The sequence below is a fragment of the Ascaphus truei genome, chromosome 10, assembly GCF_040206685.1.
Source record: "Ascaphus truei isolate aAscTru1 chromosome 10, aAscTru1.hap1, whole genome shotgun sequence".
In the NCBI taxonomy this organism is placed as follows: Eukaryota; Metazoa; Chordata; class Amphibia; order Anura; family Ascaphidae; genus Ascaphus; species Ascaphus truei.
In genome coordinates, this window is record NC_134492.1 from 20,977,502 (window position 1) to 21,116,481 (window position 138,980).

At 44.7% G+C, this 138,980-nt stretch overlaps 4 protein-coding genes across 10 annotated transcripts; 2 read left to right on the forward strand and 2 right to left on the reverse strand.

Moving 5' to 3' along the window:
* The first annotated feature begins 31,527 nt into the window (after positions 1–31,527).
* On the forward strand, positions 31,528–102,106 carry TESK2 (testis associated actin remodelling kinase 2). The gene is given in 12 exon segments (XM_075616145.1): positions 31,528–31,699; positions 33,407–33,721; positions 44,144–44,265; positions 52,985–53,033; positions 62,506–62,652; positions 82,839–82,921; positions 87,292–87,376; positions 90,222–90,305; positions 90,910–90,996; positions 94,865–95,012; positions 96,452–97,377; positions 97,380–102,106. Coding segments are annotated over 11 exon segments (1,986 nt in total). The 5' UTR covers positions 31,528–31,699; positions 33,407–33,499; the 3' UTR covers positions 97,413–102,106.
* A 2,481-nt stretch (positions 102,107–104,587) lies between these two features.
* TOE1 (target of EGR1, exonuclease) lies at positions 104,588–118,769 on the reverse strand. 3 transcript variants are annotated; one of them, XM_075616146.1, is made up of 8 exons: positions 118,666–118,769; positions 116,874–117,006; positions 111,258–111,298; positions 108,947–109,043; positions 108,106–108,264; positions 107,116–107,375; positions 105,961–106,132; positions 104,588–105,446 (listed from the first exon to the last, which is right to left on the reverse strand). In XM_075616146.1, exons 2-8 carry the CDS (start codon positions 116,982–116,984, stop codon positions 104,661–104,663), a joined length of 1,626 nt encoding a protein of 541 aa, XP_075472261.1. In that variant the 5' UTR covers positions 116,985–117,006; positions 118,666–118,769; the 3' UTR covers positions 104,588–104,660. The 3 variants fall into 3 exon arrangements, with proteins under 3 accessions (XP_075472261.1, XP_075472262.1, XP_075472263.1); XM_075616147.1 differs by having other exon boundaries at positions 116,874–117,002; positions 118,619–118,738; XM_075616148.1 differs by having other exon boundaries at positions 118,619–118,706.
* Positions 118,770–118,897: 128 nt separating this feature from the next.
* Positions 118,898–130,574, forward strand: MUTYH (mutY DNA glycosylase). Of its 3 annotated transcripts, XM_075616151.1 has the most exons (17): positions 118,898–118,954; positions 119,274–119,412; positions 119,727–119,832; positions 120,186–120,304; positions 120,764–120,803; positions 121,251–121,324; positions 121,690–121,731; positions 123,095–123,166; positions 123,623–123,736; positions 123,857–123,954; positions 124,286–124,430; positions 124,562–124,652; positions 125,351–125,542; positions 127,505–127,650; positions 128,337–128,501; positions 129,118–129,162; positions 129,313–130,574. In XM_075616151.1, the coding sequence occupies exons 3-17, from the start codon at positions 119,760–119,762 to the stop codon at positions 129,427–129,429; spliced, it is 1,533 nt and encodes a 510-aa protein (XP_075472266.1). In that variant the 5' UTR covers positions 118,898–118,954; positions 119,274–119,412; positions 119,727–119,759; the 3' UTR covers positions 129,430–130,574. The 3 variants fall into 3 exon arrangements, with proteins under 3 accessions (XP_075472266.1, XP_075472264.1, XP_075472267.1); XM_075616149.1 differs by lacking the exon at positions 118,898–118,954 and having other exon boundaries at positions 118,961–119,412; XM_075616152.1 differs by lacking the exon at positions 118,898–118,954 and having other exon boundaries at positions 118,961–119,412; positions 119,759–119,832.
* A 1,966-nt stretch (positions 130,575–132,540) lies between these two features.
* On the reverse strand, positions 132,541–138,746 carry HPDL (4-hydroxyphenylpyruvate dioxygenase like). 3 transcript variants are annotated; one of them, XM_075616154.1, is made up of 2 exons: positions 138,551–138,746; positions 132,541–134,592 (listed from the first exon to the last, which is right to left on the reverse strand). In XM_075616154.1, the coding sequence occupies exon 2, from the start codon at positions 134,567–134,569 to the stop codon at positions 133,385–133,387; it is 1,185 nt and encodes a 394-aa protein (XP_075472269.1). In that variant the 5' UTR covers positions 134,570–134,592; positions 138,551–138,746; the 3' UTR covers positions 132,541–133,384. The 3 variants fall into 3 exon arrangements, with proteins under 3 accessions (XP_075472269.1, XP_075472270.1, XP_075472268.1); XM_075616155.1 differs by lacking the exon at positions 138,551–138,746 and adding an exon at positions 137,046–137,572; XM_075616153.1 differs by lacking the exon at positions 138,551–138,746 and adding an exon at positions 137,030–137,567.
* Positions 138,747–138,980: the final 234 nt, after the last annotated feature.

Below are 138,980 nucleotides of genomic sequence, written 5' to 3' on the forward strand. Positions count from 1 at the left end.
ACGGGGATATTGATTTATAAAGTGGTGCCCCCTGCTGTCCTAATACTGGAAATGCTGCTTCACTGTAGCACTCTATATCTCCCAGTTGGATTGAATGCAGGTCTCAAGGGAACTTTCCTTCTATGTTGCTGCAGCTATAATTCATTTGTATTCTCTCCCTTGCACCTATCCCAGCATTCAAAGGACAGAACAGGATCATCTCTTTGTGTTTTATGCTCACAGTAGCCAGGTTTAAATGTGACATGTCTTATTCATTCATGTCTCCTATTTCTTAACATTTTAAGAATAAATAAAGACAAAAGGCAATGGGTCACAATCTCTTTTTCACACCCTCCAACATGTGGCGCATAAAAATAGGTACACTTTATTTGCTATTTCAACGTGGCATCAAGGAGCTTCCAGGTGATCCCTCCTAAGGTGGTACAATAGCATACAATTTATCATTAAAATAAGTGTATTTATTTGTATGTACTTACTGTATATACACACACATACACACACAATCACAATAGAAGTGTTAAATCTCCCTGGCTGTGACTGTAGGGGGTAACCTGGCTCACAAATAAAGGTTAAGCCCGGTTTTGGTTACCCCGGATCCGTGTATAAGGGTCCAAGAGTGTTAGCCCTTGAGCCCAGTAACATTGTACCATTCCAAGGTATTGGATGTATTACAAGTATGTTTTGTGTTTTCCCCTTTCCGGGCATGCAATCAAACAGGGATTTCTGGTGCCTGAGTTTTAAGGGGGATTTTGCTGAGAAAGTGGGGTCAGAATGGGCATATCAGGTCAGGGACCAGAGTTACAGGTTCCCTGATAAATGTATCTGACAATCATGCCTGATTTTCGGATACATATATACTCATTGCCCCGGCAATATCTTCCCTTAAAAATGTAACCACGACTCACCACTAGGGTGCCCTGCTTCAGCATAGCTCAGAAAGGTGAATGAGACACAGGGATGAACAGATATCCCTGTAGCTGAGGGAATCCCTAGGTTAAGGGGGGTCCCCCAGTTAGTGCCAAGGTATCCCAGAGCCTGTATTGGGTTTGTGGGTACCACAACCAAATATGAGGTACCCCAAAATGTATGCTGTAATAAAGTGACTTATGGTGTTGTGACATTTACTATAAGGCTCTATGCAGTCAGCCTGGGCATATGTTTAAGTTGCCAGCTTCAAAGAGAAGACAGGATGTTGAGAGGTGTCGGGGTGCTAAGTGGGTGGGGCAGGGCGGAGTACTGAGTCCAGAGAACCCCTGTGGGGGGACCTTCTGGTCTGCTGGACGCAGTGGCGCCTGCCCAGCGGGAAGCAATGGGCAGGCTAAGGAAAAGATGGCGACCGTAGGTGCTTTTCCTATTGGCCAGAACATATGTCCCGCCCACGGGGCGTCCCGAGCTGGCTCAACACGCCCCCTGCCTCTGACATCATCAGCCAGATGAGCCCTGCTCTGATTGGCTGGTGGGACATGTTCCCACGGTGTGAGTGGCTGAAAGGCTCTGTCCATGTTAAGTTTCAGACTTATATATAGCCTTGGGACTAGTCCAGAGACGTGCCGGTAAGGTTCCCAGGGGCATTGCGATGCCAAGGAATTTCTAGCCAAGCTGAGGACTGGTTCTGAGGAGTGAAGTTACCTGTTCCATGCTTATTCCAGCTCCGTGGAGTGGACAAGGTAAGCCTTTGCTGAAGCAGGCGCCTTGCACCTAGGAAAGCCTAGTTTTGAACCCCAGACCCAAAGTATGTGTGTATATTCTCTGTATTTTGTATTTCTGTGTGTTTCCGAGGTCTTATCCAAATAAACCTCATTTTATTTCATTGCCTTGTTTTGCCTTATAACTGGTCCCTTAAATATAAATGGTGTTAAAAAACCTGGTCTACCGTGACACTGGCAGACATGCAGTAGGTGCAGCTGAATGTAATAGATACAAGGTTAATAAACACACAAAACCCCAGCAAGCTCAACAAACCCACCACATAATTTATATATATATATATATATATATATATTAGTGTCAAAAGGAGTGTTACTGAGTGTGGGCAAATGTATACAACAAAAGACTGGAAAGCCCAGTGCTACATCCAATGTGACACAAATACACAGTGATATACTTTTATATTCTCTTGAAAAGGGGTTATTTAGTTAAACCCTGGCTTGCAAGCTTATAACGCTTTGGCCACAAGGTTTAACTAAATGACAATTTTTCAAGAGAATATATAAGTATCTCACAGTGTATTTTTGTCACATTGGATGTAGCACTGGGCTTTCCTGTCTTTTGTTGTATACATTTGGCCACGCTCAGTAGACCGCCGGACCCAGGCTCTCCTCAGCTGCAGCCTCTTCCCACACCGGGCCGCTCTCTCCCCCCGTTGTGTGCCGGAAGAGGAGCCTGACTTCCGGGTGCACCCAGCTTCACAACGGCGGGAGAGAGGACAGCGTGGGAAGAGGCAGCGGCTGGGGAGAGCAGGGGCCTGACGGCTGCACCTGGGGGCCGGGCCTAGGCTCTCCTCAGCGGCTGCCTCCTCTTCCCACGCTGTCCTCTCCCACCGGTGCACCCAGAAGTCAGGCTCAGCTTCCGGCACACACCGGTTGAGAGAGAGAGGCCCGACGTGGGATGAGGCAGCGTAACGATGCTCGTCTCAAACAGGAAGCGGACCCGCATGGCTGAGGTAGGAAGGTGAAAGAACCAACCTGAGTCGAGGGACCAAGTCCTGATAGAGTAGTGCGTAGTAGGCCGAAGGTCAGGTCTGGCAGCAGAGTTTCAAAGTCGGTGTGGATGCAGAGGTCGAGGCAGGCTGAAATCAAGGGTAGTCGAGATACTTGCCGTGGTCGGGGCGGGCTGAAGACAAGGGTAGTCGAGGTACGTGAGCCGGATCTGCTAACGTGAAAGACAATAAGCATAAACGCGTCGCATGAACACAGCAGGAAACTGGAACATTGCTCGGCAACTTCCTGCTCCCACGGCTGTCCTTTTAAAGCTGCAGTTCAGTCAATATCCTGCATGTGTGTTTTTTTTTAATAAATCAGTTCTGTAGTAAGAAAAAATACTTTTAGCATTTTCTGTTTTTAAAAAAACAACTTTGAAAGACCAATTTTCTTGTATTCTATTTTAACAACCATTTGCTAAGGCACTGCCCCTTCATGTCCTGTCACAAGCCCTGGCATACCCCTTTGTCAGCCCTGCCCTCCCTCTAGCACATGTCAGTGCAGGAGTGCTCATGATTATTCATTAGCTTCCACTGACTGACAGAAGCAAATAAAAACATATGCCAGCTCTAATTATGTCACCAAATTTCGCCTATCAATACATGGAGAACGAATTGACTGGCAGCTATACAGCTCTTTAGGTAATTAGAGATTGCAAACAGGAAACTATTGAAGTAAAAAAATAAATTAAAAAAAAAAAAAAAATAAAGACTGAGCTGCAGCTTTAAAGGAAGTTGCCAGGAGCAAAAATGGACGATCCAGCCACAGAGGGCGAGCAAAAGCAAAATCCCGGGCCGTAACAAGAAAACCCAGAGATGATTTTGCCAAACCTCATAGGATGCCGCTGAGGAGAGTCGTGGCATGGCGGTGGCAACCGGAGGTAAGTGGGGGGGAATTGTATTTGTGTGTGGGGGGGGGGATTGTATTTGTGGAGTTGGGGGGAATTGTATTTGTGGATGAGATTAATTGTATTTGTGTGGAGGGGATTATATTTGTGTGTGTGGGGAATTATATTTGTGTGGGGGATAACTGTATTTGGGGGGTAATTGTATTTGGGCGGTTGGTGGTGGTAATTTGCATCTGATGGGGTGTAGTGTGTCTGTATGTGGGGTGTCTGTATTGGGAGGGGATATTGTGTGTGTATTGGGGGGGAATTGATGGGCAGTGTGTGAGGGGAAATTGGATGTGTATTTGGGGAATTGTGTGTGTGGCCAGGGGAAGAAGGGGAAATGAGTGTGAGGAAAGGGGGGTATGAGTGAGAGGGGGTAATTGAGTGATAGCAGGAGGGGGGAGAGGGAGGGGGAGAGTGAGTGAGCAAAAGAGGGGGGGGAAGAAATACAGGTGTGAAAGGGGAGGGGTGGGGGGCACGGCACCAACATGGGGAGGAGGGAGGGCCGACATGGGCGGGGAGGGGGCGGGAGGGGGCATGCGAACACCACCCACCTGCGCCCCAGAAACCTGTATGAGTTTAGCTCATAGAAGAATGATAAATTGCTGCACACTATTATAATCAGAAAAAAGGGGATACAACTACCGGTGCTCTTGGTTCAGGAGTCTCTGTATCAATCCAGGGTATAACTGCTTTTGAGAAAGGCCTGTGTGGCCGAAACGTTAAGTCTATTGGCAATAAATTAGTTTATTGAGCAAATCCGTGGAGCCCTGATTTTCTTCCCTTGGTTTGAGTTTAGCTCATCTAATGTTAGTGTCTCACCCCCTGAGCTTGTCCTGCTCTTTTTTGAAATAATAATTTTTAGTGTTAAAAAAAATATGATTTACTTAATCTCTAGCTTGACACTTCCACGTGCTCTCTATATATTTCAAATGCTTATATATCTACTGGACGAAGCATCAGATTAAAAAAAATGAAAACGGGGTTTGAAAATGGCGGTCAGCGCGGACAGGCGATGCACGCAGGTCGCTGCTGCAAAGAGAATGTAGGAAATTCACTTCTACATTACGAAGCCAACATGAAGAAAATAAAACTCTATATTTTACAAAGGAGTCGTGGAAATTAATAATCGTATAGAGATACCTGTCGTCATTCCCCCACCACATACACGAATAGCAGGGTTGTTTTTTTTTTACTCGTTATTTATTGTATGTTCAGCAATTATTTAGGGAAATAAGGAGGGTGGGGGGGTTACATGTGTTATATCCCTATGAACACCCATAACTATATTCATGCACGTGTCCAATGAGTGTGAACAAGGAAAGGACTGAGACCACAGGATTCCAAGAAGGATGACATCACAGAAGGCAGGGTTAGGAGAGATATGGGTAGAGAGGAGCATGTGAGCCGGAGAGAGAATAAGAGCAGTGGCAGATCCTTCCCATTATGGCAGAACAGCACGTACCGGAGGTAGCGGGTACGATCCAAGAGGGCAGATCATCTCAGTAAAGGGGACCCGAGTTCCCAAGCAGTGAGTAAGTGGAAAACACATCCAGGGGATCGCCCCGACGACACTTTAGTAATTTTTTCAACGTACACAGCTACCGCCAATCTTTGTGAAGTAACAGGCCTGCACTTATTAACACACCTTTACACGCACACAAGCTCCAACACTGTGCCGGCACCAACAGGGGCCCTTTATATAGCATCTGGGCCACTGGCACTGAGTAAGAGACTGTGGGACAATGGCGCAGCGGGTTTACACTATTTTTGTCTCCTTACGATTGCCAAAAGTATTGTTCGTGGACGTTCGATTCTGAGGGCCCCGGTATGTGGTTTCTGTGTTCCTCATGTATAAAGTACTAGCTGAGAGCCCCGGCGTTGCCCGGGATGTTTGTGGTGTGGGGGTGGCATTTGGGTGGGGAGTGGTCCACGCGGCCCATGGCGGTCTGCGGTGGTACTGCTGCTGTGGCTGTACTGATGGTGATTGTATCGGTGTGCTGATTTGGGAGGGTTTGGTGCTGATGTGGGGGTGCGGATGTGGGTGTGCCGATGGGGGAGGTGCAAAGGTGGCGATGTGTGGGTGCTGATGGTGTTGATGGGGGCTGGGAATGGCGGGGAGCCGAGAATGCCAGTGTGCTGGGGGGGGCATGGGATACCGGTGTGCTGATGTGGTGGTGCTGGGGATAGTGTGTGTGTGTATACATGTTTGTGTGTATACATTGTGTGTGTGTGTGTGTGTGTGTGTGTGTGTGTGTGTATGTGTACGTGTGTGTGTATACATGTGTGTGTATGTATACATGTGTGTATGTATATATTGTGTGCATACAACATGTTTGTGTGTGCATATAACATGTTTGTGTGTGTATACACACGTGTGTGTGTGTATACACACGTGTGTGTGTATACACACGTGTGTGTGTGTATACACACGTGTGTGTGTGTATACACACGTGTGTGTGTGTGTATACACACGTGTGTGTATACACACGTGTGTGTGTGTGTGTATACACACGTGTGTGTGTGTGTGTATACACACGTGTGTGTGTGTGTGTATACACACGTGTGTGTGTGTGTGTGTGTGTGTGTATACACACGTGTGTGTGTGTGTATACACACGTGTGTGTGTGTGTGTGTGTGTGTATACACACGTGTGTGTGTGTGTGTATACACACGTGTGTGTGTGTGTGTGTGTGTATACACACATGTGTGTGTGTGTGTGTATACACACGTGTGTGTGTGTATACACACGTGTGTGTGTGTGTGTATACACACGTGTGTGTGTGTGTGTATACACACGTGTGTGTGTATACATTATGTGTATGTATACCTGTGTGTGTATACCTGTGTGTGTACGTGTGTGAGTGTATGTCTCCATGTGTGTGTGTACGTGTACATGTGTGAGTATATGTGTACATGTGTGTGTGTGTACGTGTCTACGTGTACATGTGTGTGTGTCTACGTGTACATGTGTGTGTCTACGTGTACATGTGTGTGTCTACGTGCGTGTGTGTGTACGTGTGTGTGTGTCTACGTGTGTGTGTGTGTGTGTCTACGTGTGTGTCTACGTGTGTGTGTGTATGTGTGTGTCTACGTGTGTGTGTGTGTGTGTCTACGTGTGTGTGTGTGTCTACGTGTGTGTGTGTGTGAGTGTGTCTACGTGTGTGTGTGTGTGTTTGTGTATACGTGTGTGTGTGTGTGTATACGTGTGTGTGTATACGTGTGTGTGTGTGTGTCTACGTGTGTGTGTGTGTGTCTACGTGTGTGTGTCCCTGTGTGTGTGTGTCCTTTGGCCCGTCACTCCGCCTCAGGCCAATGAGAGGTGTGCGGGGGCGGGCCAAGGGACCAATGAGGTGGGAAGGGGGGGGGGGAGGAGGTGGGAAGGGGGGGGGAGGAGGTGTGAGGAGGGGGGAAGGGGGGGGAGGAGGTGAGGAGGGGGGGAGGTGGTGAGGAGGGGGTGAGGAGGGGGGGAGGTGGGGAGGGGGGGAGGGGAAGGGGAGGGGGGGAGGGGAAGGGGAGGGGGGGGAGGGGAAGGGGGAGGAGAGGGGAAGGGGGGGGAGGAGAGGGGAAGGGGGGGGGGAGGAGAGGGGAAGGGGGGAGGAGAGGGGAAGGGGGGGGGGAGAGGGGAAGGGGGGGGAGGTGGAGGGGAAGGAGGGGAAGGGGGGGAGGGTGGTGGGGAGGAGGGGGGAGGTGGGGGGGAGGTGGTGGGGAGGGGGGGAGGTGGTGGGCAGGTGGTGGGGAGGGGGGGGAGGTGGTGGGAAGGGGGGAGAGGTGGTGGGAAGGGGGGAGGAGGTGGTGGGGAGGAGGGGGGAAGGGGGGGGGAGGTGGTGGGGAGGAGGGGGGGGAGGTGGTGGGAAGGGGGGGGAGGTGGTGGGAAGGGGGGGGGGGAAGGTGGTGGGAAGGGGGGGAGGTGGTGGGAAGGGGGGGGAGGTGGTGGGAAGGGGGGGCAGGTGGTGCAAAGGGGGGGGGAGGTGGAGGGGAGGTGAAGGGGGTGGGGGGTGGAGGGGAGGTGAAGGGGGAGGGTGGAGGGGACGTGAAGGGGGGGTGGAGGGGAGGTGAAGGGGAGGTGGAGGGGAGGTGAAGGGGGGGTGGAGGGGAGGGCTGGAGGAGAGCTGAAGGGGGCTGAAGGGGGTGTGGAGGGGGGGTGAAGGGAGGTGAAGGCAGCTCCCTCACCCGTCCGGCCGCTCACTCACCCGTCCGGCCGCTCCCTCAGCCGTCCGGCCGCTCCCTCAGCCGTCCGGCAGCTCCCACGTGGATCTGAGGCGGGAGGCAGCTTGTTGTGGCCGCTCCCCCGCTGTGTCCCGGGCGGTCGCTCCCCCGCTGACTGTAGCGGCGCCGGGGGGGGAGGGGAGTGTGAAGGGGGGTGAGGGGTGGGTGAGGGGGAGGTGAAGGGGGGTGAGGGTTGGGTGAAGGGGGGTGAGGGGAGGTGAAGGCCGCTCACTCACCCGTCCGGCAGCTCCCACGTGGATGTGAGGCGGGAGGCAGCTTGTTGTGGCCGCTCCCCCGCTGTGTCCCGGGCACTCGCTCCCCCGCTGACTGTAGCGGCGCCGGGGGGGTGCTGAAAGCGCGGTAAACAGGGAGACACGGGGAGAGGAGGAGGAGGTGGCGCGCGGGTGTGGAGGCTGATGTTCGGGGAGGAAGAGGCGGAGGCTCCGGGACCGGCGGGTATGTGAGCCCCACCCCCCGGGTTATACATGCTGCTAATGTACACCCCCCCCCTACTGTGTGTGTGTGTGTGTGTCCCCTGTGTGTGTGTGTCCCCCTGTGTGTGTGTGTGTCCCCGTGTGTGTGTGTGTGTGTGTCCCCCTGTGTGTGTGTGTGTGTGTGTGTGTCTGTGTGTGTGTGTGTGTGTCCCTGTGTGTGTGTGTGTGTGTGTCCCTGTGTGTGTGTGTCCCTGTGTGTGTGGTGTGTGTGTCCCTGTGTGTGTCCCTGTGTGTGTGTGTGTGTCCCTGTGTGTGTGTGTCCCTGTGTGTGTGTCCCTGTGTGTGTGTCCCTTGGCCCATCACTCCGCCTCAGGCCAATGAGAGGTGTGCGGGGGCGGGCCAAGGGACCAATCAGATTTCCCCTAGGGACACCGGACATCCAGGTAGGCAGGCAGGCAGGCATGCATGCAGGCAGGCAGGCAGGCATACAGTGCTTTCACTAATATAGTATAAGATTGTTATTCAAAAGATATGTGTCCCACTGCGTTGTCTGACCCCAGCCTGCTTTATTGCCGGCTGAATATTCTCTCTTATGTACAGGGGAGGTGGACTCAGGCCCCCGCTCTATCATCTACATATTAACACATCTAGGGAAATAAAGAGCGGTTACACATACATGTAATGTAAGTTTAAAAGACCTTTGATACAATCATGTACATAGTGGGAGAAGACACAACTGCAACAATTAAAGATATAGATGTACTTAAATAATACATTGTCACGATGACATCAACTTTTATCAACACATTTATATTTCTGGGTACTTGATTGAACAGAACAAGTTGCAAAATAAATTGTGATTTATTTCCTTAATAGACAAACACACGACATCTGCAGAATACACTTAAAACCACACTCACTGGGATCAGGAAACGAAATAAATTGTCCTTGGAACGAAAGAAATAGTCCCTTTGCTTGCCAGTGCAAGAAATGCAGCCTTGGTTTTAAAAGTCCTGTGGTTATGTGGTTGTTAACCCCTTCACTCCTGGACTGGTTGCTGCTGTACTGGAACAAAGTCTTGCATCTTTACATCATGGATTAAAATTCAGGAATCACACTGGGAAATACCTGAGAAGCCACAGTTATAGACTGGCCAAAGCTATCTTTAACATGTGGATCCAATCCCCTCGTGGGAACAAAAAAACCCACGAATAGCCAAGTGACCCACAGTTCATAAGACCGGTCAAAAGGGCTGTCCGGTGGGCAGGGCGCATGGGTCAGGTTGACGCCCATGCCACTTAGCATACCTGGGCTACACCCATTTCTTGGGGCCACTTTGTCTGGTCTCTGACTTAGAGGTGTCACTAGCCTGACATCTGCTGTGCATCAATATGCCAGTATTGTATACATTATGGGCCTATGGGTCTTGTCATAATTGACACTCTTTTAGACAGGGGGACTCTAAATCTGTGGGAGCCTTTTGATGCTCCACCATAAAAATAATTACAACCCTTTCAGGCTTGGTCATAAAAATACCGAAGCTCATTCACCCATATCACAGCTGGTTGTCCAAGTAATTCCTGCTTGGACTTACAAAAAAAATACCTCCTGCCTTACATTTAAGATCTTCTATCATGTGTTGGTTAGAGGGTATGGCAAGCAATGCATCTTGTCTTTTACCCTCGCAGACAGGGAATCGCCTGCACATGGGGAATAAAAATGGCGTGGACAGGGCAACAACAGTAATGCATGGCAAATCAGGTATTAGCCCTTTCCTCCCCGTCACACCTCCCCCACTCAAGATGCAGGGACTGCCCTGACCACCCCGTCTGGTGGCTGGGCTGACCTGCCCGCTCTTGAAGTTAGTAAGTCCTGAGGGCTGTCGTGGCGGGAAAGGCCATCAGCATTACCATGCTCACTTCCCTTCTTGTGCTGGATGGTGAAGTTCCACTCCTGTAAGGCAAGACTCCAGCGCAAAAGTTTAGCATTTTCCCCCGACACCCTCTGTAACCAACTCAAAGGATTGTGGCCAGTTATTACTGTGAAATGTCTGCCATACAAATAAGGCTGTAACTTCTTGAGAGCCCACACTATGGCCAGACACTCCTTCTCAATGGTGGCATATGCCACCTCTCTGGGCAGCAGTTTGCGGCTTAGATATACTATCGGGTGCTCATCGCCCTCCTCCCCCACTTGGCTGAGTACAGCACCAATGCCAAAGTCTGAGGCATCAGTCTGCACCAGGAACTTTTTTGCATAGTCTGGAGCAGCAAGTATAGGAGCGCTGGCTAGTGCAGTCTTTAATGCCTGAAACGATACCTCACAGGCAGGAGACCAGACTACCAGCACAGACTGTCGCTTCTGGGTAAAGTCAGTCAGGGGTTTAGCAATGGCGCAATACTGGGGGACAAACTTCCTGTAGTAGCCTGCGGTGCCTAGGAAAGCCATGACTTGCTTCTTGGTTTTGGGAATGGGCCACTGCACTATAGCTTCCACCTTAGCTGGTTCTGGCTTAAGATGCCCGCCACCCACTCTGTGCCCTAGGTACAATACCTCTGCCATCCCTACTGAGCACTTGGTGGGTTTCAACGTGAGTCCCGCTTCCCTAATCCTGGCTAGCACCGCAGCTACATGCACTAAGTGTGAGTCCCACGAATTACTAAAGACAGCAATGTCGTCCAGGTATGCCCTTACAAACCCTTGCATACCCTCCAGCAAGCGATTGACCAGGCGTTGAAAGGTAGCATTTTTCATCCCGAATGGCATCACTAGAAATTCATAGAGGCCACTTGGGGTAATAAATGCAGACTTCTCTCTAGCCTCCTGGGTCAAAGGGATCTGCCAGTACCCTTTACTGAGATCCATAGTCATCAGACACCTTGCCCCCGCGAGTTCATCTAACAACTCATCCATGCGGGGCATGGGGTAGGCATCTGACACCGTGCTCGCATTGAGCTGCCGGTAGTCCACACAGAACTGGGTGGTTCCGTCCTTCTTAGGCACCAGGACTACCGGACAAGCCCAAGGGTTCTGGGACGGTACAATTACCCCTAGGGCCAGCATCTCTTCTACCTACCTCTCTATACTGCCCTTCACCTCTGCTGACACTCTATAAGCGTGCTTATGCAGAGGTCTCAGATCCCCTGTCAGCACTGGGTGTTCTGCAATGTGTGTCTTCCCTGGCTTGTCTGAAAACAGAGCCCTATACTTCTCTAGCATAGCCCTGGCTTCTGCTCTCTGCCTGAGACTCAGCTGAGCCCCTATCTCCACCTGCTCTATGGTACCTCCCTGCCTAGCCTCCCCCAGGAGATCAGGCAAAGCATTGTTCACCGGATCCCCCATCAGTGGGCTGCAAATGGCCAGCACCGATGCCACACCTCGGTGCTATGTACTTCTTCAGCATGTTGATGTGATAAGTCTTATTTCTCCCTGTCTCAGCATCTACCTGTACAACATAGTTGCACTCGTTCATCTTTCGCAGTACCGGATACGGTCCCGACCAGGCAGCCATTAATTTGTTCTCCCGAATGGGCTTGAGAACAAGTACCTGCTGTCCTGGGATGAACTCTCTGCTACGGGCATTCTGATCATACCAAGTCTTCTGCTTGGTCTGAGCACCCCTAAGGTTGTCCTGTGCCAACCCCATGAGCATCTCTAACCGGTCTCTGAGATCTATCACATACTGAAGCACAGAAGCATCAGTAGTGGTAGTCTCCCCTTCCCATCCCTCACGGAATAGGTCCAGAGGTCCCCGTACCCTGCGACCATATAGCAGCTCAAAGGGAGAGGAGCCTGTGGATTCTTGCTGCACCTCTCGGTACGCAAACAGCAAATGCTGCAGGTGAATCTCCCAGTCTTTTCCCTCTGCCTCTATAAATGTTCGCAGCATCTGCTTCAGGGTACCATTGAACCTCTCACATAGTCCATTGGTTTGGGGGTGGTAAGGGGTCGTGCGCTGGTGCTTCACCCCGCACGCCTCCCAGAGACACTGGAGCAATTCACTCATGAACTGCGACCCCAGATCGGTTAGGATCTCACTAGGGAAACCTACCCTAGAAAAAATGGCTAACAGAGCTTTAGCTACTGCCCTAGCATCAATACTGGCAAGCGCTACCGCCTCAGGGTACCGGGTGGCAAAATCCACCACCGTGAGAATGTAGCGCTTTCCTGACCAACTGGGAACCATGAGGGGTCCCACGAGGTCCATAGCTACCCGCTGAAAGGGTTCCCCTTTTACCGGTAACGGGTTCAGGGGTGCCTTCACATGGTCATCCGCCTTACCTACTCGCTGGCAGACATCACAGGATCGGCAGAACTCTGCCACCTCACTGGATGCCCACGGCCAGTAGTAACGCTGCAATAGCCGGGCTCGCATCCTAGCGACCCCCTGATGCCCCGCTAGTGGAATGGAGTGGGCTACCCACAACAACAGCTGCCTATATTCCCGGGGTACCACCAGCTGTCTCTTCCCCGTCCATACCTCATCGAACCCGGTGGTCCCTTGCTCTTTGTATAGGAGCCCGCGGTGCCACAAGAAGTAATCAGACCCCTTGGTTGGCGTAGACTCGGACGCAGTCTCATGCCCTCCAAGCTGGGATCAAATCGCACCGCATCCCTAAACTGGGCACCTAACTCTGGCCACCCCCCCGTCACATCTGTGTCAGGGGGACATGGAACAGGTACAGGGAACAGTAAGTCAGTTTCAGAAAGTGACTGAGTCTGGCTTACCTGTCTGGTCTCTGCAGAGACTACTGGAACTGTAGGTCCCAAATGCAGGGGGACAGGGGCTGGTTCTGCTGCGATCCTTGCTGACTGGCTCCTGGTGATCGCTGCAACAGGTGCAAGCTCAGTGGTAAAAACACAGGTAACGTGTCCTAGGTCGTTACCCAGCAAGACCTCAGCATCTAACCAAGGCAAAAACCCCACCTCCCTCATGCCACGTCAGGCACCCCAGTCCAAAAAGACCCGGGCAATCTGGAGTGACCGCGGTCCTCCATCTGGCATGGTCACTTGCATCCCGGTGCCCGGGAGCAAATCCTCTGGCCGCAACATATCAAGGCGAACCAGAGTCACGGTGGCACCGGAGTCTAGCAAGCCGTCCGCCTGCCGGTCTCCGATGGTCACCTTCCGCAGATGCTTCTGCCGGACATCGTTGGGCTGCATCCCGACTGGAGCAACCTGATGTCCCCCGCTCTCAGCTGCTGGTCCTGAGGTGGCAAGTGCAGTCTCTCCACTGGGCATCCCTCTGTGGGCTGGTTCCACGGCTGTACTTGGCTCCTCTGTGTGTGCCAGTCGCACACGGGCGACCGGCCTCGCTGTTGGTGAGCGTTGCCCCTGATGGGGTCCCTTGGACCGGTCCCAGTCCGGACAGTCTGGCCTGAGATGCCCGACCTTGTTGCAAGTGTAACACCGCCTCTCATGCTTGAACTCTGCAGCCTTGGGTGCGCTGTTTGCTGCCGCAGGCTGGTGTGTTCACGGAGGGGTAGTCTTAGTGCCCTGGGCCGCACGGCCCGCTCCTTTGGGTGCTACAGGGTCCTTCATTGCAACTCGGCTGGCCACATACTCATCTGCCATTCTCGCTGCATCCTCATAGGTCTGAGGTTTATGGTCATAGACCCATCCCCTCACATCTGTGGGAAGCTGCTGCAGCAGCTGCTCTTGAAAGAATAAGTCCAGCAGGGAATGGAATGTTGTAACCCCATTCCCCTCCTCCACTGAGTCCCGTGCAAAGCCATCCTACTGGCATAGGTGCTGTATGACTCTCCCCTGTAAGATTCTGGGGTCAGGGCATACTGGGTTAGCAGCTTGCTTTTCACATGACCGTAGTCATCGGCATCCACGCGTGGAATACCCATCACAGTCCATTTTGCTTTGCCAGATAACAGGGGTCGCAGTCTGACCACCCAGTCCCTTCTTGGAATTCGGAACCGGGAACACTGCGTCTCGAAGTCATTCAGGAACGCATCGAGGTCATCTGTGCCATCCACGAACTTGCTGAAGCTGTGATGATCCGCCCGGGAAAGACCTTGTTCCCCGTTTGCAAGGTAGGAGTTGTAGGTTCTTCCGAGCACTGCTGTCAGGAGCTGTACCCGCTGCGCAGTGCTAACACCCGTTCCCCATGTAGCCAGAAGTGCAGTGAGCCCAGGGACGGCACGCTCGGCAGCTGCAGCTGCTACCTCGTCTGAAAATGTTGAACTGTATCTTTCTGTAGCCCTATCAGTTTTTCCATCAGGCATACCCTCCATAACCAGGCCTTTACCCGATCTGGGGATGGCTCTTGGTCTTGTTTCAATGGCTTTGCTATTTCCCATCTGGTGACAGAGTATATATGAGCAACTAGCAGGGGCGGATTGTACTTACCTGCCGGCCCATTCCTTTAAGAGCGGCCCTCCTCCTGCAGCGTTGCGTTGTAATGACGTTGCGGTGTCATGTGCTGGTGCATTGTCATGGCAAAACGTCGCCACGTGACGTTGCAGCGTCTTTTAACGTTGGGTCACCACGACAACACGATGCTGCAGAAGGAGGGCCTCTTCGGAGAAGGTAAGAACCCCCTCTCACTCACTGGAACACCAACACACACCAACACACAGACCAACACACACCAACACACATACCAACACACACCTTGGGGCGAGGAGTTGTCCTGAGCCAGTTAGGGGACTCTGCACCTCCCTCCTCTGGTTGGTCAGAAGTTGGATCCCGGCACCGACAGGAGGAAGTAGAGTATGGCAGGTGGTCAGGAACCTGGGGATCCGCAGCACCGGCCCACCGGGTCCACCCCAATCCCCCGATAGGGCAATCCACCTGCCCAACTAGTTTATTTTCATGGCTCACCACAGTCGTATGACCCTCGGGCATTGCCACTATATGTGTAGGAAGGAACCCTGAATTGATCACTCTTGTGCACAACGGTGAGGTTGTCTTATAAAAGGTTGATAGCTTTAAGGGGGTAAACGACCATTGATGGAGCATTTTAAAAACATTCTCCTTAATCAGTACACATAGAACTCTTTGTGACTCTGTCAAATATATCCTACCATCCTTCCTGATCTAGCTCTTCTCCTATATCCTATTCCCATCTCCGCATACATTTGGGTTTCGTTGGCGACTCTATATCTGACATAAGTCTGTACATTGTTGAAATCCAGCTTTTTGGGGTCTCTTTGTTGAAACACATGTCTTCAAATGTTGAAATGTGCATAGGGGACCTTGGTTCTTATCTGGAGGTATCTAGAGAAAGCAGGCGGATGTAGCTCTATTTCTCTTACCACTGTATCAAAGCCTTTCATTCCTTCATCACCCCATGGATTCTTTTTTTTAAACTCTAGTTATCCCCCTTTTACTCCAATCTGTGAAGAATGTAGGCTCCATACCTGGAACGAAATCCGAAGTCTCAAATAAAGGTAGCATCTGGGAATTCAGGCCAGTCAGTTTATATTTCAATGATTCCCACATTGGCAGAGAGTGGGAGATGGCTTCCAGGGGTACCAAAGCCTGGGTCTATCCTACATATAGTAGAATACAACTTTTAGCTATATAGACAACTATGGGACACATGTGGGATATGTAGAATAACAGGTGTACATACAACCTTTCATAACATATCTGGTAATAACATTCTTAAACTTTTGGATATAACAAGAGAGACGGACAGTGTAGATTGCTTATCTGTTAGTCCTGCTCTGTCCAGTTGGTAGTTCCTTTTTGGTCACTCTAGGACCGAGGGCCCTTCCTGAAGGCCTATTCAATTAGTTTGCCTTGGGAAAGTCTCAGGTTGCCTGATTCTCGCACATCCTCTGCCTGGAGGCAATCTCCCTCCTACTCCACGCCACAGTGGCTTCATGGGCTGGAGTCTTCTTCTCCTGGGGTTTGTGGGCTCTGGAGGCTTCAGTCCCAGTCATACCAGAAAATCTGCTCCTTCTGGATCTCTCATGTGGCTTGCGTCGCCCCAAAAGCGGACACCTGATGGGGCTCCCCAAGAGCTGCTCCCCTCTGCACAGGACCAGCGTGCTATGGGTTAACATTTGCTTGTACTTTGTGCCCACCCCTTCTGGTGTCTCAGAGAGGAAGTGCTAAATTATAGAGAGTTCTCTTCTATCCCTCCTAGGGAGAGGAGATGAGTGCTGTTTCCTCCAAGCTGGGGATGAGACATGCCAGTCCCTCCTTGGCTGACTGAAAGAGACAGATCAGAACTGAGAGCATGGCCTCAATATTATCAGAGGGCCAAGCATCATCCAGAGGCCTGGGATCCATCTCCATCTATCCTGCATCCGCTGTATGGCAATCACAGTGGATGTCCAAATAAAGCATCCCTTTTATATACCCCTGCCTGAGTCTACAGTCTATTGAGTAGGGGTATACTCTGAAGTCTGCCAATGTGGGGACTGTCTCCGGGAACCCTGGAGCCCGCTAGGGCCGGAGGCGCTGGCACCCTGAGTGAGCTCTAAAGATCACCAAAACTCTGTCCTGTTACCCCACAACACCACGGACACTCATCTCTCCTGGACCCTCACAAGTATGACCGTGCCACAGACATCAGTAGCCAGCAGTAAATCTTAAAGAGAGGGGTAGGGTGGGGAAGCAGGGCTACATATTGTTATAACTCTGTGCCTAGGACATACTTGAAAACGAGAGGTAACTTTCAATGTATTACTTCCTGGTAAAACATTTTTATAAATAAATAAAATAATTTGTTTTTTTAACTGCAATGAGGTGGTATGGGCAGCCCCACCCGTATTGCACCCTGTTCTCTCGTAGAGTTTGCATGGGCCACCCTTCGCACCAGGGTGGATGGTGCCAAGTCCTTGTACACTGCAATCTGGTCTCCCCCTCACACCTAATTAAAGCCCGTTGTTCTTTCTTGCTATGGCTTGGACGGCTTCTCTGGTATTAAAGTGGTGGAACCAAACTACCACGTCCCTTGATGTCTGCATCCAGTCTATCAGGGCAATGTCTAGGTCTGCAACCGTCTCTGGTACATTTTTAAATCTCAGGTTGTTCCTTCTCGCCCAATTCTCCTGATGTTCTGGCTTGTCCTCTAAGTCAACCATCTTACTGTTTAGGGACAGGATCTCCTTATCATCTGCCTTTTGTTCCAGTGATTCTGTGCGTTCAACAATAGAATTTACATCAGCCCGGATGTCTTTTAATGCACGTTGCAACCCCATGCTTTTAAGTTGTTGAACAAATCTTCGATGTCCTTCTTTGTAGACACTTGACTGCGTGCTTCATGGTCTGACTGCCTCTGAGTGGGCGCGTGGGGATGTCACTCTTCTGTGGGGCTGATTTGTCCTCCAGAAAAAGTCCTGAGCTCCGTGCTGGGTATGCCGCCACTGCAGTTTTGGACCCATCCTTCAAGGCTTAGGTAAGTGTACTGCTGTCATGGGGTCAGATAGAACCGATGTTCTGCCGATCATTAGCTAAATTGTTCCCACTGCTCCGGGAGCTCTCATTTCAGGCGTCCATCTTAGGCCACATTTATAGTGGCGGCGTGCACACACTCGACATCGCACGCCGAGAGTACAAATGTGTGCTCCTCAATGATGCCACCCATAGTGCGCGTGAGCGAGCGTAGCAGAGTGACCGTGCGAGCGATTTTTGAAAATAAAATATAATTCTTTTTTGCGCGACTGCCGCGTCATGTGAGCAGTTCAGCCAATGGGGGCGAACCAGCCTTGTGACATGTCCGCCACACCTGCCCATTGCCTCCCGATCGCCTCGAGCATGTTTCTCACGAGCGACAGGCCCGCGTGACATCACACGCTTGGTTGCGCGTGCGTACGCCGCAACTATAATTACGGCCTTAGACCACGCCGCACATGCGCGCTCCAGAACTGCTGTTTTAATCTATTTTGGGTAATCTTTTACTGCCGCCCCGCTCCCGCTGTGCCGCCACCGCCGCCAAGCCTGGTAAGTGTGAAGGGGGCGCAAATTTTAAGTTTCGCCTAGGGCGCATGAAACCCTTGTGCCAGCCCTGTATGTGTGTTTGTGTGTGTTTTCTGGTTGCCCTTTCTCTTTGTTTGGGAGATTATCAATCAGATACTGGTCTGTGATCCACACCTACTAATGACTACAACAACAAGTGTCCAAATATTATTATTCATCTAACAAGAGTTTCGGTTCCTGTTTGTACAGTTTGGAAGTTTGCTACTTTTTGTTTCTTTGTGTTTTGTGCATCAAGCGCCAGTGTTAACAAGTATAGCAGATCTGCTTTTTTCAAGGGTGCTCAACTCCAGTCCTCAAGCCCCCCCCCCCCCCCCCCAACAGGTCAGGTTTTCAGAATATCCCTACTTCAGCATAGGTGGCTCAATCAGTCCCTGCTTCAGTACAGATGGCTCAATCAGTCCCTGCTTCAGCACATGTGGGTCAATCAGTCTCTGCTTCAGTACAGGTGGCTCAGTCAGATTGAGCCACCTGTGCTGACGCTGAGATATCCTGAAAACCTGACCTGTTGTGGGGGGGGGGGGGGGAGGTGGCTTGAGGACTGAAGTTGAGCACGCCTGTGTTATTTCATGCTAACCCCAGGTGTGTTGCTCTAGTGAGCTATAGAGGGTCTTCCACTTTGATGCTGACAGGAACTTGTGCAACAGTGTGTCCTTCCTATCATTATATCTAATTCTTCCAAATATGTGAACTCCTCCTAATTGCAATGGATTGACTGTTGCACAGACTTGTATTTTCCATTTTAGTGACCAGCCGCTTTATTTATGTCATTTATAAGCTCATGAAATTCCCCTGCCAGAATTGGCTTGTCACCTGTCTCGCTATTCTTTGCGTTAAACACCAGGGGTCGCTATTATTTCATGTACGTTCTGCAGGAGGGTAAATTCTGCTTTGCTGGATTTGCATTGCAGAGCCATCTGACAGGTGCGAATTGCAAACTTATGCAAGCTCTTTGCGGCCAGATTTCCAGAGTAAGGCTTTGGTCCCGCTGCGTCCGGCGGCGCGCGCGGCCGCGTGCGCGTTACTCATCATCACCTGGTATCCTCCCGAGCAGGTCCCAGTCCCTCCTCCCTGCACGGCTCACTACACGCTGTGACGCGTCAGCCGCCAGGGAATGCAAGAGAATTGAGATCCCGAGCGGTGACGCGTCACGTGGTGTGGCTGTGAGCCAATCAGTGCCGGGTCTGGAGCTGTCAGAGCTTCGTGGGGGGGGCGGGGAAGTGTGTGTATGGATGTGTATATTGTGTATGTATATATTGTGTGTTGTGTGTTTTTTAGGCTAAGGTTATTTTCCCTTTTTGCTGCCCAGGTCCCCCCCCTGCCCCCGATCCCCGCGGCTGCTGCCCGCTCGGGCAGGGAAGTGGGAGCGGGGTCAGTCGGTTGTTTGGGCTCCCCCCCCCTCTGCCTCTGATCCTTGTGGCTGCTGCCCAGGCGGGAGGTAAGTGAGGGGGGGGGGGTTGAGCGGGGTTGGCCCCATACTTGCCCACTCTTGGCGAATTGAGCGTGATGGGGGAGGGGAAAGCTGGGAAGAGACTGGCGCTGCATTGGTGGTGCGGGGAGGTGTCCCCCAGCCCCCGATCGCCCTCGGGAAAGTGTGAAGGGGCCAGCTTGTGGGCGCGCGGGGCTCCCGCATGGCGCCGCCTCCCCCTCCTGCCCCCGGTTCCTAGTCTGTTGAAGGAGAGGGGTGGGAGGGTATACGAACATGCGTTTCCCCCCCCAACCCCACGTCATGGCCGTGCCCCCCCTGACCCGCTTTGGCCATGCCCCCCGCGCCAAAAAAAGTCAGCTGCAGATCGCGGTGCAGTGTCTATCACGAGCCGCCTGTTTGCAGTGCGGGCGCGCTGTCTTTGGCAGCGGGGCCCTAGCCTAACACATTCTAATGCCGCCTCCCCCCCCCCACCCCGCCATGGATGTGAAATAGTTAATCAGTGGCCCCAACCATAACAGATTTTCAACAACTACGACGTTAGATGTAACTTCTACTTCCACTTTTTCTTGCTGATTGTGACATTATACAGTAATTGTCTATTTCTAGGAAATATTGCTGTAAAATATTTGTGGGTTATTTAGGGGAATTTTCTGCGTTACAACACAGCCCAGATCACTGCAAACATGTACTCTGCGCCATGAATGATTCCCCGACATATGTAATCTGTATCGCATTATGGAAAGATTTGGGGGGGGAAACCCTGGGGAGATCGATTGTGCCTGGGATGAAATCCTTCACTTCAAACCTATCCCAATACATAGATTTTTATTTACAACATGTTGTTACATTGAGTATTGGAGGTTTTAGAATGCAATTCAGAAGACTTTTGCTACTTGCGTTGTAGCATCATTTTACACATGCTTAGATCATGGCAGTCTGATATTTCCTTGAAAAGGATTTTTACATCAAAATGAACCATTCAATTACATGGCATAGCCATGGGTCCAGGTTTGCGCCAATTTATTCCAATCTATTTATGGGACAATGTTCTCATAACTCTGTGCCCAGAACATACTTGAAAACAAGAGGTAATGCTTAATGTATTATTTCCTGGTAACATAAATAAATAAAATAAATAAAAATATACTGTATGTATGTAATTTTATTAGAACATGGCTTAGAACACAAGCCTCCCCCTATCTCTATTTATAACTAAATAGAAAGCTATTTTCTAATAAAAGTATATACATACAGTATATTTTTATTTGTTTTATTTCGTTAGAACATAACCCTGAAGAAGTAGAAAGTACCTACCAAACATGTTGGGTGAGAGGGGTGTCCGTCTGGAGACCGCTACAGCCGTGAATACCAGAAGTGGCGCAATAGATGACATCACAGAGGTCGCTGAGAATGATGAAATGATCTGGCACTGGGCTAAACACCTTATACTTTACTATTTTACATGCACCTTTTAAAATGTTAAACTTTGTGAGTTTAATAAACGAAGATATGTTCATCTCTGCAATAGTAGTCTGCAGTATTACTCTACATCAGGGGGGGCTCAACTCCAGTCCTGAAGACCCCCCAACAGGCAGGGTTGCCAGGTGGCTTCTCCAAAAATACTGGACATAATCGTAAAAGGTGCGACGCACTCAAGACCCCTGGCTCCTGACACCTCCTCCTGATTGGCTGCATTACAGATTAGCAGACAATAAGGATGGAGGAAGCTTCCCAACCCCTAGCTTCCCCTAGCAACAGCTCTGCTCTCTTCCTGCACGGGGAAATCCCACGGCCATCCAAGGTGGTCAGTTCACTAGGTCCTGGGAGGCAATACATGTCCAGTATTAACTGGACAGAGTGTCCAAATACAGGACACTTGGCAACCTTACCAACAGGTCAGGTTTTAAGGATATCCCAGCTTTAGCGCAGGTGGCTCAATCAGTGGCTCTGTCTAAGGCTGAGCCAATGATTGAGCCACCTGTCCCTGAAGCTGGGATATCCTTAAAACCTGATCTATTGAGGGTCTTGAGGACTTGAGATGATCAGCCCTGCTCTACATGTATCTTCCTATCTAATGAGAGTCTATTGCAGTGTTTCCCAACTCCAGTCCTCAGGGAACCCACCAGGTCAGGTCATTTTGACTGAGCCACCTGTGCTGGAGCAGGGATATCCTTAAGATCTGACTGTTGGGGTTCCCTGAGGACTGGAGTTGGGAAACACTGGTGTATTGGAACACAAATACTGTCCACTGTGCAGAACACAGAAAGCACAATTAACATTGAGTAAATGTGAGTGCAGTGACAAAGAAAGCTTGGAAAGAACCCTTGGACCATTACAATATTTTTCTCTTGTCCCATTTCGCACTGTTCTTCTGAGTGAATCATGAAGATCCCATGTTGTTTTTGCAAAGGTATTTTTTTATGTCTGGTTTATACTGTTGTGTAGGCCAGCGGTGCGCAAACTGGGAGGTGCGCAAAAAAGGGGAGGCACTAGATTTTCTGGGGAGTGCGCAGCAGTTATAGAGGTCCCGCGCTCTCCCCCCAGGCATTTAAATTAAATGCCGGGGGACCACGCGAGGCCTCTATAATACACTTACCTTCCCTTCCAGCGACGCGTCATCCTAGTAACCTGGCGTCAAACGACGCCATTACCATGACGATGTGACGTCACATGACCCCACACATCATTTGACACCGGGGTCGAGCAAGGAGGGGCGCGAGGCGCTAAGGAGAGCAGGCAGGGGTGCGCACGGGGATAAGTTTGCGCACCCCAGGTGTAGGCAGCCAGTAAAACATGGCCACACCAGGAAAATGTGTTTTATTTGTTGTAACGCGCCTCCGACCTATTCATTTTCATAAGTGTAACCAAGTAGATCTTCATTACATCAATGTAGGAGGAGTGAGTGCGGTCCAATTAGCCATAATTATTTTCCTGGCTGTCAGGAGAATTATTTTGGCTATTTTTGGTTTCTTTACATTCAAAAAAAAAATATTCTGCCATGGTTGTGTGTTTCCAAAAATAATACCAGAGTGTCTTTGGATATTTGATGAAACAATTTTTAATCATAACAAAAATTGTCCTAAACTTATATACAGCGTTCAGAATTTTTTTTTGTCATATCTTGCAGAAAAATCACTACATTTTCATGAAAATCTGAGCAATTATAGGTGTGTCAGTAGATATAATGCATGCACTCAGAGTAGAGTAGGGGGTACTTAGCTGCCAGTGCGCTGCGTCCAGGTGATCCTAAGGTCCCAGTAGTAGTCAATGAACAAGAATGAAGCAGGCACACTGTCTTAAGCATCCTGCTTAAGCCTGTGTGCCTGCGTCATTCTTGTTCAATTACAGGTCTGTCACAGTAGATTATTACATTGAAGAATTGTTTGATAATCTAATAAATATTCTTTGCAATTGGGGACGGCGTGATGACATCATCAAGTGCATAGTTACAAAATGGTGTTTAGCGAAAAGGTAAGCACGCCTATAAACTGCTTGATACAGAGCAAGAATTATGGTCCAAAAGACGGACATAAAATGTTTCCAGGAGGGTCGCCAGGAGGACTGAAAAAACGAATTCATAATACAATTATTCATTCAGGAGTGAGAGCAGCTGGATCAGAGCTATCAACTATACAATCACACGGTGGCGTTCTCGTCTTCGGGCGGGAGTTTCTGCAGGAGAACATTTTGAACACACACTTTGAACCATACTTTGAACTCAAACTTTATAGTAATCTTAGTGTTTCAGATTAGATAACAGTTTAACACTTTTATGAGCTACGAAGGAAAATCTCCTATTTCTCGTTGAATGACCATGAATCTCCCTGCGACTTGTTGCCATATTACAGTGACATCAATTTACTTAACATCAGTTGCTTGTCTACATTGCGCTTCTTATATAGTGTTAATCTACATAACAGACCTACAATAGTGCGAATGTTCATGGGGATTGAGCGAGAAATATCTAAAATATGATGAAAAACGAAAGGGCTCCCTTTTCCCTGAACACAGTGTATACTGTATATCCAAATATAACCTGAGAGGTGTTTGAATTAGGCAATTTACATTCCGGAAAAGCATTTTCAGGTGCATCTTTTATACCGTCATTTATGTTGAATGCTAAAGAAAGCCCTAAGCGTTATCTTATCTCTCCAATTCCCATATAATATCCACTTATTTACTCTTGACATGCAAATGAGCACTCAGTGTCACCTTTTGCTTCTTACCGATTTTAACATGGACCCCTATAAGCTTATGCCTGCCGCATTACACATCTTACTCAGCACAACCTGGGTTAAAGAAATGCAGAGCCAGTAATCTAATGTATTGCAGAGTCGAGTCATAGTATATACTTTTTTGCAGGGGCGGATTGTCCTATCGAGCGATCAGGCTTCCCCCGGTGGGCCGGTGCTGTGGCTCCCTGGCAGTGGTGGCCGGCGGCTCCCCATGCAGCAGCGCGGCGGTCACTGTCTGCTATCCTTTCTCTCCACCTGTCGGCACAGGAAGTTGGGTCCAACTGGAGGAGGGAGCCGCCACTGTGACAGCACATGGCAATACATTGCCATGACAATGTGACGTCACATAGTGATGCTTCACCATGACAATATGACATCACATGATGCCTCAATGTCATGGCGCTGCATCCTAGGAGGAGGAGGAGGGCTGCTGTGGAAGAAATTGCCCGGGACGATATTTGCCTGCAATCTGTCCCTTTCTCTTTCTAAATTATCTGAAATATAGTATCTTGTTATTCTATTAATACAGAAGAAATCATGGACTCTATCATTGTTTCATGAACCGTTTTTATAATTTGTAAGCGAGGGCAGATAGACACAGAGACAGAGGGTTCCGCTTAACTGGATTGGTTTATTAACCACAAAACAGCAACCAAACAGTAGGGCTACTACCACTTTAAGGCAAAAACACAAAATCATAAAATAAACACCTATTCCCTATTAAATAAACGTTTCTCCGCCCTTTCTATTTGACTGGCTGGGTAAGCCAGTTACCAGTCCAAACTTATAACCACAGTATTAGTAAGACAGGAAACACTATAGAAAGTCTTATCTGACATGTCGCAGAGATTCCTTCACAGGGTTTCCATGTCGCTCCTTCACTCTTTCAGGAACAGCGGTTCTGGGGAGCAATATTTATCCTGGTTGTGAATCCCAGCTGGACCCCACAGGCGTGCTTTGTTCAGTCATAGGGTCCATAACAGCCAGGCTCTCTGCTGGCTTGGAGAAGTTTCTCTACCCTCCTGGGGAAAAACCTAGCTCTCTGTCTTTGGCAACTTCCAGCCTTTTATGCTCAATCAGGAGTTCATTGTCCACACCTCCCAGTTCAGGTATGAAATCTGACACCCGTGCAGTCTCCTGATGTTTGGAAAGGGAGTTAACCTCTTCACTCCCTTACATCCGGATTTGTAAATAAGGAAAAAAAACTGACTTTTTCCTTCAGCTCTTCAAAGGATCAAAAACATGGTTGTTTTTTATTTATTAATTGTTCCAATGTTTTAATGCCTTTTTTTTGCCAGAAATCAAAAGCTGACTGCATTTTCCCAGCAGGGAATTGTGTATAATTTGTAATAGACAAGCTTAGGTGATATATGATAACCCAACCTTTTTTCTCGTTTGTCCCCAAGCTATGATCTCTTAGCACAATATTATTTTCACATGTGGTGAAATCTTACTCCATGGTGTATACAGTATGTTATTTAAAAAGTAAGGTAATGCCAACTGTCTATCCAGTCCTAGTAATGGATAGAAGTTCCGATCTAGTATCTTGCCCCCTGTGTATGGCAAAGTAGACAAGCTAAATTATAACTTCTAAAATCTGGTCGTTTGTGTAGGAGATGTGCGCAGAGTGTTACACACTGGAGATGTTTTTAGGTGAAAATAAACGTAGGCTTTATTAGCCAGCAGCTTTAAACAAAAAAAAAGCGTTTCATATTAGCAAAACTGTAGCAGAAAATAACAACCAGGCCTACCCCCATATAGGGGACTGACTAACAGTCAGCTTGTCACCCTCCCAGAACTCTCTCTGCTGTTGTTCTTTCTTGGGTTTTCCATGTGTTCCCAAGTGATTCCTGAAGTCCAATTTGCCATAAGGGCAAGAACGGGTCGGACCGGGCCCAGAGACGCCTTGCTGCGATTGCAAGGAGGAAGGCTGCAGGACTTTTTAAACCGGAATGTTTTCTAAGTCCCCCACTTCAGCACTGGACTGTTTTAAAGACTTTGTTTCAACTAGGAAAGTCAGTTTGTCAATCCCAGACCACAGTAAGTGTATCTTTTTCTGTCTATTGTAATTCAATTTGATTTGCCTGTTTTGATGGAATAAATTACAATTTATTTTACTTATTGGCTTTGCACCCGTTATAAAGGTGTATTTTGCCTGGTCTCCCGTAACATATGTGTTTTTTTTTCCTGCACAGCATTAATACCAGAGGCCAGTGGGGGTCTCAGGGTGTTCTCCGCGGGTGTCCAGGGGCCCCACGGGTGTCCTCGGGTGGTCCCCGCGGGTAAATTAAAGCTGCTTCATTACCATAGCGTAACATTTGTTTAACCTTGGATGTGTCTTCATTATACACCAGCATCTCTCACGAACATGGTCTCACTGCAGCACGACTCTTCTTGGAGTTATATTCTAATCTTTCACCGGCACACATCATCTTTATCTTGGATAGTATTCACTATCTCCTTACACATAACTACTTCATGTTTGCAGGGGATTTCTATCTCCAAACACATGGCACAGCAAAGGGAACATGCTTTGCACCTTCATATGCCAACCTATTCATGGGTTGGTGGGAACAGTGCAACGTGTTTGGGGATAGAAATCCCTTCAGACATCTTATAGTCTCATCACCATTATTTAGATGATCTTCTCTTGATTTGAAAAGGCACCATCACTCAGTTGCATGCCTTCATTCACTTTTTTTTAACACTAATCCATTCAATCTTTCATTCACCCATCGCTATCACCATCACCACATTCACTTTTTGGACCTCTGTCGATAAGTTGACATGGACATGAAGGTATATTCTGATATATATAGGAAGCCCAACACCCGCAATACATTATTGCATGCTACAAGTTGTCATGACAGGAGTTTATTTAGAGGTATACCCTGAGGTCAATTTCTACGTCTTCGTAGAAATTGCTCAACTATTGAAGATTATGAACAAAGATCTACTGAATTGTTTCAAAGATTTAAGGCCAGAGGATATGATCCTCAAATACTCAATGAGGCACACCAAAGTGCAAAACAGGAACCAAGGGAAAATCTGATCAAATCCGACAACACATGTTCTAAAAGAAAAAAATCCATGTATGGGAATGATGATAAAAGAAATAACAATCAACAGCCTCCTCTTTTTATTACCAGGTGCAGCAACCAGGCACATGCCATAAAATCCATAATTAAAAAAAAAATTGGGGAATTTTGGCTACAGATCCTGTTTTGAAAGAAATGGTATCTAATGATCCAAAAATTGTATTCCGAAGATCAGAAACGTTGGGCAACTTAATATCACCCAGTATGCCCAAATCTACTTTAAAAACATCAAAGGATTTTCCCCCCAATTTAGCTGGTTGCTATCCCTGTTGTAAGTGCAAGATGTGTAAATATCTTTTAAAAAACAAAACATTTTGCAAAAAAGATGGAACTAATGCATATAAAATGTTGTCTTGCGTAATAATACGGATCATGTCATCTATATGCTCATCTGTGGTTGCCACAAACGCTATTTTGGTCTGACTACAAGGTCATTAAAACAACGAGTGCTAGAGCATATGAGGTTAATTAGCAAAAAAGATCAGCTACATCCAGTATCCAAACATTTTAGTATCTGTCAAAATGGAAGTTTGTCTAACTTTAAATGTGTGGCATTGGAACATGTAAAGCCACACTTTCGGGGAGGAGATAGAACTAATTAGCTTTTCAAATGAGAAGCTTACTGGATCTTTTCACTTGATACTCTGGCACCAAATGGGTTAAAAACTGAATGGGACCTTAAATGTTTTTTTTATAATTAAACAAAGCATGATTTGGATGATATTCCTCTAATTGCAACTTTATTCCAATTCCTTCCCATTAAATCCAGTCATATTTTGATATCTTTTGATATCTTAACATTGTTTATAGTTACAGGCATACCCCGCATTAACGTACCCAATGGGTTCAGAGCATGTATGTAAAGCGAAAAATGTACTTAAAGTGAAGCACTACTTTTTTCCCACTTATCAATGTATGTGCTGTACTGCAATCATCATATACGTGCATAACTGATGTAAATAACGCATCTGTAACAGGCTCTATAGTCTCCCCACTTGCGCACAGCTTCGGTATAGGTAGGGAGCCAGTATTGCTGTTCAGGACGTGCTGACAGGCGCATGCGTGAGCTGCCATTTGCCTATTGGGCGACATGTCCTTACTCGCGAGTATACTTAAAGTGAGTGTCCTTAAACCGGGGTATGCCTGTATTGTTCTCTCTCCTCTCCATACTATTGTAACATAACTCATTTTACTATTTTGTACTAGGAATGCATACAATACTTTGTACTATGTTCAGTTTCATTGGTTTGCTATCAAAACCATTATTGGTGATATGTGATATAATAACGTCCAATTATGTATGTGTATATGGATTTATTCTGTATATGATTGATATAATCAATGATCCAGGACATACAACCAACAAATGTGACATGTTTAGTGTATTTATACAACATATCAAGTTTGCTACATTATACTTAACTTTATAGCAATATGGATTTAGCAACAGTACGGTCTTCTTTGCATGTCTGCTTTTGTGTCATGCAATTTTCTTTTTTTCTTCTTTTATCACCCATGTTCCCTCTCTTCTCTCCCCTCCCCCCTCTTTATTTCTCTTTTCTTTCTTCTTTTATTTCTTTTCACACTTTTTGTTCACAAGATAATTAATTGACATCAGCTGTCTTTCACTTTGGTGGGAGGTATAAAGATCCTTCACCTCCCCCATATTGTTACTCCTTGAAAAAGCGCCACAGGGGGCGTGAAACGCGTGGGAGGAGAGTCCACTCACTGTTTGTTCATGTGTTTTTTTATGTAGTCTTAATAAATCGTTTTTAATTTTCTCCTGCTGGTGAGTTCCCTATTTTTTTTTCATTTTTTTTGGAGCGGTTGTTATTTTGATCTATTTTTGTATTGTCTGCTTGTGAGGATCGAATCTACACTGTCGGAAGCCAATCGGAAGACGCACAATACCTGGCAGGGTCTGTGAAAGCAGCACGGAAGGAATGCAGGATGGTGTTCAATCGTGAGTAAAAGTTACTCCACACCGGGCGATCCGGGGATTAGAGGACTTTGTGGCTTCTTTATCATGGCCTATGCTGTCTCCATTACGGTCCCCTCCTGCTCCCTATAATCCCCTATGTGTATTTAGCTGCACCACAGTAACTTCACATTTATCCAGCATCAGCTCCGTTTGTTTATTACCTATTGCCATTGCACATGTACAGCTTGGCCACCCGGAGCTTATACACTGTCTTTTTCTGTTCATTACCATAGCGGATAGCCACTACGGTAACAAATTTGTAAAACATGTTATCTGGGTTTTGATACTAGTGTGCGGGAGCAGGGGGTCTTCTGAGGTGAACCGCGTTGATTTCAGCCTCGGGGACCCCCTACTTCCCGAGATAGAGGCCCCGTTATGGGGTGCCGGTATCCCAGTGCAGGATTTCAATCCCATGGTCATGTGATACGGGAGATTTAAAAGCAAAGGAGATACCGGCACCCCATAATCTCCTTTATCTCGGGAAGTAGGGGGTCCCCGAGGCTGAAATCAATGCGGTTTAGCTCAGGAGACCCCCTGCTCCCAGACACTATTATCAAAAGAATTTTTTTTACTGCACGATCGCCTATAAGAGCCGTGCATGGAGACGTAGCTTTATAGGATTTATAGCGCGGATAGCACTGATACAAACAACAGGTCGGACGATAGTGCTTTACCGGCCTTAAAAAAATGGCCTTCGCTTCTTAGTGAATCCCGCTTTTGGCCTCATGTCTTAAAGCGTGATAAATAAATGCATAGTCGGACGCAAATGCACAGATTTTATCACTGCTTTGTGAATCGGCCCCATAGATAACCATACTCCAGGGGTTCTTAACTCCAGTCCTCAAGACCCAACAGGTCAGGTTTTAAGGATACCCCTGCTTCAGCACAGGTGGCTCAGTGGCTCAGCTGAAGACTGATCTGATTTAGAATACGTTCCTGTGTCTCTCTATATGAGGTTTTGCTACAGACCAGAGTACGTCATCCATACTATGCCAGCATGGAGAAAATTGCTGTGTGAGATCAGTTATGTTTGGTCTTCATTCATTTTTGCACAGGTTATATTTATCATTATTTTTTATCATTCACCCAGTTTGCGCCTTGGATACCTATTGTTTGCACTTTGTTTCATTGCGGTTGGGAGACTGCAGGTATCTGGCAGCACCTGATTTCTGAGCAATTAAGCTGATTCCAATGAGACACATTGGTTAATGTTCTATATTTCACCTATCACTCGCACATTAATTAATTTATGGTATATGGGTTTGCGCTTTATTTGTTTGTCACTATATTTTATGTGCTATTGCAGGGGTGGCTACTCGTCATCAAGGGTCAGGTTTTAATCATATCCCTGCTTCAACACAGGTCAATCAGTGGCTCAGTCAACGTCTGACCCATGTGCTTATCCGCAGTGTTTTCAGTGCCTGGTACCCCCCTGAGTTCTGTCGATAATTACTGGTGGCGCTCCCTCTTGGGGAAAAAAATATGGCTGCCAAACCTTGCGCGATCCGCCAGCCAATAGTATTCGGTTGTGGCTTCCTATTGGTCGACATCGGCGACCATGTTGGATTTCCCACAAAGAGCACTGGTACCTTAGGCCTCGGCCAGGGTGCTGCTGAGTGGGCAGGCGCGCTCGCGCTGGCTGCGATGAAACACACTGATGCAATGTGTGTGGCCAGCGTGAGCAAGCGCATGTGCGGCGCTCACCTGCTTGGCGAGACAACCAAATTTGATTTGGCTGCTCGCTGATGCGTCACGTGAGTGGTACGCCCAATGAGGGCGAACCAGCTCCGTGACGTAAAGGCTGCGCCCCCTGACACGCCCCCTCAAGCGCGCAATGGCTGGCCATGAAACGCCCAGCACCTGACATCACGGCGCTCGAGTGCCAGCGAGCGCTCTCCCATCCTGGCCGCAGCCTTACACATAAATGATCTGGAATGGGGGTCCCCAGCGCTGGAGATAGAGCAGTGGAGGTCCCCTCCACCCCCATTCCAAATATGTACAAAAATACATTTACCATAAATCTTCCAATATTTAATTATTAATGTAGATAGAAATCTAACACGTTTTTGTTTTGTTTATGACTTACATCCCTTTATTCACTGCGCCTAACGATACTTTGAACCGCCCCTGCACTAATGAAATCTACTACCCATAGAACACCCCACATCTACCCCACACTTATACACCTTGTTTATTTTCCTTTAAACACGTTGACCGTTGGTGAAATGACCTGCCAATCACAACTCCACTTCGCAGGCATTGGTCAGTGCGTCGTCTTAAACCCGCCCTCACTGCAACCACCAGCCAATCCCATAACGGTACCAGAAAAACTATTTACTAACTTTTAGCTGCGACATTCACTCTCCCATTGGTCACTCACAAAAATTGTCACGCCTCCCAAGGTAATAGATCTATTGGTTAGAGGTGCTGTCACTCAACTGTGTGCCACAAATAAATAAATAATTTCGCATTGTAGATGGGACGTAGAGCCCTGCAACGTGAGGCCTGTCTTACGATTGGTCGGGAGGCCCTTGGTCCGTAGGAAATCGCGTTTTGTGGTTGGCTGTAATAGAGATATAGGCGTTGCCTGCGTCGTAGCTCCGCCCCCGGCCAGGAGCTGCGCTGGATCGCAGCACAGAAGGTGGTCACTTCTCGGGAGAGGAGGACATGGCGAGCGGCTGCGTGCAGCTTCCCTGACAGTTAATACCGCGCATTGTGACCGGCTTTGGGGGCCCGAAAATCCCTCTTCGTGTGAGCTGGAGTCACCGGGAGCTCTGGAGGCGGTGAGTCTGCCCCCCTCCACCGCGGAGCCTCCTCCCCCCATCTCTGCTGTATGTGGAGAGGAGGCTCTCGGCTTAGGGCTTCAGGTCCTTAAAATCCATCTCAGGTAACACCCACAGCCCATGTCTGTCCCTGCCAGAGCTAAACATCTTAACCTGTGCCCATTATATAGTGTGTGTGTGTGTGTGTGTGTGTGTGTGTGTGTGTGTGTGTGTGTATATATATGTATATATGTATAGTTTTGGACTCCGTGTAAGACTTACCTCTTCCTTCTGGCTTTTACTGTCTTTAAACAAATTTTTTTTTTTTTTTAAAGTATTGTTTAAAATATAAAATCATCTGTAAAGTATTGTGATGCCCTCTTAAAAGGAGGCGTGTTTTTATTTAAAAAAAAAAAAAGTGTCAACAATATATGCAGCACTTTACACAACATTTATGATCTATTCCCCCCACCCCCTCCACGTGGTGCTGATGGTGTTTGCAGCGCTGTATATAGAATATTACAGGTATACTATCTGCCCTGTTGCTGTAGAGTGTAGAATCTAATTGTTGGCACCTGAGGTACAGGGAGGTGAAGTGACTTGCCCAGTGTCACAAGCTGACACTGGGATTTGAATGGGGTTCCCTGCCCTACTTCTGTCAGTGTCATTGTTGTTGGTCTGTTTATTACCTGTTTTTTTTCCCCTCAGTTCCCCCAAAAATATTGTAGAAAGAATATAAGGATTTTTTCTTACAAGTAGTACAACACACATAATCGGACGATAGGAAGGGGGAAGCCCTGACCCAGAGAGCTTGCAATCTAAGGTTCATGTTAAGAGATTTATAGAGATCTCTATAGAAGTAGTATACATTCATAATTAGATTGAAAGCTCTTTGGAGCAGGGAGTCCTTTTCCTAAATGTTACTTTTATGTCTGAAGTTCTTCTCCCCTTTATGTGTTGTTTCTATTTATTATTGATATGATTTATCACGTATATTACTGCTGTGAAGCGCTATGTACATTATTGGCGCCATATAAATACAAGGTATGGTGGATAAGTGCATCAAATAACGTACAACTGGGGAGAAAGCGGACGCTGCTCGAAAAATGTTTAACCCTAAAAGATGCTGAACTGCGTTTAGTATTTATACGGCTTCTTTGCGTGCGTATTCACGCCAGATGTGGTATGTAGCGAAGTTAATGCTGCGATTCACGTCGGCTCATTGTGACTGGGCAAGGGAAGCTTTATCTCCCCGTTCCTCAGGTGCCAACATTTGATTATAAGCATTTTAGGACAGGGACTCGTGCCTGCAAAATTAAATGCACAGTGCTGAGTACACGGTCTGCTGTATAAGAAAGTATTCTATTGATAAAGAGGCTTAGAAATTCCTATGAGGAGTTACTGGGGCATTTATTAAGATGTTCAGGTTTTGAAAGGTGGTTGGTTGGAAGATAAAAAATAAAAAAAGTGAGCTGGCCTTGTGAGTAGGATGAGACCTTTTTTTATTACTGAGACCCTTGGGAGATGTGCCAGAGCCTGTTGAGGAAGGGGATGTGATTTTGTAAATGGTTGCTATAGAAACAAAAATGCTTGTTACATTATAATACAGTAAGAATGTCATTCAGGCTCATACATTTTCTAGCTAGTGCTTTATTTGCACTCATTTAATTTATTTATTTTTTCAATCTTCTAACTAGCTTATTGTTTTTTTAAAATTTTATCTTCCAGCATTTTGGAAAATCAGAAAAAAATCTCTCCGAATCCTACAATGTGAGCAACGCTTCCTTTCTAAAAATTCAAGTCCAACTTTCTCAGGGAACAATGGATCGAAGTAAAAGGAACTCTATAGCCGGCTTCCCCCCACGTTTGGAACGTATTGAGGGTTTTGATGGGGGCAGTGGAGGAGATGGTGGGATAGCACAGATGGGGAGGGTCTATTCCTCCTCGTACAGGGCCCTCATCAGCGCCTTTTCCAGACTTACGCGGCTTGACGACTTCACTTGCGAAAAAATTGGCTCTGGGTTCTTCTCTGAAGTTTTCAAGGTAACCTGTTTGATTATGTTGACACACCTATGTTGTCGGTTGTTATTGATGTCGCATCTTCTTCAAATTTTGTCTAAGTGTCTAGTTACCAGAATTGGTTGGGTAACTTAACATTTGTTGCATCTTATGTGCTACGGACGCTGTAGTGGGGACAGGGTTGAATAATGGTAATTTTTTCTTGTTTGGTGTTGACAATGTGCACAGCGCTGTTCAATGAGTCATTGTCACTGAGGTTACTGTTTAATTTTCGGTGCCTGGGGAGAGTTGGCACTGGGAACGGAATCGGTATTACACGCTTCAAAGTCCATGTTCTTATCTTTAAGTTACGCTAGTCTTAGGATAGCTTGTACTAGTCCTGGGATAGGCTGTCGGCCTTGCATATAATAGTCCTACGGTAGGCTTTAGACCAGCTAGGACCAACTCCAGTCCTCAAGGGCCACCAACAGGTTAGGTTTTAAGGATATTCCTGCTTCAGCACAGGTGGCACACTTCAACTGAGCCACTCGTTGAGCCACCTGTGCTGAAGCAGGGATATCCTGAAAACCTGGCCTGTTGGTGGCCTTTGAGGACTGGAGTTGTAGACCTGGCATCTATGGATTGTCATAGAAAGCGGAAATAATAACCTGACCAGGATAGTTGTATGAGAAGTTAATGTATAATGTTTGTAAAATATAAGCGATACTATGTAGGTATTAAATTGATCTTTCTGTAATTAAACCCCCTACACTATGGCCTGGTTGCACAGGGGTTATGAGCGTTGTTACCAGAGAGTAGAAGGAAAGATTGCTCTGTATGGTATAGTTAATTTTTATTTTTTAAATACTTAAATTTAAATAAATGTATTAATACTTGATTTTGAACGTCCTGATTACATCGTAAGTAAATGCTTTTGGAGGGTCTTTGCAATTTTTATCTAATTTCTTTTGGTAGTAGGACTGTCCATCTGTCCTTCCTTATTTTTTTTTTTTTGTGTTTCTTTGATCTCAATTACTTTAGCATAAGTAACAGACAAGCATTTATTATTCAAAGGGTACATAAAAATATATTTTTTTATTTTAAAGCCGCAATCACAGCTGCTCTTGTTACATGATGGGATTGAGGGGTACTAGAAGCTTAACCTCACTATTTTCAGCTCCGTGAATCCACCAGTTCCTGATATACTTACTGGTCAAAGTACTAATGTTCAGTCCTCTCCAGGGGGGAAATTGGCTGGTTTTTTTTGTTTTTTTTAACTCACGAAGCTCGTGGGCCATGTAGAAGCTGCAATAGGTGACGTTACGACTTTTTATGGGCCCATGTGATTTGGGAGATTAACACCCCAGCATGAAACCATGAAATTGGTCTGGTACCTTTACCAAGTATTTCAGGGGGGGGAGCTGAAATGAACACTGTTCACTTCCTGAGACCCCCTGCTTCCCACCTAGAAAAAAAGAAAAGGGTAGGGGAGAGGACATAGAGAAACTGAAGAAACCCTGGTAAAAAAAAAAAAATCACACGCTCCAATATAGACTTGAGTGAAGGATTTCACAATTACATGTGATCCGAATGTAAAAAGGAAAGCAAATGCAAAAATAAAAAGTGGAACTAAGGGAACATCGTGATATCAGGGGGCGGGGAATCGCTGGTCCAAGCAGGCTGCAATTAGATGCAGAATTTCACCATTGTTCTGGCAGCTGCAATAATTATTTATTTTTAACACCAGGTCTGTGGCATTTATTTTTTATTTTTACTTTACAAGCTTTTTATTATGGCTTTGTAGAATGTTTATTAAACCCATGGTGTGCATTTCTATAACGTTGTAGAAATATTTCAGATCCAGGTGAAACGGCAGCTTCCTGTATATTTAGCAAACCTGTTTGTACAATTTGAACAGTTAAGTATTACTCCGTCTGGCACGCCAGGCTTTTCGAGGAGCAGGTTGCTGAGCAGATGAACTTTTTATTTGGCCCAGCTATAAAATGTGAGGTCATTTGAAGGGATGTGGTTTGGTAAATTGCAGGTCTCTGCTTTGATTTTTCCTTTACAAGATCTTTAAATAGTACCACTGCTATCATTACATTTGATAGAAGTTGTTGAATCCCAAGATCTTGTCTTTCATTAACATGTGTGCTGGTACCAGAGTTTCTTAGAAATTGGTTTGTAAAAGCGCAGATTGTGCATATCTACCGATGTCCTCCTTCAACATTGTGTTAGCATTTAAAACATCGGAGCCATATATTCTTACCTTGGCTTTATAGTCAATTTGGAAGAGAAAAAAAAAGAAAACCCCGATTAATCCACGGGCCGCAAACTGAAGAACTCTGCCCTAAACCATGAAAAGAAGGTATTAAACAGATGTTTTTAAACCTCATTGGTGCCGTTTGGTCATAGTCGGCTTTTTGGTTTTCATGTACAGTACGTCATTTATTTATTTTGCTTGACTTGCTTTCTACACATCTTTAGTGCACCTCCATTATTTTAATAAGTGTTTGTTTTGTTTTTAACATGCCGCTGCATGTTGACATGCTCACTTACTGCTAATCTGAGCAAGCCGGACAGCTCAACCCATATGGGACAACTTTAATATAATGTACGTGATCGTAACTTAAAACATTAAAATGGTTGCTGCTTGTCCTCTATTTTCCCTTAAAGCAGCAATCCCCATTACTTTTATTTTTCCACACATGGGTTTCTCTGCGGAATTAGAATCGAAGGTCCTCCAGACCTGAACCGTGCCATTTGTACCTCTGGGGCACCCTTTTCCCAAGAGACGTCACATTTAGGCGCTGGTGGTTTAGCTCCGATTTGGGAAACAAACATTGCTGTGAAATTCGCTGGACCGCGTCTATTGGATGATTGTAGGTGCCATCTTTGAAAATCCAGGATGTAAAAAGGCAACTAAAAGTATCTCTGGAACTGGGGGAGGAGGGAGAAGGGGGCACTTAGAGCAAGGTTCAGTTCCGGAGGACTTCATTTCTGTAAGAAATGGAGAAAGTGCTGTATTGCTGCTTTAAGGCAACAACAGATCACGAGGGGAATCATATGAATATAGTTTTGTTCCAGTTGTACATTCAGCTGACTTATTGTGTATTGGTTAAACATTTGGAGAATTGCCAAAATCTTGAGTAAATATATTTATTGACATTTACTACCTCCTTTTAGTGTGTGGTTTGGATTCCAGAAATTCAGATGCATGTTTCTACCAAGCCATTTACCATTTTACCATGAGTGAAAAGTGTCCAGGGAACTATTCACATTCTGTCTTATTCGTGTAGCTCCCGATTTTTTTTTTTTTTTTAAATCTTTTATTGTGATTCAAATGTTATAGGAAGGGGGAGCCAACATTCGCAATGAAAGTGGCATATATACGTGTACAATAGAGATCCAGACACTGCAATAGACCAAGACGGTCAGTTAAATGAGCACTCTCTTGGGCTTCTTTATCTACCTCTCAAACCTTGAGGGTTTTTGTGTATGTCTACTTACATGTGGAGGAGAAAAGAGTTGCACTCCACAGGTCTTATTTCAAAAGTAGAAAAATATTTATTTAGACAAAATCGACGTTTCGATCCATAACTTGGATTTTGTTCTAAATAAAAAAAAAAATTACTTTTGAAATAAGACCTCCTGGAGTGTGGCTCTTTTCTCCTCTAGAGGGGGAGTTGTGGGACATGAACCTGAGGCAACTTACATTTCCAAAGTCAAGGAAGTGCACCTTTTTCATTTAGGTTACCTGTGGATCCAGTGGTCCCATATTTTATGAAACCCTTTTATATTGTGTAAGCCTCTCCATCAACATCACCTCCCCTTATTCTTTGGAGGACAGCATTTCTCGAGGGGGGGGGCTTAGGTGATTCTTCTAGGCGGCTGAGATCATACATCTGGCCACTGCTAAATGTGGTTGGTTCATTTACAGAGAGGTGATCATGTTTTCAGTCGGTCTGGCTAAAATGAATAGAACTGGATCGAAAGGGATTTTAAACTCCAGGGTTTCTTCAATTCAACCATGTATCATTGCCCAGAACTGCTGTACTTTGTGGCAAACCCACCAGAGATGGGCTAGGTCACCTACATGACTACAATTTCTTCAGCATTTTGTCTTTTAGGGGTGAGGTACCATCTGAATATTTTCCTTCGTTGTGGTGCAAATGGATGTTTTAGAGATTGTTCCATATATCAGACCAATTACCTGAGTTATCAATTTGGAGGTGTACCTCCATTTTCCTCATGTTATGGCGAAGAAGGTTACCTGTAGAATCTAGCTCAAGATGAAGGATTGGTCCAGGGCTTTTTGTTGTCTAGTTCTGCTTAATTTCTCAAATGTAGTGCACCTTGGAAATTCAGAATATGTACTGTAGACAGCTGGGCTACAGTGTCTCATTTGAAGGCATCTAAATAACTCTGTGTGGCAGGGAGTATTTGGTTCAAGGAACAGGGAAATCAAAGAATTTCCCTTGGGTAACTTGGTGACAAATGTACCCAATGCCTTTATTGTTTCAAGCATTAAAAGTGCTTTTGTTTCATGGGTTAAATGTAGGGTTCTCACATAGTGGGACTAATTTAGACTGGAAGAGTAATTTAGATTTAGCTATATTCCATATGTCTAAGGTAAAGTTAAGTCAGAGATAGAATCTTATATCTCCAGGGTTTTTATCCCTGTTCTGCCAAAGTAGTGAGGGCAATGAAATGTTTGAAGATTTTATGTTTAGGCAGCAATAAAGTTTTGGGTTAGTGCCGGTATATTTGTTTTAAATGACACTAGAACATAGCATTTATTATCTGGGACTGCTAGGCCTGTCTTAGGTGCAAGGGAAATTGATCTAGGTACTGTATTCTTGGTTTCCCTTTTTGCCAATTAACATTGAAAAACTTTTTCTGTATGTCTTTTTTTAAAACATTATGGGAGATGGGATTTGGTAATTTCTACCTCAAATCCATGAAATTTTATTTGCTCGCTGTTTGTAAATCTTTTTTGATCTGCGAAAATTATTTTGGGTAGGTATACTTGTATTGGGCTTGATTTTAGTTTTTAGTTGGGAATATGCCCAAGTATTTTAGGTGAAATTTTCAATTGGTCATTGTAGTAGTTTAACCTGGTGCTGTGGTAAGGTTACATTTGGAGCTTTGTCGGCGTCTCTTATAACCAGACAATACGCCATATTCTGATGACGTGGCCTGTAGGTTAAACTAAAGCCCCAGTGCATTCGGGGTGTCTAGCGTTGCTAGTTCTCTGCATCCGAGCGATCTGAAGGACTTCAGATCGCTCACTACGAGGTGGCAGGGGCGCGACCATGACATCACGCGGCTGGTTCGCCCTCACTGGCTGAACCGTGCGTGACCTGGCCATTGCTCGGCCGCAAAAGACAAAAATGTGTATTTTTGACAAAGGTGGTCGCATCTCGCTTTCTGTATGCATGCGTAGGCAGTGACTGGGGCCTGCCCCATAGAGGGCTCTCTTGTTTGCGCCGCACACACAACCGCGAGCAGTGGCGACGATGCCTTAAAAAGGGATGTGAATGGGTATGAGATGGTGAGGATGTCATCTGTAAAGAGCGAGGGTTTATACGTTTTCTTTACCAATTCTTATACCCTGGATCAGGGGTGCGCAAAATTTTCAGTCTGTGCTTCCACCACACCCCCCTTACCTTGGCTCTGGCGTCAAATGACACCGCGTTGCCATGGCGAAGCGTCGGCCAAAGGAAATTTACGGAGGCCTTGCGTGCAGGGCCTATGTAACCGCCACCCCCCCAGTTTGCGCACCCCTGCCTTGGATCAGATTGTTTCTGATTTGTACACGCAAGTTGTTCAAATGTAAGGGTGAACAGTACTGCGGAGAAGGAGCAGCCGTGGTCGGCGTTGATCAATATTGGTAGTGCTAGATTTAGTCTTTATGCAATTTTAATAATAATTTCTACATAAAGGACATCTTTGGACATTTTGTAATGTTTTAATCTGTGGGGGTTTTTCCCCCCCTCTAACAATGACTTTGGACTTTTCAGCTTTTTGTATTCTGATGGACTTCTCATTTTCCATTAAACATTGGGAACTTGCCTCAGCCGTTTCACAACACTAAAAATGGTAAAATCTTGCTTTGGGAAAATGTGTACAACATAAGGGATGTATTTTGAAATACAAAGGTTGTGTATTGAAGCATTTCACATACGAAAAAAACCCTGAAGCATTTAGTAACCATGGAAATTATTAAGATTTAATAAAAGAATGTAAAGTATTGATGACTTCTAAATATGACTTACCACATACGTTATTAAACATGCCACTGTCATTATTTCACTACCTCAATAAACTGCTTATTTTCTATGCACTTCTGGCTTGATTAGGATTCCTGCATTGACCTGCTCCCACAGTATATACTTGTTTTGCTTTCTTTCAATCACCATGTCCTGAGTGAAATCCTAGTACGTACAGCGTTATCTCGAGGGCACCGGCTCTTCCTGTTCCCTGCATACAAGTGCAAGACTGGACAGGTCCCCTTGACTTAAATGATTTGCTTATATGGTCGTGTTGCTCAATCCGGGCCAGTGCCAGGTGGCTGTCATGCCCTTAACCTGCAGGCTCTTCGTTGGCAGATTTTAGTTTTATTTGCCTTGCCAACTAAACGGATGTGATCGTGGGATTAATTGTGATTACACTAGTTCACAAACTAGAGACCCTAGAGGACCGTTAAACTGTAAGGGGTCAATTAAAAGAAAAATAGGGAAATGTGTGTTTATTGGTTTCCTTAGATTAAATTGCTTGTAAAGTTTATTTTCTATTTTGTGAAGAATGTATATGAATCGCTTCTTATCGGCTACTTGTGTATCTGTTGTACTATTGGCACTCTAAAAAGGAGAATCAACCAAATTAGTCGTCAGTCATTTTGTCAACTTTGAGGCGTAGGATCATTGATCAAGTCCATAGACTGGTGTGTGGTGGTGACGACCAGTAAACTGCTATTAAAGAGAAGACCTTTGGATTTACCTTTTAGACACTATCACCACGAGGCCTGCATGAAGAACTCATCAGGTTGTTTTTAATGAGGACCGTGGACTACGTAATGCTTACTATGATTAATTTGCCTCTGGATATATATGCGTTCATATTGTAGACAACTTTCTGTTGGGATACCCATAGATGGACTCTGCAAGATGACACTTTTATATATAGCTTTTGCCATAGTTTTGGTCCAAGCTGTGTTTAAATGTCGCTTCCATAGATCGCAATGTACAAGATATAGTCTTGCCATCGTTATGATATTCTGTGTACCCCTGACAATGTCTCTTATTTTTTTTTTCCCCCATCCTGATATACTGTCCGTACCTAGCATTGTCTATATTTTGACCATGATACGTGACTAAAGGCAATCAAAAGCTTAATGTGTCCATTATAACAACTGGTTATATTATCTTCCATATACTGTACCATGATATACCTATGGATTTTTGGTGGAGTAATAGCGGTTGTTTTCTCTGCCTGAGAATCTCCATTATTTAATGTTGCTGAATTAATTTTCTTATTGGGCTTCCTAGAACATTACCTGCTGTACCTAACATTAATGGTGAGCAGGACACAACCATATGCATGTGTAATATACAATGCACCTTTTATGAAGTCCTGGGAGTGATTCCCCCCACCCCCTACTGTGCTTTTATATTATGGACTCACATATTGACACTGTTTGGGAGCTTTACTGTCATGTCTGTGCTGATGCACTTTTATCAGGAACTTTGTATTATAATAAGCAGCATGAAAGTAGTATGTATTAGTCCTTTAATATTAAAGTACATTGATTCATTATACGAGTTACATCGCTATCTGCTATTCTTGATTGCAATATAGGCTTTCATTCATTTCTCTGCATATCATTTGTTTGTCACTGTAAGTAGCTGTTCCATTCATGCAGACTCACTGAGACTGTTACAATTTCTTCAGGTGGATACCTTTTGCTGTACTATGTCTCAGTTTTTGTACTCCGCACTGATCCGCTTGGTATCTTGTTGTGCTCTGAGTGAGTTTAACGTGATTAAGCCACTTGTATGAATATGTTGCTCTATGTACAGTGACATTTGTGTTACATATTTTTTTGTAGTTTGCACCATATTTGTTTTTCACTTTTAGATGGGCTATATTGGTATAGCCTTCCGTCACTTGGTTATTTAGTGGCTGTGTTGCTAGGGAAGCTTTTTTTCCCCCCTCTACCTAGCAGAGCAGTGAATGCAGCTTGGCGCCTCCTTTTTACCTTGGGGGAGGGTATATAAAGTGCACTGTATGTACTTTGTGATTTATCTTGACAAAGGTCCCTGAGAGGATCGAAATTTCGATTTCTGCTTGAATAAACCTTTTTCACCACCAAAAACCAAGGGAGTGCCTGGATTTGCCCTTTTACATACAAGTTCTCGTCCTGGCTACTTGATCCTGTTTGCACCGTGGCAGGACTATGATCACGTGAGTGCTACCATACCCTGAAAACTCAAGATCGATGGCACCATAATTACTTTCTAAACAAAGGAACAAAGCTAGGCCAACACGTTTGACTAAACAATGTAACCTCCAAACCATTTGTTCACCATGGACTTTTTAAAAGTTTTTAAATATTATTTTAAAATGCTGCTATGTTGAACCTGTAACCTTGTCACTGCCACAGTTCACTTCCCTTCTAGTTTGGACTACCCCTGTAGTCATAAAAACGAACCACATTAGGCGTTCTTTACTGTCTGATCAATGCGTACATCCTTTAATACACAATCTTTGCATTACTTTTTTCTTCTGTTAACTTTCACATTAAAATAGTATTTTACATCTCTGCTGGTACACATTAATTTATTTATTTTTTTCTAAACTTTTTTTAAAAAAAATGTAAAATATTTTTTGATCTAGACCAGGGATGGCCAACTGCAGTCCTCAAGGGCCACCAACAGGTCAGGTATTGGGTATATCCCTGCTTCAGCACAGGTGGCTCAGTTGAAGACTGAGCCACCTGTGCTGAAGCAGGGATATACCTAATACCTGACCTATAGGTGGCCCTTGAGGACTGCAGTTGGCCAGCCCTGGTTTAGACACTTGGCTTTGCCATGACATTGAAAAAACGTAATCTTTACTTTTGAGAATTCTGTTCTCTTCACTTTTTACTTCCTTGGGCCCAATTGAAGCTTATGAGGTCCAATACCTTAAAACCAGGTGACTGATGCTTAAAATGTAAGTGGTTTTGCTGCTTGTTTGTCTGGCCTTTTATCTTTACTTATCCTATACCTTCACTGACAGGCGAGGAACGTAAATAAATCCCATTACCATCTCATTGTGGTAAGCTGTATGGTCAGTCGCTCCAGTCCCACTGGCAAAGTCTCTGTTGCAGATGTCAACTTATGTTTAGTTAACTGATGCAATAAAAATAAGTATCATTAATTCAGTTTGGTCTTAATGTGGACGTGCACTTATTTTCTTAAAGTGGTCTGTAAGTAGCCACTCCACATTAACAATGAAGGAGACTTAAGAGCTTGCTGTGCCCATCTCCTTTTATAATTTTTCACACATGATTTTGCGGTAAATAAAGGTTTTCTCTGTTGCGTGCACAAGCGCACACTGAAGGAGCATGGCCCCTCCCAAATGAAATACATTCAGACTTTTTTTTTCTTTAAACTTCTTAAATCCATAAAAAGGCATGAAACGGCACGTTGTTGCATCAGAGCGTGAACACTTGGATTGAAGCTTCTTATTCTTGCATAATCCGTTTAGCTCCTCATTATAGCTTGCGTAAGCTATAAAGTGCTTGCAACAACATCCAAAAAATACTGACATTCTCCAAGAATGTTGTTCTAATCAGTAAGAAGTGTTACATGTTTTGGATCACTCATCAGATCCAGATCTTTAGATAAAACTCTGATCTCCAATATATACCATATTTTATGTCCTCAAATAAAAAAATGTGCATACATGCTGAAATGGGAGGAGGAATTGGGTGAAATGCTTGACTATTAAGCTGACATGTGAGGCGGCAGTCAGGAGTTTGACTTGTACTGTCATCAAGGAAAACGCCTATAAATTACTGTTTAGGTGCTATGCGACTCTAGTAAGGATCTATGCTATAAATACCTCTTATCCCTCGGCTTGTTTTAGGAACTGCGGTCAGAATGGGTCTTTGTCTCACATAGTGGTCTTGCCCAGTGATGGTGCCATTCTGGAGATGATTGTTTTCATTCATTCATTACTGGGTGTTTCTTTAAGGCCAGATCCATGGGCAGCTCTACTTGGCAGACCAATACCCGACCTCCCCAAAAGCTCTTCCAAACTTGTAAGTCCTATTCTTGCCAGATGCTGTGATACGGCCTTCTTGGAAACACCATATGCCCCAGGTTTAAATATTTATTTTTATAACGTGTTTTCTCTATGCGCATGCACACACACCTCCCAATCTAATGTCCAATCATTATTGTATTTCTTAAAATAAAGGTGCGCCACAGAACATCTGATCAAGTGATGGCTCTGAAGATGAACAAGCTGAGCAGTAACAGAGCAAATATGCTAAAGGAGGTGCAGCTCATGAATCGGCTGTCCCACCCCAACATTTTAAGGTATGTTATATTTTTGGTGTCACATTAGCAACAAGCCTGACACATTAAGCAATATACTAATAGAAATAAAAGTTCCTATGCACAGTTGGTGTGGAAGAAAACAACGTAGAAATGTTTCAGGGTGGGATGTCTATGATCAGCTTGTTGCACAATGTCTCGGTTTTATATCCACCTTCATTCAGTGCTATCAATCTTTAGGATCTGTTATGGGGTTTGTGCACTCATAACTTGAGTTAACTTTGAAAGATTATGTAGTGACAGCAGAGCCCAGGGAATAAACGTAAGTTATACAGTCATGTGCTTTTCCTAAGGCAGCAACCACCCCCATCCCCGCCTACTTGATTAATAGCAGTCCTATTTATTTCCCACCTGGAGACACGGACATGCTTATTCTTGTTGGACATATATTGAAGCTGCATAAGAAACGGTGTTTGGGGGGCACTTGTATGAGGGAGGTAGAGTACACCCCTCTACTCAGTGTATTTCCTCCTAATATTAGAAAACACACGACCTCTCCTGATTACACTTTTCTTTCATTTAATGGAGACCGTTGTGCTTTGTACATTAACGTAATTTAATGTTTTATGATGCATGACAAAGTATTCAGCATCACACTGCACTAAGGATCCAAAAAGAGGTAAACCTCATTAGGATTATGACATATATATTAAAAAAAAAAAAAAAATAGGACGGTTGTAATCGAGTGCAGTTGACTGATTGGTAAATTATTCAACACTGTGCCTATAATTATACATTTGAATAATTTGAGAGTAATTTCAATTTGTTGAAAAGTGACATCTGCACTCAAAGGTTGTGTAATCTTTTTCCGATTCTCATGCAGTCACTGCTCCTCATTTGTGAGTGTACTTTTGGTCTGTCCAGATGTTGTTCTTTGGATACTGTGAAGTGTGAGGCGAACAGGAAATACCTGGTTGCCTGTTCTGTTCAACAGCTGTTCAGGTTGTTTTTTCTTCTCTTAATTCACTGCAAGATGTTGGCCTTTTGACAACACAGGTTCTCAGGAAAAGCAATTGCTGGTACCTGTTTCTTAACCCATTCCATTATTGTAGTCCAGTCCTCAAGATATCTCCCCCCCCCCCCATCCCTGGATATCCCTGCTTCAGCATAGGTCCCTGTTTTTGACATGGCCATCTGTGCTGAAGCTGGGATATCCTGTACACCTGACCTGTTGGGGGTTCTTGAGCCCTAAAGTTGAGAACCCCTACATTATTGGGTTCTCAATTACAGGGATTTTTTTTGTGGTGAAGGTACAGTTTTATAGGTATAACTAGAATTAAAAGTAGGGAATGTACAAATTGTTGTCTGGTTACACCCATACTCCACTACATCGTTTTCTTGTTCCGCATATAAACGTTACAGTACAAACCGAGAACAAAGTGGAGTTGAAATGCATTTCCCACCCTGTTTTTCTTTCTTGAAATGTATGTGAGGTTCATTCAGCAGTTCCAGGTACCCATCTGGTTATTTATCTTTAAACTGTTATTGTTACAAAGTGAAATGGGGCACAGAACGAAAAAATGGTGTCTAAAGAGAAAGTTACATCAGTGCAAGATGATAAATATATACAGTACAATATGACTACAAAGAAATTAGTTTCTGATCTATAAATAGCTATATACAGAGATCCGTCAAATCTGAGTGGTATTAAACTATATTGTTTGGCCTTGAGGATTAGCAGCCAGACCGCCACCCATTCATTACGTCAGTACACTTAGCTGGGGAGGTAAAATGCGCCTAGTCCCAGGTAAAGGCTAGTTATAATAACAGGATTATTTTGTCATGGTGCGGATTATTGCTTTTTTGGCTGATCCAGGGGTCCCAAGTTTCCTTTATTAAAGGAGTTGATAAGGAAACCTGTGAGGTCTTCTGAATATATTTGCCAAATTCTCTCTCTCTTTTTTTTTTTTTATGATTAAGAGTGGGTGCTGGCTGCTTCCACAAGGTGGTGACTGACAATATGCGTATACAGTTTGTTGGCATTTGGATATATTGCTTATTGGTCAATTTTATAGTGCAGGCCATGGGTCTACCTTTCTGGTTTCCCAGTATTTTGCTAATGAGTGAATACACCAGTTTCCAGAGATTGGCCATGTCTGGGCATTCCTACCAGACATGCACTAGAGACCCAATCTGTCCACAACCTCTGAAACAGTGGGGGGGATAGGTTTGTGTAGTCTCTATGGAGTCGAGTACCAACGGTAGAACATTCTGTAACTTTAGTCTGCCTGAAATTAAGATTGCTGACATTTTTCCCATAATTTATTTAATTTTTTTGACCTGATACTTGGGACTGTTATTTTTTTCTTGGAGGCTGTAGTTGGTGATACACATCTCAGGACTCTAGTATGATCGAGAAGACACTTGGGTTGATGCGCCTAACTTTCTGTTTTTACTGTGTTCAGCACAGTAAAGGGACATAATCCTTTTTTTAACCAGTGCCCTTAATTTTTCTGGATTACAACCTTGTACATGATTCAGAATCCAGAGCCAGCAACCAATCTGTAGCAGAAGGAATAGCCAGTACGCAGGTATTCATGACTCTGCTCCTAGGTTTGTTTATAAAAGCATCTGAATACAGAAAGCAGAAGATGTAGGAAATACAGGTTTGTGTTTGCACATCGTGCGTAGCGTATGGCGCTATAGACGGGTCTTATATATACACACGAAGTCAATGTTATTGTTTGCATGTCCTTGCGTGCCTAATTATATACATCATTTAGGCACATGACCGAAAATTCTGCATAGGTCAGAAGCAGTGTTGCTGTTATTGTAGACATGGTGAAGGGGAGGCTTGACTATTGGAGGTTTGGTATCCGTGCTTGTGGTCGCACAAAATTGTACTTTTGCTCAGAAGATAAAGTGTGATTTGAGCGATCTTAATCCAAGGTATAGAGGAGGTCACGAGCAAATCTGCTTCAAAAGAAATACTTTTATTCCTCCCAAATAAGTCGTACTTTGGATATTATTTCGGGGGCTATGTTGCATTTTATTTTGACATCAAACTTTAGAAAAAGATTTAGTATCTCGTGGAATCGGGTCGCGCAGTATTTGTCAGACATCTTCTGGGAAGCCCGGCCTGGCCACGTTTTGGCCACGTTTTAAAGGATAACACGCTTTTCCAGTATGTGTAACATTGAGTTACATCTCATTTCCCAAGTATGTCCTGGGTACAGTTATAATACATAGTTGCATTGGATACACTTAATATCTGGTCTGCTTCTATCTTTTTCACACTAAAAATGTTATTAAATATAGCATATTGGGTGAATACGGAGATTGTTTGAGTTCACGAAATCTGTCCGGTCTGATTTGAACATGCGACTCCTCCAGCATGACCTGTACATGTTTATTTTTTTGTTTTTTTCTTTCTCTCTATTGCTCTGCCTCCAATTTATAGGATTAAAACTGGTGAATCTGTTTTCCTCCAGGATTTCCGTTGCTACTGGAATATTCCTTTGTATATTTAAATTGCTGTATGAAACAGGGGAAATGTTTAAAGTTGACACCCATTTAGCAACATGTTGATTTTTGCAATCTAGTAATAGCACTCCTATGTGCAACACTGCATACATTTGTTTTTTATGGTCTATACATTTGTCATAGTGCAACATATGTTTTCATTCTATGGCAACAGATTCTGCAAAGCAAATAAATAGTAATGAATGTACAATACATACTGCTCTTCTGTTTGAGACTTGCTTACTAAGAGAAGAACCTAAACTACACATCCCAAAGCAGTTGTCCTCTCTCTGATGACCAGTAGAATACTTTCTGAGCCTGTATCCATTACCATGAAATGGGCCAGGGGAGCTGTAACTTTCCTCATTATGACCAAAGGGGCGGAGTATATGCAGCTTAGTCTGAGACGCAATGCTGTCAGAGAAGGGCTTAATAATGGTGTATTAAAAATCCAGAAACACTCGCTGTTTAACTGGTTTGTAGTGCATCATTGGTTTAGTGCTGACCTCCCAGGGGCAAAAATAAGACCCAGACTTGAGTCTGACTCATGCGGACAGATGCAGTGTGTTCTAGCTTTTTAAGGAAGCTTGCATACAGTAGACCATATTAAAATAAACAGGCACAGGTATCTTAATAACTACTTCATATTGCGCTTTTTCTCCCAATGGGGACTCAAAGCACTTCAATTACAGTATAGTGCGCGGTACGCAGCACACAGGAATTTTACAGACAGTCACTGCCCAATAGAACTTACAATCTGTTCAAACTTGGCTCCCCTGATTCAAACTCTGTGTTTACAGAGTCGCTGCAGGGACAGGAGCCGCCCCTCTATGGGGCCAGGCCCACTACAAGGCATGGCTGACGCGCTGCGCGGCCACTTTTTACCGAAGACAGGAAAATTGAGCTCAATACTGGCGACGAGTGCGGTGGCCATGCCCCCGGCGGCTCAGCCAATGAAGGTGAACCTGCCGGGTGATGTCATGGCCACGCCCCCCATCTTTCCCCTGCAGCTCACTGCAGACCGGGGATCAGAGCTGCACGCGCCGCCAGCCTGGCAGGCGAGCGTGCAGCGGGGCCGTAGCCTTAGGTAAATCCTATCTTGTATTTGTAGTTCAGAAAGTTACACCAACACATATTGAGAATGCACAAACCAAGTCTCCCTGTTTTTTGTTTTTGGACTGCGTGTGAGCCCAAGGAGGAGAATTAGTTGGGGGAAGCATCTTTTGGAGATGTTGTTTAAAACAAGTTTTGGCTCTCTGTCTCCTTGGCTGGAAAATAGTGGTTTCTTGGCAGCTGGCAAACTTTTCTATTTATACGGAGAGAGAGGAGATACTTCTGTTTTTGAGGAGCATTACTTTTGCTTGCTTTGCAGTTATCCTCAGGACTTTTTATGAGGTATTTTTAGAAAGTAAATGTTTGTGGGGTGAGCTCATGCATTGGACATTGGATCTGCTCCTGATTCAACGTTTTGGAATAAATCTTTTCATTAAGGTTTGACACATTTCCACTTTTTCTGAAAGATCTGTGCAGCTCAATTTACATTTCTTCTTTTTTTTTTTTTTTTTTTTTTTTAGGAGATCTTAAATTTTGTTTGGTAGTAGTTTAGCCTTTTTACATATTTTTCATTTCTAACTAGAGGCCTATTTGTAATAACTACTGCAGTTGTTTACAAGACAATATGTATTGTTGTCTTCCCCATCTCCATAAATTTTCTTATTTATTTTGAACATGCTTTTTATTTTCCGGGGACCGTCTGGTTCCTGAGATACTTGCCACTGAAGGTAGTGCCGATACCGTCCCCTACAGGGGAAATGGAAGTTTAAACCCCCCACGTCACACAGACCAATAGGAAGCCATGACGTCATCTGCTGCGGCTTCCTATTGGCTCGTGAAATGCGGGGGATTTGGATACAAGGAAGTACAAGGAGGCACATGTCCTGGTAGCTATCCCGGGAATCAGGGGGTCGCCAGAGCTGAAATTAACCTGGAGACGCCCTGCTTCCCGGTGAGGGGGGGTGTCGCAGAGGGGCTCTCCCTCCTTTTAAGCAGATACTGACCTTGTGATACTATTTTAGCTGTTAATGCATACATGAAAGTGGCAATAGCAAAATCCATTCAATCATCCTTAAAGTAAAAAATGTACTGTGTATATATTGTATATACTTGGTATGTCATTTTTATCTCAGAAGCTACTTATTGGGTTTCGGTTGCATTGTTCCGTCTAATGGCACATTTCTTTTCACAAAGCCACAAAAAATAAAGAGGGAATTAACAGCACAAGCTGTCCCAAGCTGTCCCATCACAAAAGATACTAGGTAAAGATCCTAATGTGCCCTCCCCCAAAGATTGAAAGCTTCTAAATGAATTAAGTGTTTGTCTTTTTGTGCGCCTGGATTTAATTGTAATGCAAGAAACATTAATGTAGAGCAGGATTTTGGTTTTAGGATCTCTTGGACTACAGCCCTACCTTCTAAAGCCTTTTATACTTGGAAAGTAGACACCAAGGGCATTATGAGCTGTTACACATCATTACGGCTTCTGAACCTTGATGCCAAGAGGGGCACCATTCTCGTTTTTGTTTGGGCCAAGTGCCAGTGAAAGATTTCCACGCAGAATGAACAAGGGATTCCTGGCAGTCTCCGTATTGTGTGCTGCTGTAACCCTTTGCGTACAGAAAGGATAAAGTAGTTATCAATGACCCATATACCCCTTCTGACATTCCGGAAGACCAAGTAATCACAGAGGATACTTCAACACTATACTATCGCGGCAGCAAAAGAGCGTTTTACAATCCCACAGTGTTCATGGGATTGAGATGCTGGAATACGCTGTTCCTTCTAATGTTTGCAACATGCAACCAGGAGAGGTGAAAGGTTAACCTTTTTTTAATTCTAAATTTGTGCGGGGTTCGATAAGATAAAGGAGTTTTTTTCTTTTTCCCACAAATAACCCGAATAGGTCTGAGCCCTATCCATAGTAGAGTTCATACAATTCCTATGAAATTGGTTAAAAATGAATTACTGCAAAGTTTTACCATTGCATTCATATAATAATGACTGTTCAAAATAAGTTGGCATTTACATGACACTAACCGTTTCATCCGCAATACCCTTAAATCAGAGATGTTTTCATGGAGAGCATTTCATGTTCGTCCAATAAAGCCCGACCGCGTAACGCTGGTAACTGTTCAGCCGGTTCAGTGGAGATTACTGAAGGGGGCCATTTGATTATTTGTGTTTCAGCTGCTGTTTGTGTCCCTGGGTGTCAGAATCTTACATGGTCCTCGTCACCTAGGACCGCTATGCTCCGTAAAGTCTTATTGTATTAGACCATGTACATTAAAGTGTGTCAACGTTTTCCTTATTGCTGTACTGCCTGACAGTGTTCTGTGAGCTGATATTACTTGTGTGCATGGTTTCAATTTAATATACAGCATGAAATCTTTCCATTTGTAAGAATCTTGGAGGCCCTTGTGTACGGGTCCGGCTTCTCCCTTCTCTTGCGCTTTGTTCTGTTACAAGGATTTCCTAGTTCTAGTCCATGATCTCTGTAACGGGGCAGTCTCACCTAGCAGGGCACACAAATGTTTATTTATTTTCATTTTGAATAATTTTTTTTTATTGTTTCAGGAGGGAGGGGGTACAAAAAGGGGTTAAGGCGGAGTTAAACATGAAGTCATTATTTGTTTACAACTTGGAATATAGTAAGATACAGTTTGTACAGGGATATTATGCAGTTGTTTACAGCAGCAAAATGTGAAATCTTATATTTTTTTTTAAATTATTTTTTAAAAATCTGTTCTGTAGTAGTAAATAGTGACTTTTAAAAAAAAATTATTTAACGCTTAATGCCATTTTTAATTTTAAAGCATTTTGTTTGTATAGCAAGTTTTAGCTCCACTCCCAAGCAGTGAAAGATTTTTGCAACACTTTCCTGTTTGTGATAAGTTGTTGCCAGTGTTCCCAGCAGTTTGAGCTGTAAACAGTAACAATAGATACTGTTACCTTAATATAAGGAGGCATTGTACAGTACCTGCTGAGTTACACTGACTGAAGAATTGATTGAAATTTTAAAGGCGGTCATTGTTAGTCACACTGAGGATTTAGACAGATTTTATAACAGGAACACCAAACGATTGCCAGGTCCGGTAAGAATGTAGAATGATACATTGTCACATGCTTTACGTATAAAAATAAGAAAACCGCTGGGAAGTAGTATTGCTGTTTTAATGTATAGCGGTCCTATCTGATCCTTTACTACAACTGGGTTTGGTGTTTTTTTTTTTGCTCAACAAATACCACAAACAAACATTTTAAACTTATCAATGTAATCTGCTTTCCCAGAAATATGGTTTCCCTGAAAGTTATTGTTTTATTTATTTGTATCTTAATAAATGAATGTCTTGCTTTTTTCTGGGAACACTAGTTTTAGGAATACAGGCATACCCCGGTTTAAGTACACTCACTTTACGTACACTCGCGAGTAAGGACATATCGCCCAATAGGCAAACGGCAGTTCGCGCATGCGCCTGTCAGCACGTCCTGAACCGCAAAACTGGCTCCCTACCTGTACCGAAGCTGTGCGCAAGCGGGGAGACTATAGAGACTATAGAGACTGTTACAAATGTCTTATTTACATCAGTTATGCACGTATATGACTATTGCAGTACAGTACATGCATCAATAAGTGGGAAAAAGGCAGTGCTTCACTTTAAGTACATTTTTGCTTTACATACATTCTCCAGTCCCATTGCGTACATTAATGCGGGGTATGCCTGCAATGACTTCTCGTGTTTACCTGTTGACCTACAGCATCATTATTACTTTCCAAAAAAAGAACAATTCAATCTAACAAACCATTTTATCACAAAGACATTAGATAAACATTGTGAAAATCCTCCACAGTTTAGTTTTTAGTTTTACATTTATTTTAAAGATCAGTTGGCTATGTTTAACCTATTACATGCCACTGTATTTGTCCCTAGAGGGACTACTTTTTAAAAAAAATTTTTTTTCATGCAATATAACTTTTAAAGGTAACCATCTCTAGCTTTCTATGTTAAAGGTTTTCACGCAAAGTAAATTCTGCCACTTTTAATCCAGATATTCTAAATGATTTGAAATAGTCTAATAAAACTGCATAATGTAGCTGGGCGTTGGGTCAATTTTTCTTTTTGTATGGATGGTAATTTATCATTGGACATACAAGCCATTAATGTCTGTACTTTATTATCTTTTAGGTTCATGGGTGTCTGTGTTAACCAAGGACAGTTACATGCTCTCACGGAGGTAAGCAATGGGACATAAAGCAACTGTCATATGTCTTCCACCTGTTCATCATACTCTAATATTGTGCAACCACATATTTTTTCTGCATAGCTATGCCTGTTGTAAATAAGTTGGTAGGTAACACTTGCAAAGTGCTGGTAGTTTCTGAGAATTGCTGAACTTAGACTTTTTTTTTTTTGACCAGTGATTCTCCTTGTGAACAATCAGCGATACCAGGCTTTGTGTGTGGCCCCTCCTTCCCAGGTTTTAAGCCCGCCCCTCCCCACTTCCCAAGTCAGCAATTTCTTTTCTTTACTGGATATAGAGCCAATGTTGGTCTTTCTCCCTCCTAATAGAGGTATATTAGTATTTTATGTGATAGTGTTGGGACCTGTGGACTGGGTCTGCCTTGTCGTGGCTTACAATGCTTTGGCCAAAGGGTTAAACTAAATGACCCTTTTTCAAGAGAATATATAAGCATTTTACTGTGTATTTTTGTCATATTGGATGTAGCATTGGGCTTCTGTCGCTTGTTGTATACGAGGCTTTGGGCATAACTAAAATACTTCCAAATAGAATACTTCTGTTCTGAGGGGATTATTAATTAATTAATTAATTATTCATTCAAGTAAATTGACCAAAGGCTTGGCATCATTTAATTAGTGTTTAAGACAATTGATCACTTCTTTATACATTCAGATACATTTCTTTATTTTTGTTTCATAGCTTCTGTTGTGACCTTGGAACATTTTATGTATTTTTGTGTATAAAAACATTAAATAAAATGCAAAGGCTAACACATAAAATCCATTGTTAATTACTCTATATATATATATATATATATATATATATATATATATATATATATATATATATATATATATATATATTAATTATATATATATATATATTTTAATTATCCGCTGCTTAACGTTTGCAGATTGGACTTGTTATATTGTCCGTTAGTGTGGTCTGCTCATGCAGTAATGAGGGGTTTGAAGCAACACTTTGTTACAACATTGATTGACTCATACTAAGGATTTCTTAATGACTGCGCTTGCTTATTTTAAGCATTCGATTGTGAACTAGAAAAATACATTCCTAACTTTAGTATATACTAAGCGGGACATTTATTTGTGCTCTTAATATTGTGTTCTTTGGGCACAGCTGCTAGAGCTAAATATGCTGCAGCATCAAACAGCCGAGTCTTGTGGCAACTGTTTGTCTTCCTCTGCTCAAACACACCCAGTCACTCCTGACAGACATCCACTGTGTGACTGTATTGCAGTCTGCCTTCCTACAGGTGATTTGGAGTATTTCAATGTTAATATGGGGGGGTTGAGGTACAAGTTGGAGTGCATGGTTATTAATCACTGTTCAGTGGCCATTAGGAGGACTTTGATAAAAACAACATACATTTTTATTCATAAGTGCAAATGTTATGGATTCTACGCGTGCAGATTTCAGTAGTTTTAGTAGGCGGTCCATGTCGTAGGTCTGTAACCTGTATGTCGCCTATTGCTGAGCCCTGGGCTCCTATACAAACTTGAGGCAGTGATCATAACAATTAGGCTGCACTTATAGTGCCTGGCGACGCGACGTCGCTCCAAAACAAATCCATTTACTCCGTCGCAAGCGCTTAAAGTAAGGGCGACGGAGCGATGTCACGACCAAAAATTTTGAAGTCGAGTAAATTTTGATTTTTTTTTTTGGAGACAGTCGGCACGTGACTGTCTCTCTAAACCAATCAGGGCGCTGCCCGCCCCCTTCATGATGTCACTGGCCTTGTAGCCAGCGACATCACTTAAAACTAAAGTTTAACTTCGCTAGTGGCGAGGGCGATGTCATCGGTCGCGTCGCCGGCACTATAAGCGCGGCCTTAGGAAGGACATGGTTAAGTCAGAAGTATCAAATATGTATACAATTTCAGGCAACTTCTCTGTAAAGCAAGATGAACTGCCCCAAAAATAGGCATGTTATAAGTGCCAGAACTTTTACAATTAAAGAATCGTACAATGCCCACTGGTGAATCCTAAGCAATGTCTGAACTATTGTTTTTTAATATTTTAAAATGACATAATACATTTTCAAGATTGTTTCGAAACATAATCAAATCAACATAGATCATGTTTCACAGAACAAAGAATAAGCGTTGAATAATGGAAGCATGGGGGGGGGGGGAAGGGAAGAGACGGCTTGTAAGATAAATACATAATATACAGTGCTATTATTAAAATGTATACATTTTTAGCGTTTGGAGTTTTTTGACATTACGGTTTCTGTGTTGGGACATGAACTGATCTACACGTGACCTAAAACCTTATTTGCGTATTGAAATGTGTATACCAGGGCTCCCAGGAGGCCACATCGGTTGGTGGAATCATGGAGATACGCTATATCCCATATCTTATTGCAGACACATTGGAAATGAGGCAGAGTTTTACATTTACAGAAGCGGGCTATTGGAGCATCTTGCTGCATTAAAGATAAGGGTGATTCATTTGGAATCCAGATTGTTTGAGGTGGAAATTGGTACCCCCAAAATAACAAAAAAGGGGGGGGGGGTCTCTGGGGAATATAAAGGTCAGACACTTCTGCCAATCTAAGGATTTTATCCCATAGGAGTTTAATTTTAGGACATTCCCACCAAATGTGTTTTTAAAGGGTACATTGAACGTATTCAGTCGCAGAAGACAAGTTCTGTTCACTCTTACTTGATGCTGCAGCATATTCACCTTCGAGGAAGGGGTTAAAAGAAAAAGATAAGTGGGTCAGAAACATGACCATCCATTCTACATAGTCTATTTTTAAAGCTGTAAAATATGCAGAAGTGGTGGGCTGACTGCTCTTGTTTTTGTTCAGTTTCCTTGACTAAATTAATAATTTCTAGAACAAGATTTCAATCTAACACCACAATGGAACTCTCCTTGCGTTGCATGCACTTTCACAATGCTCCCAACTCTCGCTTCCTTTATATTTTGAGCATGTATTGACTTACTCCAAAGTTTGAACGCTCTGGTGGAAACCTTACCAGGCCTTTCATATAGTATAACTCGCCAGAGATGCACCTAATCACACCCCAACATGAGCACCTGCTGGGCAGCGCTTTTCCAAAGGAAAGGCTTTAAACTTTCTGTGGTTGTCATTAAGGGAAATCGTTAAAGGAAAAAAATGCACTGGAAAAGATGATTTAAGAGTTAAAACATAGTTATGGGACTAAAAAAAACTCCCCCAAACAATTGTTTGAACAATTTGATGTTGGTTTCATGACTCATTATAGCATCTAATGATCTCCGCCTAACACCAGCTCACACCCCTCCCACTCGCCTGCATATGATGCCTGGCATGCTCGGCTCTAACAAACGTGTGCTGTTCCTTTCGCCACTCCGCTTGAAGATTGCCTACAGAGTTAAACTCCACCCCCTGCATATATACAGTATATCACACTTCCTTGCTTCTGTTTTGCAACAGCACACATGCAGAGAGGCCTGTGAGGTTGTCAAAGCTCTGGACTTAATATGCGAAACAACTTTGTCTTGAAATTTGATACATTGTACGGTTAGTCTCTTCAGAATAATTGTGCACTGTATTTATGTATTCCAATGCAACATGGAAATACTTTGACTAATATCTTCAGTGTTTCTTGATAAATGCCATAAACTACAGTGGGAGAGGACCCCTGCAGTTTAGGTTATAGGCGGACCTCTCTGGCTTGTAGTGGCTTACATAGTAGATGAGGTTGAAAAAAGACATACTGTACATCTATCAAGTTCAACCTATGCTAAATTTAGACAACAGATACTTTATCGTATATCTATACTTGCTTATTGATCCAGAGGAAGGCAAACAAAAACCCCAGTGTCATATCATCCAATGATATCTCATAAGGGGAAAAATAAATTCCTTCCTGACTCGAAGAATTGGCAATCGGATTATTCCCCGGATCAACATCCTTCCCATGTATACTTATTTGGTATATCCCTGTATACCTTTCCTTTCCAAAAAGATGTCCAACCTTTTTTTGAACAAATCTATTGTATCTGACATCAGTCTCCATCGGTAATGGATTCCACATTTTAACTGCACTTACTGTAAAGAACCCTTTCCTTTGTTGCTGGTGAAATCTCCTTTTCTCCAATCTAAAGGGATGCCCCCGAGTCCTTTGTACTGCCCGTGGGATGAATAGTTCTTTTGAAAGCGCCTTATACTGTCCCCGAATATATTTGTATGTAGTTAACATATCCCTTCTTAGACACCTTTTTTCTAATGTAAATAAATCTAATTTAGCTAGCCTCCCCTCATAAGTTAATTTGTCCATCGCCTTTATTAATTTGGTGGCTCTTCTCTGCACTCTCTAGTTCCATAATGTCTTTTCTAAGGAGTGGTGCCGAAAATTGTACTCCATACTAAAGGTGTGGTCTTACTAATGCTTTGTAAAGGGGCATAATTATGTTTACTTCCCTTCCATCCATTGCCCGTTTGATGCAAGATAAGATCTTGTTTGCCTTTGCAGCTTCTGCATGACTTTGGTCACGATTGCTAAGCCTGCTTTCTACAAGCACTCCTAAATCCTTCTCCATCAAGGATTCCCCCAATTTATCCCCATTTAATTTGTAAGTCGCCTGTTTATTCTTGCTTCCCAAATGCATAACCTTACATGTATCTGTATTATGCCTCATCTGCCATTTAACTGCCCAAGTTTCCAGTCTCTCCACGTCCTTCTGGAGAGAAATTACATCCTGCTCTGATTCTATTACCTTACTCAATTTAGTATCAGCAAAGATGGAGACTTTGCTCTTGATGCCAACCTCGAGGTCATTAATAAACAAGTTAAAAAGCAGGGGTCCCAGTACCAATCCCTGAGGTACTCCACTCACGACTGTAGCTCAACCTGAAAAAGTTCCATTTATGACAACCCTCTATTGTCTATCCTTCAACCAGTTTTCAATCCAGGTGCATATATTTTTACTGAGTCCAATTTGCTTTATTTTGTACACCAACTTCGTGTGTATCTGTATCAAAAGCCTTTGAAAAATCTAAGTAGATCACATCAACTGCATTACCCTAGTCTAAATTCCTACTTCCTCAAAGAAACAAATATGATTAGTTTGGCATGATCTATCCTTCATAAATCCATGCTGACTATTACTAATAATTTTGTTTTCCATTAGGTATTCCTGAAAATTATCCCGTATTACACCTACAAGTAGTTTCCCAACTATTGAAGTCAGGCTTACAGGTCTGTAATTCCCCGTTTGTGATGTAGCTCCCTTTTTTAAATATAGTCGCCACATCTGGTTACATTTCAAACGCGCATTGGTAACTAGCAGTCCAGTCTCGGCACTGTTTAACATTTGGGGATTGTGAGGATTTTACATTGCAATGTACAAAGGTTAATATGTGAGAGAATAGACATTGCATTTGGTTATAACCAACATCTTCTTAAACTCTGAATCATTCTTCACCATCACTGTTCGTATATTCAAACAAATCTTACCAGAGTAAAACCTGACTTCTATTTCTTTGCAGACTTAATTGAAGGGATATTAATCTGTATTCTTTGTGTTGGTAGCGTGAGGCTTCTTAGGCCTCGTCCCCACTACTCACGGCGGCGCAAACAAGATACGGCCCTCTATGGGGCCGGCCCCAGTCAGTGCGTGTGCGCACATGATCTGGCGCGACTACATTTTGAGAAGTCAAGAAGTTTGATTTCTGGCGCGGCGGTTGAGCGATAGCCATGTCACGCCCCCCAGTCGCCTCAGTTCTCAGATCGCTCGGCTGAAGGCCACGAGCGCCTCAAGGCGTTCCTTTGCGCGCGCTCACTGTGGCCGTAGCCTCAGGGCTGCTTGTTAACTCTGCTACTACAACACTGGAGGGAAGTACAATGCATAAAAGCCCTAAACTGCTGATCCTTATGTCACAGCTTTATTCACAAACCAAAAGCAAACAAAACTGCCGGCCAGCCATCTGCATAGGAAAACCGTAATAGGTAGCATTTTTGGCCCCTGTTCAACCCAACGGAGACGTAGACCCAACCATGTGCCTGGTGCCTATCGCCCACCATTCTTCTGGCCTAATCATACAGCTAGTGCCACCGGCCGACCTTTTCTTGTGACTGAGCAGGCGTTGCTGCTGCCTTACTGCGTGTATTGCATTCTGTGCCCCTCAATTGCTACTTCTGCCCATTTGCCTCTCCCTTCAGACCACTTGGCCCCTCCCTTGTCCCATCCTTCGTTGCTATCCAGGCAACTGTGTTTTTGTTTTTTGCCCTCAAGTGGTCAGCCACCTGCCCTGGTGGCTGCAGGCCATTGGCTGTGGTGTTTGGGTTGGGTCTACTGCCTCGTGCGGGTCCTCTGCCCTGTCTCTTGCTCAGCATTCAAAAGCATACATGGTATGGTTTGATGTGCCGTCATCCATGTGTTTATTTTTAACATGGTTTAAAATTGGCCCCTAATAAGTATGCTGTGAAGCTGTTTTCCTGGGGCTGGGGAACCATTCAGCTCCATTGAAGTGATTAGTGCAACGCTCTTCCCAAGCACAGGGAAGCCGTCCTCACAGGCTATTGAACGAGGACTAAATGTGCTTCAAATAGATATTTTGTTGTCGGCGGATTCTTGTTTTGTAGGGGGGGTTTTGTTATGCTATTTTTATGACACGCAACCTCTTGCGGTGGTAACATTGTAAACATCCAATGGTTGTAACAAAGATCCTTTTTCTTCAGTCGACTGTGAATGAAGCTACAGTACGTCTTTGTAACTGTGTAATTACCAGACTAGCAGAGCAAGCATACAAAGGGGTTATAGAGAGCAGATGTGAGAATTTCATTCAATGTTTATTTTTCTTTTCCTCCATTTATGACCTGATTGCTTTACTCTGGAAATGGCCAGCACCACAACAATTTTGTTTCTATAACTTCGACCAGCCAGTCCTGTTCCTCTACTGTGATCTGTGGTGGAATCATCAGAGCTTGATTGTGCATTGGACAAGTCGTGACATTTTCTCCTTAGAATAATGGAACTTTAATCATATCATTAAATCATTATTTTTTTTATTATTTTTTTAAACAAAAATGTAGATATTTTATATTTAGGGTGAAAATAAAAAAATATAAAAAAAACAACTTTGAAAAGTGTTTCAAAAGTCCTTTTTTAACCTCTTAACTGCTGGAGGGGTAAACCGCATTGCAAATAGTGTTGCCGGCCTCTGTAGCAGTGGTTATGTAAGCAAGACCACTTTGTTCACAAATGGGATTGTTACATTATAGAAGGTCAAATTCACAGCTAAAAAAAATTGTAAACTTGTGGTTATCCACATATTGTATTAAAGTAATATGGACAAGAATTTAGTTTTGTTAAATTGTTAACATTAAAAAAAATGAAGCATAAAGGATAGGCTTTCTGATTGTATCATTAATACTTAGGGAGCTGTGGTTCTGCGATTTCCTTCTTTCCAAACTTCTATATTTAGGCGATTTGTGATTTTTGTTCTCAATTTATTTTTCCTGATGATGAAATAAATTAAATGTTTGATTGCGAGCCACCTTTTATAGAGCAGGGCTGGCCAACTTCAGTCCTCAAGGGCCACCAACGGGTCAGGTTTTAAGAATATCCCTGCTTCAGCACAGGTGGCAGCGATGACTTGGTGGTGGCCCTTGAAGACTGCAGTTGGCCATCCCTGTTATAGACTAATCTGACTTTCTACCAGCCTGTTGCAAATCACTTGTGCGTCAGATTCACGATGCATTTGTGATTTACCCTGTGTCTGTGGGAACTGATGAAGGTAAATTGTTTGTCCCAGAGCTGTTCACTCGATATTATACAGTTTGAGTTTTCTTTGGCATCTTGCAGGTTTGGTTTTGTTTTCTCAGCTGCCTGGCGGAGTAGAATCTTTACAGCCTTGTACCATAGTCTGCCACCTGGTTCCATTGCTGGATGCTTTAAGCGGTCAGCTAATTAACAGCTAGGTCAGAGGGATTTATTACTTAAGCAATATACATTTTGATGACCCACAGTACTGGGAACCAGTGTACCTGCTTGTCACATACATAGTGTGTGTGTGTGATTGTGTGTGTGTGTGTGTGTGTGTGTGTGTGTGTGTGTGGGGTTAATAATGGACCACACAGCTGTCTTGTTGAGCTCAGTGCAAGACATTACAAATGAGCACTCGCAACCCCAAAACAGTCTTGTTACACCCCAATTAGGCTGCCACCCCCAGAAATAGTTGAAAGGCTTATACCTAGAGTCTCTGGTGCTCCAGAAAAATACACAATGTGAAAAATCCCAGTTTGGAAAACTGGATGGTGAAGTTTCTGGAAATGAGGGAAGAGGTACATGGGTTCAATTAGAGCTCAAGACATCTTATTACATTTTAATTTTACTATAACAAAAGGTGTTACCATGCTTGTACTGACAATATTACAAAATTGCATACAGTGCATATCGTATCACACCACATATAAAACAAAAAGGCGTGAAACAGAAAACTTATACATTGACATGGAGTATTTGGGTATAAAGATTCAGTGGTAGAGACTCAAGATCCTTTGACAGGCGTGTTGGTGTCTTCACAGGTTTGTCACCTGCCCTTGAATGGAGACAGTTTTTTTTTTTTTTTGTTTGTTTTTTAAATATATATATATATATATATATATATATATATATATATATATATATATATATATATATATATATATATATATATATATATATATATATATATATATATATATATATATATATATATATATATATATATATATATATATATATATATATATATATATATATATATATATATATATATATATATATATATATATATATATATATATATGACCCAAGATCTGAGGAAGAATGAATATTTTGACCTGAATCGGAGTAGCAAAATTTTACAAACTGTTTACAAATACATGTTACCAACGCCATCATATTCCTAATAACCTCCCGGACATATGCAATGTTATAAGATGCTTTGAAACCTTGAGTGAGATGAATTATGCATGAGCAGTCAGTGTATTGCTAATTTGTACCTTATGTCAAAGTACATTCATAGTTCAAACGTGTACACAGAGAATGGTACAGAACATAAATTATTCTCATTCAAGACAATACTGTCCTTTTGGTAACCCCTTGGTGTCTGGTCTTAGTGAGTCTTTGGGGGTTTTATGGGGGTCTCGGTAACTCAAGTTGTCCCGCTATGCGTTGCTCCGCCCTCGTCATTTGAGTTAAAACTGGGAGGGAAGGTTTGTTGCTATTTTCTCCCCCCCCTGTGCTGGAAGTAGACGGCTCACTTATTACTAACCCCTTGGTTGCCATGCAGCACACGCCAATCAATGTTTCCCTGGCTATATTGAGATACTGCATTCTTGATGCTTACATGTAAATGGGGCTTTATATTGCGAATACATTGGTTATCTTAAAACTTGTGTGGGAATCACTGGGGGCATTGCTTTGACATAAATGTAGATCCTAAATGGCTTTTGTTTCTATTGCAGTACATCAATAGTGGGAATCTGGAACAACTGTTGGACAGTAACCAGCATCTGCCCTGGACAGTTAGGGAGAAACTGGCACATGACATTGCTTTGGGGATTGCCTATCTTCACTCCAAAGGCATCTTCCACCGTGACCTCACATCAAAGGTAAAGAAAGCAACAAACATGGAAAGCTTTATCATCCTACATACAGCCGCGTCAGCTTTTATTTTAACACTTCTCGGTTATTTTGCGGTTGCATTTTCAGAATTCCACGTGCTTCACCGCGTTCATGCCACATTCATGCCGGCCGTCACCCGCGGTTGATCTGTTTATACATATGGGGGAATTACTCTTTCAGATACACTTTATTTTAATTTATTTTTAAACAAGGAGAATTTTTTTTTCCTCTTAAAAGTAATCTAGATTAGGATATGTTGTTGGTAAACTTCATGGAGATTGGATAAAGAAGAAATATATGAATATTGTTATACTAAAATGGTGGTGATGTATGAAACTGTCTCGGATAATTATGTAGTTGTGGCAAATGACACCATTCGAGAAACTTTTTTTTTTTTTTTGTTTTTTTTTTTTTAGGCCGTAGCAAGGATATTGGTCCTAGGAAAGTAAATCTAATCTGTGGTTAGAGAGGGGTATGAATGAGTCTACCAGATGGAATGAGTGACAACATCTGTGTTGCTTTAAAGCAGCACTCCAAGCTGCGTTTTTTCCTCCCTTTAATAAGTACATAAATACAATCCACACAAGTAATTGGCTAAATTGCTGATCGATCCGTTCAACTGTGATTGATCGGCGGGGGTTCACTAAATGGCTATCAGTGCAGCAGAAGACCAAAGATGCAAAGTTCTGTGGGGAAGATAATGTGACATGCAGTCACTAGATACAATTGGTGCACTGCTATAGAGAGGGCAGAGCTCAAACAGGGGTTTGCCACAGCCTGTTTCAGAAGAGGAAGGGGGTGTGACTTTGTAAATGGGTGCTATAGAAACAAAATATGGTCGTTACATTATAATACATTAAAAAGTCATGTAGTTTTTTTTTTTTTAAACATGTATTTTCTCATAGTACATAACTGATTTATATAAATTAAAAAAAAAACATGTAGGATATTGCTTGCTCTGCAGCTTGAATAAAAAAAACAACTTGTAGAGGAATGTGTGCCATAGTTGGTGTAAATGGATATCATTACCAGAATTCTTGTTTGCAGCACACATGATCATGGTGAAACCACTTTGGTGGACCTGGGGAAGACCTGTAAATGGGTTTTATTTTCGCCTTGGATTATATTCAAACGGGAAGACCACCATTCATGGATGTTTCTATTTGGGGGGGTGGGAAGAGGGAGAGCTATCATTACATTTGCAGTGAGAGCAGAGGCTTTGGACCCGGGCTGATACCGAGCTCCTCGGATGGAAGCACGAGGGTTGTTTAAGAAACCATGGTAAAGCATAAAGTTGGAAGAACCAGTTCCTGCCATGATTGTTACACTGGCCTTTGCCTGAATGGATTTGCATTCTGAAACATGCAGAACGGCGTTTGTCCAGCCACTGACTTTTAGATGCATGAAGTACTTACCTAAGTCCTAAGTTCAGTATTTTTAGTAACTGCTAACTTTAGTGTCTTTATTTTTGCAATCCATAATGTGTGTAGAACTGTTAATCCTGAAGTAATAATTTTCAGTCCACTCTAGTGGACTTAAGGATTTGACTAAATTGCTGAACATGGCAATTTTTAAATATGGCCATGACAAACCTAATATATGAGAAGGAGTAAGAGCACTCACAATTTTGAAAATCGGGAAACTGCCATGGGTGCATGTCCTTTCATCGAAGGTGGAAATATATAAAATAGGCGGTACTTCAGCTGTCTGGTGCAAAAAGTGGTGAGGAAACGTGTTTCAAAAGATCAACATTTCAGTTGTAATTTGGACCTTTTTCACGATAAACCTAATGCCATAGTGCCACTTGCAACATGTGGTTAACAGTATCTGCCCACGGTTTCCCCCTCCTGCCTTTCATCTAAAAGATCACCTGCAATATGGAGAACAGGGGATTGGATGACAAGGGAATGGCGATTTTAACATCTTAATCCTCTCCAATATATGCAGTTTCTTCACTGCCAGCAAAGCCATTGATCTGAGCAAACACCGTTAAGATCTAAGTATGGATGATATCTGATCAAGGAGACGGAAGCGGCCAATGCTCATGGGTATAATCATTTCAGAGGCATTTTCTATTGACTACTGTTGACGAAAGTGTTCTCAATTCCATTACTCAACACCCGGTCAGAGATGAGCCCAGAATCTCTCCAATCCTTGATGTGGCTAAAGCCGTCAAGAAGATGAACAAGATATCTGGAGCCGATGCAATCCCTGCTTAAAACGTCAAGCAGGCTGACGAAGAGCTCACATCACAGCTCCACACCCATCTTGAACTGGAATAATGAGGAAATGTCAGATTAATGCCATGATTATGACAATCTTCAAGAAAGGTGACCAATCCAACTGGGGAAAGTAGCAGACTCTTTCAAAAGAGAAGCACTGTGGGGGATTCTTTTAAAGTCCAGATAGAGAAATTACTGAAATCTGATGTTATGAAGATCTGAAATTTGTCGCCCTTCTTTGCCTGATCCATGACTATATGCAAGCAGTATTGGTCTGTAAGGGATCCATCAGACACCTTTTTGAGGTGAAGATGGGAGTTAAGCAAGGCTGTCTCATTGCACAACACTCTTCTCTGTATTTCTTAGTACAATGCTACAGCTGACCACCGACAAATTTCCAGTCAGAGTGCAGCTAAACTACCTAATGGATTGTAAGCTTTGTTTAACCTCCACTGACTTTGATCAAAAACCAAGATCACCCCGACTTCAATCATTGATCTTCAGTACGCTAACAATGTTGTAGTCCGTGTATGCTCACTTGGAAACAATCTTTAGAGTATACGCTTGGCTAATAGGTATATTAGTGGGTCTATAGGTATTGTGATCTTCACTGTATCTTTTTATAAAAAAAAAAAATTAATCATTAGCTAGTAGTTTTGTAATGTGTACAGCCACCAAATATGTGCCACAGCTCCTAATTTTTTTTTTTTTTTTTTTCAAATTTCGTCAAGCATAATTCTAATGTCTGGAAAAATCTGGTGGAGTCCAGTACTAACTAAATATAATTTGGTAGATATTCTCCTTTTGTTGTCGTGCAGATTTGATATGTTGGTAGCATTCCAAATGTCTTCCCAATCCTCAATTATGTCCAAGTTGAGTTAGTTCGCCCATCTTTTCATTATAGATGCGGGGGACATTCTCCAGTATGTTATTAATTCTGAATGTGCTTTCGTAATAAGCTTTTAATGAGCAGTCCCCAGTTCTGCCAATTTTGGATTTATACTGCGGTTCTGCCGAATGTTGAGCATTACTCAGAAGTACTTACACAAGTCTGATATTGAAGAAATCCAAAACCGCCTCAAATACGCAAGTCCAGCCATCAGGCGCCTGAGCAAATGGGCGTTGAAGATCGTGGCATCAAACCTGAATCCAAAATCATGGTTTATCAGATGGTGATGGTGATGATAACGATTTCCTATTTTCTCCCATTTGGACACAAAGCGCTTCTCAATTACAGTATAGTGTGCGGTACTCAATTTTTAGGTGTCCCATAGAGCTTACAATCTATTTTTTTTTTGTGTCTGAGGCACAGGGAGAAAGTGACTAGTCCAAGGTCACGAGGAGCTGGCACCAGGAATTGAACCAGGTTTCCCTGCTTCAAACTCATCTCATTGTTTAGAGTCCGTGTCTACAGAGCCACTACTCTCCATTATGTACAGAGCACAGACCTGGACAAAGTGCAGAAGACCAATCAAGATGCTAGAGAAGTACAATCAACGTTGCCTGTGGAAGATCTTTATAATAGTCGGAAGACTGACCCACCAAAATTGGCATCCTCTCCCAAGCACATGGTATAAGCCTCCATGGTAAGGATCGTCCGACATAAATTACAGTTTGCCAGGCATGTTATCCGGATGTTGGGTTCCAGACTGTCGAAGCAAGTTCTATTCTCCTAGTTCAGTCATGGTGTACACTTGATAAGGGCACTGCGAGAGAAGCAAGCATGTTCTCAAAAACGTGAAACATAGACACAAACTAGTGTGTTTCTATAGCCTTGAACAGCCCCAGATCAAGGGCTTGGCATCTCGACATTTCATAAACATTCACAACAGGAGGTGGAAAGTGTCATTTTGCGGGCAACTCCTGCTCAAACGTATGCTCTGTGCCACTGTCGATCCTCGATTGGCCTCTTCAGCCACCACAGTTGAAAATCATGGAAGATGGTCATCCTCAACTGTGATGGATTGCCAAAGATGCTGGTGATCATTTTTACAGCAGCCAGTCTTAAGCACTTCTCAAACATTTAAACCAGACATTACATTTTGGGCAGTTGCACGTATCCAGCTATATAAGCTAATGCTTTGCTTTTATGAGGCCAGCGTGATCTTGAGGATGTGGTGCTTATTGCTTTCCCTTCTAGCAGGAATAATGAAGGTTGGCTCAACTTAACAAAATTGTTTTTCCCCCCTCCTGTATTTTCTAAGATCATGTAATGATCTAAGTGTTTCCAAGAATCTTCGTAAGAACAGAAAAGAACCATCTGGCATGATGGCACCAAGTACATCTGTCTGCTTTCTGATGCAGATTTTTATTATTTAGCAAAGACAATAACCTCTATCTTGGATTTTTTTTTTTTTAGTTACAATATTTTATAGATAAAATGCTAAAACACAAATTAAATCTATTCAACAAATGCAGGAAGGTTCTCTGCAAAATATAATGGCTGGGAAGGACACTTGGCTTAATGAGAACTGCTGCTCCATAAATCCGAAGAGTTCAGTTTTTATTAGTGGCTATTAAAGGGAATTGTTTCACAATGTGAATAGGTCAGTGGGGAGGAGGCCAGAGCTGTAATTAGAGCAGTACATTGTAGATCTGTGTGCACTGTGTCCCACATTAAGCTTGGGTTGTGAAATAAGTCTCTACATTTTCTACAATCTACATTATGCTATGAGCAGCATCTCCTTTTTAACATTGTTTGATTTTGTTCAGTAATCTGGTCCTCGTGACTCTTCCATGTGTTCCTCTGGTCTCTCACCTTTGCCGTCATTTATCTGGTCTTTCTATTTCCTGTGCCCAGCTTGCATATGCCACTGTCACTTTACCTCTGGTGGCAGAGCTCGGTGCAGTATGTTGTGACGCACCAATGATTGTGTGCCTGATTTCCCTATTATAATATGCCAGTTATAAAGTAAAATTTTCTCTACTAAATAGCCATTACTGCATTTCCGTAATAAGATAGAATATAGAAGCTTCTGTTTTTTCAGCAGATATTGGTGGCTCCTGACTCAATCCATCCATTATTTCTCTGTAATTGTATGAGGTTGGTTAAAAAAACCAAAAAAAAAACCCTGCTGCACCGCAGATAAAAGACGCGTTTGTTATCACTGGGTGCTTGGTTTTAACAGTTTGGAACCATTGCATATACTGTACATCACCACTTCCTTTTATTAATGGATATATTGTTTTATTTTATCTGCTGTTGCCGCTCTTAAAGAAGCATTCCATGCAATAGCCTACATGTTTTTTTTAATCCGTTTTGTAGTATTGTAATTAAACTTTTTTTTTTTTTTTTTGGCTAACTTCACTCCATGCCATTTTTGAATGAGTTAATATACTTAGCATCCTTTGATTTCTATAGCAGGTTTTGTTTAGCATATGTCCCCAACAGTGCGAGATCTCTGCAATGCTTTCCTGTTTGTTAATTTGTTGCCAATATTACCAGCAGTTTGACCTGCAAACTGTAACAATAATGTTCTTGGTTATATAAGAATAATACATTGTAGCTGCTGAGTTAGGCTGCGCTTATAGTGACAGCGAAGCGACGTCGCCTGAAAACAAAAGCGTTGTCGCAAGCGCTTGTAGTAAGCGCGACTCGACGGCAGCGACCAAAATTTTTCAAGCCGTTTAAAATTAGATTTTTGAGAGGCTGGCGACACATGACAGGCTCTGAACCAATCAATGGCCAGGTCGCCAGCAATGTTGCCAAAATGATAACTTTTGCGGGCGGCAACGGTGACGTCATCTGTCCTGTCGCTCGCACTATAAGCGCGGCCTTACACTGACTGAAGGATTGATTGAACTGAAAGGCAGCCATTTAGTGTACAATGGGAAGCAGGATCTTTGCTGATCGATCACAGGAGAATTAATCAATTGGCAGCTTGGGTAATTAGTCTTCAATAAAGTTAAATCAAGGGGTGTATGTGTGTTTTTACCTCTTTAAAATGATGGAATGTTAAATGTATTTCCCAGCCAAGCCAAAATCAACTGTGTATATTTAAAATATATATATATTTTAAATTGGCCAAATTATAAATTAGTTGCATATTGTTTCCTTTATTTTCAAACTGAAATAGTTACTTTGTGCAGTGTTTATTACAGCATCCTTTTATGTGCCAACACATCTTCAGTTTCTCAATGTTAAAGGCGCTCATTGAAGTAAACCATTCCCTGGGCTTGTTTTATGGAAGTCATTGGGTAATGTTGGTCTTTCTTTGTATTTTACACTTACTGTATGTTAATGTTAAACTACTCATTTCATAAGCATTCTACACCCGGTGTGTTACCCGCTAGGAAGTCATTTAGTTGGAACTTTTTTTTAAGCTACATTTTTTATTTTCTTGTAACTATAATTGCATTTATCTAGCGCCAACCATGTACGGAGCGCTTTAGATAATGTATAATACAGGACATTTTAAGTTCAAACAATGGGGACAACACCCAAAATGTAATGACCACATAAGACAAAGGGAGGCTTTGCCCCAAAAAGCTTAGTCTAACTGATATATTGGGAGACCTAATCAATTTAAAGAGCTGCATCTTTTAAGACTGGGGTGGGCACTTCCAGTCCTCAAGGGCCACCAACAGGTCAGGTTTTCTGGATATTCCTGCTTCAGCACAGGTGGCTGAGGCGCAGTCTTCGACTGAGCCACCTGTGCAGAAGCTTGAATATTCTAAAAACCTGACCTGTTGGTGGCCCTTGAGGACTGGAATTGCCATCCCCCCCTCTCCTTTTTTTATTTTTTATTTTAAAAGAGGTGAATTTTCAGTTGGGCTTAAAACGGAAGGGTTTTCATGAATATGAAATGTAAGAGGGTTCCTTAGTCAGAGGAGTGAAACATGTGAGGGCTGTAGAGGTGCAACAAGGAGACTTGCTTGGGTCTGGCGTAAAAGATGAGTAGGTGTGTAACGAGATGAGTTAAGCTATATGGCGGTGCAGAGATTTAAATGAAAGGAGTAGAAAATTGTATTTTATACAGCGAATACGAAACAAGTTGGGAGCTTTCAGGAGGTCCAAGGACGATGTCCACCTAGAAAAGTGGGGGAGAATTTGAGCAGAACCATTTTCAGTTAGATTGTAGTGGGGGGGTGTGAGACGGGGAGACCAGATAAAAGAATGTTGCAGTAATCAATACGGGAGATAACGAGGGCATGCATTCATGTTTTTGTAGTGGAAGAAATTGGCCTTTGCAATGCTGCAGAGGAAGAATAAGAAAGCTTTAGGCGTGTAACATAGTCCTCGCTGCTGTGCGTGCACGCGCCCGGAGTGCTCGTTTTGTTGTTAGGGTGCAAGCGGTGACGCGCGCAGTTAGGGGGCGTGACTCTGACGTCATAGCATTAGGCCGCGCTGTGGCTGCAGTGTGAAAATAAAATTTTATTGTATTTTCCCTAGTCTGCCGCGCCACCGCTCACGGCCGTGCGTGTCCCAAGTATAGAAACGTCTATAGAACACAGCCAATTATAATTGACACACACACGGTAGCGTGCGTGCACTTTATTACACGCTTTAGTAACACCATTTATGAGAATGGGAGGAGCCCAATGTAATCCCTAACTGTAATAGCGAAGCCAACAATGGGACCTGGTTTTGGAGAGCGTATGGAAGCTACATATTGGCCACATTAAGCTTGAAACAAAGGACTTTCCAGGCAGAAATTGCAGATGGGCACTGTGATTTCTCACAGGGCAGCAGGTGTGAGGTCAGATGCAGATAACTATAGTTGTCTCACCCGCATAGACGATGGCTGAATCAAAAGTAGTTAATTTGGTCACCTGGCGAGACATATATATATATAGAAAGGTAAGAGACCTTGATGTACACCAACAGAGATCCATAGAGAATGAGTTGGCAAAATACACTGAAGAAGCAGTGGGAAAGGTAGAAGAATCATTATGCCGTTCCTTTGATGTAGCGATATGGAGGTCATGCGCTTCTTTTTGAGGCAGCCGAAACAGGGCGATGGCTAGAAGTAGAGATAGGATCAAGGGTGTTATTCTTGAATAGACCAGACGTATATTTTCTTAAGCATTGGAACAGTGCCAGAACAAAGGGTTGAGAATGTGTGAGGATGAGAACCAGGTAGAAGCTAGAGGTTTAAGGAGATGGGGGGGGGGGGGGAGGGGGCGGGGAGGGGGGGAATGGGTTTAAAGCTGTGCTGAAGAGAAGCTGAGAACCGACTTCCTTTCTAACCGGAGAACAGGAGTCCTGGGGAGGAAGATTAGGTAGGAGTGGTATGGAAGGGACAGAGGATTTCTCTGGATAGCTTTCACCGTGCCCTTAAAATCAGCCGTCTTGTGTAATGGAAGGAACATAATAGAGACTAAAGAGTTGATGTGGGTTGAATATGTGCCTGTTTGAGAGGTGAAGTGACTGGCAAGAAAAAGAGCACAGAGTTAAAGCAGGATTTAAATGCAGCAAATGTGCTAGACCAGCGGTGTGCAAACTGGAGGGGCGCAAGATTTATTTTGGGGGGGGGGGGTGGCATGGGTCGTTGCAGAGGTCTCGAGCTCTTCTCCGAGGTATTTAAATTATATGCCAGGGGACCGCGCGAGGCCTCTGCAACCTCTACTTACCGGGGTTCAGCCGGATTCGGGACGCGTGACCATGGCAACGCGGCTTCAAATTATGCTGCGGGTGTCATGTGACGTCACGGTTGCTTTGGTAACGTGGCGTCAAATGACGTCACCTGATGATGCCGTGCGCGTGGTAAGGGGCGCGCACAGGAACGAAGGGAACAATTGAATTAATCCATACGATCATCTAAAATAAAGATAAACAATAAGTAATTGACTCGGCATACACAAAATGCCATTCATTCACACATGGAAACGTTTCTTCTGTTTATAATATACCTTTGTTTTTTGCAGCAAGCAAAGAATGTGAAACCTCAAACCTAATTAGTTTGTGACACATTGCATTCTGAGTGATTTCCTAATGTGCCATATTGATGCTATGTTACAGAATCTATAGCATTGGCCAATGATATACAGGTCCACAAATTCAATGTGGTGGTGTATACGGTTCATGGAATTTAAGTACCGTACTGGCCCGAGTATAGTGCTATGTTTTTGTTTTTGTTTTTCCCCCTAAAAATGTCCTTCCGAAAACTGTACTCGTATTATATGCGCAGGCTAGCACCTTTTTTATTTTTCATGTAGAACACCTTAAAATCTTTAGGATCGTATTATGTGCGAGGCCGTACTATATTCGGAACAATTCCGAATAAACCAAGTATTCAAGAGCCCAGTTAATATTTATGTAAATATTTTTAAATTGTTTCATAAGGAACATTACATTTGCTATGGTTGCTTTCTTGCTTTGTAAACCTTCTATAAATATGCAAGATAGCGGTATTGCCACATCTAAAGACACAATCTGCCATCTTAATAGGCTATCAAGCGGTAGATAAACAGAGTACTGTACATGACACTATATCTGACTTTAGCACTATAATTACAGAATAGCAATTGAGGTTTTTGTATAACCCCAGTAATTGCAGCAATATTCCTATTTGTTAATACTTTGTGTTGGTAAATCGAAGGGGTTATTCATGAAACAGATTGTGGTAATCGAGGCATTATTGCTCCCATTGACGTCAGTAGGCATTGACATCTTGAGACATGGTTCCCCCGATCGGCATGGTCGTAGTTTAATGTGAAACCTCATACTAGTTAATCCTAATTGAGCATCCGCCTGCTCTCCTTCTGGCTTTATAATTTGTTGCCAAATTAGTCTTAATCTTTACAGAGACTTAAAACTGCAATTGGTTTACTGTATTCTGCAATACTAATGTGCCTCACTTTTGCTGGTTTCTGGCTGCTTTGGGACCAGGGTTTCACTCTGGTTCCTTATTGACTGTCCTAGTTTACTTGCCAAAACGTTATGTAATTGTTCTAGGCCTGTGCTTTAGGTCGGTCCTGGATACTGCAGCTGTACAAGATATTGCCTTGGTTTGCAACCTAAGGGCGCACTGGTCCTACACCACCCTTCCCTTTACCATGAAACACACAAGGAGGCAAATTAGTTCATTGGGCAAAACGAGGGTTGCAGCTTTCTTTCCAATATAAATATAACCCGCCAGTACATTAACTGTTTTCCAAAGAATGGGGCGTCGGTACAGATGGCTAGCCACAGAGGTACAACCCCCACCCCCCCCTCATAAATGGGACATGGTCTGTAGTACTGCTAGGAAAGCTACTCTCCACTAACTCTATTCTCCACTAACCTCCCCCCATCTGCCTCATAGCCCCTTCACTATGCCCAGATGCCTGGTCTAAGCAGCCAAGCTGGGCCATGGTTTGATCTGTTAACTTTGGCAAGTATTTGCTTCACAATGGGGTACTGTCCTGGTCACCAGTTCACAGGAGCCCCTGGTTCCCCTTTCAGAGGGCAGAGCCATATTGGCGGGCTCTTCCTTTATCGTTCAGGTGTTCCACACGTCTGTGGGTACTGAAATAACTATTCCTGGCAAGCTGACAACTTTATTTTTTATTTTTTTTATGAAAATTAAGTTGCAAAGATCTGTCAGGGCAGGAGTGGCCAATTCCTGCCCTCAAGGGCCGCCAACAGGTCAGGTTTTAAGGATATCATGCTGAAGCGGAGCTATCCTTAAAACCTGACCTGTTAGTGGCCCTTGAGGACTGAAGTTGGCCACTCCTATACTAGGGGATAGTGTTTATGAAAGATGTATTTTAGGAGGACCCTAGATGCAGTTACATGGAGTAGTAGGGTGCATACCTAGAAGAAACTAGGATGTCGAATTGAATGTCATTTGTACTTGTCAATATCTTGAGAACCTTGTATTGAATGATTGTAACAGCGTTAAACAGATTCAGTTACAGCAGATTTCCTGTGTATAGTGAAGTATTTCTGAGATTCCTTTTTTGCAAGGCATCCATTCTACTTGAAAAAGAAAATAATGCAGAATAAATATGGGACAACACTGCTCTTCTGTCTTCCCACATTGCTAGTGTTTACAAACGGTATAAACACATTCATCCTGGCTTATTGGAAGTTACATTTGCTCCTATGCATGGGGGAAAGCAGATGTTCACCATCCTCGTTTTACAAAAGCGGTTCTGTTTCCCCTGCACGTCTCGGCTTGCAGAATTCATTAACCACCACAGCTCTGGGTACCAGCAACATCATTACTGGCGAGGCAAAGCATAATGAAAACGTCCCGAAGATGCAAGTGTTCTCTCAAATCATTTTTCAGAACATACATAAATGTCTAAAATGTCTTTAAGCAGCAAAACATATGAAAAATAAAAAAATCCCATAAGTCTGTTTTGTAGTATTAGATAAAAGTGACACTTTTTTTTAATTCAGCTCTTAATGCCATTTTAATGTGTAAGTTTATAGATAGGATAGATAGGATAGATATATCTCGCATTCCTTGATTTCTACAGCAGGTATTAAACCACCTCCCCAGCAGTGCAAGATGTTTGCAACACTGTCTTTTTGATTTGTTGCAAATGTTCCCAGCAGTTTTAGCTGTAAACTGTAACAATAGATAATGTTACTTTAGTCGTATAAGGATACAGTGTAGCTGCTGAGTTTCACTGACTGAGGCAGCCATTATGTTAGGCACAGAATCAGGATTTTGACAGATTTATAACAGGAGCACCAAACGATTGCCAGTTTAGGTAAGAAAGTCACACGCTTAACATTTAAAAATAATGGTAATCATTTTTAAAAAAAGTTGGAAAGTAATATTGTTGCTTTAATATGTGCAAGTGCTGCTTCCAGCACAGATTCCCATCAAGCAATACTTCATATTTTGGGTGATATTTGCTATATCTTCACTAATTAACTAAATAACCGGCTCTGTGGGAAGATGCAAACAACCCTTGTGTTCTGGTTTTTTTGTGTAAACAAGACGTTAGAGAATTGGCGCACTCGCATATTTTTCTCGTAGGTTTTTTTTTTTTTTTTAATCCAGACGCCATTTTCTCCCCTGTGGGTGGATCTGAGCACTCGCTCAGCTGCTCAGTCAGAAGTATCTATTTATAAAATGTTTACCAGGAAGTAATACATTGAGAGTTGCCTCTCGTTTTAAAGTATGTCCTGGGCACAGAGTTATGATGACAAATAATACATGGTTACAAATAGTTACATAAGTGAGCAGGGTATACATTATATACAAGCTATAGCATGCACAGAGAGAATATATATTATAGGCATATGCAACAGTTACAAACCAGATTAAAATGTGATACAGGTTTAGTTTTGATAGAATTTAGACTGGTGGCGGATGTCAGTCTCCGGTAGATTGTTCCAGTTGTGGCGTGCACAGTAAGAGAAGGAGCGGCCGGATACTTTGCTGAACCTTGGGGCCATGAACAGTTTCTTGGAGTCAGATCTCAGATAAGTGCTGGGTGAGGAGCTTGTTCAGATAGATGGGTAGCTTGCCCAGAAAGTATTTGAAGGCCAGAGATGAAAGATGACCTTTGCGCCTAGACTCTAGTGATGACCAATCTAGTACTTCGAGCATTTCGCAGTGATGTGTGTTTTAGTTGCATTGGAGAACAAAATGGCATATTGAATTGTAGAGAGTATCACGTTTGCTACGGTGGGTTTGGGGTGCTGAGCCGTATACTATGTCCCCATGGTCGATAATTGGCATTAGCATCTGCTGTGCGATACGCTTTCTGACCAGCAGACTTAGGGAAAATTTGTCCCTATAAAGTACATCTAGTTTGGCATAGGTTTTGGATGTCAGGGTATTAATGTGTATCCTGAATGTTAAATGGGAGTCAAACTATATGCCCAAGTATTTGAAACTAGTAACAGGAGTTAGGGTGGTGTTAGCGTTGGTTCTGATCTGGAGCTCAGTTATTGGAAGCTTTAAAAATGTAGCCTTGGTCCCAAATACCATTGTTACAGTCTTGTCAGTGTTTAAAAACAGTTTGTTTTGGGAAATCCAATTTTCACAGGCAAGTTGTAACCGCACAACATGGCTGGTGTCCAGAATCGTGGAATTCACGCTTTATTGTACATCTTAATGTGCAGAGAATTCAGCGTGCGGTTTCTGGGGATAAACCTCCTTTAATCAGGTGCACCTCACAGCGGGAGGGTTACGCTGGTTACTTCTGGCCTGTATACAGTGAACCAGACACTGGCTTTGCATAAACTATTTTATGTTCTGTGCCATGTTTAGTGGAGGGATTACATGCAATGGTTTTACTGCTGGCAGGCGTAAGGTTAAAGAAACAATCACAATTCAGTCTGTTTCCAACTTCATTTACTTATTTTTTTACACACAGTACATTGCCAAAGTTAACTTTGGCTTTTAAGCATTGCCAGCTTTCATGAAGAAATTGGGAACATAATTGGCTAAAATGGTATAGCTAGAGCAGTGGTGCTCAACTCCAGTTCTCAAGACCCTGCCAACCCCCCAAAGAGGTCAGGTTGTCAGGCTATCCCTGCTTCAGCACAGTCGAAGACTGAGCCACTGATTTGTGCCACCTGTGCTGAAGCTGGGATATCCGCAACCTGACCTGTTGGGCGATCATAAGAACTGGAGTTGAGCACCCCTGAGCTAAGCATATTATAACCTCAGATAAAAACTATTAATATACAGATCTGGCTATAAATATAGGACCCATTTATAGAAATACTGGCATATTGTAATGGAAAACTTAATGTTTATGCAATTTTAGAAGTGAAACTGAAGTTGCGAATCCTATGGAGCATTTTGTATCTTGTTTTCCTACTGCGCTAGGCATTGTGTGTATAGAACGATGACAGTTTGTGATGTTGGAGGTTTTTTTTAGACTGCCTTGTGCCTTTTGTCTCTTGCGCTGTAAATAACATTATTAGAAAGCCCTGCTTTCAGTTATTGTGCTCCCAAAATAGATGCAAAAGGTGCAAATAAACGCCTTGCAAAACCATGTGTTTTTAGCCAGTTGTAATTCAAAAATGGTTTCTCCCTCTATGGCTGCGCAGGGCTATGCGTGTGCACAGATTGTGCTATTCTGCAACATGTAAGCTTACCATGGAGTTGGTTTTTTATGCTTCACTGAGCGTGTAGCAGCAGTTTTGTTGGAAGAATGCAGACACGATTCTCCTCTACCCTGCTTTCTGCTCTGGGTTCTTTGCTTTTGGACCTCGGCTGTCTGCAGCTTTGCTCATTGTATTAGCCAGGTGGTATGCAGACTACATTGTATCCCATTTCAACAGCCCACTATCTTAAAGGTGCAGTCACATTTGACCAAAGTTTCTTTAAAGCAGCAAAACATGTGAGATCCTTTGGGGTTAAAAAAAAAAAAACAGTTCTGTAGTATTGGATAATAGTGGCCGTTTTTATTCACCTTTTTTAGTGCCGTTTTTTTCAGGAGTTTTTAAAGCATCCTTTGATTTAGTAATATAAGGATGCATTGTAGTTGCTGTTATTATGTTAGGCACACAATCAGGATTTTGACAGACTTCTAACAGGAGCAGCAAACGATTGCCAGCTTGGGAAAGAATGTAGAATTATACATTGTCACATGCTTTACGTATAAAAGGAATACACATTTGGAAAGTAGTATTGCTGCTTTAAAAACTTCTGTTTTGTTTTTTTTTTCATCCTGATCGCATACTTCATTGTGAAAATGATCTATTTTGGTGCAATATTCACATTTTTTTGTTTTTCCTTTTAAGTACGTATTTATACAAATACAGTCGAAAACAGAAATGTTCCCATTGTAACTGATTTAAACAGAAGAAAAAGAATGGCCATTGTTTAAAAATGTACTAGTGATGCCAAGATTTAAGATGCCTTTTTATAATTGGGTAGAGGTTACTGGGTTTTTCCAGGGAAGAATACCCTACCATGATGAACCTCCTCTCACGATTTGTGACGGCCTTCAGTTGTGCTCCAGTTTTGTTTTTGCTAATGGGAAATCATTGTAACTCCTATCTTCATTACAAGGGATTTTCCTTTTTTGTATTGACACTGTAGCAGTGCTAGACATGGAGACCCGAAGGAACTGTACAAGAACTCATTCAATACTTAGTCATGTTACTATATATATATTTGTATCGGAAAGAGATTAGTGGTATACGCGCTCTAGCACCGGATCCATATGATACATGTATTTGGAATGATCAGGATTAATCAAAGGCACAGGTTATGGGGCTAATAATAATAATAATGCAACTCCCAGGTGGTGTGAAGTCCTTGAAAGACTATTTCCTGAAGGAAAAGAGTGAGGGGGTTGAAACCCACTCCTCAACCTCATTGGGATAGTCCCAGGACCACTATTAAACCACATGAGTTGATTGAATATAAATGTACTCACATATCTAGAATGCCTCCATCCTGTGCCCTTGGTAGAGCGTGCTGCTACTGGTAGAGAGTAAAGATGAACAAGATTGGAGATATAGCGCACAGAGAGGAGTGGGTCAAAAAATGGTATAAATATTCTTTATTGGTCCATTAAAAAACGGAGGTATAACAGACCACCTACGCATTTCGTGCGCGTTACACTTTATCAAGGATAAAGTGCAACGTGCACGAAACGCGTACTAGGTCTGTTTGACGATTTTTTGACCCACTCTCCTGGCTGTGCGCTATATCTCCTAATATATATAACTAGCTGAGAGACCCGGCGTTGCCCGGGATGTAAATGCATAATAGGTCGTATTATTTATAAATCGTTGATCAATAGATGACTATTTGTTGTAAAGGTTGGATAATAATGTTGAAAAGAAAGATGGAAGAAAATGTAATACGATGTTGTATAAAAATGGTTTATTGTAAACACACCACAGTACAATGAATATTTTGGTGACATAAGTGATGTGAAAATGTGAGGCGTGTGTCCTGCTAGGGTGTGAGCGTGTGTGAGGCGGCGGGTGGGTGTTCAGTACGGGTGGCGCGTGGGTAGTGAGTGCTGGCTGTGGGTCGGGGTCCTGCTAGGGTGTGAGGCGGCGGGTGTGTGGCGAGTGCAGGTGACAGCTGGTCAGTGATATTGTTGCGTAGGGGCAGGATGCGGCAGGTGTGTGTCGAGTGTGTGGGGTGGGTGAGAGGCGGCGGGTGTGTGTAGAGTGTGGCAGGTCTGTTTAGTGCGTGCGGCGGCTGTGTGGCGCGGGGATGTGAGCGGTGGGCGGGTGAAAGGCAGAAGTGCGGGTGGGCGAAAGGCAGAGGCGGGAGGGCGGACGAAAGGCGTTGAAGGAGGGGAGGTGAGGTCGGAGGGGTGGTGGGGGGTGGTGAGGGGAGGTGAAGGGGGGCGGAGGGGAGGTCGGAGGTGAGGATAGGTGGTGAGGGGGGGGTGGTGAAGGGGGGTGGAGGGGAGGTGAAGGGGGGGCGGAGGGGAGGTGAAGGGGGGGTGAGGGGAGGTGAAGGGGGAGAGGTGAAGGGGGGGTGACGGGAGGTGGAGGGGGTTGCCGGGAGGTGAAGGGGGGGGGTGGTGACAGGAGGTGAAGGGAGGAAGGGAAGGGGGAGGTGGAGGAGAGGAAGGGGGAGGGGGGGAGGTGGGGGAAAGGGTGAAGGTGGGGGAAAGGGTGAAGGGGGGAGGTAAGGGTGAAGGGGGGGAGGGGTGAAGGGGGAAAGGGGGTAAAGGTGGGGGAGGGGAAAAGGGGGGAAAGGTGGGGGAGGAGGGAAAGGGGGAAGGGGGGAAAGAGGGGTGGAGGGGGGGAAAGAGGGGTGGAGGGAGGGGAGAGGGGGGGATGGGGAAAGGGGGGAGGTGGAGGAGGGGAAGTGGGGAGGTGAGGAGGGTAAGGGGGGAGGTGAGGAGGGGAAGGGGGGAGGTGGAGAGGGGAAGGGGGGAGGTGGAGGAGGGGAAGGGGGGAGGTGGAGGAAGGGAAGGGGGGAGGTGGAGGAGGGGAAGGGGGGAGGTGGAGGAGGGGAAGGGGGGAGGTGGAGGAGGGGAAGGGGGGAGGTGGAGGAGGGGAAGGGGGGAGGTGGAGGAGGGGAAGGGGGGAGGTGGAGGAGGGGAAGGGGGGAGGTGGAAGGGGGGAGGTGGAGGAGGGGAAGGGGGGAGGTGGAGGAGGGGAAGGGGGGAGGTGGAGGAGGGGAAGGGGGGAGGGGAAGGGGGGAGGTGGAGGAGGGGAAGGGGGGAGGTGGAGGAGGGGAAGGGGGGAGGTGGAGGAGGGGAAGGGGGGAGGTGGAGGAGGGGAAGAGGGGGGAGGTGGTGGGAAGGGGGGGGAGGTGGTGGGAAGGGGGGAAGGGGGGAGGTGGTGGGAAGAGGGGAGGTGGTGGGAAGCGGGGAGGAGGGGGGAGGTGGGGGGAGGTGGGAAGGGGGGGGGGTGGTGGGAAGGGGGGGAGGTGGTGGGAAGGTGGGGGGAGGTGGTGGGAAGGGGGGGAGGTGGGAAGGGGGGAGGTGGTGGGAAGGTGGGAAGGGGGGGGTTGAAAGGGGGGGAGGTGGTGGGAAGAGGGGGGAGGTGGTGGGAAGGGGGGGAGGTTGTAAGGGGGAGGGAAGGTGAAGGGGGTTGAAGGTGGGGGTGGGGGTGAAGGTGGGGTGGAGGGGAGGTTAAGGGGGGGGGTGGAGGGGAGGTTAAGGGGGGGGGTGGAGGGGAGGTTAAGGGGGGGGGTGGAGGGGAGGTTAAGGGGGGCGGAGGGGAGGTCGGAGGGGAGGTGAGGATGGGTGGTGAGGGGGGGGTGGTGAAGGGGGGTGGAGGGGAGGTGAAGGGGGGGCGGAGGGGAGGTGAAGGGGGGGTGAGGGGAGGTGAAGGGGGAGAGGTGAAGGGGGGGTGACGGGAGGTGGAGGGGGTTGCCGGGAGGTGAAGGGAGGGGGGGTGACAGGAGGTGAAGGGAGGGGGGGGGGGTGACAGGAGGGGGGTGACAGGAGGCGAAGGGGGGGGTGGTGACAGGAGGTGAAGGGGGGGTGAAGGGAGGAAGGGAAGGGGGAGGTGGAGGAGAGGAAGGGGGAGGGGGGGAGGTGGGGGAAAGGGTGAAGGGGGGAGGTAAGGGTGAAGGGGGGGAGGGGTGAAGGGGGAAAGGGGGTAAAGGTGGGGGAGGGGAAAAGGGGGGAAAGGTGGGGGAGGAGGGGAAGGGGGGAAAGAGGGGTGGAGGGGGGGAAAGAGGGGTGGAGGGGGGGAAAGGGGTGGAGGGAGGGGAGAGGGGGGGATGGGGAAAGTGGGGAGGTGAGGAGGGTAAGGGGGGAGGTGAGGAGGGTAAGGGGGGAGGTGAGGAGGGGAAGGGGGGAGGTGGAGGAGGGGAAGGGGGGAGGTGGAGGAAGGGAAGGGGGGAGGTGGAGGAAGGGAAGGGGGGAGGTGGAGGAGGGGAAGGGGGGAGGTGGAGGAGGGGAAGGGGGGAGGTGGAGGAGGGGAAGGGGGGAGGTGGAGGAGGGGAAGGGGGAGGTGGAGGAGGGGGAGGTGGAGGAGGGGAAGGGGGGAGGTGGAGGAGGGGAAGGGGGGAGGTGGTGGGAAGAGGGGGGAGGTGGTGGGAAGGGGGGAAGGGGGGAAGAGGGGGGAGGTGGTGGGAAGAGGGGAGGTGGTGGGAAGAGGGGAGGTGGTGGGAAGCGGGGAGGAGGGGGGAGGTGGGGGGAGGTGGGAAGGGGGGGGGGTGGGAAGGTGGTGGGAAGGGGGGGGAGGTGGTGGGAAGGGGGGGGAGGTGGTGGGAAGGGGGGGAGGTGGGAAGGGGGGGGAGGTGGTGGGAAGGTGGGAAGGGGGGGGTTGAAAGGGGGGGAGGTGGTGGGAAGAGGGGGGAGGTGGTGGGAAGGTGGGAAGGGGGGGAGGTTGTAAGGGGGAGTGAAGGGAAGGTGAAGGGGGTTGAAGGTGGGGGTGGGGGTGAAGGGGGGTGAAGGTGGGGTGGAGGGGAGGTGAAGGGGGGGGGTGGAGGGGAGGTTAAGGGGGGGTGGAGGGGAGGTTAAGGGGGGGGTGGAGGGGAGGTTAAGGGGGGGGTGGAGGGGAAGTGAAGTGGATGTGGAAGGGAAGTGTAGTGAGGGGTGGGTAAGGGGAGGTGGAGGGGAGGTGGAAGGGAGGGGAAGTGTAGTGAGGGGTGGGTGAGGGGAGGTGAAGGCCGCTCACTCACCCGTCCGGCCGCTCACTCACCCGTCCGGCAGCTCTCACGTGGATCTGAGGCGGGAGGCAGCGTGTTGTGGCCGCTCCCCAAGTGAGTGAGGGGAAGTGAGTTAGGTGATCACTCCGCTCCCCCGCTGAGTGTAGCGGCGGCGGGGGGGGGTGGAGGGGAAGTGAGTGAGGGGAGGTGATCACTCCGCTCCCCCGCTGAGTGTAGCGGCGCCGGGGGGGGGTGGAGGGGAAGTGAGTGAGGGGAGGTGATCACTCCGCTCCCCCGCTGACTGTAGCGGCGCCGGGGGGGGGGGGTGGAGGGGAAGTGAGTGAGGGGAGGTGAAGGGGGGTGAGGGGACGTGAAGACCGCTCACTCACCCGTCCGGCAGCTCCCACGTGGAGGGGGGGGGGGGGGTGAAAGCGCGGGAAACAGGGAGAGGCGGAGCCTCCGGGACCGGTGGGGAAGATAGCGGGAGATGTGCTGCTAACCCGCTAATGTATGTAACACCCCCCCCCCCCGTGTGTGTGTGTGTGTGTGTGTGTGTGTGTGTGTGTGTGTGTGACAGTGTGACAGTGTGACAGTGTGACAGTGTGACAGTGTGACAGTGTGACAGTGTGACAGTGTGACAGTGTGACAGTGTGACAGTGTGACAGTGTGACAGTGTGTTTTTTTTTTTTTTGTGGACCTTTGGCCCGTCACTCCGCCTCAGGCCAATGCGAGGTGTGGGGGGCGGGCCAAGGGGGTGGTGTGAGTGTGTGAGGCCAATGAGAGGTGTGCGGGGGCGGGCGGCCCAAGGGACCAATGAGATTGCCGCTAGGGACACCGGACATCCAGGCAGGCAAACATACAGTGCTTTCACTAATATAGTATAAGATAAAAGTGTGTGTGTGTGTGTGTGTGTATATATTTTTTTTTTCCTTTTACAAAACCCAATAAAGCCTTAATCGCATTCAAAGGTGACCGTTAACCCAGAAGACTGCAGCCTAATTACTATATTCTGTTTTCTGTTTCTAGAACTGTTTGATAAAAAGTGATGAAGGTGTATATGCTGCAGTGGTGGCAGATTTTGGTCTGGCGGAAAAAATCCCCGATTACAGGTATGTGAATAAGATCAGGTAGAACCATGGTCCTTTATTAAAACATGCAGGCAAAACAGACGTTGCTCTCCAGTTCAAGTAATTGGGATGTCATGGTAAAAGGCTGGTCTTGTACCTTATGTCCCTCTAGCTGGGTATTTCTATAGCAATCCGTCGCTCTGTAGTTAAGGCTAGATGGCCAACTGAGTGCCTTAGTGTAATATCAGGAACACGGCTATTTGCAATAACCTGTTTTAGAAAAGCTAGCTATAAAGTATACATTAAATTCTGTTAGTCACATGTTTCTGTCCGGTCTTTTGTCTGTAGGAATTTGAACTATTATTCCACCCCTTTCTAATATTTCATCCTGGTTGTGTCTTTCTTTTCTCTGACAACTTAAATATGTCTTGCGCTTTTAAATGTGATATTCTAAGGCAGGGGTGCCCTGCGTACTGCCCCCCCCCCCTTTCTCCCCCCCCCTCTCCCCCCCCCCCTCCTTACCTTGTCTCCAGTGTTCTGACTTCACAACTTCACGTTGCCATGGCGATGTCATGTGACCCCGTGGTGGCGTCAAGGTAAGGGAAGTTAGAGGCCTTTGCTGCTCACCCAGCATTTAATTTAAATGCTGTTAGGAAGAGTGCGTGGCCTCTGTAACTGCCGCGCCCCCCAGTTTGCACACCCCTGTTCTGGCAGTGATGTTTAACTTTTTTTTTTTTTGTTAAGGAACCCTTATAATTATATTGTGAAATTCTGGGGAGCCCCAACCCTCTCTAATAGCGCGTCCGAGATCAGATGCATTGTAAGGAACCCCAACCATCTCTAACAGCGCGTCTGAGATCAGATGCGTGGTAAATTCTTCCGTACTTGGTACAAGTTTCAAATGACCTGGAAATTGCAGGGAGGCCCGTGGAACCCAAGGGTTCCTAGCAACCCCTATTGAAAAACACTGATCTAAGGGATAGAGCTGGCATTGGTTAGTTCCATTAGTCATGACATTTCATCAATGTTTGTATTACCACATGAACAATTGTGTGGAAAATATGTCCCTTTATAGTGCTCTTGGGTGCAGATTTAAAGCCAATACTCATACCTGAAACTTTCCTTACTGCTGTTGGATCAATAATGCAAATGTCTGGCAGCATCTGAATCACTATATACCCCAGACTAATAAAAGTATGTTTGGAAATAAAGGGGAATGAAAGAAGTGTAACAGAAAGCTCTTTGAAACTACGGGGTATTCCCAGAACAACTTTAGAGTGTGCTATTAATGCACTTGTAGAATGTGCTCCCCTACTCTGTTACTGGAATAAACTAGCAGGCATTCAGCACACAGCAACTTTCTCATGCACAAATATTTCGGGTTTTTGTTTATTTTCACATTCTAACATGTTAACTAGTGAAAGGTGATTCAGCCCAATGACTGTTCTATTGCGAAGCTATTACGCAATGAAAAGATCAATGGTTATATCCCACTGTTGAAGCAACTCGCATTGAAAAGATTCCAAATTAGATTGTCTAAGGCTGCGTCCATACAGCCTTCCTCCGCGCGGAGGCATGCGTGACTTTGGGTGCGTTTTCAGGACATGGTAGACGCACCGTCGTGGGGTGTGTCTGTGACGTCACGGAGCTGAAGCGCTCATGTGACCTGCATGTCGCGCCGAGAAATCGGTTTCAACTGATTTCTCGCGCAACAAGCGCCCCCTCCTGCTGTCGCCTGTGCGGTCTCTCTCCCTCTCTCTCTCTCTCCCTCTCTCTCTCTCCCTCTCTCCCTCTCTCTCTCTCCCTCTCTCTCCCTCTCTCTCTCTCGCTCACGCGCCATTACTGACCCCTTTCTCATACTGATCCCATGTTCCATTATGAAATTATTCATTAGAGCTCCATTTCAGAAACCTTTTTAATGCGTCACCTTTTTGGGGACACTTAAATGGCTTTTTATTGTTTGCTTAAAAGGGAGCTTTTCTGTCTTACAGGCTTATTACACTTGGGAAACGATGTGAAAAGGTGTTATTACATGTACAGTGCATTCTCTTTATTAATCCTTGTGTGCTAAGTGGGAGAAGACATTCTAACATGTCTCAATACCTGTGTAATGTTAGCGTATGCATTGGCTTCTCTGTTTTGTTACATGTTGTGCTGTTTGCTGGAGATTGACCTTCTCTAAGGTTTTCAAGTCATAAAATATTTATATCTTGAGGTTGTTTACCACAAATAAACCAGAACTAAAAACAGACTATTGGCCTTCAAGCACCTATATTTATGATGGGCCAAAATGTCCCACTGACAGTCTGGTACTTTTTACTTTATTGTCACTTATTTTTATTTTATTTTTACTTGGCCTAATCACACACTACCAATTACCCAGCGTACATTTTTTAAGCTGCCTGTTACATTTCTGGCACTCTAATTGAGACACACAAATAGAGAAAATAACTGAAAAGGATGTATAGATACATGCCATATTTGTCAATCAACTCTTATTCTGCCACATGAGCTATGCAACCAGCAGAAAAGCAGAGTACATGCCTCAGATCTATTGCTAAAGATTATTTTTAAACTTCTTTTAAAATGCGTGAACTTTCCTGCTTCATTCATCCGTAGTCCCCTATGCCAGTCTTCGAGTGAGCCACTGATTCAGCAACCTGTGCTGAAGCTGGGATATGCTTAACCTGACCTGTTGGTGTTGAGGACTGGAGTTAAGCACCCCTGCCCTATGCAATAGTGTGAGGATCCGGGTAATACCGTGCTGTATCAGATTGAGTGGGCATGGATGCATCATGAATGTGTTTGCCCCACTTCACACTATAGTGAATAGAGGACACGGTGTCTGCACCGATCTTGGAAGTCTGACATATGTCGGGTGATTCCAAAGAAAAAGATGTGGCTGGCACAATGATTTCTTGGGCACCGTTGTGCAGTTTTGCTGCTTCTCTTTGCATTAGTCCGGCAGTAGTCCATGGATAAGCTCTTTTTTTAATAATTTTCAACAGCCAGACGTGCTTGAAAATTGGATGCGTTTCTTGCCAAACACAGTGCCCCGAAACAGAAGCGTTTAACAGCCCATTCCATTTGTATTACTCCACGGAAAAGTCTAGTCTAAAAGAAGGAATCTCATTACAGTGGCATTTTGTTGTTCGTTCCTTTTCCCAAGATTTACCTGGTTTTGCACGTTTCTTGGCCACAGTTATCTTATTTTGGATTAGACTATATGAAGTGCAGTTTTATCAATGAGCAATGAAACCACACAACACAGTCCAGGGTGAGGTCGGCAGAACGGGGAAGTAGTTTGCACGGCGCGTGGCATTCTTTACATTCATTGAAATGACAAATTCCGACCTGTGACTAATCGCAAGAGTAATGTAGTTTAAGGAATGGACGTGTAGTATCACATCACAGGATGAACGCCGGGCATGACCTTACGGTTACAAGTATTTCCAGTAATGTGTATTCCCACAGAGGTCCGTCACATGCAGTGAACTTCATAGAAGCAACACTCCTGGACTGTGAGCTCGCTACTACAAAACGCCTAATTCCTATCCTTTCCCCAGTGATGGAAGTATCCGGGCGTATTAACGTCCCTTTAGCATAGAATGCTTTTATACCCTCAACTCTGAGATTTTCAACTGCAGCCTTCCTCCTGCGGCACTACTATTGCAATTGATTACTCCCTCGTAAAATACAGAGGGAAATCATTTCTTTAGTACCTCTGCTTTTTCCTTATCGCCAATAATTTACCTGCCCATCTCACACTGAAAGGGTCCTATATTTTATTTTCTAATTTTGTTATTAAAGTACTTAAGGAACAATTTTGGGTTTATTACTTTCTATTTGAATCCTTTTTTGGTTTTCAATTTTTGCTAATGAGTGCACTTTTGCCACTTTTGTTCTAATGGGGTTTTTTGTTTGCCTTGCTCTGGATCAATAAGTATAGATATAGGATAAAGTATCTGTTGTCTAAATTTAGCATAGGTTGAACTTGATGGACCTATGTCTTTTTTCAACCTCATCTACTATGTAACTATGTAACATTACTTATAATTCTGATACGATGCCTCGTCCCTTCTGACTTGAATCTAAATGCCTGCCTCTCCTTTTCCATTTCCTGCCCTCCCTGTTTATTTAGCCACATTGCTTTAGACTTGTTTCTTTTATATTCCAATTGCTTGTAGATTAGTCCATTTATTAAAATCTACCTTTCTAAAATGTGGAGTCTTTGTTGAACCCATATAATGTTTTTTTTATTTCTTTAAAATGAGACGGTTCTGATCACTGGTCACGCATATTACTCTTCTGTCTATCTCCACTTCCATTTTTCAGATTAATAATGTGGATATTTTATTTAAATGTTTGACGCGTTTCCAGTTTGTGAGTGCTGTTCTTTTCCCTTGTTTCAGCGAGGGGAGTGAGAAGCTGTCTGTGGTGGGGTCACCGTACTGGATGGCCCCCGAGGTCCTTAGAGATGAGCCCTACAATGAAAAGGTGGGTTTGCACTCGTCTGCATCAATCTGTAACATGATTGAACATTCTGTACCCTCACGACTTGGGAACGTAGTGCGAGGCAATTAGAGGGCCTGCTGCGTTGGTTAGATACAAAGATAGAGAAAAGCAGAGCACTAGCCATGTATTGGCTTAGTGATAAGAGATGCGTTCCCATAAGTTACAACAATAGAAAATGTATTGGATCATCGTGTGATACTAAGGCAAGTAGCTCACACCTACGCGTTTCACGCCGAGGCGCTTTATCGCTTTGACTGCATTGGTTAGACTGATAACGTGTGAAGGAGGTGATGGTTTTATTGGACTTGCTTCATATATTCTCTTACAAGCTCATCAAATAAATGCATCGCAACTTTATTGGTCTAAAAATGCATGTTGAAATGCATGTTGAAAATAAACGCTGTATCTGTCCTTCCCAATAATTAATACCGCTTCGAAAAATGTAAAGACCGGAAAAACGAGGCCTCATACATGGCGAGCTCTATCTGAGATCAGAAATAGTAGCCTGTGACTTATTTTAGTCGAGTTCTAGGGTGGGCAACTCCAGTCCTCAAGGGCCAACAGGTCAGGTTTTCAGGATATCCCTGCTTCAGCACAGTTGGCTCAGTTGAAGACTGCAGTTGCCCACCCCTGGTCTAGTTTAACATAACCTACTTTTGATGCCATACAACAAATTGTTTGGAAGATGCATGCTGCACATTTTAACTACCGTGACATTTTAAAGAAGTAATTGCGCCTAAACAAAATGTTCTTAACTTGCTGCGGAGTCGGCTGTCCTTGGCCATGCTGCAAGATTCCGAGTGACCGCAGTGCCAGGACCTGCACCACCGGCCATTAGACAAACCTGCCGAACCATCGGGAGAAGACTTTGCGGCCTTGTTTGTTATCTGGCTGCCATATTGGTAGAGCCAAGAGGGTTCCCTCCCCACTCCGGTTTGAGTAAGCTTAAAGAATGAAGCAGACGGAACGGCGTAGAGTAATAATAATTTGTATTAAACTTTTATATATTCAATGTCGTCTTAAACTGCTACAGGAAGTGAACAGCCCGTGTGACACAGCGAAAATACATATGTAAAAGTTTATATTTGTTTCATTAACGACACTAGAAGGTGGTGGTGTGAAAATATAGTGAGCTCTGCTGTTTTAAGGCAAGCAAGTATGTAACGGTCATTAAATGCACAGATGTCAATATTTTTGTTAAATATTGTCAAAAGAAAATAGGTGACATTCCTTTGAGGCTGAGCAAACAGTTTGCCATAGCAGGCAAGCATTCTCCGCTAGTAAAAGATTAATCCTTTATCCCACATACAGCCAATGAGAATGCAGGACGCTGGGTACAGTCCTCAGATACTTCTCCTTTGGCATGTGCAAAGGGAGTATTCCATGCTGTGTAAACACCACAGAAACCCCTTTGTAATATAGCCATGAAGCTGCAGTATTAAAGGTGCAAGGCTTAGAAAATAGTCTGGTGATGCAAAGTAAGTCCAAGCCCTTTTTAAAGTATTCAGTACTTCGATCTATTTTTCAGGGAGCAAATAATAAAAGCACCATGCATCCGTTATTCCCCTTATCCTATTTTACCTCCGATCTAACACCTTGCAGGGTTAATCGCCAATGCAAAAACTCTGCAATTCTGTAAAGGCTTTTAGATAAATTGACGAGCTTTTCCAGTTGAACCTTGAAAATGTGCACAAAAAAATACAACAGAAAAGAAATGCTGCAGGTATTATGGCAAAATAAGGACTTATTTTTATTTTACTTGGTAAGTAAGAACTGCCAATTTATTTTGCAATAGAGTAGTATGAGAGCAAAAATAGAGCTACAAATATCTGCAAAAAGTTACTGCAAGAATCTTTAGTGTTGAAAGGAAGAAGAAACAGAGCTGTCAGTCACAGAGCTGTCAGTCACAGAGCTGTCAGTCACAGAGCTGTCAGTCACAGAGCTGTCAGTCACAGAGCTGTCAGTCACAGAGCTGTCAGTCACAGAGCTGTCAGTCACAGAGCTGTCAGTCACAGAGCTGTCAGTCACAGAGCTGTCAGTCACAGAGCTGTCAGTCACAGAGCTGTCAGTCACAGAGCTGTCAGTCAGAGAGCTGTCAGTCACGGACAACTTAAGTGCCCGTTGTACAGAAAATGACCTGCCTCATCTGACATACAAGCTTGTGCTGCATTGAATGTTGAGATTTAGCAAAGTTTGTGGGCCCTCACTGACAAATGTTAAATGTTTTATTTACCCCAAATGTAATTCCTTTTTGTAGCCTTTATTAGATTTGGTGCTTAAAACACACTGCAAATCTTTTGGAGGGCAGCAATTGTACCTATACCGGGGGTAGCCAACTCCAGTACTCAAGATCCACAACAAGTCAGGTTTTCATGATATCCCTGCTTCAGCACAGGTGGTACAGTCTTTGATTGAGCCACCTGTGCTGATACTGGGATGTCCTGAAACTGACCGGTTGGCAGCCCTTGAGGACTGGCGTTGAGCACCCCTGCCCCTATACTATCCAACCAAGTAAAGCATGTTCATGCTCAAACGTGTGTCCTGTTATCAAACTGACCGCATGCAGATTGCGTGTTGGGGAACGCCTTTTCTAAGCACCGCTTTGTGGAAGATGAATTTATGGTGGTCATTGTATCCAGAGGAGCGAGCGCATAACTTTGAGCCATTGTTCACCGCAGCTGCATACTGGAGATGCAATAGGCATCTGTGGAGCCGTCTGATAGTGCGGCGTGATAATGTATCAGCTACAGCAATGGGGAAACAAAGCATAGAACGACTGATATGATTTCATAATGAAGCCACATGTCTTTCTTCCTCCCCCTTTCAGGCAGATGTATTCTCCTACGGCATTATCCTCTGTGAAATTATAGCTCGGATCCAGGCAGACCCTGACTATCTGCCACGCACAGAGGTAAATGGGCCTGTGTGTGGGCAGGGGGGAGTTCGGAGCGATTGGTGGTCTCGAGCCTTCAGTACAGTTGAAACGTCACAAACATGCAGTGGTACTCCTTTTTGTGGCACGTAGATTAGTCACTGTGTGGTTAAGATTTCCCAAAACGATACAATGTACATTAATAGCCGAATAATGTAACTCGTGCCGGTGACTGCTTCGTGGAAACCTGTAATTAGGTGTCCTTGTTTTATGCTAATGTCCCTGCTGTTCTTTCTGGGAGTCTCTTCCTGTTTGTGAACCTTGTAGACATGCTTTCTGCATAGAGGACCTCTAGTCAAATAGAAACATTAATCACACATTTGAAATCACAAGGAATGGAGCAAAGGGTTGTTTGAGGTCACAACCGCATGCTTGGCCTTATTTATTTATTTTGGGTATGAAAGCATTAACTCTTTAGTATTCTTGTCCTACCAGAACATTATATAATTTTGTTCACATCCTGCGGGGCCTCGAGGCTGCTCACATAAGTACTCGGAAGTGTCTGCTTTGTGGTTTGCATCTTAGATGACTTAGTATTGTGATACACTAGAAATAAATTCTGAAACGGTCCCATTCTGTGCAGAACTTCGGGTTGGATTATGATAGTTTCCAGCACATGGTGGGAGACTGCCCCCCAGACTTCCTTCAGCTTGCCTTCAACTGCTGTAATGTGAGTATTACCCCAGCCGGATCTAGTTTGCGTATGCTGAGATCAGCAGAAGGTGTTAATTCACAACAAGTTAATGGGTTATTCATTAAACTCACGATCTGGGTCGTATCGCACAAACTCCTGTTGGCATTCATGGGTGTTTCCATTCAATAATGCACTATTGCAGTTTGAACTCTTCTCCCCTCCTCTTCTCCCCCCTGTCCCCCTTTCCTCCCCCTGCCCTTGTTTGTGGGTGGGTTGTGGGTGGGTTGTGGGTGGGTTGTGGTGTGTGTTTGTGGTTTTGTGGGTGTGTTGTGGTTTTGTGGGTGTGTTGTGGTTTTGTGGGTGTGTTGTGTGTTTGTGGGTGTGTTGTGTGTTTGTGGGTGTGTTGTGTGTTTGTGGGTGTGTTGTGTGTTTGTGGGTGTGTTGTGTGTTTGTGGGTGTGTTGTGTGTTTGTGGGTGTGTTGTGTGTTGTGTGTTGTGTGTTTGTGGGTGTGTTGTGGGTGTCCTGGCCAACCAGCCCTGGTAATTCCTCATTTCTCTGCCTTTGTTGCACTGATCTTGAATTTGAGCAGTTCTTCTACTCTGGCCTTATAATGTTGGCAAATTGCAGCAACAATGAATTGCATTTTGTTTAACAGTCGTGTGCATCATATATTTAGGATATAAAAAGGGACGGGCAATATGTCAGAATAAAATAAGAAGCAACTTCTATTAAAGTCTGTGATTCATTCAAATGACGTCTATTTTCTAACATTTGGTGGAAGTCGCACTGAGATTTAGAATGAGATTTAGAATTGAACAATACCCACAACCCACACAATTTTTAAACCTAGCTGGAAAAGGTGGGGATTGATTGTCAATCACATCCCGTCATTGGTGATGCGTTGGTGAAATATCTTGCAAAGGGAAGGCTTCTAGGTGACTTGTCTTCTAATGCCCTCACTAACCCTGCAGAGCGGGTGCGGGGAATGTTACAGGCCGTGCATTATCCTACAATAAACCTGCTTTGTTTAAATGTGAAACTGAGATTCGCTGTCCACAATGTCTTTGTGCACCTGTTGGCTCTCCTTTTGACCTCCTGATCTTTCCCTCTGGGATTAGAAACACGCTGCGACCACCACAAACTCGGTCCTTGACCAACTCTGGAATGTCACTGAGTGACAGCCGCTGCAATCTGAAAGCACAATGTTGCTGGTATTGCCGTTACCAGCATAAGATTTCAAAACTATTCTATCTGGTCGCAGTTTTTCGGTTTTAAAGGTGCAATTCCTCATAGGTGACAGAAAAACCAATATATTTGTTTTTTTATGAACGTACAGAAGGAACAATAGAAATGACCAACACCGCTCAAACTAATACACAATATAAAATATTTTTTAAGAACGTACCAATCTACTTGGCTTCTTTTAAACAAATAGATCTAATTTTTTTCCAAGAGTTTTACCACCACACAATAAACTTACCCAGAGGTTCTGTTGGCCCAGTTAGAATCTGGTTATTTGAGAATGCTCAAACAATGTCTGAGATTTGGTGCTGGTATTCGCTGCCTGTATTGAACAGACGCCAGTTCTTGGAGCGTGTCAATGAATGGGAGGTCTGCTTCCACTTCATCCTATTCTTTCCATTCCTAGATGTAAGGAACGGAAGGCACAGCACTGGTTACTTTAAGGGTTGGTGTAGACATGCTGGGTATTTTGATGGGACTTGAATCATTTCACAGCAGCAAACATTAGAAAGTTTGAATCATGTTTTTTTATTGAAGTGAAACTTCCTTAGTGGCACCTCATTCGTGATGGGGCAAAAATGGATTGTGGAGACAGAAATGAAACGGATGTGACGTCAGTGCTGGCAGTTGAGGCCGGGCTGTGTTCTGGCTCAGCCCGACCCCAACACTGACATCACACCCGCTCCACAAATCATCGCCGCCGGCGCCGCTCCTAATGGCCACCGCACCCCCCACACAGCCGCTGACATGCGGCGGCGGCGGCGATAGCCGTTCCCCGCCTACTGCCGTGCCGCGCATGCGCGATGGCGCCAGTGACTCCTGGCTCCTGCTCGGGTAAAGTGGGAAGCGGGGGGGTTTGAGCGCGCCGCTTCCCACGCATACGGCGGCTGCGTCTCAACCTTCCCCCACCCCTCTCCCCCCAATTACCCCCTCTATTCCTCCCCCCACACCACCCCACCGGCATCATGGTGTTCTTCCCCGGGGGGGGGCCGTCACACTCACATGGGCCTCCTCGCCGTATGTGCCGTCCTCCCTGCCCTGATCCCCGGCACTGCGAGGCAACACAACCTGTGCCCATCCCTCCTCCTACCACACTGCTCTGCCGCCGTGCTCACAGGTGCAGGGGGTGATCGGAGGTGCAGGGGGTGAGGGGAGGTGCAGGTGAGCAGGTGAGGAGGTGAAGGGAGGTGATGTGAGGAGGTGAAGGGGGGGTGATGTGAGGAGGTGAAGGGGGGTGATGTGAGATGCAAGGGGGGTGATGTGAGATGCAAGGGGGGTGATGTGAGATGCAAGGGGGGTGATGTGAGATGCAAGGGGGGTGATGTGAGATGCAGGGGGGGTGATGTGAGGTGCAGGGGGGGTGATGGGAGGAGGTGAAGGGAGGGTGATGTGAGGAGGTGCAGGGGGGGTGATGTGAGGTGCAGGGGGGGTGATGTGAGGTGCAGGGGGGGGTGATGTGAGGTGCAGGGGGGGTGATGTGAGGTGCAGGGGGGGTGATGTGAGGTGCGGGGGGGTGATGTGAGGTGCGGGGGGGTGATGTGAGGTGCGGGGGGGTGATGTGAGGTGCGGGGGGGGTGATGTGAGGTGGAGGGAGGTGATGTGATGTGAGGTGCAGGGGGGTGATGTGATGTGAGGTGCAGGGGGGTGATGTGATGTGAGGTGCAGGGGGGGTGATGTGAGGTGCAGGGGGGGTGATGTGAGGTGCAGGGGGGGTGATGCGAGGTGCAGGGGGGGTGATGTGAGGTGCAGGGGGGGTGATGTGAGGTGCAGGGGGGGTGATGCGAGGTGCAGGGGGGGTGATGCGAGGTGCAGGGGGGTGATGCGAGGTGCAGGGGCATATGCAAGGTGCAGGGGCATATGCAAGGTGCAGGATGGGTGCGCATACATCACACACACACACACACACACACACACACACACACACACACACACACACACACACACACACACACACACACACACACACACACAGTCACACGCACACACACACACACACAGTCACACGCACACGCACACACACACACACACACAGTCACACGCACACACACACACACACAGTCACACGCACACACACACAGTCACACGCACGAGGAATTCACGCTTAGTGCAAATAGCTAATACAGGGGATGTGTGCCGAGCACGCACATTCTATCATCTGCTATTCTTTAATAGTAGAGGGTTTCTGGATTTCTTTTGAGGGACGTTTTTTTGACGACACACCATCTTATCAAGCTAGAAGAAAAAAAAAGGTCTTCTTGAACAAGGAACTCTGCCAATGAACTGATTACATTTATCCCTGCCAACTTGTTAAGTTAATGAAACACAGAGCTGTTTATCTTAAGGCGGATACATGACCGGATAGACTTGTTGCTCAGTTTTAGTTGGGTGCTGCAGAAATGAGTCATTTTAAGATCTATTTAAATGGTGCGTACGGACCTTTTGAGGATCTGGAGGCCAACTGTAAATTGCTCCTGTGGGTTCTGCCAGCCAGAAAGCTTTGTGACCTTCCTGTCATACCCTCCTTATCTTGTGCAAACAATGTATTCATTGAAGCAAGGTGCTCCTGATTTTGCCTGACACAGCAGATCAGATTTAAAGGTAAACCTCTACTAAGTAGATTTTAGACACTGACATATTTTTTTCCTTCTTTCCTTTTGTCAGATGGACCCAAAGCTCCGTCCTTCCTTTGTAGACATTGTCAAGCAGTTGGAAGAAATTTTAAATCGTTTAAGAGCTGAAGAATCTGAAAGAGCGAGAAGGGTCCTGAGCCCAGACAGCACAGAGTCCAAATCCGTCTCTATTCCTAAAGGTGAATACGTAGATCCAACACACCAAGGGCCTATTTACAGCTTATGGCACAAAGCACATGTGGATCTCTGGCTGCAAGCGCACAGCAGTTTCTTTGGCTAAATGAGACTGATGTTGCTTTGCATAGTGGTATGAATTAAACTCAAGACGTTAAGAGATTAGAGATCCCTGTAGTAACACGTCAATGCTCTGCATGCTGCTCTGGGATTAAAAAAAAAACTCAGCCGGGTTTAGCAAAACTGCACAAGAAGCAATTTGGCAGCATAGGAATCACGCAGGCATGGCAATTCTCATCGCTACTTTACTCTTTCGAAGCGACAGCATCATCATGTGGTTTAAGTGCTGGTCTTAAATACACAAGCTTGTGGGTTCAATGCCCGTCATGATCACTTGCACTTAGTCACATTAAAAAAATATATATAATAATTCTTGTACCTCTGTTCACAGACTTGTACTGTATCTGGTGTATAACATGCTGTATTTCCGTACTCTGCATACTGGAAGCTGCCAAGTGGCCTTCAGCTCTGAAAATACACTGCCACAATTTGTCTCTGAAATTCTTAGAAATGTAAAACCTGTCCCCCTCTCCCCTCCCTCCCCCAATTTTCCTTTCACCTGATCCTGTGGGTCCCGTGTAGTCGATCATTGGTCCCCCAAACGCCAGTCCCCCTGTTGCCCAGATATTTGTAGTTTATTTTTGGGGGGCCGTTTTTGAAACAAACTGCAAATATGACTGCGGAGTCACGAATAGAAAGTTGCAACGTCCTCTGATAATGTTCTAACTTTATAACGGCTGCCAGAGCAGGGCCATTGTGTCCACTGGGCAAGTATTCTTGCATATTGGACAAATCTGCTCGGCGATCGAGAACCAGGGGAGCCCCCCCAGAGGTTGAGGGGGACCACAGATCAGACTGCTGCTTTAGTTGTAATGGGCTTTTTATTACGGTACTATAGAAATAACTTGGTATAATTTTATATTATGTATTTTTTTTTCTTGTATAGTGCCGGCATTATACGCAGCGCTATACATAGAATTTAGCAGGCACAATAAGTCCCTGTCATGTAGAGCTTACAATCAGTTTGGTGCAGGAAGATGAGGCAACTTGCCCAAGGTCCCTAGGAGCAGACCAAGATCTGTAGAGAAGGGGGCCGCAATGTCTGCGCATGCGCTGAAGGGGGATGGCCAAGTTTGCGGATGCGCAGAAGGGGGGGGAACTGCAAGTCTGCACATGCGCAGAAGGGTAGGAGATGCCAAATATCGCCAGTTCCGCTTTTTGGCGCCATGGAATGGAACCCGCCGTATGAGCGGGGCCCTACTGTATTAGGAAGAACGACCTTCAGTTTTGAAGTCCATTCTAACGCTATAATAAGAGTGCCTTCTGTTAGAGAAGATTACGTTTTTATTTCACTGGATCTGATATTTGCCCTGTTCTGTTGTAGGAGCCAATGAAAAAGGCCAAGGTATGAAGCGGCTGATTTCCCTTGGGCCACAGGATGACAAAATCCCTCCAAAGTCGCCACGTCCTAGACGGAACATCACCTTGTCCCGCAGCCAGTCAGATATTTTTGCACGAAAGCCTCTGCGCAAGATAAACGTGCAGGACCCATTCTACACGCCCAACAAAGGAGCTGTGCGCAAGGTTAATCCCTTCAATGCAAGGGAAGACTTGAAGGGAGGAAAGATCAAATTTTTTGACATGCCCAGCAAATCTGTCATCTCTCTCGTCTTCGATCTGCACTCCCCCAATCCAGAGGGCAGTCAAGATGGGCAGTTCCGGCAACTTTTCAACCCCGACGGACAGGACTTCGCCTTCAACCCAAGGGGACGCTGCCGTTCTCTGCCAGTCTCCCCAGAGCTTCTGCACAAAGAAATTGTCCCCTCTTCAACACTCTCATCAACAGTTGGCAAATGTGACCCAGCGCAGCTCGGTGCAGAGGTGCGGCAGAAACTACTTTCAAACATTAAGTATGGGGTACCTGAAATCCCATCCTACAGGCAAAGGTCTCCAGCACCCGAGTCTATGCAAGTAAACGATGAGGATATGGACTGCACCGATGAGACTGGCTCCAAGGAAGAGAATGGGTTTTGTCCAACAAGAACTCAATGTAAGCAGGCATATTGTAACCAGCTGCAGGGACGCAACAGGCAGCATGCACTGTCCTCCAACAATTTAGTCAGCTGTTACTCGGAGGAGGACTCCTTGGACTTGTTTCCAAACTCAGAGGAGATGGAAGTAGAGGACATGAACAGGGACTTGTCCTCTGCCTTATCAGAGTCCTCTCTGAGCTGCAGCCCGCCATCCAAGCCTGGGGGCATCACCTTACTGCCGGATGAGTGTCTGGATGCAGACAGTAGAGACTCAGTTTTTCTGACTCCATGCCTGGCTGCAGGATCGTATGAGGCACCGCCAGTGTGACATTTAAAATCTCTCGCAGTCAAGTGTTCAGAACTCCTGTTTTGGGTTTACATCACTTTGTTTACCTACAAATTATGGAATAGGAATATGAAAGTACTAAAAAGGAATTGGAGTGCAATGGACTATCTTACCCCTTCAGTTTAATACTAATCTTGTTTGGCCCAAATGACTAGCACTAACGGGAAGGCTTGGTCTGCCCTTATATAGGATGACCACAACCATACTAGCCTTTCTTTTGTTGTTGGACTTAGGGCCTTGCAAGAGTTGGCTTATATGCCGTTGCCCTGCTTAGAGGCCCAGTGATACCCAAACCTCTAAATATGGCTATATTTCTATACACTGTTTCCAAAAATATGACAGGGTTGTAATACTATGATGTACATCTTTGTTTTGTTTTTTTTGTGGGTAAGGTACCATACAAGTCATAAATGAGTTGAATAAATGCCACAAGATGTCCAATGCGGTCATGAGTACGGCATTTACGGAGAATGTGTTGCAATTATCTTCTGACCTTTTAATCTTGGTATAAAGCATCCTTGGCAAACCATAGTCAGGTTCACTTACAGCTGATAGATGAGTTGCATGCATATTTGACCTGGTTTTTACAAGGTTTATGTGGGAAGTGACCTTTTACAGAAGGCCACAAACAGATTAATGGTAGAGTGCTAATTTGTGTAACTTTGGTTTGGGAAGGAATGTCTGCCCTTCCTCCATCTCCAATGGAACATGCTTTGTGTAAACAATACACTTTCAGATATCCACCCTGCTACCCCATTAACTGTCACCTTGCTGCACATTTGACTTAAAGGTGCAGTCCCACATAGGACCAAAGTGAACATTGACAGTAATCATTTAATGGGTTAAATCTTTCTGCCAGATGCCTTAACCTTTTTCAGTGCCCGAATGTCTGGTTGCAAAGTGTGCCACCAGACATCCTGCCTCCAAATCATGATCGCTGGCATAGCGATCACATGGGCCTTGGTCCTCTCCCCACTGACAAATACAAGAGCAAGTCCTCAAATTCAGACCATGGCTGCAGCTCTGAGACATGGTTGCTATCCGCACAGAAATCTGCAGGAAATGTCATGCCGTTTAGTATGTCACAAGAGCCCAAAGTGTGCCGACACGTATCCTGCCCCTGGAACAGCACAGACACCCAAAAAACTAGAGGGGGGGGGGGGGGGGGGCGGAGGAGAGGAAGGTTTAAGTGTATGTATTTTAAACCATTTTTGGAAATGTGAAATGTTTCATTTAAAGCAGGGAACTGGAACGGCCAAGTTGATTCTGTTTGGTAACCAGAACTATTATCCCCTAACCCCTTATTCATTACCAGTAGGAAAATTACACTTGGTGTTTTCTCTTTTGGGGGGGAACAGCAGCTGCAGTTATTGGGAGATTTTGGTAATGTTTGAGAGCTCTATACTAGGAGTAGAAAGTGCTTTAGGATTGACAATTGTGCGGTCATATGTGGTATTACTTTGGGGTTTGAACATATTACATTTTAGAGGGATCCCATATATGAAATATTGGTACTAGCATAGAAGACGTTGTAGAAGAGGGGAGCAGGCTTGTTTTTTTCCTCTTTGACCTGACATCGCTCCATGGTTTAGATCAACCAGTCTTAAGGGTGCAGGAAGTGATACAATCTGATACGGTTTGTTTAATGGTTACTGCTGGTTATCGCACCCAAAACAAACACAGTTTTAGTACTTTCGGTGCTCATTGTAAAATGGGTCTAAAAATAGGTTATGCTCCATATATTTTTAGCCTTTGCAGCAGCAAGATAGCCCAGCAACTGCAGCTCCCCTATTGTTTCACTATATAGGAAACTTTAACATTCAGGCAATGTGGGCGCTTCATGGAACACAAAGTAAAAGCCAGAGGCCTTGAAAATGTTAAGAACTATTCTCACACTCCGATCACCCGTATTCTCTCTCTGCCCCTCCTCCTAGGGTTTGCCCAGATCTGGTAATGTTTGATCCAGAAGATACTTTAGACTTTCAGTGGCCTGAAAATCCACACCCCTCTAACAGTCTCATCATACAACATACATAGGAAGAGCAGAGCTGCCCCCTTCTGGTACTGCTGTGTATATGTGGCATGTCATAGTGCTTTTTTCCCCTCCTCTCCCCATCACTTTTCCATTTTAGTTTAGGCGTTTGCATAACACAATCACACTTCTCACGGCTTCCCCACACACATGCTTTCTGTAATTCTGTTACACAGGCCCACAGTGTGCTGCAAATGTTCTGACCGCTCCATGCAAGAACACATCTGGACACATGCCTTAGCTATGCAAAGCTTGTGAGGTCGTTCCCATACAGAACAGAGGAACCACTTTCCCAGAGCACAATCGCATGTCCTCCCTAAATCACCTGACTTTTATATAAGGGAATACAGTATTTGAATAAACTTTCCCTTGCCAATAAACAGCTGTGGTCCAGCCTCTGAGGGGAAAAGAAACTGGTCTGACCACACATTTTAAGAGATGTGCACATCTAGCCTACACATTGGGAGCAGGTACCTGGGGGACATTTAATGCACGTCGTGTGGATTACACTGGTAATAGAAAATAATATGGACAACTTTGGTAAGGGTCAAGATCTAATAAACTTACAAATTAACAAGTGGCCGGTTACCAATGTGTGTTGTGCGGTCGTATCGCCCCCTGGAGGAAGTAGACACTAACAATTGTGATTTCTCTTGGCTGAACATGAAAGTTCTACATAATTATTTTCCTCAATCATTGAAGATATGCACAAGTTGTCTTTAGAAGTGCATGGACATCCAAATGAGTATTCAAAGGTCTTAACCTTTTGCTTATGTCATTATATTGAACCAACACGAGTATGTTTCCAGAAACAGTGATAATTATTTAAATTTGTTTCAGTGGCAACAAAACTTATTATTTTTTTCCCCCTTCCCAAATCCCTGCATTGTACAGTACTAGCACCGCTGATCGGTTGTAAGTATTCCCACTTCCATTGGACTATTGTTTCAGATACAAACTAGCTCCTGACTGGCAATAATGAACTGTAAGTATTAAACAAATGGAACTTTTCTGTATCGGTGATATACCAGCCTCTCGCATGGTAGGACTAACTGCAGGCTGCATAACGATTTTATTTGGGCCAGTTCCATAACGGAGGATTTTCACTAGTCTTTAATTTAAAAAAAAAAAACTCTTCTTTGAATTGTTTTCAATGTGGAGCTAGATTTCCTTTTAATTAACTGTCCAATGCCAAATTTACAAAAGGGGTTTATTCAATGTGCTCTGTAGCATTTACTTGAATGGGAGTTTGCTGGGATCAGCTTCTTAGGAGAATATCCAATAACTCAGAAGAAATGAAATAGGCTCTTACCGTTTATTAGCTGCCTGAGTCCTTAATATTGTAATTTTCCCAATAGGTGCAGGAATTAGACCGTCACCTAATTTTATAAAATGTCATGCAAAAGGAGGTGCTGTTTAATTGTGTCAAAATATCCCAATGTGATCAATAGTTTGATATAACATTGCTAACCCCCCACATTGTGCTACAAAGAAATTTTATTATAATCCAAGATTGCTCTAGTTTTATATTCTGTTGTGATATAAAGGTAGTCCAGTATGTTTACATTAAAGCTCCTATTTAGTTACTGTATTGCTGGGGAACCCCGCTTTGTAAACCTAAACCATAAAATCATGCAACACAATGTAGTCGCCCATGTGAAAGCCCAAGGGGTTTTAATCCTGTGGTTGTGGGCTACCATATTGATGACGCATTACCTTCAGTCACCGCCCTGCTGTTTTCTCTACCCAACACCAGCACCCAGTCTCTTCCACATCTATAGAAGGCACAGGCATCTGTAAACTCCCCTTTGCATCAAATAACCAGCAAATCTGGTTTCTCTGTATTCAGTTAAATGCTTAAAACAGTAAGTTTTATACAAAACGTATGACTCTTAAGCTTAATCAGTCTTTGTGCTTTTAATTTTTAGAAAATTTGTTTTCAGGCATGTAAATGTATGTAATACATATTAATCATGGCGTCTAAACATTTGAGCCTTTTCAGTATGTTGAAATCTGTTGTACATGTTTGTTATTGTTTTCAAACCAGTAACTTATGGTTTTAGAATGGTTCCCCCTCCTGTTAGTGCTGCTGGAAACCCAGTATGTATTGTCTCTTGCAAGGTATTTTATATGTACCCGTTTCCTAATCTGATAGCTAAAGACACTTGAATAATTCCTGTTTGCACTTATTGCTAATGTTCTGTGTCACTACATTTCTATGCAAGAAGTTTAATGTTTTTGACAGTCAAATCTGGTTTAAGGAAACTTGGTCTATTTTCATATTTATGAAGGAGTTTTATCGAGTCTTAATATTTTGTGGTTTTGTAAATAACGAAGCTGTAATTAATAGTGACTTTAGGTAAAGTAAATGTTGATTTGGAAACTTAACACTGCCAGCAAAACCATTCTCAAACATCTTTTTCTGATATGCAATGTATATTTATGAATCTATAAATAATGTTTCATGCTTTGATTTGATATTCTGCCAATGAATTCTGTGTAAGTACATTTTGTGTGTATATATTAGGTGAGTAAAGAGTAACCAAAGAGGAAACCGGTGAAACATTTAATGTTTTTACTCTGCTAAAAACTAATCTCATCTTTCAGATTAAAAAGTCTTATAGCAGTGCTCTTTGGTTTTGGGTTTTTTTTTTTAGCCCAAATTTGTCCGTGCTAGTCATGTAATTTTTGGAAGGCCAATTGAATAAAATACTGTCCCCAGAAAATTGGCATCAACTCGTCTCCCTGACATAATGCAAGGCTAAATAACTCCTGCGTGTTTGCAAATTGTCGACAAGATCGGTCAGCAGGAGACAGCAGAAGGTCCTAAACATTGCTGCTTATGCAGAAATACCATCCTCTTCAAATCTCTCAAGTTAAAGCTGTGTTCCACGTCCGAATACCGCGTCCACTGTGAGGATGCCAGGCAGAGTAGAGCACTTTGCGTATGATATGCTGCTATTCTGGTTTGCTTGATAGAGCTAAGATTAAAATGGAGATTTGTTTTAATATACTGGAAGGAAAAGATAAATTGGTAATTCATATGGAACGGAGAACTGTTCTTTATAGGCATCAGTATACCAAAAACTGGAGTAGCAACACCTGGGGATCATTTGAAAAGAGCTGCAATGGAGTCTTATACACAATAGCATTTGTGCAACAGGCTCGTGCCAGGAACTGCAGTGCAACAAAATCCTTTATATTAACTGTCAGTAATCAATGGTTGTTAACATGTTCTTTAGTGTGCAGCCAGTTGACTCTTGGCAGTACAATAGGGCCCCGCTCATACAGTGGGTTCCAGACTGCCGCTGTAAAGCGGGGACCTACTGTACCTTTGAAAACAGAGATGCAGAGCTGTAAACTGACTGTTTCACTGACAAATGGCATCTGCCGAGGAGTTGCGCACGCACTAAACCTGTTGCTTAGTGACAGCCAGATCCTCAGCTGCTGAGCGCGTCATGCCGAAATCGCCAAAAAAAAGGAACAAGTGCTGATCCTACTGAATATGGGTATACATTGGGAAACACTGAGTGTGGAATGCTGTGAAGCAGGGTGCTACTGTACCAAACGTACCTATTTGTAGTGTAGCTTGCAAACACTTATGGTGCTAGTTACAGATAGTTGGGCAGATGGTGCATGTTCTGGACTTGCACGGAAAATGTTGTCTACAAACTCACAAATGTCATTGGCTTTATTTTTACAAAACTAACCCTGCTTGATGTGTTCTTTGAACATTTAGTTGGTTTAGTAATGATAGCTAGCTCCTGTGGTATACCTCACACTACATAGTAAAAAGTTCTGTAATCATATTGCTGAACTGAAGGAAGAAATCGCCGGGAGCATACAGTGGGCAGCAAGACTACATTGGAGCCTTGTACGATCTGCATTTGCATTACAAAACTGTAAAAGCAAATGTCTGCCCAAACAGCCACCACTGTGCTGCTGGGAACAGAAGCAAGACCAGGAACCAGCCTCAAAAAGAAAACTGCTGTTTTGACAACCAATGTGTTACTCAGGATGCAGTGACCATGACATTTCCCAAACCAATGTGTAGTGAAGGTTGTGTGAAGCTGTTCTCAGGCTGTCTTTTATGGAGGACAGAGGCAACCCTGCAGCTGTAGTGCAAGGAAAGCAATGTTTGTAGTCAGTTCTGTGCCCACATTGAAGTGCAGAAGGCTGCTGAGCCCCTCCTGTGTCATCACTGGACTTTAAAAAACCACCAGAGAGCTTAGGAAAACGTTACTTTCTTTGATAGGTTCTTTAAAGTCTGCATGGAAACCAGTTCTGTGATTCCTGGTGATGGTGGGCTGGTGAGAATAACAAACTGTAACATGGCTGCATCTTTTGATTAAAACATCAAAGTGTAATTTCTTAATAGATATTTTCAGTCCCCAACCCATGAAATATTAAATGGGTAGGATTGAGTTTACTATTTTTATTTTCTACAAAGGCTGCAGTTCACACTTAGCATTCAAATGTTCTGAAGGGGTTCCACTGAAGCTCATCAAATTTACCCCCCCCCCCCCCCTCCCCCCTCCCTTCCACCCCCCCTCCCCGTTCAGATCCAGGTCCCTACTATACTTACCACTGAAGGTAGCAAAAAGACCATTCCTCCACAAGAAACAAAATACCCAATTAACTCATAGGCCCATAGGAAGCTACAAAGTCATCGGTTGCTGCCTCTTGGCTCATAACATGGGGGATTTAAATATGCTAAAGTACCGTTTTTACCTTTCTGGTTAAGAATTTGGGAAGGTAGGGGGGCTTATAAACCTGAAAGTAACCATTCTGCTCCAGGGACCCCCTGCTTCCCAACAGTGGACACCTATTTTATATCCTCCAGACAGAGACATGCCCCTGAGAATAGTATGGTAACCTAGGTCAGTGGTGGCACTAGGAAGGTAGAAAATGTTACCCATTTACATTGGACAAATGTTTGTTAAAACCTTCTTGTACCAGGTGAGAATCCAACACATTCCTAGGCCAGTACATCAATTATGGAAGGGTGGGAGGGTTATTAATGCATTTAAGTGAGTAAACAGAAACTTATCAAAAGAACAGGACAGTGTCAACATACCCATTTAAAATAAAGTACTGTTGACTAAAAGAGAACTAATAAACTGCAGCATGCTTTATTCTGCCTGCACACTTAAACAATAAAGTAAATAGAAGACCCTGCCTGCTAACTACTAGAGAGCAGCCTTATCTTCTGCGTGTGTGCCCGGGAGGACTTTGAGAAGATGCTTTTCACAATCTGTAGCGGCACCGACTTCCCGCTCAGATACACCTTATTGTGGCAATCTGGGAGCCAGTGGGTCACAGTGGAGTCCTTGCTTACTCCCTTCTTCAACATCCAGACATATCCCATGATATAACCTGTCATGAAGGCATCAAACCCAGCTCTGTGGATGCCCCCCTCAGATGACCCAGAGTTTTTCCCCTCTGCCTGTCCTGATTTGACATGGCTACTTCCTGACAAGTTTCTGTTGGTCTCTCCACTAGGTACTTTTGCCAGTGTTTCTTCACTGCCTGGCTTGGCACTGCCAGTCTCTCCCTCTGGGTGAGGAATGATAGCTGGTACATTTTCACTACTCGCTTCATTCGTCTTGGCTTTAACTGGGATGCTGGGAACTTCCACCACTTCCTCCATTCTGCAATCTGCTTGGAGAGAAAGCTCTTCCTGTGGCAAGGCTTCCTTTTCATTTCCCTGATCTGCAGCAGGGCCATTCTCCTCTGGAAGGACCACACAAGTCTGCTTATTTGGAGGCTCCATGTCTGGTACAGGATCACTTTCTTTTTCCTCCTCTCCCAGCCGCTCCCTGGGAGGTTCCTCTATGTTCTTTCTCCGCTTCCTTTTGTGTCTCTTTCTCCTTTGCTTGTCCTCTCTAGAGTTTTCATCCTCATCAATAATGAGATCAATGTTGTGAGACTGTGAGCACTTCATACCATTTGGACACCACCCGTAGGCCTTCAAAACAAAGAGACCACAGATTAGGCAGGGACCACAAAATGATCAGAAAAGGGCCCATCTGACTATTAGTTCATGATGTTTGCAGACAGAACCTACTAATTAACTAATGTTATTAGCACAATGTGCACCACCTAGTATCTAAATAATTTAGCCAAATACAGAAATCATAATTTAAAAAAGTGTGTGTGCATAACAAGGCTATATTAATACTTGTGCATTGAAGGACCAGAAACATTGGAATTTTCCCATTTTAACCCAAAATGCAGAAGATTTACAATGAACTAATCAAAATCTAGCGGCCTAACATCTTGTATCACTTTGTCCCACAATGCAACTTGAAATACTACTACATTCAGCCTAACTAAACAGGCTGAAGCAGTTTCTAATTAAAGGCTGGATCATGGAAGGAAACCCTACATTCCAGCAATATATCAATGTGTGTTGAACATACAATGTTTCTTTAAAGTCAACCTTCTCTTATGTTATGTTATCCCAGATCAATACGACTCACCGAAAACTTCTCACAAATGAGTAGGGGTGCTGTTCTGGGACTGGCCAGGTTGGGGTCAGGCAGGGAGCAGCACCGATAATCAACAGAAGCAGACATGCTGGCGGGATAGTGACAAAACTCAATGGCTAAGTGTTTGCTGCTAGAATCCATGAGCTTGCAGTTCTCTCTTTTGCTGGAAGACAGGGAACAAAATAAATAACAAGTGTAGATTCCAAGTCAGCCACTGAAATGGAATTGGTCGTTAAGAGTTGGTCCGTTAATCAAGCCACATCTACGACCTTAATAATAAAATTTAAAAAAAGTAAAATCCAATTGATATTTACATACAGAGAGCAAATTAAACTTTTACTTTTGGACAAAACTTTGATTTTTTTTATTTCAACCACATGAAGTTTCACATAATTTTACTGAATTTGCACCTCTGGACAAACTATAATTTAACTTATGATGGAAGCAGAGCACCATATCTGTATCAAAATGTTGTAAATTGGAAAGTCATACAATGAAAAAAATAATAATTCTACAAGTTGTGGACCAGTTTATTCTGTAACTTGCACAATTGTTTGTGTGGATAAGCTAGACAAATTTTCTGCATGATGTTCAAGGTCAGCTTTGGCATGTATCATAATATGCATTGTACTGTATAGCAGGGGTGCGCAAACTGGGGGGCACACTTTTTTTGTGGGGGGCGTATCTGTTTACCGAGGCCCCACGCTCTTCCCCAAAGCATTTAAATTACATGCCGGGGAGCCCGCGAGGTCTCTAAACTTACTTACCTTGGCTTCGGGCGACATGGCAACGCGCATCAAATGACGCTGCGGGGTCACATCACCTGACCGTGCACGTCATTTGACGCCGATTCCTAGGTAAGGGGGGGGGCGTGAGCACTGGGCTGAGCAGGCAGGGGGGCACATTGCAGAAAGTTTGCACACACTTGCTGTACAGCATTCGTGCTAATACCACAGTGTACACTAGCTGGTCACGGAAGAGAAGGAAACGGGGAGGATTTCTGTCTTCTATTCACCTTAACAGTCCCAATTATTTAAAGACAAACGGTGAATGTTACTGAAATGGGAACACTGACAGCACAGTACCATAGAAAGACGTTATCCCTCTGCCCATAAACACATCCCCCTCCGCCCACTCCCGACTCACCATTTCTTGTAGGCATACTCCAGGTAGGAAGCTGTAAAGCGAGTCTCAAACTCTGAGGCATACTTCGTGTCGTAGATTCCTGCTGGGAACATTTCAGAGAGGTCCGCAATGAAGTTGCCCAGGTTGTCGGGGAGGTGCGCGTAGAAGCATTGATACAGGAAGACCAGATCGATCAGCCCATTGTGCAAGATCAGCGGCTTCCGGGCACGTAGCAGCTCCAGGAAGAGCGTGCGGACGCTCTGGGTATTCCACTCCTCGCCCTGTCACAACACACGAGGTCAATGAATTTATGCTGATGTGGCTGTGTGTTACCCAGTCATTTTTACAGCAAAAAAAAAGTGCGCTGGGAGTTAGTTCCTTATCATTGCAGAAAGGGACCCCCTGCACACAGTCATTAGAGATGTCGCCAGACTTCCTAACCGCAGTGGAGAAAGTAAGACCAGTGGCTGCCTGCACGGGGGTCCATGCTCCAGAATCAGGATCCCCACTCACCCCCCCCGAGCGTTAATCCCGGCTGCCAGGGAAAGTGGTGGTCGCACTCCCATGGCTTTCCCCGGCAGCGGCAAAGCAAGTTCGGCTACTACAGCAATGAAAGGAAGGGGTGCTGCGAGTACCAAGTGACCTCTTGTCAGCACCCAACAATAAGGGACCAACTGTAAGTACTAATCTTTGCAGCAAGGCCTGATTGTTAACGTGTCCTTACTAGTGCAGTAAGGGATCCCCCCAAGGAGTAAACATTTTTACTTTGTTACAACCTGTAGAGTAGCATGTCCTCCGAGTACCAATTGTTACCTTGTCATTGCCCTTGCAGTATGGGATCCCGTGAGTACTAATTGTTACCTTGTCATTGCCCTTGCAGTATGGGATCCCCTGTGAGTACTAATTGTTACCTTGTCATTGCCCTTGCAGTATGGGATCCCCTGTGAGTACTAATTGTTACCTTGTCATTGCCCTTGCAGTATGGGATCCCCTGTGAGTACTAATTGTTACCTTGTCATTGCCCTTGACGTATGGGATCCCCTGTGAGTACTGTTTGTTGAAGTCAAATCCGTGCTGGACTAGGAACTGCACAGACTGCGGCTCAATCATATAATCCTCCATACACAGCAGGGTAAGGTTATAGATTTGGGACAAATATGCATTATCCCCCTGAGGAAGCAAAACATAAATCCCACATTAGTAGCGTAATAAGCAGCATCTCATGTTGATCTTTGAGTCTTTCATAAGCCAAAGCTGGTCATCCCCAGAAACAAGATATTACACAATGTAGCTCCCAACACACATTTTGCCAGTCTGCAGATCCTGTCCCGTGCTTGTCCCTGCTGCTCGGTAGTGAAAGTACGAACTAGAGGCGTTTGTTTGGCGATAAGCAGGACCGCATTTGTGAGGGTGTCAAAATTCAGGTAGGACTCGAATAGTCTTTCTATGGCTTAATTCTGCAAGTAGAAAAAAAATCCGTAGCCAAACTATTATTTAATAAAAATCGAGCATGCCGGTTTTCTTAGGGCTGTCTGAACAGCGGGAACTGGGATCTAAATGTACTGTAAAGCAAGGGGCTTGTGTCATTACAACACATTACCTGCAGTGCCTTATTCTATCCCGGCAGTGTATCTATACGAAAGGTTCTGTTTGCCAACTGATAACGTGACGAACTGTATATTCGTAATGTGCCTGTTTTTTCCGTTACAGCCTCACGCAGTAAAGGGTTTCATATTTTACACAAATAGGAGCAAATTCTTTGTTACAGACAATGTGAAATCAATATGAAAGGTGCAAAGGCTCCATTCTGGTACCCTGCGAGTACATAAAAGGTACCTGCATGCTCACATACCTTTTCTGGCAATTCTTTGAAGCAAGCGATGCCCAGCGACAGAATGGAGCGTGTTCTGGCAGCGTGGCATATTGCTTTATATCGCTCTTCAACACATCTAGAATAGAACATGATAAGACAGTGTAGAGCAGGTGTGGCCAACTGCAGTCCTCAAGGGCCACCAACACATATCAGGTTTTAAAGGATATCCCTGCTTCAGCACAGGTGGCTCAGTCAAAAACAACCACCTGTTATTTTATATAGACTGTGGGATGCTCAAAAGAACCCTAAACAGACAAAATGTCACTTAATGATTTAAGAGCATGGTACTTAAGTAATAGGCATATATTATAAAGCTGGTGAATGTCCCACAACAACACACCTAACTGGAGTAACTCCCACCTGCAAAAGTAGAGACTTAAACACAATCCTGTATCCAGAAAATTGATGGTGTGTGTAAATGAAAGCGTCAACAACCTTTTTTAAGCTTGAAGAAAATCATAAGGACTCACGTAATGAAATGAAGTCCAAATCGGTGTCCACGTGTCCTCAAGTACTGTGTGCACATCTGCTGTCAAGGTAAGTTGGATGAAGAGAGAAAATAGCAGAGCACTACTCATGCAAAAAACAAGAAAATGGCGTGTCCCAAAGTGGTATAAAAATGAAAAAGGTTTATTGGAACAGAGCGCTTTATCAAGGCTTTAAGCAGGAGTAGTGCTCTGCTATTTTCTCTCCATCGAAAAAACAACCACCTGTGCTGAAGCAGGGATATCCTTAAAACCCTGTGTAGAAGGCAAGTTATTACCAAGTACACCTGTGTACTAAATGAAGAGGATTTGTCTTGTTATAAATTACAAGAATGTATGATCACTTCTTGACAAACCCCAGTGTATCGATACAAAGAACAAAAATCGGTGGCACGCTACACGTTCCTAAATTACATAGGTACCTGTGAAGGAAAATGTGACACAGTGATATGTGATCAACCAATATTAAAGTCTAAAACATTAACGGTGCAGCATGACTCACACATAACACTCAAATGGTGATTAGTGACAAGTGTTGAAACAAAATATAGGAGATGTAAAAATCCACTTATACAGACTGTTCAAAATGTGAGGGGAGCGGTGGGATACACCGTTTAAGAGGGGAAAAAAAAAAAATGTAGATATAGTGCAATACAGGCATACCCCGGTTTAAGTACACTCGCGAGTAAGTACATCTCGCTCAATAGGCAAACGGCAGCTCACGCATGCGCCAGTCAGCACATCCTGAACAGCAATACCGGCTCCCTACCTGTACCGAAGCTGTGCGCAAGCGGGGAGAATATAGAGCCTGTTACAAATGCGTTATTTACATCAGTTATGCACGTATATGACGTTTGCAGTACAGTACATGCATCGATAAGTGGGAAAAAGGTAGTGCTTCACTTTAAGTACATTTTCGCTTTACATACATGCTCCGGTCCCATTGCGTACGTTAATGCGGGGTATGCCTGTAATGCTTGGCATATGTGAAAATGTAAGTGAAAACCTCCACATTTCCTACTCACAATGGAGCGGTGAATAAAAGCATTTCCCAATCAGTGGCAGTAGTATCCCTGTCTTGGGTAAAATGTCAGGTGGTCCCAGTAATCTCAGGAAAAGAGAACAGACAATGGCGCAGACGAAAAAAATGGAAACCATGTAATTTTATAGAAAAACCCTTAAGATTCAAGGCTTACAGAAGATCCGAATCTTATGGGTATTACGAGCCGACTGTGTCCCTGTATGTCGGCTGATTCGCACTCTCCGAGAGCCTTGAATCTTAAGGTTTTTCTAGAAAATTACACGTTTCCATTTTTTTCGTCTGCGCCATTGTCTGTTCTCTTTTCCTGAGATTACTGGGACCACCTGACATTTTACCCAAGACAGGGATACTACTGCCACTGATTGGGAAATGCCTTTATTCACCGCTCCATTGGGAGTAGGAAATTTGGAGGTTTTCACCTACACTTTTTCACCTATGCCAAGCATTATTGCACTATGTCTATATTTTTTCTCTTACATGGTGTATCCCTATCCCCCCTGCCGTTACGTTGGGAGAAACCCCCAGTGTATCCACTAATGATTACCCCATCGTCACACAATGTGAAAGTGGTAGGTTATGTTTTTCACAGTTCGAGGGACCCACAACACCTCACTGATTAGTTGGGATTTAGGTCGGGCTCATGGAGATGTATAAGAGAGACACAGCATGTTTCCCCCTCAGCCGGAGACCCCAATTCTGGCTTCTGATAAGGCTCTGCTGCATCATCAGAACAATCATAGCTCTGAGCAAACGCCTCACTTACGGGTTCAGTAAACTCTTCCTCGCTCCCAGGCCACTCAGCTCCTGCAAAGACACAAACACAGGAGTTACCCAACAGCTACCACGGCTTGTGTATCACGGTCTGATCACCACTGTCACTTACTAAAGAGGTTTTCCCCCTTTAAACAAAACACACAGAAGAGCCCTTGAAAATTGGTTGTTGTGCCTTAAAAATGTTTTGCGATTGCGGAACCCTGGCACACATCTTATGTAAAAATACTAAAACAGTTTTTATATTGACAAAAAGCAAGGTTGTTACGCTGCAATGTTAGACAATTCTTTATTCCCGACAATACCAATGTACATATAACATGGTCCCTTTACATACTCCTCTCTGACGAGAAATGTTTTATGAAGTTTATATAATCCACAAGAATAAAGACTTCGGGGCACATGCACGTGACGTCACACGGACACACGCAAGCGCCATGCACTCAGTCAACATAATCCGATATAACTCCCGATCGCCGCACTGATCGGTCCCGTAGGACATCACATAGGCCAGGGGAACCAGCGGGGATGGCGCAGAAGAATACCCCGAAGCCAGGGACCCCTGATTTCGCCCGTTTCAGCCGCGGGCAGCCAGCGGTGTCTGGAAACAAAAAAAACACAAAGATGGCGCCGCTGAGCGCATGCTCACAAAAGGTAAACAAGGGAGAGACAAGCAGCGGGACCTGAGGGGGATATCCCCGCTAGAAAAGCAACCCATAGAAACTCTACAGAGAGGGCCACAGCAGAGGAGGTGGCAGGGGGGGGGGGGGGGGAGATCTGCTTCCAACAGTGAGCTGGGTATGGCTGAGGGTGACACAGTAATCACAAAGCAGGACCTCCAGAACATGCTCAGAGAAATGCAAGCGGGCTTTCAGTCAGCTCTGGATAGAGCTCTAAAGGAATTTAAAACAGAAGTTTCCTTACTGGCTAAAAGAACTACGGCGATTGAAAATAAGAGGACATTTCCCTGCAAAATCAGGTAAATACTGACGATGAGGTCCTGCGTCTCAATGACGAGATAAGAGCAATGAGGGACGGCATAGACAACCTGGAGAACAGGGAGCGGAGGTAGAATCTACGAATCCATCATGTCCCTGAGTCGGTGTCTGCAGAAGCCCTCCAGCCGTATCTTAAGAGAGACTGTTTACGTCAATTGACCCCCATCCAGCTACAAGATGGCGACCTTCTGATGGATAGAGCCCATAGAGCCTAAGGTCTGAGATTTGATGACTCTAAAAATGAAGCAGAGATGTGGTTCTAAGACTCCACCGATATGCAACCAAGGAAAGGGTTATAAAAGGCTGCCGAAACAGAGGCTCCATTCAATTTGAAAACAGTTCCATCCAGATTTTCCAGGATGACAATCGAGAGGAGGAGGGGGCTGCGGCCTGTAACGGCACTTCTCCAGGAAAAGGGTATTAGTTACCGGCTGGCCTTTCCATTCCACCTGGTGGTAAATGAAGGCAGACAGGTCTCGATCCGTTACCCCGAGGAATCGGCATCTTTCCTGTCGGCGTTGGGTCTGACCCACAGGGATGGACCGGGCCAGCACCAAAGATCGAGAAAACAGCTCGGATTACAATGGTTTGGATGAGGGTGCGGTTGCCCAGAAATAAAAGATTTAAGACCGACTGATGTTGTGGGTCTCTCGTCGGGTTCACGGCCATGTCTTTGACCGGCGATCCAGCAACCCAGGGAAAGATATCCTGGATGTGTAGCTATATTTGTTTTCTCTTTTCTCTCCGCTTTTCTCCCTGTCTCCCTCTATACTTTCCCCAATCTATTACCGGGTCTGTTTTACATACGGTTTGGAGCTTGCCGCCAGCCCCCTGGGTACCGGTCTACTACAACTGTCCGGTGGATGAAACCGATGAATACACGGATCGAACTCCCCGGCGATGGGTGAGGGGGCCTTGGCCCAAAGACTTAGAAAGGCTGGGGGGGGTCTATTGTTTCGAGACACATGGGACATGGAGAAGCCGAGCAATCACTGCTCGAAAATGTAATGTTAATAGACATTGATCATTTAAAAGATAAAATAGGAAAACGGGTATATTTATATTCCTGCCCAGGAAGCCTATCCCTATAAGTGCATGCCAACATGAAAGTTATATATGTTCATCTGTCCCAGCGATTAATATGGCTTATAGGCCATTTTATATTCTAAGCGGGGCGTGGTGAAGATACGATCAGGAGAGGGAGAGTAGATAAAGGCGGGGTGTGCAGGATGGGAGCCCTGCATGCCCGACGTCAGGTCGCCCCCAGTAGGGCCATATGTCCGCCAGGCCACGTAGGGTCTGGCCGCAAATCTGGGATGAGTGGCTGGTTACACTCATCTTACTCTATAGCTTAATTTTTGTTTTTTTCCCCCCCAAGTCCCCAGAGGGGGAAAACCCCCTTTTCCTTCATTTTTTATCCTCATTTGTTCCCTACAAATCATTAAAGTCATTAGGATCCCTGAATGTTAAAGGTCTTAACAGTAGCAGTAAACGTAGACTGGCCCAAAAAGAATTCAGGAACTTGAAAGCAGATATTGTTTTCTTGCAAGAGACACATTGATACGCAGGAGCCCCGAAACACTTTCAGCGGGACACAGCCTATAGCATTCTACTCTTTTACTAGCAAAAAAGGGGGGTTGCGATGCGGATTAAACGGGACATTCCGTTCCAGGTATTGGAGGTTAAGAGATCAAGGGGGGAGGTCCCTGGTGGCTCACGGGCATCTCTCAGGCCAATATAATCACGTTAATGAATATATACGCACCCAGCAAGGGACACATTGCTTTAAGGGAAACGCTGGAATCCATGGAAGCTAGCCAAGGGCAACTGCTGATATTGGGAGGTGATTTTAATATGGTACCAGACCTGGATGTGGATAAGCCACTCAAATCAAGCACACTCTGCTATGACAGTGTAGCCAAGAAATTCAGACGGCTACTTAAATGATACGGTTTATAGGATGCCAGGCGCAGTTCACATACAAGGACAGAGGGACTACTCTTTCTATTCACCCCCACATGATTCGTACTCCAGAATTGACAATATATTTGTATCTCCGGGTATTCCAGGGGTATTGGTCCACTCAGATATAGGGCCCATCACGTGGTCAGACCACGGCCCGGTGGCGATCCTGTTCGATCCCCTTTTGCTAGGACTCAATCATTCCATTGGAGGATGAACGACTCATTACTGAATTACCCAGCAATTAGCTCACAAATTGGAGACTGACTCAAAAATTATTTACATATCAACAATGGTTCTGTAGAATCAACATCAACACTATGGGAGTCACATAAGGCCACGATCAGAGGACAGCTCATCTCAATAGCATCACACAAAGAACAAAAATAGAAGGGAATTTTTTTTTTTAGAACAATCACATAAAAAAAATTAAAAAATCCATTGCGGAAAATGTATAAAATCCTGACCCAGGCAACAGAGAAACTTAAGAGGGTTCAATTAGAGCACGTAGAGAAAGCTTTTAAATGGACCAAGCAAACATATTACAATGCGGACCGTTTATTGGCTAATAAACTTAGAGGGATCAGGTCGAGAGCATTAGTCCCTGCTATTAGGTAAAAAAGGGGGAGAAGTGACCTAGATCCCCTCAAAGACAGCAGAGGAATTTGCTACATTTTATAAGGATCTCTACGATCTCGACAATTCAACTCCGAATGTAAAAGTCCCGGACCTGACCCAGATTGAGACTTATCTTAGAGACTTTAACCTCCCAAAACTATCGGAGGAAGACCACAAAGATTTAAATGCAAAAATAACCCGGTTAGAGTTAGTAAGGGCAGTTAGCTCACTGAAGCCAAAGTCGCCGGGCTCAGATGGTTTCTCAAATTTGTACTACAAAAATGTTAAATGAATCCAAGATCTTGTTTACTAGATTTATTCAATCACTTTCTCAGCGGAAAAACAAATCCCCCCCACAGATGACGAAGGCCAATATAGTGGTGATCCCTAAAGAGGGTAAGGACCCTTTATATTGTGGTAGCTACAGACCAATCTCATTGCTTAATACGGATTTGAAAATTTATTGCAACATTTTTGCCAACAGGCAAAACCTAATTGAACCCAATACTTCCTAGATTAATCCACTATGACCAGGTAGGTTTTGTGAGCGAACGCCAGGCGTCAGATAACAAATAAAATTATTCATGTGATAGATCAGATACATAAATCTAAGATGAAAGCAATGTTGTTGAGCCTGGATGCGGAGAAGGCGTTTAATAGGATAAGATGGGATTTTTTAGACAAGACGCTGGAGGCATTTGGAGTCTCAGGTTTCTTTACACGGGCCCTCTACCATACACAGACAGCCACTTTGTAGATCATGGGGGGGGGGGAATCTGATCATTAAGAATGGGACTAGACAGGGGTGCCCCCTCTCTACTCATTTTTTTGCCTTGACAATTGAACCCCTTGCAGCAATAATCAGAGCTTCCCCAAATATACAAGGGATTAATATAAAAGATGAGTGTTACAAACTATCACTTTTTGCTGATGATATTATCCTTACTATAGCTAACCCATTGATATCTCTCCCAAATTTACAATCCGCTCTCCGGAGGTTTGGGGAATTGTCTGGGTATAAAGTTAATGTGGGAAAATCGGAAGCGCTAAATGTAACGTTAATGGAAAGGAAAACGGATGACATCAGCTGGTTACTGACCGGTCGCAGAGTACTCACCTGGGTCTAACAGACGTCCAACTGAGGCGGGGCGAAGAGATTACACGCTGTGCGGCTTCTCTTTCACACTCGTTAGTGTTACATGCCCATTTAATATTGTACTATTGTAAGTGCGTTTTTTATATTCATTACATAAAAAATTATTTTTATCCGATTGATCTGTGCTATGGAGCTCCTTTTCATCTCTTTACTGGGGTCATCTCTTCTGAGCTTTGTGGATGATATTTTGATCACACCAGACCCACTGAGAACCGACAGCCACAGCTTTGTCTGAAACAGCCTTTAAACATCTAGCATCCTGTGAGTAAGCTGCGTATAGAGCCAAGATACAAGCTGATCATCATCCAGTGATGCACTACACCTGCACTTAAATTGTTTGTTTTGCTGTCTTCTCTCCCCACATGCTCCCTCTGGATTGTATGAATACACCCTTACGTTTTGGGACCGGTGAAGACAGGCCCCACCAGAGGGTCTGAGCAGGGAGTTAAGACTTTACATTATCACTGTATTCATTTTTATTTTATTATTTACACTTGCACTATAGATTTTTCTTGAGTGCTGCATTAGTTATTCACTTTAAAAATAGTGATCACTTTACGCTGTTTGCGCCTATTGAATCACTTTCACTTGTCCAAAAGTTTACATTTACATTTGTCTGTATTATATTTAATACATTTCTAACAGTTATTGTACGTGTACGTGTGTATAAAAATGAATAGAGGATACCGTTCTGTGGCTAACAAATGTTAGCCACAGAACGGTACAGTCTATTCATTTTTGATTATTAAGCTCAGCTAACACGTTACAGATACCACAACAACACACACACAACACAGTAAATTTAGAAGTTTGATCTTAACTGGGTAATGGGCATGGCTTAAATGCTTAAATTAGGGGTAACCGCATCACTTACTGTGTCAACAGCTATGAAGGTGGAGGTCTTCAGAGCCAGCAGCATGGACGGCCACAGCTCAGCAAAGTTATCGTTATGGACGTCAACCACAGGGACTGTTAAACACGTCATCTTCACCTGGTCTATCAGCTTCCTTTTGGGAAAGAAAACCAAAGAGTACAGCAAGAAGTGGATAAACTGGAAGTAGGCGAATGAAGGCTATTTTCCTTCACCCGCATTTCTATACACGCAAGACTGTGCTGCTCCATCAAGGATTTTACAACCCACAAGGTGAGGGGGTTTCATGTCTTTGAACCCACTGGATCTCCTTCAGTGATAAACAATGTTAGCACAGCCACTGGCCTCAGTAATTTTATTCACAGGTCATATGACAACTCATCTCCCCTTCTTAGTCTCTTATATTTTCTATGTTTCACCATGATTTCGCTCTCTGTGTATGGTCTGGCAACACAGTAACATGTCTTACAGTATGGACGTCAGTCACTGGAGTGTGTGTATATATATATCGCTTCCCAGAATCCCTTGCTGCAGTTGGAGCACTGTATGCTAGGTGATAATGGTTGAAAGGCAGAGTTGCAGACCTGTCTAAGGCCTCGGTCCCGCTGCGCTCGTTGGCGCGGGCGGCCACACGCGAGTTCCCCACCAGCAGGGGAATCCTCCCGAGCCGGTCCCGGTCCCCCCTGGCGGCACAGCGCACTACACGCTGTGGCGCGTCAGCCGCTATGGGACACAAGAAAATGGTGTTCCCTAGCGTTGACGCGTCACGTGGTGTGGCTGTAAGCTAATGGGGAGGGGAGGCTTCGGGAGGTGAGGCTTCGGGGAGCGGGGAGGAGTGACAGCAGCGTGCGTGCCTGTCTGTGTGTGTGCCTGTGTGTGTGTATGTGTGTGTGTGTGTCTGTGTGTGTGTGTGAGTGCCTGCCTCTGTCTGTCTGTCTGTCTGTGTGTGTGTGTGTGTATGAGTGCCTGCGTGTGTGTGTGTGTTGCTTACCTTCAATCAGCAGCACCAGCCCGAGCCCGAGCCCGTGGAGGGAGGGGCGGGAGAGTAGCGGCTCCCTCCACTCAAGCCACGCCCCCCCTCCCTGTCAATCCTCCCACTCCCGCCCACCTCCCTACAGACCGCATATCGCGGTCTGTATATGTCAGCGCACCGCCTGTCTGCAGTGCGGGTGCGCTGACTCTGGGAGCGGGGCCTTAGCCTAAGACATGTGAATGTGCTCACAAGTGATATTCTTTATTGGCTATATGCCAACGGTGGAGTTTTTTATTGCATTTTTCACCGACGATAACTTAAAATGTAATGATATGGATATATATATATATATATATATATATATATATATATATATATATATATATAACTTAAAATGTAATATATATATCATTACATTTTAAGTTATGGTGGGTGAAAAAGGCAACAAAAAAACTCCACCATTAGCATATAGCCATTAAAGAATATCACTTGTGAGCACATTCACGTCTTAGACAGGTCTGCACCCCTGCCTTTAAACCATTAACACCTATATATACACACACGTGTCTAAATAATACAAAACTGGCAGCACACCACGAACTAACATTCCTGGCAGTATAATATGATATCCTGTAAAACATTGTTAGATTTTGTGGTGTGGTCTCAATATTGTACGTCATTATTTCTAGTGTATGGGTAGCACCCAATGTTACAGATCCCTGGATGACCGCTTCTTCAGATATATCCCATATATTGTAACGGGGTATTCCAGCACCTGCCTGTCACATATAGTCCATGGCTTTCCTCTCACGTATTATTTACCCCCCTGTGCACCACGCAGCTCCCACTTCCTCGGCTCCATACAGACACACACCTCTCTTCTTCCGGCGCACATAAGTGACATCACCGTTCCGGGATAATCACATGGGGGGAGCGAGAACTAAACCTTCTTATTCTCGGCCTGTGATTGGCTGGCGAAGTTGTCACTTTTTTTCACCCCGCCTCGCTCTTTGTAAGCGTAGCTTATCAGATGCCAATGCTCAGAGAGCAAGGGTGTGACCTGAGTCCAGAGAGAGGCTTGGAACGCAAGATACTGCTGGCACGCATAGGTGTGAGTGAGAGTAGGCGGGACTGTGGGTATATATGAGAATGTTAGTGTTGGGCGTCCAGATTAAAGATGCGATCATTCTGCCCACACGTGCACGGTCGGGATCGTTATATATCAGAGCACCTGCTCTGTAAGGCATGTCACCACTAATGCAGCATTGACTCTAACAAAGCGTGTTTTAAATACATTATAAATCAGTGTCAATGTGCTAGGTCTTAACTAAATGGTTTGGAATGTTCTGGATCTGATATACAAAATATATTACATAGGTACAAACATGGAAAGGTATTTTTAATGAAGGGTATTTTTTTTCCTTTTAAAGTGTGTTTGAACATGAGATGGGAGTCTTATTTATTTCCTCTGAGTAACATCACATTGTGAACCTGTGCGCATTATCCAGGAGCGCAACCAGCACTACAGTACATTGCTGTACAAGAGATCTTCCTGTATTGTGAGCCCAGGTAAGTGTTATACTCTCCATGTCTTACCTTCATATACATTTAGATTGGCCCAACCTATTCTGTGAAGAATCCCTCATCCACAGCTATACTGCATACTCTGCCATGTTAGATATTGAACGTAGTATCCTATATGAAGAGAAGATTAATGTGCACATGGAAAGTGAGAACTGTGTATACATAGGTTATAATCCGAGTTATTTGGCCAACTCTGTATGTCAGGTTTCCCAACCCCCTATTTGATTTTAGTTTTTTTTTCTCAGTATTGATCTTCTGGTTATATATTATATAGTATAACTATATGCAACTTGTTTCAGTCAGTGAGCTGTGAAACTTCACTTTGATGCAGAATGGGTCGGGCAGCAGGACCAAGAGGCAGAAGGAAAATACTCAAACAGGAGGCAGCACCATCGACTGGAGAAGGTGCACCCACTGGGATGGGCCGAAGTAGTCGGCTGATCTTATTAAAGATAGGTTGTGTGTATCTCTATTCATGTGTGGAGGTGGAGAATGATCCGTTACATGATGGTTATTAAGGAAAATATGCTGTTCTCACACAATGACTGTTAAAATTCTGGGGAGAAAAACAATGGTGAAATGAGCAATGTTTGTAAGCAAGAGCTAAATAACAGGAAAAAGAGGTGTCTAATAATGTTCAGCTTTTTTCCTTAGCTCTTAGTCACACAAACGCCAGTTTGGTAAAAATACATGAGTTCGAATTGGGTAATTTTGCTTATTTTCCTCTGAAATGTTAATATTATATGTTGTCTGTGCAGATCCCCCACTCCGGGCCTCTCAGTATCACTCATTTACATACCATGAAACCGAGACCCTCAGGAAGAGTCTGCTTGCTTGGTACGACCGGTGCAAGCGAGACCTGCCCTGGCGGAGACTGGTAGGATATGTCCTGACATTGACATAAAGGCTTTGCGTTACAGCTTTAAGTCAAACAGATTGCTTGGGTGCTATTATTATTATTAATTATGGGTACCAGAACTGACCTGTTATGTGGTAACAGAATATCTTTTAATAATATATCTTTTTTTTATATAACACTGACAATATACTCGGCACATAGAATAAAATTCTGCAGAGTAATGGATTCCTTTCACGCTAGACCTTAGAATGTAATTTTGGTGCCTGGAGCACAGAGAGAAAGTGATTTGCCGAGGTCACAATAGGGCCGACACTAGGTTCATCCACTTCAAAGACAGTGTTATAACTCAGCTACCCCTTAGCCCTGAAAGTGATCTGATGCTGTAAGCTAAGCACCCTGGTGTTGAATAGGAGTGAATTATCATTATTAATACATGCAGAAAGTGCCTAATTAAAAGCAGCATTTCCTTTCTTTCAGGCCAGCATTGAATCTGACTTGGATAAGAGAGCGTATGCAGGTGAGAGGAAGATGGTCAATGACCTGTATACTGTAAGTGAGCTTACTGCAGCACACACGGGTAGGGGTTGGGTTTCGGTTTAGTCTGCTTGTTGCCATTAAGGGGCCACAGGCGTATTAACTTATTAAAAAATAAAAGTACCATAAACTATGGTTCTGATGGTTCATAGGACCCACAATTCACAGCGCACACCCACTGAAAACATATTAATGAGAACCACAGGACTAACCTTACTACAATGCAGAATAGCCGACTTTGTATATGACGTTTGTATATTGTATGCATTTAGTTTATGGCTACAATATTGCATGAATAAATAGGTTGTCCCTGTACCCCATGTCTTCTCTGCCAGTATTTATACAAAGTGCACAGAGGGGGCTGTAGCAGGGATGGGGATGAGGTCAGCATGTAACCTGCCTGCTAACCCTTCCTTTCTCTCTGGATCAGTGTGGGTGTCGGAGGTCATGTTGCAGCAGACACAAGTTGCCACTGTGATAGATTATTACAACAAGTGGATGAAGGTGATGTGACACGTGTGGGGGGTCGGACTAAACTAGCAGAGGTTGGGATTAAGGTGTTCTGTTTTATGTGCGTGTGCTTGGGGAATGGAGAGAGTTAACAGAATAGGGGATGACTGGAGATGCAGTGATTAGTGCTGCTTTAAAGAATGAGGTGGTGTGTAGGGATCAGAGGAAGCGGAGAACTTCAATAGTAGGTTGAAGTGCCGTGGGAGGCCATGATTTCTGGAATAGGAGTTCTGAGGTTAGTGTGTGTGGGGCAAGGCGCCATACTGGTTTATAAGGGAAAGGCTCACACTCAAAGTAGACGATCTGCCTATGTTTCCTAACCATATTAACCCTAATTCTCTTTGTTTTCTCTCCTATAGACGTGGCCTACACTGCAGCATCTTGCCCAGACATCTCTGGAGGTACGGTGGGATTAGGAGAGTTGGGTATTTGAGATGCGATTCTCCCATAAATGGCCATGTTGGTAAAGTCAGCAAACACTTCAGTTATTAAATGGATACAAAAAAGAGACACAGCGCACAACGCTCATAGTGCATTACAAAATATTATTGACATGAATAATAAATGGTGAGTAATGTGCGTACATCAAATAAATTAATAACAAGCAGTTTCGGGATATTTTACCCAACGCTTCCGGAGACCAGGATATAAGTCTTTGCAGGGGTGATACTGCTGTCCTCGATGGTGCAGGGTCCTATTGAAATGTGTGCACAACCTCTGCTTGATCTTGCTCCCCTGAGCACAGGCAGGCTGGGAGCTGCTGATTCCTGCAGTGTTTCAGCAGGGCAGTTTTAGACATCAGCTGTGCGCCAACACTCTCCTCCGTGTGGATCACTTCCTGGATCGTGACGTCACCGCAGGGATTCGGCGCCGCTCAGCAACAGTCAAAATCGCGCAGTAGGGTGCCAGTATGGGGCTAGAGCACTAGTACAAGCTTGTCCTACGCGTTTCGAAACGGAACGTTTCTTCTTCAGGGACTTCCCTGGCACCCTACTGCGCGATTTTGACTGTTGCTGAGCGGCGCCGAATCCCTGCGGTGACGTCACGATCCAGGAAGTGATCCACACGGAGGAGAGTGTTGGCGCACAGCTGATGTCTAAAACTGCCCTGCTGAAACACTGCAGGAATCAGCAGCTCCCAGCCTGCCTGTGCTCAGGGGAGCAAGATCAAGCAGAGGTTGTGCACACATTTCAATAGGACCCTGCACCATCGAGGACAGCAGTATCACCCCTGCAAAGACTTATATCCTGGTCTCCGGAGGCGTTGGGTAAAATATCCCGAAACTGCTTGTTATTAATTTATTTGATGTACGCACATTACTCACCATTTATTATTCATGTCAATAATATTTTGTAATGCACTATGAGCGTTGTGCGCTGTGTCTCTTTTTTGTATCCATTTGTTAGTTCCAGGGGGTTCCTGAGCCCCCCCATCTTCCATCACAGCTGCAGACGCTCAATCTTAGGTTAAGTTATTTATTTCATATATTCTCACTTATCACGTCACGTTTAAAATTAGATTGCGCACTATTTCCCTTTTTTTCTATTCACTTCAGTTATTAGTCTGTATTTACTTTCTATCAGAGGGGCCTGCCACGCATATCCTGGCAGTGCATGGCAGTCCCGTTCGTGCTACAAAAGTGGTTAATTGCCCCGTCCCCCCCCTTTTAGGTGCTAAGGGAGCAGGATAATTTGCTAGCGGTCTTCTGCAGTCAACCAGGAAGTATGTACAGTAGTAATAATGATCTCCTTCCCGTGCACACAGGAGGTGAACGAGAAGTGGTCCGGCCTGGGATACTACTCCCGTGGGAGGCGGCTGCATGAAGGAGCACAGAAGGTCTCTGAACATCATAGCCAGATGGCTGCTACACCCATTACTCTCCCCAGTCCTTTATACTGCCCCTGATAAAGCAGCCAGAAGCAACAGAGATTGTTCATTGAATGAAGGGATCTGTACACATGCAGATTATTATTATTATTATTATACATCCAAGACTTAGAATCAACTATACTTATAATGTATAACAGGAATATAACTTATAGATGTTATATATAAAAATATGTAATTTATTATTATAATTATATATGTACAAATAATACTTTTGCTCTCTTGTGGACTTGCAACCTGATCATTCTTTCATTAAATGGCTAATAGTTTGGGGTCTGCAGCCTCCATTGTAACCAAACTGCAGAACCGCAGAGCATTGCACTGATATAGGATAATAAGACAGCCGCTGAGCCCGATATAAGTGTCGTTCTCTGCGCTGATTTGTTACTCCTCACCTCCCCACAGGTGGTGTCAGAGTTGAAAGGTCAGATGCCGCGCAGTGCCGAGGAGCTGCAGAAGCTCTTGCCGGGAGTGGGCAGATACACAGCAGGGGCAGTGGCATCTATCTCCTACGGGCAGGTAATCGCCTTGCGTCAGAGGGTAAACCTGATATGAGAGTCCGAGAAAGTGTCGTGGGAAGAGCGGCAGCAGGAGCCTCCCGTTTTCTGCACGAAGCTCATGTCCGGTCTCTCTCTCCAGGTGACAGGGGTAGTAGATGGGAACGTGATCAGGGTACTGTGCCGGCTGCGCACTATCGGAGCGGACTCCAGCAGGCCAGTGGTCACAGATAGGCTTTGGTGAGTTCAGTGCGGAGGTTTCTGCTTACAATGCAGTGCAGGTTAGGATACCTTGAAATTAACCAATATGAGAATTGCTTGGATAGAATTACAGTGTACAGTGCTTTTAAAAACGTACAGGATTCCTCTTCATGTGTCGCAGCACAGAGGCAAGGAAGAGTATGTACCCAAAAGAGATATTTAGCTATGGAAATAAACTTTGCAGGGGGTTCTCCGGTGCCAGCCCCCTGTATTGTCGGTGTTGGTTGCAGAGCACTGTGTACACTATAATAATTAGAGGCAGTGTATAGAAAAGTGTTCTAATGTGTGCCCCTCTCTTTGTCTGATACAGGGATCTGGCAAATGCACTGGTGGATCCGGGTAGGCCAGGAGACTTCAACCAGGCCATGATGGAGCTGGGGGCCACCGTGTGCACCCCAAAAAAGCCGCTCTGCTCAGAATGCCCACTGCAGGGCCAGTGCCGGGCGCATAAAAGGGTATTGAGCATCCTGGTTACACAGACAGCTGGGGAACAAGATCTTATGCAAACTGACAGATTACATTGTTAGGAATATCTTTCAGATTAGGAACTTGAGCTGAGGCAGAGGGTGACATTTCTGTGTTGCAGGTAGAGGTGGAATTGGCATCAGCTGTCGATAAACTGGTGAAGGGACGAGCTGAACCCAAGGCTAAGAACATTGGTGACATTGAGGAATGTGGTGAGTGGCTCCTGAATACAGACCTGGAAGAGGGTTAAACATGATCTGCTTCTTGTGCAGCTGTGCAAGGGCTGACCGGTATGTGTCCGTAATGACCATCTAAGGAGAAAGTGAGATTTATGTGTCCTTAATGACTATCTGAGAAGGTGAGATGTATGTGTCCTTAATGACTATCTGAGAAGGTGAGATGCAGGTGTCCTTAATGACTATCTAAGGAGAAGGTGAGATGCAGGTGTCCTTAATGACTATCTAAGGAGAAGGTGAAATGTATGTGTCCCTCTATGTAAGGTGGAAATTATGGGTATGTTTCGGTAATGACTAAGCAGGAGGTGAGATGGAAGTGTTCCTGTTAACTATTTTTATAAAGGTGGAATGTATGTGCCCTTAATGCCTCTGTCGTAGAAGAAGTGACAGCTATGTGTCCGTGTTGGCTCTGAGAGGGTGAGAGAGCAATGTGTCCCCCGATATCTGTAAGAGGAGGGTGAGAGAAATGTTTCCCTTGTGTGAGGAAGAATGAGGAGCCCCCATTCTCACTATATTGATTGGGAGAGAATGTGTAATTGATGCCTCTGTTTCTATTCCAGAATGATAGTTGATCATTAATGGTGTGCTTCACACAATCCTAAATAGGGGGTAGGACAGGTCTATGTCTCCTCCCTAATGCAGGAGGTCAAGGTCACATTGTGTGCTTTCTCCAGACTTGGTCCCTGGGTCATGTGCTCTGTGCGCGTCCCCTTCCGAACCATGGGACAGCACCCTGGGTGTGGCAAACTTCCCCCGGAAATCGGCAAAGAAGCCGTCACGAGTGGAGCAGACGGTGACCTGTGTGTGGGAGAGACGAGGAGAGCAAGACGAGCCGGAATACCTGATAGTACAGAGACCCAGCTCGGGTATTGTACAGAGGCCCATCTCATTGCATAATCCGTGTGTGTGTGTGTGTCTGTGTGTGTGTCTGTGTCTGTATAAACACAAACAAAATACCTGCAACAGATTGCAATGATAACGGACACTGAAGTCAGGTAAATAAGATGATAAATGTATAATCACCTCTGACGGTGCTAAGGGCAGTAAATATATAACAACAAGAAACAAACAGGACCCTTAAAACAGCTCTCTAGTATGTCCAAAAAAGTACAACATTTTATTCAAGCAATATCAGAAAAAATATATACAACGTGAAATTAAAATTCCTAAGGTAATGAAATCCCAAAAATCTGTCCTGACTGTCAACTATAATTCCTGTGTAAGTATACAAGACCATATATTTATCATAATGAATAATACACGTATACTACACAGAAATAAAGAACCATTGTTAAACCTTATTAGTTGGACCAGGTGAAAAAATATATATTTTTCAGCTTAACCCCTAATGCAACGGCTGGTGTGAGCTGAAGCATAAAAGATGCAAGACATCCCTTGATAATATATCACATATAACACAGCGATATGAAAAACCATACACTGTGAGCAGCAGCCCTAGGTAAGAAAAGGGGGGGGGGGTTAAAGTTTGAAATGGTAGCACTCTTATATAGAATAATCCATATAAAACACAGTGTAGTAAGTCCCAGTATATTCCATCATTGTCAGCACAATACTTCCAGTGTGCAGCATACATTCAATCCAAATCCCAGATTTACTAACAAGTCCAGAGGCTCAGCGACGTGCCACGTGACGTCACTGTTGCCACGGTAACGTGACGTCAAATGACGCCGCGGGTCACGTGACGTCACACGACTGCTGCGCGAGGTAAGGGGGGGTCGCAACATTGGAGGGGACATTTCGGGGGGGGGGGTCGCAGCAAAAAAAAAATATGCGCCCCTGCTCTAAGGTATGTTTCCATACAAAGCTTCAGCTGTTACAGGGTTGCTAAGCAACAGTAAAGTTTTATCTGCAACAACCGGAATGCCTCCTCAAGGAGGGGAGGAGAGGAGACAGACAGCAAGGACGGGAGAGGAAACAGAGAGACAGCAAATAGAGGAGAGGAGATAGAGAGCGACACACAGCAAGAAGAGGAAACGGAGAGACAGCAAGGAGGGGAGAAGGCTGATAGTAAGCTGTGGCCATGGTGCTGCAGACCGTGCTGAGGCGTCGGTGCGCTGAGCGATCAGACTACCTTAAGGCAGTGATCGCGTCCATGCGGGAGGGGGCGTGTGTTGCGCAAGTAATCAGTTAAAACTGATTTCTTGGCGCGACAGGCCGATCACTGGAGCGGTTCCACAATGAGGGTGAATCAGCTCCGTGATGCCCCTAGGTACGCCCCCACGGCCCATCTACCATGGCCAGGGAAAGCACCAAATTCACGCAGGTCACTTCACAGCCTCCGCACGCCACAACGCGGGTGAAGGCACCATTGCCCTAGCCTAAGGAGGGGAGGAGACGGAGAGACGGCAAAGGAGAGGGAATGGAGAGCAGTGTGCACATGGGGCAGGACGGAGTGCAATGAGGAGAGATGGCAACGTGAGTAGGAGGAGGAAACAGAGAAACAGCGAGGAGAGGAGACAGATGAGATAAGTAGGAGAAAAGGGAGTGAAGTGTGCACAGAGAGGAGCAGGGCATGATGGAGTACAGTAAAGTGGGGAAGAGGGACGAGAGACAGCAAGGCGTTACAGGGAGGGGTGAAAACTAAGAGTAATGTCTCATTATTAACCTTTAAGAACTTCTAGATCAGCTTATGGTACGCACAGTACATCTAGTTATTTAATAATCTAATAAATATTCTTTGGAATTGGTGACGGTGTGATGACCTCATCAAATGTATAACCACAAAATTGTGTTTAGCAAAGAAGATAAGCATGTTAGATGTCTCATGTCTCTGTCTGACTTTATACCTTTTTGTTCCCATGTTAAAGGGCTCCTGGCAGGGATGTGGGAGTTTCCCAGCATGCTTTTGGAGAAGGAGCTGTCGGTGAAGGATCGGGAAGGTGCTCTGTCTGCGTATCTCCAGGCAGTGACTGGGCAGGCGGTGCCACTGAAAGAACTGCGGCATGCTGGGGAGGTAGGTGTCCAAGCTGGATTAAACCCTTCACCTCTCAGAGCCACTTCCGATTACAAACCTGGTGGGAATCGCAGCATACGTCCCGGACAAGAGGCAAGTTATTGGGTGACCCAAAAGTGTCTGATTATTTGCCGATACTCAAGTTGCGTTTTGCCACCAAAGCTGCAACACTTGGAGATAAAGACGGTAACATTATGTAACGTCGTTCAACCGGTGGGGTGGCCGACTCCTGTCCTCAAGGGCCACCTACAGGTCAGGTTTTCAGGATCCCTGATTCAGCACAGGTTGAGCCACTGATTAAGCCACCTGTGTTGAAGCAGGGATATCCTGAAAACCTGACCTGTTGATGGCCCTTGAGGACAGGAGTTGGCTACCCCTGTTCTACAGAATTTCTGTCTCTGAACCACTGAAACCTTTCTCCAAATGCATGTCTTGTGGAAGAGCTCACTCTGGTCATTGACCTCTCATGGAAGGTGGAGAGCTTCGTTCCTTTACCACTCTCTCCTCTGCCACATTATCTCTCTTCCCTTTGCTGCCCCTGTATATTATCCTCCTCCCCTTTCCTATCGTTTCCTCCCCACCCCCATTTTCCTCCTCTTCTGCAAGGGGTCCCCTCTTCCTCCCGAAGTCTGCATCCACGATGGTCCTCCCCCCGACAAGAAGTGATGATGTTCTTTCTCATGCAGGTGATCCATATATTCTCCCACATTCACCAGACATACCTGGTCTATTTCCTGCCCGGGAACCACGCGGAGAACTTCCCTGCGAAAGAGGAGACAGAGAGGCCAGTGTCCCGCTGGGTCACCAAGAAACAATTCCTGCTCTCTGCAGTCCCCACTGCCATGAAAAAGGTGAATACTTCTCATCAGAGAGTATCACAGCGGTGACATTGGCACAGGGCATAGAATTCATTATGATGAGCAGGATTGTGACACCTTTTCTCCCATCTCCTTTCCTGCCCCTGAGGACAATCTAAGGCTAGTTGGGATTTCATGTTTATATTGTTGCTATCTTATTGAAATATCCAAACGCTAGCAGTTTTTTCTTGAGGCTGTATTGGGTCTTGGTGCTTCAAGTCTGAATAGCGGTGAAAAAATCTGCAGACACTTTAGAAGCTGCATCTAAAGTGGTCACAATGGAAACTGTTTAACTGCAGTGTCACCAGAAGCCACAGCACCAGAATTTCTAAACAACAAACACTGACACATTGAAAACAATGACCCTGATTTTGAAACAAGGAGATCCTGGTTCAGATCCCAGTGTCGGCTCCTTGTGACCTTGGGCAAGTCACTTTATCTCCCTGTGCCTCAGGCACCAAAATCATAGATTGTAACCTCGCTGGGCAGGGACTGTGCCTGTAACATGCTATGTGCTCTGTGCTGAGCACTATGCTGTAATTGTGAAATAAAGTAGTTATTATCATCAAGCATATTGAGCCTCCTATTGCTGTTCTTTGTACTTTAACAGATACTGAAGTTGTGTGAGAGTAAAAGTTTTGGCAACAGCAACATGGTGAGTGGATTACAGCAATTCCAGTGCAAGATAGTGGTGTGTAAGCTCCATAAAATGAAAATAAGGTTTCCGAACTTATTTGTATCTAATAACCATCAGTTGCCCATTACTAATATAGGTGTGTGTTGATTTTTTTCTATTTCCCTTCAGTCTAGAAAACGGAAGTCAGACATAGCTGCTGTCCAGCCGCCAGCTGGGAGAATCAAAACAGAGACTGAGAAACAGCCATCGATACAGAGGTTCTTCAAACCAGCCACCAAAAAGTGAAATGTAGTGAGGATGACCAGCACATAACCAATGCAGTGGCATACGCGGTCCATAACCAACGCAGCGGCACGTTACCAACGCACGCTGGACCTTATTCAATAGAGAGTCGGCGCAGATTCACCTACAGCATGAAAAGCCCCATTCACCGAATCGGTGCTATTGCACTTTACTGGACAAGGCCATTAGTGTCCGTGTTTTATTAGCCGTGCCTCACGCTGTGTGTTGCTGCATGTCCCGAATGGGAACATACACAGAACATGTCAATCTGTGACCTCCCTAACCCCTCTAATTCCCAGAGATGGGAAGCAGGCCTGTGGGTTCTCATTACACAAAGCTCCGAACCCCGTTACATCCTTTACCAGAAACACAGGATGTTCTTATCTGGAGTTTCCCAAAGGGGGAGGGGGGAGAGGGAAGCAAAAAGTCTTTGAATAAGAGTTAGGGTGTGCTAAAACATTGCACCTTTTAGTGAATATGGGCCAAAGTGCCTTGCATTTTTTAGGACGTATTATCTTTGAGATATATTTTCGCTGCTTTTGATAACCTTTTTATTGGATATTACCCATGAGCCTTAAGGATGCATGATAATGGTTCAGAAACGTTTCTGTCACATTCTTGCAAGGAGGAATTCACAGATGGTTACTTAACAAGCTCCCTGGTTTTATAGATTTTAATGTTGAATAATTGGTTTCATGGCAACTTGTCTATTCATACAGTACTTGCAATGTTCCTTGGACACAGCAGTGAGTGTATATTTGTACACGTTTGTTATCTCTAAGTACAGTTTAAATCAAGTTCACCTATCGTAGCCCCCCAGAAAGCAGTGGATCATTGATCTACACGACCGCTTTCTACTTTTAATAGAACATTCATTAAGATTTTCTTTTATTTGAGAATATCATGTTATTGGGCCAAATCCAAGTATAACATCCATTCTAAGGCGAAGAACAATATGGATTTAACAAGTGCAAAGATAGTTTTATCGTAGTTTTGGGAAGGAGTTTTCATCGGCCTGTGTACAAATTGTGGCTCGTATATTTAGCTTTACAATTACATGCTGACCCCTCTTGACATCATTAGGACTTAATTCCTGTTTTTACCTATTTTACTATTTTTGTACTTTCAATAAAATTTTATATTTAGTACACATGTGCGTAAAGTAATATATTGAATTTGTCTCCATAAACACATTAAATAAGTTTTATGGTGGGTAAGAGAGCATTCAGACCCCAATACATCTCTCTCTGCCTCCCTCCCTCTCTCTCTCTCTGCCTCTCTCGCTCTCTCTATGGTGCAAGTGAGCCGCCTCCCCACGCACCCGCTCTCAACCAACCCCCAACCGTATCAGCTGCCAGGTCACCTCCATCCATCTCGCCCACACCACCTCCTCTGTTCACCACACCCTCTCCCGACCAATGCATTCACCCTTCATTCCCTTCCAGCCGTGGAACCTGCAGATCTAAAGGTAAGGATAACCGGCTGGGTGGGGTCAAGGCAGGCCGCAGAGGTGACCCGTTGGGTTGGGGGGGGGGGGGGGGGGAGGGCGGAGTTTGAGGTCTGGAGTTGACCACCCCTGCTCTAGTTGATTGTAGGATGACCATTCCAGAGGGTACTGAAAGTCGACACAGGGAATCTTAGTGTAAACCTATGAAGGTTGACACTTTGTATTACCTTTACATGAGCAAAGAAAATAGACTACGGCTGGATAACATTTTATTTAATTTCCCTCCCCCCCCGTTACACTGAAAAAACTTCAGATAAATATCCAAAACTCTTGAGGTAGACGCTAGTGACCGCAGCGTGTAAATCTGAGGTAGACGCTAGTGAACGCAGCGTGTAAATCTGAGGTAGACGCCAGTGACCGCAGCGTGTAAATCGGAGGTAGACGCCAGTGACCCGCAGCGTGTAAATCTGGAGGTAGACGCTAGTGATCGCAGAGTGTAAATCTGAGGTAGACGCTAGTGAATGCAGCGTGTAAATCTGAGGTGGACGCTAGTGACCCGCAGCGTGTAAATCTGAGGTAGACGCCAGTGACCGCAGCGTGTAAATCTGAGGTAGACGCTAGTGATCGCAGAGTGTAAATCTGAGGTAGACGCTAGTGAATGCAGCGTGTAAATCTTAGGTGCTAGTGAACGCATCGTGTAAATCGGAGGTACATGCTAGTGAACGCCGTCTGTTCCTTGACATGCTCAGCCACTTTTATATGAAAACGTGGTACTTTGAAGTAGAAAGATGCACTAATTTTTGTGGCTCACATTTAGGATGGCTGCTTCCATGAGACGTTTCTCCTCCTGTTAATGCCCATATTGTAAGTGTGAGTAAACAAATGCACAGGATGCTTGGGAGGAGAGAAGAAGCAGATGTCAAGCCGCCTGACGTTGCCATATAGGATTTCGAGCCGTTTAAAAATAAAACATATGCTGCTCCATCTCAGGGAAGTCCTATTCATTTGGACGGAGCTCTGTGCCTTCCCACATGGACAGGTTAAGTATAGCAATTTAAAAATAAATTGGTTTAAGAGATGAGAAAATGTGGGAGCCAGTAAAGAATATTAATAATGCTCTGTATGTACAGTGCAGAGCATAGTACCAGCACATGCACTAGGCAGGATACAAAAACAGCCTGTGTGTGCAGGGCAGGGCAAAGCAACGCAACAAATATGGTACGCACAGTACAGGATATATCACCAGCTCATTATGTGCACAGTATGTACAGTACAGCATATAAACAGCCCTATACAAATTCAGCAGCTTGCCCAGGACTAGAGTTTCCACCGGGAGAGGGAGTCTGCCGTGTCGGACACCGAGCATACCCCCCTCTTTCTTGCACTCTCTCCCCCCACAACCCTCTCCCCCTTCCCTTCCAACTTCTAGGGCCGAGTGGTACGAACGAAGGTGGGCTTGGAGTGAAGGCCGGGACCCAGCTGTGGCCCGGCAGACGGATGCTGAAGGTGGGGCCGAACTTCCATCGCCGGCTGCCCAAGCTCCCGCAGCAGCCGGGACCCCACTATCCCAGCTCCCCCTTTCGTTGGCTCCCCTGGAGTTCAGTGCTGGGTTGTAACATCCTGTGTGTGAGTGCAGAGTATATTAAAGCTGCAGTCCAAGCAATATCCTACATGTGGTTTTTTTAATAAAATCAGTTCTGTACTATGCGGAAATACTTGTAGCAATTTTTTTTTAAAACAACTAGATTACATTTTTATTGTATTATAATGTAACAAGCATTTTTTGTTTCTATAGCAACCATTTAGAAAATCACATTCCCTTCCTCTTCTGAAACAGGCTCTGGCACACCCCTTTTTGAGCTCTGCTCTCTCTAGCAGTGCACCAATTGTATCTAGTGACTGCCTGGCCACATGATCTTCCCCACAGAACTTGGTCATATAAATATGCAAATAAATATGCAAATGCATTCCACTGACTGCAGAATACTCCCCTGCAGCCATTTAGTGAGCCCCGAGCCAAATCTTCGCTGATTTGTCACGGGAAAACAGAACAGATTGATCGGCCAGTTAGCTAATTACTTATCGTGTGGATTGTATTGATGCACATATTAAAGGGGGAAAACATGCTAATTAAAATAAAAATACAGCAGCTTGGACTGATGCTTTAAAGGGGACATGTTTAAGGGATCTCCTCTGAGTAACTAATATATCCCCTTATCTTTATTGATTATCTGATAAGGGCAGGGTGGTATAAGGGTTAAAAAAAAAAACCACTTCCCCATTCGGAGGCCACTAAGAAATTCAAGTGTCCGATTACGTGGGATTGCTATCCTGAAACCTGTTGGCTCTAAAGAGTGCAACACTGGGAGCTGACGCGCTAAAGGTTAATGGATATAGGCCCTAATATGGGGGGGGGGAGGGGAGAGAGTACACTAGGATTAGTGTAAGAAGGAATTTCAAGATGAAGTAGTTAGGCAATACTGTTACACCAGCTCACTAGTGCTCAGTACACTAAGCTACAGTGGGTATCACAGTCCCCTGTTGCTCTTTCTGGTCCAAATCTTCCTGCATAGAGCGCCACAGAGCACGGATATTACCTTCCCCAAACCCAGACGCTCCCCTGCGCTCGATCAACTCCAGGTAAAATGAGTCCTTCCCGAAGAGGGGCTCAGTAAACACCTGTATAAGGCATCTCCTGGGGAGTTCTGTAGGCTCCATACCCTCAGCGGAGACATCCAGCAGTATCCCAAACCGCGAGAGGAGCTGGGGCTCTAGTCCTGCATTGCAGATCTCCTCTCGCTTCTGAGGGTCGGTGTAGTAAGACAGAGGTTGGCTGGCAAAGTTGACCCCTGACTGTGCCAGGTTAGAGGCAGCTCTGAGGATGTCTGGGGTATAGAGGCCGACATGTTGAATGCCGGCCCCTCCATGCTGTTGTAGGAACTGCTCCACCTGATTGGAACCTTCCTGTGGCAGAGACTCGCACAGCACCAGCTTGCTCCCTTCCGTGAGCCCCGGGCACTCCATGGAGGTCAGACGGAGGCCAACCTTGCGTCCAGTGATTTCCAATCCACGCTCAGGGACCTCATCCCTACTGAGAGGGAAATGCTGGAACCCAAGGCAGCGCCGGTACCACTCTATGACGCGCGGCGTCGCTCCCCGAGGGCACGCGTATGCGACGTGATCCACATGCGTCATGTCCCCAGGGGACACAGAATCGCCCCCAGTTTCCAAGAGCCGGAACCCAGGGAGGAAGCCGGTCCCGTAACTTGTGCGGTCAATCAGCGTGTGGCTCACATTCCCGACCACAGACTTCACCACGCAGTACGTGACGGAGCCAAAGTCATCATGGACCTCCGTGGGGGGCACCAGAAACTCACAGCCATGACCAACCAGCCGCCGGTACAGGCCGGGCACATCCTCCACCTCAAAGCTGACATTGCAGGCCGTATCTGGGAAAGGGAGCGGGAGGGGAGAGTCGTACAGGAGGCCGGAGCTCCCTGGAGTCTCCTTGCCATTTTCGTTAACCAGCAACACGACTCCTCCATTCCTCAGGGCGACCTGACGCTGGCCTCCCCCGTCCAAACCTCGGGCAGCGAATGGACGGAACCGGTAGTTTGTCATTAGGTTTCTGAGGACGCTCTGGGCATTGGCAACCTGGTAGGAGATGTGGCTCAACCGGATCAGAGGAGAAGTCATGATGCAGCTTTCAGTACCAACGTCTGCAAGCAGAGACACTGTTACCATAAACTCAGACACATTGAGACATTGACTATATACACCAATATATGTCCATTTCTCAGCCTACAGTGTGGATGTGCTCACCAGCGGGATACAGGACCAGATTTACTAAGCAGTGCTATTGCACAAAGCACCATTCAGCACCAGACGAAACGTCACAGGCTGTACTTGAATGTGTTGTTAAGGTGTCTCGTGGAATAACACAGCTTGAAAGTGGTTAAAAAAAAAAAAAAGTGGTGGTTCTGTCACTGAATGTATTTAAAGGTGCAATACGTTTACATATCAAGGAAGCAGAGGGTCCCTGCAGATAAACCGCATTCATTTCTGCTCTTGTTACCCCGTTTCCTAATTAGGTGATATGCATGTAAACACTATCGTCACCGGTAATTACATCAGGGGTGCGCAAACTGGGGAGCGTGGCGCTTGCAGAGGCCAGGCGCCCTTCTCCACAACATTAAAATTAAATGGCGGTGGCGGTTGGGGAATCCCACCACGGAGAAGCTACAATCATACAAGACAATTATCCAAAGGAACAACAGGAGTGCGGGCAAATCCCTTTTCTTTATGTAGATGCGTAGAAGTTCCCTGCAATTTCCAGGTCATTTGAAAATTGCACCAAATATATTAGAGAGGGTTGGGGTTCCTTACAATGCATCTGATCTCAGACACGCTATTAGAGAGGGTTGGGGTTCCTTACAATGCATCTGATCTCAGACCCTATTGGAGAGGGTTGGGGTTCCTTACAATGCATCTGATCTCAGACACTGTTAGAGAGGGTTGGGGTTCCTTACAATGCATCTGATCTCAGACGCGCAATTAGAGAGGGTCGGGGTTCCTTACAATGCATCTGATCTCAGACCCTATTGGAGAGGGTCGGGGTTCCTTACAATGCATCTGATCTCAGACGCGCAATTAGAGAGGGTTGGGGTTCCTTACACTGCATCTGATCTTAGACACGTTATTAGAGAGGGTCGGGGTTCCTTACAATGCATCTGATCTCAGACACTGTTAGAGAGGGTTGGGGTTCCTTACAATGCATCTGATCTCAGACGCGCTATTAGAGAAGGTTGGGGTTCCTTACAATGCATCTGATCTCAGACACTGTTAGAGAGGGTTGGGGTTCCTTACAATGCATCTGATCTCAGACGCGCAATTAGAGAGGGTCGGGGTTGCTTACAATGCATCTGATCTCAGACACTATTAGAGAGGGTTGGGGTTCCTTACAATGCATCTGATCTCAGACGCGATATTAGAGAGGGTCGGGGATCCTTACAATGCATCTAATCTCAGACGCGCTGTTAGAGAAGGTTGGGGTTCCGCAGAATTTCCCATTATAATTTTAGGGTTCCTTAACCAAAAAAAAAGGTAAAAAAAAAACACTGCTCTAAGCACTGATATATTGATTCAAATACACACAGAAACTTGAAAACATTTAGTTTTAGTGCATCAGAAATGCAGCAACAAACATTGTATGTATAAATATAACAGCAAAAAATTAATGGCAATGTAATCTGAGCTCATCTGTACTTGCCCTTACTATATGTATCCTCCAAATACACACACACACACACACACACACACACACACACACACACTATATGTACCCTACAAATACTTAATATTATAAAACGCGTTTTCGAGAGTTCTCTCTCTTCCTCAGGACGGCAATACTGATTTACTAGAGGTTCCAGGAGTTAACCACAGATGTAAAAACCAAGAGAACAATCTAAGGCTGCGTCCAGGGTCAGCGCTTAGGCGCTGACCCGTGCTGAGGTGCGCTGACGCTTCTCAGTGAGCCCCTTCAGCCGCAATGAGAGCGGCTTTAGCAGGGGCTCGTGCAAGCGTGCGGAAGCGTGTCTTTGAAATTTTTTATTTTTTCGCACTCATGGGAGCGCAGGGCCGGTCACGTGAGCGGTTCGCCCAATGAGGGCAAACCAGCTCTGTGACGTCACAGGCTCCCCCCCCGACACGCCCCCGTACAGCGCGCGGACAAAGGCCAGGGAAAGCACCCGCTTTCCCTCAGCCTCCGCACGGCTGCAGTCCTAGGGACTGCGGGGGGCGCGGGGTTTACAGAGGCCCCGCGAGCTTCCCGAAGGCACTTAAATGAAGTGTGGGGGAATCAGCGAAGGCCTCTGTAAACTGCACTTACCGTGGTACAGCCGGCATCTGGAGATGCATCACTATGGCAACGTGACGTCATGACGCCCAGACGCCGGGAACCAAGGTAAGGAGGGGGAGCGCGGAGAGGAGGGCAGCCGGCAGGGGGAAAAGACTGTGCTGCCCCGATCTAAGGCAGATGAAATGAATGGAAGGGATAGTGAGAAATGGGGAGCACATGTAGCAGTGTACATGCATACCTGAAAACGAGAAGCAACTCAATGTATTACTTCCTGGGAAAACATTTTTATAAATAAATACCTTAATGTGTACAAACCACGTGTCTCAGGTCATTCACATCAGCTGTCCTTGTGTAACCTCTTGGAACTGCCCAGCAGAGCCTTGCAGTTGGAATAAACCATCTCACTAACAGTAGGGGGATCCTCAGATCCCATAGGTAGGAGTAACCTGCCACGTGTATCTGAATCTCTACAGCTCTCGCATTACAAAGTGGCAGCTGCATTCACTTCTCCCCCGTCCCTATAGACATACTACGTGTTTATTTTGGGGGAAGCCCCACGCTCTGCCTGCCCCTTCCCGCCTCCTTTGCTTTTTAAATGTGTGCTCTTCCTGCTTTTGTACTCTTGTATGGGGAGGGTTTCATATGAGTTACAGTAACTGCCAGGTACATGTGTCACTAACCTCATTACCCATGTACAGTAATGTTCTTTTCTGCACTGGCAAAGGCCAGCATGGAAAGGGTTAATATTTACTTCTATAAACCTATACACTGTGATCCATACCCACGCCCAGATATTATTATATACACTCATGCGATGTTATATTAATAATAATAATAATAATAATGCTATTATATAATCATGCTATAATGATGTATAATGCACAGGATGATAAGAGTTAAATACCCTAACATTAATTAAAACATTACTAATTGTTACAGTCTATGTATAAAATAATGTTTGTTACATTATCAATATATCGGCTCTAAAAAAGCTTAAGGTAGATAAGCCAGACCGGGTGATACTCAAACTGGCTGTATACATGTACCAGCGACATGCTAGTGTATTGAAGAGAATATACTGTATTTTGAAAGACGGGTCATTTATCAAAGTCTCCCAGCTGAAAAGCTGGTAAAATTAGTACAAAACTACTGCACTGGGTTTACTAAAAATTAAAAAAAAAAAACAATTGCCTGAATAGGAACAGTTTTCATTGATACATTTGGTGAAGTTTATTGTCCTGGTTTGGCAGCTTGGAGTTTGATAAGTAACCCTCATATTTTGGGTAAAAGCGTGTTTGCGTTAGATACACGCACACGCGCACGCGCACACACACACACACACACACACTATGCAGCTCCCCCCCTCCCTATACACAAAAACACACTGCAGGCCCTTCTCTATACACACAATGTAACCCCTAGCAGTGCTTGGCTGGTGCTTCCTGTCCAATCACCTCCCCTGTCTGAGAGCTGCTCTCACTCTATGTTACATAGTTACATAGCAATATATGTGTATGAGAACGCAAAGCTAATTGGCTAAAAAAAAAAACCTGTCAATGTGCCAAACATTCTGGGCCATTACTGAGTGGATAATGTCAGGAATTTTGACCAATGGGAGACCAGGGATTTAAAAAATGGCCGGAATTTCTAACAGTTTAGTCTATCATTTCTAATGCTAAATCATTAAGACTCTTTATAAACAGACATCCACACTTTAGCCACTGTCTTATCCACATTCCTAACCACCAATAATTCTACTAAAGCTTTTAAAGATCCTCCCAACACATTATTTTTTAAATTAACAAAAGAAGAGCTCTCACCACCACAAGATCCTTAGTTTCAACAGCTGCAGGCAGAGCAGAAATTCCAGATAAATCGTCCTGACTGTCCGTAATCTGTAATGGAGCCCTTGGAAGAAACTGTCATCCAACCCTCCCAGATTGTAACAAGTTTCCAAGGGGCAGAACTGCTTTTGTGTTCAATGCAGCCTCTGCATTAGCAGGTCTCTTCCTGCATATGGTAAACCCAACCCCAAGATTGCAGCCAATCTCAGATACCAGCACTTTCAGGTTTAGTCTTGATAAAATCCAGCAAGGACTCGCACTCCTTCATTCTCTGTAAGGCTGTGTTTAATTTACCAGAGGGCAGTAAGACACACCAGGGACAACTTACACAATGAAGGTCAATGTAAATAATACCACTAGCTGCCACTACACCCTTTATATAACCAATCAGCAGCCATTCTTAAAG

Excerpts from the sequence above, each read along its gene's own strand:
- MUTYH (XM_075616151.1), top strand. The coding sequence starts at position 119,760 with ATGGGTCGGGCAGCAGGACCAAGAGGCAGAAGGAAAATACTCAAACAG. Across the intron at positions 121,732-123,094 it reads TTGCCCAGACATCTCTGGAG|GAGGTGAACGAGAAGTGGTC; the intron begins GTACGGTGGGAT and ends CCGTGCACACAG. Across the intron at positions 129,163-129,312 it reads GTTTTGGCAACAGCAACATG|TCTAGAAAACGGAAGTCAGA; the intron begins GTGAGTGGATTA and ends ATTTCCCTTCAG.
- TOE1 (XM_075616146.1), bottom strand. The coding sequence starts at position 116,984 with ATGACGTGTTTAACAGTCCCTGTGGTTGACGTCCATAACGATAACTTT. Across the intron at positions 111,299-116,873 it reads CCTTCATAGCTGTTGACACA|GAGCTGAGTGGCCTGGGAGC; the intron begins GTAAGTGATGCG and ends GTGTCTTTGCAG. Across the intron at positions 106,133-107,115 it reads GAGTATGCCTACAAGAAATG|CAAAAGAGAGAACTGCAAGC; the intron begins GTGAGTCGGGAG and ends CCTGTCTTCCAG.
- HPDL (XM_075616154.1), bottom strand. The coding sequence starts at position 134,569 with ATGACTTCTCCTCTGATCCGGTTGAGCCACATCTCCTACCAGGTTGCC.